This window comes from Spea bombifrons, chromosome 5 (assembly GCF_027358695.1).
Source record: "Spea bombifrons isolate aSpeBom1 chromosome 5, aSpeBom1.2.pri, whole genome shotgun sequence".
Lineage (NCBI taxonomy): Eukaryota > Metazoa > Chordata > Amphibia > Anura > Pelobatidae > Spea > Spea bombifrons.
In genome coordinates this window covers 312,501-438,733 of record NC_071091.1, presented here as the reverse complement: position 1 = coordinate 438,733, position 126,233 = coordinate 312,501, and the positions used below count along the sequence as shown (strand labels likewise).

The 126,233-nt window shown below is 51.0% G+C and overlaps 9 protein-coding genes and 1 long non-coding RNA gene across 10 annotated transcripts; 5 read left to right on the top strand and 5 right to left on the bottom strand.

Annotated features, from left to right (window-relative positions):
* Window positions 1-2,557: 2,557 nt before the first annotated feature.
* LOC128496443 (zinc finger protein 282-like) lies at window positions 2,558-6,907 on the top strand. The gene is made up of 5 exons (XM_053466076.1): window positions 2,558-2,572; window positions 3,593-3,719; window positions 3,908-3,994; window positions 4,440-4,517; window positions 6,266-6,907. Exons 1-5 carry the CDS (start codon window positions 2,561-2,563, stop codon window positions 6,796-6,798), a joined length of 837 nt encoding a protein of 278 aa, XP_053322051.1. The 5' UTR covers window positions 2,558-2,560; the 3' UTR covers window positions 6,799-6,907.
* Window positions 6,908-7,884: 977 nt separating this feature from the next.
* Window positions 7,885-12,068, bottom strand: LOC128496792 (zinc finger protein 250-like). The gene is made up of 4 exons (XM_053466587.1): window positions 11,813-12,068; window positions 11,042-11,151; window positions 10,735-10,854; window positions 7,885-9,944 (listed from the first exon to the last, which is right to left on the bottom strand). Exons 2-4 carry the CDS (start codon window positions 11,091-11,093, stop codon window positions 7,885-7,887), a joined length of 2,232 nt encoding a protein of 743 aa, XP_053322562.1. The 5' UTR covers window positions 11,094-11,151; window positions 11,813-12,068.
* A 7,398-nt stretch (window positions 12,069-19,466) lies between these two features.
* Window positions 19,467-21,383, top strand: LOC128496439 (zinc finger protein 239-like). The gene is made up of 2 exons (XM_053466071.1): window positions 19,467-19,623; window positions 19,842-21,383. The coding sequence occupies exons 1-2, from the start codon at window positions 19,545-19,547 to the stop codon at window positions 20,885-20,887; spliced, it is 1,125 nt and encodes a 374-aa protein (XP_053322046.1). The 5' UTR covers window positions 19,467-19,544; the 3' UTR covers window positions 20,888-21,383.
* A 10,817-nt stretch (window positions 21,384-32,200) lies between these two features.
* Window positions 32,201-50,610, top strand: ASIC3 (acid sensing ion channel subunit 3). The gene is made up of 10 exons (XM_053466082.1): window positions 32,201-32,783; window positions 37,840-37,990; window positions 38,592-38,719; window positions 40,876-41,026; window positions 41,354-41,410; window positions 43,950-44,103; window positions 44,907-44,998; window positions 45,799-45,878; window positions 46,135-46,206; window positions 50,265-50,610. The coding sequence occupies exons 1-10, from the start codon at window positions 32,247-32,249 to the stop codon at window positions 50,367-50,369; spliced, it is 1,527 nt and encodes a 508-aa protein (XP_053322057.1). The 5' UTR covers window positions 32,201-32,246; the 3' UTR covers window positions 50,370-50,610.
* Window positions 38,094-38,367, bottom strand: LOC128496452 (uncharacterized). The gene is made up of 3 exons (XR_008354235.1): window positions 38,313-38,367; window positions 38,237-38,275; window positions 38,094-38,159 (listed from the first exon to the last, which is right to left on the bottom strand). It is a non-coding gene; the product is annotated as an uncharacterized LOC128496452 (long non-coding RNA).
* Window positions 50,611-55,232: 4,622 nt separating the features above from the next.
* LOC128496791 (zinc finger protein OZF-like) lies at window positions 55,233-58,345 on the top strand. Its single transcript, XM_053466586.1, has 5 exons — window positions 55,233-55,332; window positions 55,776-55,896; window positions 56,092-56,184; window positions 56,673-56,792; window positions 57,105-58,345. The coding sequence occupies exons 1-5, from the start codon at window positions 55,306-55,308 to the stop codon at window positions 58,343-58,345; spliced, it is 1,602 nt and encodes a 533-aa protein (XP_053322561.1). The 5' UTR covers window positions 55,233-55,305.
* Window positions 58,346-61,574: 3,229 nt separating this feature from the next.
* LOC128496790 (uncharacterized) lies at window positions 61,575-76,755 on the top strand. Its single transcript, XM_053466585.1, has 5 exons — window positions 61,575-61,649; window positions 62,951-63,012; window positions 71,204-71,324; window positions 71,510-72,265; window positions 76,061-76,755. The coding sequence occupies exons 2-5, from the start codon at window positions 62,989-62,991 to the stop codon at window positions 76,753-76,755; spliced, it is 1,596 nt and encodes a 531-aa protein (XP_053322560.1). The 5' UTR covers window positions 61,575-61,649; window positions 62,951-62,988.
* Window positions 76,756-77,807: 1,052 nt separating this feature from the next.
* Window positions 77,808-85,092, bottom strand: LOC128496789 (uncharacterized). Its single transcript, XM_053466584.1, has 2 exons — window positions 85,029-85,092; window positions 77,808-84,706 (listed from the first exon to the last, which is right to left on the bottom strand). The coding sequence occupies exon 2, from the start codon at window positions 84,698-84,700 to the stop codon at window positions 78,137-78,139; it is 6,564 nt and encodes a 2,187-aa protein (XP_053322559.1). The 5' UTR covers window positions 84,701-84,706; window positions 85,029-85,092; the 3' UTR covers window positions 77,808-78,136.
* Window positions 85,093-94,052: 8,960 nt separating this feature from the next.
* Window positions 94,053-97,275, bottom strand: LOC128497315 (zinc finger protein 845-like). Its single transcript, XM_053467303.1, has 2 exons — window positions 97,182-97,275; window positions 94,053-96,187 (listed from the first exon to the last, which is right to left on the bottom strand). Exon 2 carries the CDS (start codon window positions 96,174-96,176, stop codon window positions 94,092-94,094), a length of 2,085 nt encoding a protein of 694 aa, XP_053323278.1. The 5' UTR covers window positions 96,177-96,187; window positions 97,182-97,275; the 3' UTR covers window positions 94,053-94,091.
* A 3,704-nt stretch (window positions 97,276-100,979) lies between these two features.
* On the bottom strand, window positions 100,980-113,299 carry LOC128496777 (uncharacterized). Its single transcript, XM_053466567.1, has 18 exons — window positions 113,289-113,299; window positions 112,948-112,995; window positions 112,127-112,233; window positions 111,724-111,845; window positions 111,430-111,566; window positions 110,830-110,964; window positions 110,270-110,699; window positions 110,135-110,200; window positions 109,617-109,695; window positions 105,698-105,900; window positions 104,514-104,756; window positions 104,285-104,383; window positions 103,583-103,776; window positions 103,187-103,361; window positions 102,878-103,034; window positions 102,320-102,473; window positions 102,091-102,202; window positions 100,980-101,580 (listed from the first exon to the last, which is right to left on the bottom strand). The coding sequence occupies exons 2-18, from the start codon at window positions 112,975-112,977 to the stop codon at window positions 101,411-101,413; spliced, it is 2,613 nt and encodes an 870-aa protein (XP_053322542.1). The 5' UTR covers window positions 112,978-112,995; window positions 113,289-113,299; the 3' UTR covers window positions 100,980-101,410.
* Between the last annotated feature and the right edge of the window lie 12,934 nt (window positions 113,300-126,233).

Genomic DNA, 126,233 nt, shown 5'->3' with positions numbered 1-126,233 from the left:
TATGCCATTGGGTCGTTTACCCTCCCCGCAGAGTAACCCGCTATTCCAGCTAACGTGCGGCTCGGACTCTCCGTGACGTCATTCGGGCCCTTACTCCGGTGTCCGAGCGAACGGCTGGCGTGCCCGCTCAGACGGTGCGGGGGCCGTAGCCTTATAACCATGCCGTTAAGTCACCGTTGCGGTTGGCATCGGACCCCCTAAAGTTAGCATGTGGGGGGCTCCTCGCCGCTCACAGGGACGTTTAACCTCTTAAAACGCTTTCATTAAGTTCTGTCCCTTTAAGAAGGCTTTTATGGCCCCACCCAGTTCCCGCCTCTATTCACGCCCCCCTCCCCACCGGGCACAGGTATAAAGAAGAGTAAAAACGAAGCCGGGAGCTGAGCCTGCAGCCGATGCGCGGTACAACGGGGGCGCCCCGCCAATCTCCATTTACAGAGCCTTTCGGCCCAAAAAAGTGCATTCGGTCAATTCGAAAACACAAATTATTATCAATAGTGATTTATTATTACCGCCAATAATTTACTTATTATTACCATCCATATTATTATTATTATTACCATCCATATTATTATTACTGGCCATATCGTTATTATTATTATTACCATCCGCATTATTATTACCATCCGTATTATTATTACCATCCATATTATTATTACCATCCATATTATTATTATTACCATCCATATTATTATTATTATTACCATCCATATTATTATTATTACCATCCATATTATTATTACCATCCATATTATTATTATTATTACCATCCATATTATTATTACCATCCATATTATTATTATTATTACCATCCATATTATTATTACCGGCCATATCGTTATTATTATTACCATCCATATTATTATTACCATCCATATTATTATTATTATTACCATCCATATTATTATTACCATCCATATTATTATTATTATTACCATCCATATTATTATTACCATCTATATTATTATTATTATTACCATCCATATTATTATTACCGGCCATATCGTTATTATTATTACCATCCATATTATTATTACCATCCATATTATTATTATTATTACCATCCATATTATTATTACCATCCATATTATTATTATTATTACCATCCATATTATTATTACCATCCATATTATTATTATTATTACCATCCATATTATTATTACCGGCCATATCGTTATTATTATTACCATCCATATTATTATTACCATCCATATTATTATTACCATCCATATTATTATTATTATTACCATCCATATTATTATTACCATCCATATTATTATTATTATTACCATCCATATTATTATTATTATTACCATCCGCATTATTATTACCATCCGTATTATTATTATTATTACCATCCATATTATTATTACCATCCATATTATTATTATTATTACCATCCATATTATTATTACCATCCATATTATTATTATTATTACCGGCCATATCGTTATTATTATTATTACCATCCATATTATTATTACCGGCCATATCGTTATTATTATTACCATCCATATTATTATTATTATTACCATCCATATTATTATTACCATCCATATTATTATTATTATTACCATCCATATTATTATTACCATCCATATTATTATTATTATTACCATCCATATTATTATTACCATCCATATTATTATTATTATTACCATCCATATTATTATTATTATTACCATCCATATTATTATTACCATCCATATTATTATTATTATTACCATCCATTACCGGCCATATCGTTATTATTATTACCATCCATATTATTATTATTATTACCATCCATATTATTATTATTATTACCATCCATATTATTATTACCATCCATATTATTATTATTATTACCGGCCATATCGTTATTATTATTATTACCATCCGTATTATTATTACCATCCATATTATTATTATTATTACCATCCATATTATTATTACCATCCATTACCGGCCATATCGTTATTGGGTTATTGCTTAATATGGATATACTTTCCTTATGGCTATTGATTTATTAATAAAGCCCCCACCTCCCTTAATATTATTATTATTAGATTATTAATAAAGCCCCCACCTCCCTTAATATTATTGGATTATTGATAAAGCCCCACTCTCTTATTATTAGATTATTGATAAAGCCCCCACCTCCCTTAATATTATTATTAGATTATAAATAAAGCCCCCACCTCCCTTAATATTATTATTAGATTATAGATAAAGCCCCCACCTCCCTTAATATTATTATTACATTATAGATAAAGCCCCCACCCCCGTTTACTGTTATTGCTGGAGTAATAATACCCATCCCTTCATTACTCTGTAGTTATCGCTCCTGATTTAACCTCTGACTACAACTCCCAGCAGGCAGTGCGGTCGCGCGTGACATCCGTTTCCGATGTGAAGGCCGCGGGGACTGCTGGGAGTTCCGTGCAACGGAAGTTGGTCAGTAGAAGGAGCGGGACTCCCAATCCTAGCATGCTTAGTGGCTGCTACTCGCACTGTGAATGCGCCCAGGGACCCCCAAAGTGATCCCCCGCCTGGGGCAGTGACTGGGGGCAAAGGGGGCAGAATGGCTTCTGTGGTGAGATATGGAAGGCAGTACGGGGGGGGGGGTAAAGCTAAAAGGGGCAGTATGAGTGCTGGGGTATTTGTATAGAGGTGAGATAGCGGCGGGGGGGGGTGTGTGATATAAGTGCTGGGGTAACTGCTCTGTTTATGTAGGTACCTAAAGGGGGGGGGGGACATACATGTTAAGTGTCCAAAGAATGAGTGTTTAGGGGCAGGGGTGGCACATTCAGGCTTCTTCCGGGGCAAAGTCGGTACGTTAGTGTCTGGCTCAGTGTATAGTGATGGGAGTTATGCTGCACTACCGTCAATGTCTGGCTCCGCGTATAGTGATGGGAGTTATGCTGCACTACCGTCAATGTCTGGCTCTGTGTATAGTGATGGGAGTTATGCTGCACTACCGTCAATGTCTGGCTCCGTGTATAGTGATGGGAGTTATGCTGCACTACCGTCAATGTCTGGCTCCGTGTATAGTGATGGGAGTCATGCTGCACTACCGTCAATGTCTGGCTCCGTGTATAGTGATGGGAGTTATGCTGCACTACCGTCAATGTCTGGCTCCGTGTATAGTGATGGGAGTTATGCTGCACCATATCTGTTCAGTAAATGTTATTTATTTAAACTTATTTATTTTATTTATAAGTTAAGTTTTTTCAGATTCCTGTTTTTTCCGGCTGACGAGCACAAATTCGTGAAAGAAATATTCCTGCCAACATTGCATTTTTGTGTGTGGGGGGCACATAAAGGATCTGCCACGGGTACGGCCCTGGGGTCAGAACATTGTCCTGTTTATGGGGGGGTAGAGCTCTGGCCCATTTATTTGGGGTTGGGGCAGGCCCGGCTGTGGAGGGGTAAAGCGGCTTCATGGAAGGGGGCAGTACGGATCACGTTGGTGGGGGCAGAATGTTACCCCGTTTAAAGGGACAGAGTATTGCCCTGTTTGCATTGCAGACCGCCCCGCCGCTGCCACGGATGTGTCCCGGGATTAACCCCGTGTGCCTGGATCCCGTGTTTTACCCCGTGACGTGCGTTTCAGGTGTTGCTCACGTTTGACGACGTTGCCGTTTATTTCACCCAAGAAGAGTGGCGGAGTCTGGAGGAATGGCAGAAGGAGCTCTATAAACGCGTGATGGTGGACAATTACCGGACGCTGCTCTCTCTGGGTGGGTGACACGTTTCCATGGAAACCACCAAAACCACGGAGACGACTCAGACCTTAATCAGCCGTTGGTCTCGTCTTAGATTCAGGAGCCGTATGTCTGTCCCGTGCATGTTTATCACCCTCACTGTCTACAATCATGTTTTGGGTGCATTCTCGGTAACATTTATTCATCTTATTTCCCCCAAACAGGTAAAAACGAGCGCCTGGCGGAATTCTCCAAAGGGCTCAATCCGCGGAGCTCCGCCCAGCGGGGGTATTCAGACAATTCATTGGAGGGTAAGAGATTTACCCCTCTGCACAGGCTGGCCCAGTGATGGCTTTAATGGCTGGGAGGGCACTTGGTGTGGGACAGCGTTTGGGGAGGAGGAAAGGTGGTGGGGGGTATAATGATGGGTAGGGGGAGAGAGGGGTAAAATGATGGCGAGAGGAGGGTATAATAATGGGTATTATAATAAGGGGAGTAAGGAGAATAATGGGGGTGGGGGTATAATGATGGGTGGAGAGTAATAATGATGGGGGAGGGGGGTATAATGATGGGGATTATAATAAGGGGAATAATGGGGGTGGGGGTATAATAATGGTTGGGGGGGTATAATGAGTGGGTATAATGATGGGGGCAGGGGGATATAATGGTTGGTGGGCGGCAGAGGGGGATGTAATGACGGGTATAATAATGGTTGGGGGGGTATAATGATAACGAGAACACTTTGTTTGATTTCAGGGGTCCCCCTAGTGATTGCGCGAATTCTGAGTGGGGAGGAGCCGTGGGTCAGAGGTCGCCGGGAGATCCCACACAAAAGTATGTTTTATAATTATTCAGAGGACGTCTACCCCCAATGCACCATTTACTAAGCGGGGCGGGGCGAAACGCTGCTTACCTTAACACGCGGGTCTGACCCGAATGGCCCCGGGGCCGGCTGTGGGGGTCAGAGTTTCACCAGTAGCTGCTCGTCTGTAACCCCGGAATCTCTACAGACTGCTTCCTTCAGATATATTTTTTTGTGGTTGATGGTGTTTTACAGCCCTCCCCCCCCTCACCACCACTCTCTCTCTCTCCCCCCCTCACCACCACTCTCTCTCTCTCCCCCCCTCACCACCACTCTCTCTCTCTCCCCCCCCCTCACCACCACTCTCTCTCTCTCCCCCCCTCACCACCACTCTCTCTCTCTCCCCCTCACCACCACTCTCTCTCTCCCCCTCACCACCACTCTCTCTCTCCCCCCCCCACCACCACTCTCTCTCTCCCCCCCCACCACCACTCTCTCTCTCCCCCCCACCACCTCTCTCTCCCCCCCACCACCACTCTCTCTCTCCCCCCCACCACCACTCTCTCTCTCCCCCCCACCACCACTCTCTCTCTCCCCCCCACCACCACTCTCTTCCCCCCACACCACCACCACCACTCTCCTCCCCCCCACCACCACACCACTCTCTCTCTCCTCCCCCCCACCACTCTCTCTCCTCCCCCCCACCACTCTCTCTCTCCTCCCCCCCCACCACTCTCTCTCTCCTCCCCCCCACCACTCTCTCTCCTCGCCCCCACCACTCTCTCTCTCCTCGCCCCCACCACTCTCTCTCTCCTCCCCCCCACCACTCTCTCTCTCCTCCCCCCACCACTCTCTCTCCTCCCCCCCACCACTCTCTCTCTCCTCCCCCCCACCACTCTCTCTCTCCTCCCCCCCCACCACACTCTCTCTCCTCCCCACCACCACTCTCTCTCTCTCTCCCCCCCACCACCGCCCTCTCTCTCTCTCCCCCCACCACCACCGCCCTCTCTCTCTCCCCACCACCACCGCCCCCTCTCTCTCACCACCACCACCGCCCTCTCGCCCTCTCCCCCCACCGCCGCCCTCTCGCTCTCCCCCCCACCACCACTACTACCACTCTCTCTCCTCCCATCACCACCCTCTCTCTCCTCCCACCACCACCCTCTCTCTCCTCCCACCACCACCCTCTCTCTCCTCCCACCACCACCCTCTCTCTCCCACCACCACCACCCTCTCTCTCCCACCACCACCACCCTCTCTCTCCCACCACCACCACCCTCTCTCTCCCACCACCACCACCCTCTCTCTCCCACCACCACCATCTCCCCCCCCACACCACCCTCTCTCTCCCCCCCCACCACCACCCTCTCTCTCCCCCCCCACCACCCTCTCTCCCCCCCCACCACCCTCTCTCTCCCCCCCCACCACCCTCTCTCTCCCCCCCCACCACCACCCTCTCTCCCCCCCCCCACCACCACCCTCTCTCCCCCCCCCCCCCACCCTCTCTCTCCCCCCCCACCACCCTCTCTCTCTCCCCCCCCCACCACCCTCTCTCTCTCCCCCCACCACCACCCTCTCTCCCCCCCCCACCACCACCCTCTCTCGCCCCCCCACCACCACCCTCTCTCTCTCCCCCCCCCACCACCACCCTCTCTCCCCCCCCCCCCACCACCCTCTCTCTCCCCCCCCACCACCACCCTCTCTCTCCCCCCCACCACCACTACCACCCTCTCTCTCCCCCCTCCCCTTCTGGTGACCTATCTTTCTTTGCGTTTTTTAGATCCAACAAATGGCGCAGAAAACTTGCATTCGGTGGATTCTTTAAATATGAAGGGTCCGCTGTCGGGGAGGGGCTTGCTGTCCTTCAGGGAGGAGTCTAACTCCAGTGACCTCCCATCCGATCCCACACCCGATCCCACACTTGACATACGCGGGGTCCTCAGACACCTGCAGGTGGAAGTGGCCGAGGAGATTCAGAGCGTGCGCGGCGGGATCCGAGACAGAGCGAGCGCCATTCAGACTGCGTTATCGTCATTATCCTCTGAGATTAGTGCTCTGGGGAATGTGCTGCAGGCTCTGCTCGCCCTCGTTCCAGCTAAGCAAATGATGGGCGTCCCCATCACGCCCCCCCAAACACCGCCTGCCCCCTGCCCCCATCACCCCGCCGCCGCCCAGGAGGAGGGGCGGTGCCATCCCCCCGCCGCCGCCCAGCAGGAGGGGCGGTGCCATCACCCCGCCGCCGCCCAGCAGGAGGGGCGGTGCCATCACCCCGCCGCCGCCCAGCAGGCCCTAACGACGCCGCCAGGTCGCTGAGCAGGTCGTAGCACAGAACTCTCTGGTATGAGGTCATCACGGGGCACAAGTTGGTGCGGATATTTTTTGTCTTGGTAAAATATTTTAATAAAAATGACCATTTCTGGTGTATTTTGTGTTTGACCCTCCAGATTACGCCTGCAGAAGCCTCCTTCCTCCGGCCCCCTCGGTCTCCTTTTGATACGAGAATGTGTAGCTCTGCTATCTCTTTTGGGGGGTTTGGCACAGGGCCCCAGGTGGTCTACCGCCGGCCCCCAGGCTGATTGATCTGTGTGTTAGGGACTGGACTTCGTTCGCAGTAGCCGCAGCTGGAGGCGGCTCAGCCGATAGGCAAGGGACCGGCCAACCGGTTCGCAGGATGATTGCGGTTACCGCGGGGAGGGGGGTTCGGATGTGCGTGGGGGGGTTAAGGATGCGCAGACAGACTAACGTGTGAGCTGTTGCTGCAGCGGAAACATGCGCAGAGTAGATTCTCACACATTAGCGGCAGCTTCACGGGACATGCGCCAAGAGAGCATGCGCAGGGGGAGCCATGAATCCCACCTCCGGCTGCTGCCTAACGATGTTGGGAGTTGTAGTTCCTAACCCACTGTTCACGCCGACCACACTCACAACGCACAGGCGTTTCTATTAGAAATAAATATTTTTTAATTCCTCAAAGTATAATTTAACCATTTCACAGGTTTCTGTCTCAAAATAAGGCAGCACAGTCCAGGCTGATCGTGCCCCGGGGGAGCAGCCGGCCGGCGGCACAGACCTCACTCACCTGCGCGGCTCCAGCCTGCACTCCTCTCAGGCACCGACTGATAACATGCGCGACTATTTCAGAATTGTTTTTCAGCTGCAGAACTAAATATTCAATTTTTTTCTTCTTCCAAGAGTCCAATTTAAAAAAATATTTGAAATGTAATATTTGAAAAAAAATGCTGTTTTTGAGAACACAGGATGCCCCGCGACCTCTCGCCCCCTTAATGCCCTGCGACCTCGTGTTATTAAGTCATAGCCCAGAAGTGGTGAGGCCATCAGACCGGGCTGCTGCCGCCGGCGGTTAGATGCGGGATCTAATTTGTTTTGGGATAAGACATCTCAGTTCCGAGGCTCAGATTTGAGTCCGAGCGCCCGGCCCGGGTTCCCGGTGCCAGACTCTGGCGTGGTCTCGGCGGCCGGCAGCTTCTTCTCGTGCGATTGCTGGTGCTTAACGAGCGTGGAGCTGCGGCTGAACTTTTTGCCGCAGCTGGAGCAGGCGTAGGGCTTCTCTCCGCTGTGGATGCGCAGGTGGATGGTGAGGTGCGAGTGCTGCACGAAGTTCTTGCCGCACACGGCGCAGCCGTACGGCTTCTCGTTGGTGTGGATCCTGGTGTGTGTCATTAGGTAGGTGCTTCGGCTGAAGCGCTTCCCGCACTCGCCGCAGGCGTACGGCTTCTCCCCCGTGTGCGACCGCAGGTGGTTGTTGTAGTCGGAGCTCTGGATGAAGCTCTTTCCGCACTGCGAGCAGGAATAGGGCTTTTCGCCGGTGTGGATCCTTTGGTGACGGAGAAACGCCGACCGGCAGGGGCAGCTCTTGCCGCAGTAGTTGCAGACGTAGGCCGATTTCGGTTTTCCCTGCAGGGGGTCGAGGGTTCCGGTGACGTCGGCGCTGCCGGGTCCCCGGAAGCTCGGGGTCCCTCTCACGCTTGTTTTGTTGGCTTCGGCGCAGTTACTGTCGGCGTCTTGGCGCGGCGGACGCGCTTCCTCCGCCCCACGGATATCCTTCTCAGCCGCTTCACGTCCGGAGGGTGAAGTGGGGGTCTCGGCGCTCTCACTCACACTCTCAGGACACTCCTTTCTAGGACCGTCCATCATCCCCACCGGACTCGAACCGCGGTCGCCAGGACGGCTGGATGTCTTTTGGCTCCTGGGACTCTCGTCCGGCTTCTGAGGCTTCTTCTTCCACAGACACTTCCTTTTGTGGGCTACGAGGCCGGCGTTCTGGCACTTCTCGTAGACGAGGTACTTTCCCAGGGTAGTGCGTATGGGTTTGCGGGCGATCTTCTCGCCCTTGAAGCGTCTGCCGCCGCCCTCTGCTTGCTGAAGATACTCGGGTTCTTCGTCGGCCTCGGTTTTCACCCCCTGTATGCTGAGACTGGCGGGGCGGGCTTCCTTCTCGCCGATCAGCGCCCCCCACGCGGGAGGGTTGTTCTGCGTGAAGTTGCACTGGACGTGTTCCTCGTTCTTTTGCTTGTAGACGTGGAAGGTTTTCCTCCTGTGGGATTTCTTGTGTTTGACCAGAGTGGAGCTTCGGCTGAAGCAGTTTCCGCACTCAATGCAGATGTAGGGCTTCTCCCCGCTGTGGATCCGGAGATGCAGCGCCAGGTGGGAATGCTGCACGAAGCTTTTGCCGCACACCGTGCACAGGTACGGCTTCTCCTTGGTGTGCGTTCTGGTGTGAGTGACGAGGTAGGTGCTGCGGCTGAAGTTCTTGCCGCACTCGGGGCAGGAGTACGGCTTTTCGCCGGTGTGCGACCTCACGTGATTGTTATAATCCGAGCTCTGGATAAAGCTCTTGCCGCACTCGGTGCAGTGGTACGGCTTCTCCCCCGTGTGGATCCGCTGGTGCCGGACGAACGCGGAGCGGCACGGACAGCTCTTCCCACAGTAAGAACAAATATACGTTTTTGCTGCCGACTTCCCCTTATGAGCTGCGTCCCCATCGATAACGGAGAGCTGGCCAGCCTCGCTCCCCAAGATCCCCTGTAAGTCCAGCTGCTTGTCCAGATAGCGGGCCGAAGCGGCTGCCGCGTCTGCGTTACACTCGGCGGTCCCGTCCGGTTTGGCGGAGAGCGGCGGGGTTTCTGTCCCGGCGTCTGCACCGGCGTCACTCTTGTCCGTATGGACAGGCTCCGGCATGGCAAAGCTTTCCGAGGTCTCGCTAGCCAGGCTCCGGAGATGCGCGATGATGCTGGAGATGTCGCTGGGACTCTGTTCCGACTGGACCACCTTTTCTGGAGAGCTCCTGGACAGGGTGATCTGAAGGGTGCTGGGGCCGCACGCCGGCCAGCTGGGCTCTCTGGGATAGCAGGACGACAGCTCGCTGTTTATCAGCTGGAGCTCCTGGGCCATGGAACGGACTGGAGCAAGAGTCTGAGTGGAGCTCACCGCGGGGCCACCTGTGGACAAGAGAAGACACTCAACCTCCAGATAAAGAGTTAATGTCACTTCTGAAATACCGGCTCTGGGCACCTATAGGGTCCGGACTCCAGCAACCAATCGCAGGGAGCGTTACGAAGCTAAGAAGATTATTTAACGCTTTAACGTCCCCCCCGACATCTCTTCCTCGTATCAGATTAAAAATGATTTTCCGTTTCCCTTTGTACCCCAGGTGTAGTTTTTGCCCCCTGATGTTTATAATCTAATGAAGCCATTTGTTATCTGAGCCCCGATCTACTAGACAAACGCCCTCCTTATCATACTGCCTGAGGGAAATATAGAAGGGCTCGGTCTTAATCATCGAGTCGGACACTCTGACTAATGGACTAAAGGACTTTATTAGCATTACCATAAAGCATCTGGGGTACATTAGCTTATGTGGGGGTGGGGGGGTACATTGGCGAATGTGGTGCGGGGGGGGTGACAGTACACGGCGCAAGGAGGTTTTATTACGGTACATGGGGGGGGTTACTTTTCCCATGTAAGGTGCCGGGGGGGGTACTATTCTCATATATATCGCGGGGGGGATTAATATTAACGTATACTGCGCCGGGGGGGGGGGGGTTATATTACTTTTTACAGCCTGGAGGGAATTCTACTGCATACAGCCCCAGGGGGTATTACTGCATACAGTGCTGGGGTATATTTTTAGTTTATTTAACCTCACACCAACCCCCGCCATTCCCATCACCCTCCCCGGGAATCCGTTTAATGCTTTATTCCCCGTGGCGTGTTACACGGAGAACTTACCACAAAGGCCGCTTGCCACGACTCCGCCCTTCGCGACTGCCGGCTCCGCCCCTGGACACGGCTCCGCTCCGCGCTCCAGCATCGACACGATGTCAGACTGCACGGCGGGGGTCTCGGCGCCTGCAAACCAAATATCAGAGAGAGCATCGGGAAAACCGGGGCCACCGACGCACGCGGAACGTTTTACACACAGAGGGGCAACAATGTAACCACACCCCACCGATGCCCTAATGCCCCAGTAACGGCTCTACACCCGGTAAACGGAGGGCAAAAAAAACCAATACGCTGCTCAAAAGCACCAGCCTACCAAAAAAGAAGAGGTCGAGGTCGAAGTCTCCGTCATCCCGGCCCTCCGCCATTCTGCTCGGCCCCCGTGTCCACCTGATCCATCAACGTCTCCACATAGCCTTCACAGCACTGATAGGGTTAAACAGAAACAAGCAGATCGGGGTAAACGTACACCTTAGACACCATGGGGTTAAGCATATAAAGCCATAGAGGTCTCTGACCGCCATGGGAACCGTTATCCAATCAGAAGGAAGATGTACTGGTTGCTATGGCAATAAAACAAAAACTCTGCATCCTGCGGCCCTTTAATTAAATATCCATCGCATTCAGTTGGCTTTGCGGTGAGAGGAGGGTGAAATAGCAGCATACGGGGCATTACTCAATACCCCCGCCCCAGCCTTCTGCAGAAGATATACCTCCCCTGCCCCAGTCACACCCCCACCTGTCCCCAGTCACACCCTCTTCTGCCTCAATCACCTCCCATATGTACCCAGTCACACCCTCTTCTGCCCCACTCACCTCTCATATGTCCCCAGTCACCGCCCATATGTCCCCAGTCACACCCTCTTCTGCCCCAATCACCTCCCCATCTGTACCAAGTCACACCCTCTTCTGCCCCAATCATACACCCACCTGCCCCAGTTATACCCCACCTGCCCCCAGCTCCTGCTTCTCCTGCCGCAAACCTCGGTCTTATCCCCACCTTCCCTTGCTCTAATCACCGTCACCATGCGCGAGTCGCACTCCTCCTACCCCTGACCCGGCGCAAACCCCTCCTCGCACCCCACACCTGCGAGAGCCCCGCATCTTGTATCCCCGGTAATCAGACAGCGGTCACGGAGGAGCCGCGCTGCATGCTGGGACTGGAAGTCTTGTTGCTCCAGACACTGATTAACTTCCGGTCATAAGGCCGCCAGCGCGAACTACAACTCCCAGTAGCGCCCACGGTAGCACCGCGTCTCATAGACACAGCAGGCGTCTCTGCGCGTGGGGGTTGCTGGGAGGTGTTGTAGTCCGCGCCTGGGGCCTGCTGGGAGTTGTAGTCCACACTGCCGAAGCTGTTATCAGAAGCAAATCAAAGTCTGGGGCAGTAGGACTCCCACTCCCAACATGCAGAGTGACTCCTCCGCCAGTGCTCCGACTTCCCAGAGATGCAGGTTGTGGACTGAATGGCTGGCGGCAGGGAATGGGGTTAGTGGGGAAGAAACTAGGGGCGGGTACCTATGCACCGGAAGAGGTGGATCCTGAGGCCAGCTTCCGGTGAATGGAGCCTCCCTGTGCAAATCTTATCAAGGTAACACTCAGGTGAAGCATCAGATCTAAGGATGGGGCTGTTGTCTGTGTATTGGGGGCCAGGCTGGGAGTGACGGGGCTGTTGTCTGTGTATTGGGGCAGGCTGGGAGTGATGGGGCTGTTCTCTGTGTATTGGGGACAGGCTGGGAGTGATGGGGACAGGCTGGGAGTGATGGGGGACAGGCTGGGAGTGATGGGGGACAGGCTGGGAGTGATGGGGGACAGGCTGGGAGTGATGGGGGACAGGCTGGGAGTGATGGGGGACAGGCTGGGAGTGATGAGGCTGTTATCTGTGTATTGGGGGCAGGCTGGGAGTGATGGGGGCTGTTCTCTGTGTATTGGGGGGCGGGCTGGGAGTGATGGGGTGCAGGCTGGGAGTAATGGGGGCTGTTTGTTGTGTATTGAGGTGCAGAACAACCTGCACTGATCAGTGGCTTCAGGGGCGGCGCTGACGCTGATTGGAGGGGAGTGCTTCTCCTGTAGGGCATTCAGCTGGAGGTGGCGATCGGGGCAAATGCATAACGGAGGATTCTGCAGAGAACCAAATAAACCTGTAACGGCCCTCTCCCGTATATCTCATATGCATTAAAGCGGATGCGACGGCTGCAGTTAATTCTTAGAGGAATGGGGGAGAGTGCGGCAGCTGCAGTTTAATGTTGGAAGAATGGGGGGGAGCGCGGCGGCCGCGGTTTAATGTTAGAAGAATGGCGGAGAGCGCGGGGGCTGCAGTTTAATGTTAGAAGAATGGGGGAGAGCGCGGTGGCTGCAGTTTAATGTTAGAAGAATGGCGGAGAGCGCGGGGGCTGCAGTTTAATGTTAGAAGAATGGGAGCGCAGCAGCTGCAGTTTAATGTCAGAAGAATGGGGGAGAGCGCGGCGGCTGCAGTTTAATGTTGGAAGAATGGGGGAGAGTGCGGCAGCTGTAGTTTAATGTTGGAAGAATGGGGGAGAGCGTGGCGGCTGCGGGTTAATGTTAGAGGAATGGGGGAGAGCGCGGTGGCTGCAGTTTAATGTCGGAAGAATGGGGGAGAGCGAGGCGGCTGCAGTTTAATGTTAGAAGAATGGGGGAGAGCGTGGTGGCTGCAGTTTAATGTTAGAAGAATGGGGGAGAGCGTGGTGGCTGGAGTTTAATGTTAGAAGAATGGGGGAGAGCGCGGCGACTGCAGTTTAATGTTGGAAGAATGGGGGAGAGCGCGGCGGCTGCAGTTTAATGTTAGAAGAATGGGGGAGAGCGAGTCGGCTGCAGTTTAATGTTAGAAGAATGGGGGAGAGCGCGGCGGCTGCAGTTTAATGTCGGAAGAATGGGGGAGCGTGCTGCGGCTGCAGTTTAATGTTGGAAGAATGGGGGAGAGTGTGGTGGCTGTAGTTTAATGTTATAAGAATGGGGGAGAGCGAGTCGGCTGCAGTTTAATGTTAGTAGAATGGGAGAGAGCGCGGCGGCTGCAGTTTAATATTAGTAGAATGGGGGAGAGCGCGGCGGCCGCGGTTTAATGTTAGAAGAATGGTGGAGAGCGCGGGGGCTGCAGTTTAATGTTAGAGGAATGGGGGAGAGCATGGCGGCTGCAGTTTAATGTTAGAAGAATGGGGGAGAGCTTGGCGGCTGCAGTTTAATGTTAGAAGAATGGGGGAGAGTGCGGCGGCTGCAGTTTAATGTTAGAAGAATGGGGGAGAGTGCGGCGGCTGCGGTTTAATGTTAGAAGAATGGGGGAGAGTGCGGCGGCTGGAGTTTAATTTTGGAAGAATGGGGGAGAGCGAGGAGGCTGCAGTTTAATGTTAGAAGAATGGGGGAGAGCGCAGCGGCTGCAGTTTAATGTTGGAAGAATGGGGGAGAGTGTGGTGGCTGTAGTTTAATGTTATAAGAATGGGGGAGAGCGAGTCGGCTGCAGTTTAATGTTAGTAGAATGGGGGAGAGCGCGGCGGCTGCAGTTTAATGTTAGTAGAATGGGGGAGAGCGCGGCGGCCGCGGTTTAATGTTAGAAGAATGGTGGAGAGCGCGGGGGCTGCAGTTTAATGTTAGAAGAATGGGGGAGAGTGCGGCGGCTGTAGTTTAATGTTGGAAGAATGGGGGAGAGCGTGGCGGCTGCGGGTTAATGTTAGAGGAATGGGGGAGAGCATGGTGGCTGCAGTTTAACGTTAGAAGAATGGGGGAGAGCGCAGAGGCTGCAGTTTAATGTTAGAAGAATGGGGGAGAGCGCGGTGGCTGCAGTTTAATGTTGGAAGAATGGGGGAGAGCGTGGCGGCTGCAGTTTAATGTTAGAAGAATGGGGGAGAGCGTGGCGGCTGCAGTTTAATGTTAGAAGAATGGGGGAGAGCGTGGCGGCTGCAGTTTAATGTTAGAAGAATGGGGGAGAGTGCGGCGGCTGCAGTTTAATGTTAGAAGAATGGGGGAGAGTGCGGCGGCTGCAGTTTAACGTTAGAAGAATGGGGGAGAGTGCGGCGGCTGGAGTTTAAAGTTGGAAGAATGGGGGAGAGCGAGGAGGCTGCAGTTTAATGTTAGAGGAATGGGGGAGAGCGCGGCGGCTGCAGTTTAATGTTAGAAGAATGGGGGAGAGCGCAGCGGCTGCAGTTTAATGTTGGAAGAATGGGGGAGAGTGTGGTGGCTGTAGTTTAATGTTATAAGAATGGGGGAGAGCGAGTCGGCTGCAGTTTAATGTTAGTAGAATGGGAGAGAGCGCGGTGGCTGCAGTTTAAGGTTAGTAGAATGGGGGAGAGCGCGGCGGCCGCGGTTTAATGTTAAAAGATTGGTGGAGAGCGCGGGGGCTGCAGTTTAATGTTAGAAGAATGGGGGAGAGCGCGGTGGCTGCAGTTTAATGTTGGAAGAATGGGGGAGAGCGTGGCGGCTGCAGTTTAATATTAGAAGAATGGGGGAGAGTGCGGCGGCTGCAGTTTAATGTTAGAAGAATGGGGGAGAGCGCGGTGGCTGGAGTTTAATGTTGGAAGAATGGGGGAGAGCGTGGTGGCTGGAGTTTAATGTTAGAAGAATGGGGGAGAGCGTGGTGGCTGGAGTTTAATGTCGGAAGAATGGGGGAGAGCGCGGCGGCTGCAGTTTAATGTTGGAAGAATGGGGGAGAGTGTGGCGGCTGTAGTTTAATGTCGGAAGAATGGGGGAGAGCGCGGCGGCTGCAGTTTAATGTTAGAAGAATGGGGGAGAGCGCGGCGGCTGCAGTTTAATGTCGGAAGAATGGGGGAGAGCGCGGCGGCTGCAGTTTAATGTTAGAAGAATGGGGGAGAGCGCGGCGCCTGCAGTTTAATGTCGGAAGAATGGTGGAGAGCGCGGCGGCTGCAGTTTAATGTTAGAAGAATGGGGGAGAGCGCGGCGGCTGCAGTTTAATGTCGGAAGAATGGGGGAGAGCGCGGCGGCTGCAGTTTAATGTTAGAAGAATGGGGGAGAGCGCGGCGGCTGCAGTTTAATGTCGGAAGAATGGGGGAGAGCGCGGCGGCTGCGGTTTAATGTTAGAGGAATGGGGGAGAGCGCGGCAGCTGCAGTTTAATGTCGGAAGAATGGGGGAGAGCGCGGCGGCTGCAGTTTAATGTTAGAAGAATGGGGGAGAGCGCGGCGGGTGCAGTGTAATGTTAGAAGAATGGGGGAGAGCGCGGCGGGTGCAGTTTTATGTTAGAGGAATGGGGGAGAGCGCGGCAGCTGCAGTTTAATGTCGGAAGAATGGAGGAGAGCGCGGCGGCTGCAGTTTAATGTTAGAAGAATGGGGGAGAGCGCGGCGGGTGCAGTGTAATGTTAGAAGAATGGGGGAGAGCGCGGCGGGTGCAGTTTAATGTTAGAGGAATGGGGGAGAGCGCGGCGGGTGCAGTTTAATGTTAGACGAATGGGGGAGAGCGCAACGGTTGCAGTTTAATGTTAGAAGAATGGGGGAGAGCGCGGCGGCTGCAGTTTAATGTTAGAAGAATGGGGGAGAGCTCGGCGACTGCAGTTTAATGTTAGAAGAATGGGGGAGAGCGCGGCGGCTGCAGTTTAATGTTAGAAGAATGGGGGAGAGCGCGGCGGCTGCAGTTTAATGTTAGAAGAATGGGGGAGAGCGCGGCGGGTGCAGTTTAATGTTAGAAGAATGGGGGATAGCGCGGCGGGTGCAGTTTAATGTTAGAGGAATGGGGGAGAGCGCGGCGGCTGCAGTTTAATGTTAGAAGAATGGGGGAGAGCGTGGCGGCTGCAGTTTAATGTTAGAAGAATGGGGGAGAGCGCGGCGGCTGCAGTTTAATGTTAGAGGAGTGGGGGAGAGCGCGGCGGGTGCAGTTTAATGTTAGAAGAATGGGGGAGAGCGCGGCGGCTGCAGTTTAATGTTAGTAGAATGGGGGAGAGCGTGGCAGCTGCAGTTTAATGTTAGAAGAAGGGGGAGAGCGCGGCGACTGCAGTTTAATGTTAGGGGAATAGGGGAGAGCGAGGACGCTGCAATTTAATGTTAGAGGAATGGGGGAGAGCGCGGCGGCTGCAGTTTAATGTTAGGGGAATGCGAGAGAGCACGGCGGCTGCAGTTTAATGTTAGAAGATTGGGGGAGAGCGCGGTGGCTGCAGTTTAATGTTAGGGGGATGGGGGAGAGCGCGGTGGCTGCAGTTTAATGTTAGAGGAATGGGGGAGAGCGCGGTGGCTGCAGTTTAATGTTAGAGGAATGGGGGAGAGCGCGAAGGCTCCAGTTTAATGTTAGTGGAATGGGGGAGAGCGCGGCGGCTGCAGTTTAATGTTAGAAGAATGGGGGAGAGCACGGCGGGTGCAGTTTAATGTTAGAGGAATAGGGGAGAGCCCGGCGGCTGCAGTTTAATGTTAGAAGAATGGGGGAGAGCGCGGCGGGTGCAGTTTAATGTTAGAGGAATGGGGGAGAGCGCGGCGGCTGCAGTTTAATGTTAGAAGAATGGGGGAGAGCGTGGCGGCTGCAGTTTAATGTTAGAAGAATGGGGGAGAGCGCGGCGGCGGCAGTTTAATGTTAGAGGAGTGGGGGAGAGCGCGGCGGGTGCAGTTTAATGTTAGAAGAATGGGGTAGAGCGCGGCGGCTGCAGTTTAATGTTAGTAGAATGGGGGAGAGCGTGGCAGCTGCAGTTTAATGTTAGAAGAAGGGGGGAGAGCGCGGCGACTGCAGTTTAATGTTAGGGGAATAGGGGAGAGCGAGGACGCTGCAATTTAATGTTAGAGGAATGGGGGAGAGCGCGGCGGCTGCAGTTTAATGTTAGGGGAATGCGGGAGAGCACGGCGGCTGCAGTTTAATGTTAGAAGATTGGGGGAGAGCGCGGTGGCTGCAGTTTAATGTTAGGGGGATGGGGGAGAGCGCGGTGGCTGCAGTTTAATGTTAGAGGAATGGGGGAGAGCTCGGTGGCTGCAGTTTAATGTTAGAGGAATGGGGGAGAGCGCGAAGGCTCCAGTTTAATGTTAGTGGAATGGGGGAGAGCGCGGCGGCTGCAGTTTAATGTTAGAAGAATGGGGGAGAGCGCGGCGGGTGCAGTTTAATGTTAGAGGAATAGGGGAGAGCCCGGCGGCTGCAGTTTAATGTTAGAAGAATGGGGGAGAGCGCGGCGGGTGCAGTTTAATGTTAGAGGAATGGGGGAGAGCGCGGCGGCTGCAGTTTAATGTTAGAAGAATGGGGGAGAGCGTGGCGGCTGCAGTTTAATGTTAGAAGAATGGGGGAGAGCGCGGCGGCTGCAGTTTAATGTTAGAGGAGTGGGGGAGAGCGCGGCGGGTGCAGTTTAATGTTAGAAGAATGGGGGAGAGCGCGGCGGCTGCAGTTTAATGTTAGTAGAATGGGGGAGAGCGTGGCAGCTGCAGTTTAATGTTAGAAGAAGGGGGGAGAGCGCGGCGACTGCAGTTTAATGTTAGGGGAATAGGGGAGAGCGAGGACGCTGCAATTTAATGTTAGAGGAATGGGGGAGAGCGCGGCGGCTGCAGTTTAATGTTAGGGGAATGCGGGAGAGCACGGCGGCTGCAGTTTAATGTTAGAAGATTGGGGGAGAGCGCGGTGGCTGCAGTTTAATATTAGGGGGATGGGGGAGAGCGCGGTGGCTGCAGTTTAATGTTAGAGGAATGGGGGAGAGCGCGAAGGCTCCAGTTTAATGTTAGTGGAATGGGGGAGAGCGCGGCGGCTGCAGTTTAATGTTAGAAGAATGGGGGAGAGCGCGGCAGGTGCAGTTTAATGTTAGAGGAATAGGGGAGAGCCCGGCGGCTGCAGTTTAATGTTAGAAGAATGGGGGAGAGCGCGGCGGGTGCAGTTTAATGTTAGAGGAATAGGGGAGAGCCCGGCTGCTGCAGTTTAATGTTAGAGGAATGGGGGAGAGCGCGGCGGCTGCAGTTTAATGTTAGAGGAATGGGGGAGAGCGCGGCGGCAGCAGTTTAATGTTAGAAGAATGGGGTAGAGCGCGGCGGCTGCAGTTTAATGTTAGAGGAATGGGGTAGAGCGCGACGGTTGCAGTTTAATGTTAGAAGAATGGGGGAGAGCGCGGCAGCTGCAGTTTAATGTTAGAAGAATGGGGAGAGCGCTGCGGCTGCAGTTTAATGTTGGAAGAATGGGGGAGAGTGCGGCGGCTGCAGTTTAATGTTAGTAGAGTGGGGGAGAGCGCGGCGGCTGCAGTTTAATGTTAGAGGAATGGGGGAGAGCGCGGTGGCTGCGGTTTAATGTTAGAGGAATGGGGGAGAGCGCGGCGGATGCGGTTTAATGTTCGAGGAATGGGGGAGAGCGCGGCGGGTGCAGTTTAATGTTCGAGGAATGGGGGAGAGCGCGGTGGCTGCAGTTTAATGTTGTAAACCTTGGGATTTAAAGGTAAGCAGACAATGGAATGAAGCATCTGGAAGCGAGCAGGGCGCTGGATGTACAGTGAGGGGCATTAGTGGCAGAAGAGGGAGGAGGGTTTGCCTCTTTAACAGATCTGTGGACAGACGTCATCTAGAGTAGTGGAGACAGTGCTGGAAACCCCATCTGCAGAAGGATATTGAGATTCTGGAGAAAGTTCAGAGGAAGCGACTGAATGCGGACTCTAAAAACTCTAATGAAATAATTATCGTGTCTCCAGACAGGGATGCGAGTCTTCTGCTCCTCCTGACCGGCTGTCACCTGAGCAGCTCCGTGCCCCTCCCCCCGGGTCCAGCTCTCCGCTCCCCCCTCACCGGGTCCAGCTCTCTGCTCCCCCCCCCGTCACCGGGTCCAGCTCTCCGCTTGCAGGTGATTATACGGCCGTCTGTTACGTTTCGGTGGAATATATAGAATACTCACGCTCTGTTTCCTGCAGGGGCCGGTGCGATGAGCGAGCAGAGGGAGCGGACCTTCGTTTGGGTTCCTCACGGTTCCGACAATGAGGAAGAGGAGAGGCCGTACGCAGGTAAAATGGCGCCGAGACCCCAACGTGTTGATTAAAGCCCAAGTGAGACCGATGTGCAGAGATGGGCGTTGGGGGAAAAGCAGCGGAGGACACCCTAGTCTCGGCTCTCTCGTCTGAGGTGACCTTCCCTGACCGGCAGTCCTGCGATGCGACCGTAACTCGTGCGACCAATCGCATTTCCGCGGTCTCTTCCTACGTAATTCTTTGTTGTCTTGCAGAGGGATTTGGCCCCATTAATGGAGATGAAGATAGCGCCATGTTTATAGAGCAGTGCGGGATGCTCTTAGACTGTCACGAAGACGTCTCTGACGCGGCTCCGGGTGAGGAAAGCGAAGAAAGTTTGTTCGAGGCGGATAAGAAACGCAGCCCGTCCAGCGGTTCCCCCGTGAAACCCGGACCCAGCGGCAAGAGCGCCAGCAAGCTGGCCAGCATCATCGCGCACCTCCAGAACCTGGCGAGCGAAAGAGAGTCCACCCGGCAGGACGCGGGAGTGGAGGATGATGGGGGATTTCAGACGTTCACCGGCGAAGACATGAACTTTGACGAGCAAGCGGAAGGTCTGGCCTCGGCCCGCGCTCACTCCTCTGACCAAAGGTTAAAGGCGTTCAAAGCCATAAAAATCCTGCAGGACACGGACGCAAAGGACAAGAAGTACATCTGTGTCGAGTGCGGCAAAACGAGCCGCTACAAGTCGGCGTATTTACGGCACAAACGGACGCACACGGGCGAGAAGCCCTTTAACTGCACCGAGTGCGGGAAGTGCTTCCGGAGGAGCTCTCAGCTGGTGACGCACCAGCGCATCCACACCGGCGAGAAACCCTACACCTGCCTGCGCTGCGGCAAAAGCTTCAGCTGCAACTCCACGCTGGTGACGCATCAGCGCACGCACACCGGCGAGAAGCCCTACATCTGCCTCGAGTGCGGCAAGGGATTCATCCACAGCTCTGACTACAACCGGCACCACCGCGTCCACCGCGGAGAGAAGCGCTACACCTGCAAGGAGTGCGGCAAGAGCTTCAGCCAGAGCTCGTACCTGGTCATCCACCAGCGCATCCACACCGGCGAGAAGCCCTTCGTCTGCAACGAATGCGGAAAGTGCTTCAGCCGCAACTCCTCGCTGGTGACGCACCAAAGGGTGCATACGGGGGAGAGGCCGTATACATGCGCCGAATGCGGCAAGAGCTTCCGCCAGAGCTCCCACCTGCTTATCCACCAGCGGACCCACACCCCAGACAGTCACTTGGCCCTGCGTGCCATGATGTGAGCAGCGTGCGCGGGGCCAGAGGGAGCGACGGCCCCCCCGCGAATCTCCCTTTCCAAAGATAGTGGGCACGTAGGAAGCTGCCCCTGCCGGGGGCTCAATGCTCCTCCTGCGCAGCCCGTTGACTTCTCGGTGCTAATGGAGGACTGTAGGAGAACCCAGTGACTGCCGTTCTATCCCTTGTAGTTTGCTAAGGATTCCGGTCATGCCGCCTCGTGGCCAGTACGGCCATTGCCCCCTCCCCCTATTTATACACATGCGCGAGGTTTGCCGTTGTCCGTAGAGACTCACCTGTGGTGTACTTGGCTGCGTAGTCCCGATTGCATGCATCTCCAGTCATGCGCCGCCGTGTCTAGTGTACGCTGTCTCATTATGTGTAGCGTTTTGGTTCAGATTCATTTGAATCTCGCCGGGTATTCCCCGCCACGTCTGGAACGCCTGTTACGGTCCTGTCTCCGAGGGGCAAAAGCACTTACACAACGATTAAAATGTTCCAAAAGGGTTCGTATCCATGTCTTTCCGCGGCCCGGGAGTCCTCGGCCGCACCGCACCGTCTATTTATCAACAGGTGGAAGGCGAGGTGGACAGCGGGGGGGGGGGGGGCTGGGATTTTACACCGCCCCGGGGTAGGTACAAGCACCATCATATTCCCCAGGGCAGTACAAATGATTAACAGGACGTAAGCCGGACAGAAAGAAAAAGGGAGGTGGACCCTGTTCACAGGAGCTTACGCTCTAAGAGTGGGCTGGGGATATTACACAAGAGATAGTGGACGATCTGCTTAGTGGGGCGAGGGCCTGCTTAGTGGGGGCTTTTAGTAAACATCGAAGGAAATTCAGCGGAAGCAATGTAAGTAGCGACTTATGGAGTCATGAAGATACGTTTCTTTCTGCACCCCTCCCCCGGTCGCTGCGGATACTACCCCCCCCCCCATAGAAAGTGACGACAGATAAGAACCATCAGGCCCATCCAGTCTGAGTCCTTTAGTACCAGCCCTTATCCTAAATCTAGCTCGGCCTTATGCCTATCCCATGCCTGTGAACTCTCCGGGTTTGACCCGTGGATTGCCAGGTGAGCGATGCTCCTCCGGTTCAAGACCTGAATCCTCCCAGTTGCGGGGGCGGGGTCTTGACACTCCCCGCCCCGCCCATTTTTTCTGGGTAGCCGGAGCCGAGAAGTTCCCAGGTATGCCTATCACATGCTTAAATATCTTTACTGTATTAACATCTACCACTTCTGCTGGAAGGCTATTCCATGCGTCCACTACCATTTCCTGATGTTACCTTTAAACCTTTGCCCCTCTAGCTTATGTTGTGGTTTTATTTCTCCTTTTAAATAAACTCTCTTTCTTTATCTTGTTGATTCCCTTTAAGTATTTAAATGTTTCTATCTTATCCCCCGTCTGTCTCATCTTTCTCCCAGGCTGTATATACAGTATATATATATATAGCACAGTATATGTATATATATAGAGAGAGAGAGAGAGCACAGTGGATATAGTACAGTATATATGTATATGACACAGTGTATATAGCACAGTATATATATATGTATAGAGCACAGTGGATATAGTACAGTATATATGTATATGACACAGTGTATATAGCACAGTGTATATATATATATATATGTATAGAGCACAGTGAATATAGTACAATATATATGTATATAGCACAGTATATATATAGAGAGAGAGAGAAAGAGAGCACAGTGGATATAGTACAGTATATATGTATATAGCACAGTATATATATATATATATATAGGTTAAGATCCTTTAACCTGTCCTGGTAAGGTTTATTTTGTAATCCATAAACCATTTTAGTAGCCCTTCTCTGCACTTTCTCCAACATTTCTATATCCTTCTGGAGTTCCGGTCTCCAGTTCTGTACACAATACTCCAAGTGAGGTCTCAGAGGTCCTCTGTACAATGACACGAGCGATTCCCTCTTCCTACTGCTAGTACCTCTCCCTATACAACCAAGCATTCTGCTTGCATTACCTGCTGCTCTACTGCGTTGTCTGCCTGCCTTTAAATCCTCAGAAATAATGACCCCTAAACCCCTCTCCTCGCACGTGGAGGTTAGGACCGTGTCAGATATTCTATACTCCGCCGCTGGGGGTTTCTGCCCCAGATGCATTACTTTGCATTTATCCGCATTAAACGGTGGCTGCCGCAGCTCTGACCGTTTTTCCAGTTTGCTGAAATCATTTGCCATTTGGCTTCTCCCTCCAGGAACATCAACCCTGTCAGCAAATAGACATCCGTTTCCGTCAAAACCATCTGCGATATCACCAATAAAAATATTAAAGAGAATGGGTCCGAGTAGAGACCGCCGAGGCACCCCACAGGTAACCAGACCCTGCTCTGAATATACGCCATTCGCTGTAACCCTCTGTTCAACAACATTGGGATCTAAACCCAGAGATTGCAGTTTATTTCTTCGATGTGGGACGACGTCAAAGGCCTGACTGAAATCCAGATCCGCCACGTCCCCCGCAGCACCGCGAGCAATGACTTCACTCACCCAATCACATAAATCAATAAGATTCGTTTGGCGGATCCTCCTGAGCTGAACCCATGTTGTTTTTGATCTTGAAACCCGTGTGACTTCAGACGTTCAACAATCCTGTCCTTTAGCATAATTTCCATTAATTCCCCCACAGATGTGAGACTCACCGGCCTGCAGTCGCCGTCTCCTCCCTGCTGGCTTTTTTTGTGAATGGGCAGTACATTCGCTACTTTCCAATCCCCAGGGACGGCTCCCGTTACCAATGATTCGTTTAATAAATCCGCTAACGGTTCAGCTAGTACCCCCCGAGCTCTTTTAATAACTTGGGGTGAATCCCATCAGCCCCATCGACTTATTTCTCTTTACCTTAGAACCTCCGCCTCGATAAACTCACAGATTTCAAATTTCTCATTTCTATGTCTCCCTTTTGTCTGACGGGGAGATTCGCTCTTCTGCGTGTGATTTGGCAGATCTTATAACTTTCTTTGCTTCCTCACTTTGGGTATTTTTGTATTTACTAAAGGCTAATGTCACGGAGCTGGCTAGTCCGAGCGACTACCTCCGCTGACTTGTGCTCCCTTAGTCTGGGAAACCAAACGAAGACTGATTTATTTCTCACACAGAGCTGGATATATCCAGCTAAACACACATTTACATAAAACAAGATATTGGGGTACAAACCGCCCCCCTTAATCTGCCTCCCAGAGACAACAGGGGCAGTAACGGGATTAACAATACAATAGGGGGGGAGACTGATTTATACAACATTAAACTGAAACAATGGCGGTCTCTCCCTGGTGGCAGATCCTGGCTGTCTGCTGGAGATAATCCCCTCAGCCAGTGATGAGATGATACTGCTGGGGGTAGCCACAGAAGTCTCTACAAACCCAGGGCCCATCGTCAATAGGGAGGAGGCTGGCAGTCAGGCCTCTCCAGTGGTCCCAGTGATGGAGGGTCCCATGATAGCTAACTTCTTGTTTTTTACGATTTTAACCATTTCTGAGGAGTACCGCATCGGTTTCTTTAATTTTTTACTCTTACTGACCAGCCGAATACGAGTTTACGTCCGGGAAAAGGGTTTCCAACTTTCTTTCAAATAAATACCAGCCATGCTAATGTGAATAATTTGGCATATAGGGGGTTAAAAGGCATATCATGGGACAGAGCGGCATACAAGGGGGTATAAGACATTTCTGGAGGCAGAGTGGCATAAAAGGGGGTTAAAAGGCATATCAATGAAATCTCATTAATTTGGAGTGAAGGGTTTAAAAAAAGCTAGTTCCGTGACTCGAATTCCCTTTCCAGCGCAGACACCAGTCGTGATTTATATAGTGCTATCATATTCCACGGTGCTGTACAATGCACTTTATTTATTTAGCGCCATCATATCCTGCAGTGCATCGCAGAACAATTTGGATGGCAAGGAAATGTCTTAAAAAATGTTGGTACTTCCCGGAGCCATTAAAAAAAACATATTTATTATTCAGAACAATTTATCTGCACAACAATAGAGACACAACTATTAGAATTGAGGGGCTGCGTGTTATTGGAGGTGTGATAAGGGGGTATATGTGATAAAGGGGGCTGTGTGTTATAGGAGGCGTGATAAACGGGCTGTGTGTTATAGGAGGTGTGATAAGGGGGCTGCGTGTTACAGGAGGTGTGATAAGGGGGCTGTGTGTTATAGGAGGTATGATAAGCGGGCTGTGTGTTATAGGAGGTGTGATAAGGGAGTATATGTGATAAGGGGGCTGTGTGTTATAGGAGGTGTGATAAGGGGGCTGTGTGTTATAGGAGGTGTGATAAGGGGGTATATGTGATAAGGGGGGCTGTGTGTTATAGGAGGTATGATAAGGGTGCTGCGTGTTATAGGAGATGTGATAAGCGGGCTGTGTGTTATAGGAGGTGTGATAAATGGGCTGGGTGTTATAGTAGGTGTGATAAGCGGGCTGTGTGTTATAGGAGGTGTGATAAGGGTGCTGCGTGTTATAGGAGGTGTGATAAGGGTGCTGCGTGTTATAGGAGGTGTGATAAGGGTGCTGCGTGTTATAGGAGGTGTGATAAGGGGGCTGTGTGTTATAGGAGGTGTGATAAGGGAGCTGCGTGTTATAGGAGGGAAGGTGTGATAAGGTTGCTGCGTGTTATAGGAGGTGTGATAAGGGTGCTGCGTGTTATAGGAGGTGTGATAAGAGTGCTGCGTGTTATAGGAGGTGTGATAATGGGGCTGTGTGTTATAGGAGGTGTGATAAGGGGGTTGCGTGTTATAGGAGGTGTGATAAGCGGGCTGCATGTTATAGGAGATGTGATAAGCGGGCTGTGTGTTATAGGAGGTGTGATAAGGGGGCTGTGTGTTATAGGAGGTGTGATAAGCGGGCTGTGTGTTATAGGAGGTGTGATAAGGGGGCTGCGTGTTATAGGAGGTGTGATAAGGGGGCTGCGTGTTATTGGAGGGAAGGTGTGATAAGGGGGCTGCGTGTTATTGGAGGGAAGGTGTGATAAGGGGGCTGTGTGTTATAGGAGGTGTGATAAGGGGGCTGCGTGTTATTGGAGGGAAGGTGTGATAAGGGGGCTGCGTGTTATAGGAGGTGTGATAAGCGGGCTGTGTGTTATAGGAGGTGTGATAAGGGGGCTGTGTGTTATAGGAGGTGTGATAAGGGGGCTGCGTGTTATTGGAGGGAAGGTGTGATAAGGGGGCTGTGTGTTATAGGAGGTGTGATAAGGGGGCTGCGTGTTATTGGAGGGAAGGTGTGATAAGGGGGCTGTGTGTTATTGGAGGGAAGGTGTGATAAGGGGGCTGTGTGTTATAGGAGGTGTGATAAGGGGGCTGCGTGTTATTGGAGGGAAGGTGTGATAAGGGGGCTGTGTGTTATAGGAGGTGTGATAAGGGGGCTGCGTGTTATTGGAGGGAAGGTGTGATAAGGGGGCTGTGTGTTATAGGAGGTGTAATAAGGGGGCTGCGTGTTATAGGAGGTGTGATAAGGGGGCTGCGTGTTATAGGAGGTGTGATAAGGGGGCTGCGTGTTACAGGAGGTGTGATAAGGGGGCTGCGTGTTATAGGAGGTGTGATAAGGGGGCTGTGTGTTATAGGAGGTGTGATAAGGGGGCTGTGTGTTACAGGAGGTGTGATAAGGGGGCTGCGTGTTATTGGAGGGAAGGTGTGATAAGGGGGCTGCGTGTTATTGGAGGTGTGATAAGGGGGCTGCGTGTTTTTGGAGGTGTGATAAGGGGGCTGCGTGTTATTGGAGGGAAGGTGTGATAAGGGGGCTGCTTGTTATTGGAGGTGTGATAAGGGGGCTGCGTGTTATAGGAGGTGTGATAAGGGGGCTGTGTGTTATAGGAGGTGTGATAAGGGGGCTGTGTGTTATAGGAGGTGTGATAAGGGGGCTGTGTGTTACAGGAGGTGTGATAAGGGGGCTGCGTGTTATTGGAGGTGTCATAAGGAAGGGCTGCGAGGGTCTGGGATGCAGGCGCTCTCGGTAGCGTTTGTTCGTTTTTTGGTTCACTTTGTTCTTCAGCCGCAGTTATTAGATTTTATGAAATCTTTTATGAAAGTTATAGGAGGTGTGATAAGCGGGCTGCGTGTTATAGGAGGTGTGATAAGCGGGCTGTGTGTTATAGGAGGTGTGATAAGCGGGCTGTGTGTTATAGGAGGTGTGATAAGCGGGCTGTGTGTTATAGGAGGTGTGATAAGGGGGCTGCGTGTTATAGGAGGTGTGATAAGGGGGCTGCGTGTTATTGGAGGGAAGGTGTGATAAGGGGGCTGCGTGTTATTGGAGGGAAGGTGTGATAAGGGGGCTGTGTGTTATAGGAGGTGTGATAAGGGGGCTGCGTGTTATTGGAGGGAAGGTGTGATAAGGGGGCTGCGTGTTATAGGAGGTGTGATAAGCGGGCTGTGTGTTATAGGAGGTGTGATAAGGGGGCTGTGTGTTATAGGAGGTGTGATAAGGGGGCTGCGTGTTATTGGAGGGAAGGTGTGATAAGGGGGCTGTGTGTTATAGGAGGTGTGATAAGGGGGCTGCGTGTTATAGGAGGTGTGATAAGGGGGCTGCGTGTTATTGGAGGGAAGGTGTGATAAGGGGGCTGCGTGTTATTGGAGGGAAGGTGTGATAAGGGGGCTGTGTGTTATAGGAGGTGTGATAAGGGGGCTGCGTGTTATTGGAGGGAAGGTGTGATAAGGGGGCTGTGTGTTATAGGAGGTGTGATAAGGGGGCTGCGTGTTATAGGAGGTGTGATAAGGGGGCTGCGTGTTATAGGAGGTGTGATAAGGGGGCTGTGTGTTACAGGAGGTGTGATAAGGGGGCTGCGTGTTATAGGAGGTGTGATAAGGGGGCTGTGTGTTATAGGAGGTGTGATAAGGGGGCTGTGTGTTACAGGAGGTGTGATAAGGGGGCTGCGTGTTATAGGAGGTGTGATAAGGGGGCTGCGTGTTATTGGAGGGAAGGTGTGATAAGGGGGCTGTGTGTTATAGGAGGTGTGATAAGGGGGCTGCGTGTTATTGGAGGGAAGGTGTGATAAGGGGGCTGTGTGTTATAGGAGGTGTGATAAGGGGGCTGCGTGTTATAGGAGGTGTGATAAGGGGGCTGCGTGTTATAGGAGGTGTGATAAGGGGGCTGCGTGTTACAGGAGGTGTGATAAGGGGGCTGCGTGTTATAGGAGGTGTGATAAGGGGGCTGTGTGTTATAGGAGGTGTGAAAAGGGGGCTGCGTGTTATTGGAGGGAAGGTGTGATAAGGGGGCTGCGTGTTATTGGAGGTGTGATAAGGGGGCTGCGTGTTTTTGGAGGTGTGATAAGGGGGCTGCGTGTTATTGGAGGGAAGGTGTGATAAGGGGGCTGCGTGTTATTGGAGGTGTGATAAGGGGGCTGCGTGTTATAGGAGGTGTGATAAGGGGGCTGTGTGTTATAGGAGGTGTGATAAGGGGGCTGTGTGTTATAGGAGGTGTGATAAGGGGGCTGTGTGTTACAGGAGGTGTGATAAGGGGGCTGCGTGTTATTGGAGGTGTGATAAGGAAGGGCTGCGAGGGTCTGGGATGCAGGCGCTCTCGGTAGCCTTTGTTCGTTTTTTGGTTCACTTTGTTCTTCAGCCGCAGTTATTAGATTTTATGAAATCTTTTATGAAAGTTATAGGAGGTGTGATAAGCGGGCTGCGTGTTATAGGAGGTGTGATAAGGGGGCTGTGTGTTACAGGAGGTGTGATAAGGGGGCTGTGTGTTATAGGAGGTGTGATAAGGGGGCTGTGTGTTACAGGAGGTGTGATAAGGGGGCTGTGTGTTATAGGAGGTGTGATAAGGGGGCTGTGTGTTATAGGAGGTGTGATAAGGGGGCTGTGTGTTACAGGAGGTGTGATAAGGGGGCTGTGTGTTATAGGAGGTGTGATAAGGGGGCTGTGTGTTACAGGAGGTGTGATAAGGGGGCTGTGTGTTACAGGAGGTGTGATAAGGAAGGGCTGCGAGGGTCTGGGATGCAGGCGCTCTCGGTAGCCTTTGTTCGTTTTTTGGTTCACTTTGTTCTTCAGCCGCAGTTATTAGATTTTATGAAATCGATCGTCTGGAGAAGGTAAACATCGGTGTCGTTATTGAGAGGTTTTCAGTGGTAAATGGACTTGTGGCTTTTAATGTTGCTCCGGATGAATTATCCGACCCCATCTCTTACATAATAATGTAAAGAATGAGAAGCTTCACCAAAGGTTCTGGCAAATAGGCCCCCCGGGACCCACCGGCAGACACTGCTGTGCTGGTATATTTATGTTTGGGAAACGGTTAGGCACTCGGCTTCGGGGCGCGCATTTCCTCTGCGGTTTAGGTGATTGTGCAAAAAATAAGTGGTTCAGGGAATCCACATTTTGCCCATCGGACTTTGGTATAATCGTCAAAATGGGGAGGAAGTGGGAAAAATAATCCTTGCTGGTTCTCCCGTCGTACCGGCATCACTTAAACCCATGCGACAGAGAACAACATTCACCATCAACTGGCCGAATCGCATCCACCAATCACATCCCACCAATAGACAAACAGCGCCTTTCACCATCCACTGCCAGAATCCCATCTACCAATCACATCCCACCAATAGACAAACAGCGCCTTTCACCATCCACTGCCAGAATCCCATCTACCAATCACGTTCCACCAGTAGACAAACAGTGCCTTTCACCATCCACTGCCAGAATCCCATCTACCAATCACGTTCCACCAACAGATAAGGACCTTCCACTGAATTAGACGCAGCACCCAAACCTGTTGAAATGCTGATCTGAGTGGATCTGCGGAGTAAGCGTAACCGGCCATGCGCACCGACAATTACCCGGAGTCCCCGTCAGCTCCTCAAACCGTCGGCTGGACCATTTGGCGGACGGGACGTCGTGTCTTCCCGACTAGCGCTGCTTAACAACTTTTAGAAATATCAGAGGTTATTTATACAAATAATGCGGTGCAAAGCTGGAAAATAGCTCTTATCACCATAGCAATTATTGAAATGGTCCAATGTGCAGGAACACCTAGTTGCCATGGTAATAACACTTTTTATATATAACCCCTGTAACAGCTGCAGAAATGCTCTATGTTTCTGCGTTTTTTTCACCCCAATCTCATAGAAAAACACAGACGGGTTGCCGTATTCCCGACGGGGCTGCCGAGTCCGGAATCAATCAAAAAAATGTCAACTACAGTCAGAAAGGAGGGAAACGTAACGGCCGGCGAGGTGGGCCGTCTGCCGAGAGGTCGGCTCCCCGGAGAGCATTGAGTTCTTTTTCAATCATCCTGACTGCGCTGAGTCAAATTCTCTAGAAATGCGGCTGAAAAACTCTCTCTTACACCTGGTCCATCGGTCTCTCTCTCTCTTACACCTGGTCCATCAGTCTCTCTCTCTCTTACACCTGGTCCATCGGTCTCTCTCTCTCTTACACCTGGTCCATCGGTCTCTCTCTCTCTTACACCTGGTCCATCAGTCTCTCTCTCTCTTACACCTGGTCCATCAGTCTCTCTCTCTCTTACACCTGGTCCATCAGTCTCTCTCTCTCTTACACCTGGTCCATCGGTCTCTCTCTCTTACACCTGGTCCATCAGTCTCTCTCTTACACCTGGTCCATCTCTCTCTCTCTCCTACACCTGGTCCATCAGTCTCTCTCTCTCTTACACCTGGTCCATCAGTCTCTCTCTCTCTTACACCTGGTCCATCAGTCTCTCTCTCTTACACCTGGTCCATCAGTCTCTCTCTCTCTTACACCTGGTCCATCGGTCTCTCTCTCTCTCACACCTGGTCCATCAATCTCTCTCTCTCTTACACCTGGTCCATCAGTCTCTCTCTCTCTTACACCTGGTCCATCAGTCTCTCTCTTACACCTGGTCCATCGGTCTCTCTCTCTCTTACACCTGGTCCATCAGTCTCTCTCTCTCTTACACCTGGTCCATCAGTCTCTCTCTCTCTTACACCTGGTCCATCGGTCTCTCTCTCTTACACCTGGTCCATCAGTCTCTCTCTTACACCTGGTCCATCTCTCTCTCTCTCTTACACCTGGTCCATCAGTCTCTCTCTCTCTTACACCTGGTCCATCAGTCTCTCTCTCTCTTACACCTGGTCCATCAGTCTCTCTCTCTTACACCTGGTCCATCAGTCTCTCTCTCTCTTACACCTGGTCCATCGGTCTCTCTCTCTCTCACACCTGGTCCATCAATCTCTCTCTCTCTTACACCTGGTCCATCAGTCTCTCTCTCTCTTACACCTGGTCCATCAGTCTCTCTCTTACACCTGGTCCATCAATCTCTCTCTCTCTTACACCTGGTCCATCTCTCTCTCTCTCTTACACCTGGTCCATCAGTCTCCCTCTCTTACACCTGGTCCATCAGTCTCTCTCTTACACCTGGTCCATCAGTCTCTCTCTTACACCTGGTCCATCGGTCTCTCTCTCTCTTACACCTGGTCCATCGGTCTCTCTCTCTCTTACACCTGGTCCATCAATCTCTCTCTCTCTTACACCTGGTCCATCGGTCTCTCTCTCTCATACACCTGGTCCATCAGTCTCTCTTACACCTGGTCCATCGGTCTCTCTCTCTCTTACACCTGGTCCATCGGTCTCTCTTACACCTGGTCCATCGGTCTCTCTCTTTCTTACACCTGGTCCACCAGTCCCTCTCTCTCTTACACCTTGTCCACCAGTCTCTCTCTCATACCTGGTCCACCAGTCTCTCTCTTATACCTGGTCCATCAGTCTCTCTCTTACACCTGGTCCACCAGTCTCTCTCTTATACCTGGTCCATCAGTCTGCCTCTAACCCTCTTTCTACCACTTCATATTTCTTTTACCCCTCTGTCTTCCAATGTTCCTCTCTTTCTCTCTCTCTCTCTCTCTCTGCTCACCTCCTCTCACTTCCCGTCTCCTGCTCGTTCTTTCAGTTTCTCTCTCACGCTTTATTTCTCTGTCTCTTTTCTTTATATTGCTATATTTTAATATGAGTATCGCCCTCTCTCCCGGCTCTCCTCTCCCTCCCCCTCGATCCCTCAGGACTTGGAGTATTTGGTTTCTGTGCGATCCATTACATTCTGCCCTCTGTACATCTCTAGTCTCTCTAATGGCATCACCCCCTCCTTCCCGCTCCACGACCGCAAAACTTCTCTAAACCATCCCACCAGACACTTGGGCGTCCCCACCATCCACCTGCACTCCTCTCCCTTCATAACGCTGCACCCAGTCTGCCGCAGTCACATCTCGCCAGCGCCTCCCGAGCGGACTTCACGAGATAGAGAGGACTTGCCACGAATCGGTAGCCTCTTCCCGGAATTCCGTCTCCGTTGGGCGCCTGCTGGTTCTGTTCCCAATATCCCTGGGTCTTCTTCAGGTTCTCCTCCAAGGTCGGTCCCATGGATATTCTTAAACCGCCGCAGGATGAGGAAGACGAAAGTCGCCCAAAAGCCTCGGACCTCACGGTGTTCGCCAGTAACTCTACGCTTCATGGAATTAGCCACGTCTTCCTGCCCGGCGGGGTGACCCCCAGACGGGTGTTTTGGGCATGTGCCTTCCTCATGTCCCTCGGCTTCTTTCTTTACCAAGTGGCCGATCGGATCATTTATTACACGGAGTACCACCACGTTACCACCTTGGATGAAATGGAGAGCAGCCTGATGCTCTTCCCGGCCGTCACCATGTGCAATTATAACAGTTTCCGCAAGTCTAACCTGACCCGGGAGGACATCTTCTGGGTGGGAAAACTGCTGGGGATCGACGGGGACTCCCCCGAGGTCATGGAAGCTTTAGGACTTCGAGAAACGCAACCGTTCTACCCTCGCCAGTCCTTCAGCATGCGCGACTTTTACGACCGGGCCGGTCACTCCATGGAAGAGATGATCCTTGAGTGTCGCTATAGGAATCGGGAGTGCGGGGCGGAGAATTTCACGGTGGTACGTCTGTCCTGGTATAATACATTGTGCGTGCGTGTGTGCGTGTGTGCGTGCGTGGCAGCCACGTGTGCTGCGAGGTGCGTCAGGCTCAGGGGTAGATGGGGTGAGAAGTGGGAGACGTTTGGAGGGAAATCAGGGGTAGAATCGTGTAAAATCCACTTAGCGTGGTGGAGAAGTCCGTGGAGGTGACTCTCGGGGTTACATTTTGGGCAGAGAGGTATATCTCACACACATATCTCACACACATATCTCGCACACATATCTCACACACATATCTCGCACACATATCTCACACACATATCTCGCACACATATCTCACACACATATCTCGCACACATATCTCACACACATACAGTATCTTGCACGTATATCTCACACACATATCTCACACACATATCTCGCACACATATCTCACACACATATCTCACACACATATCTCACACACATATCTCACACACATATCTCACACACATACAGTATCTCGCACGTATATCTCACACACATATCTCATACATAAATCTCACGTACATATCTCACACACATACAGTATCTCGCACGTATATCTCACACACATATCTCGCCCACATATCTCACACACATATCTCACACACATATCTCACACACATATCTCACACACATATCTCACACACATATCTCGCACTCATAGCTCACACACATACAGTATCTCGCACGCATATCTCACACACATATCTCACACACATAATCTCGCACGTATATCTCACACACATATCTCATACACAAATCTCACGCACATATCTCACACACATACAGTATCTCGCTCGTATATCTCACACACATATCTCGCACACATATCTCACACACATATCTCGCACTCATATGTTTCACACATATAGTATCTCGCATGTATATCTCGCACACACATCTGGCACACATGTCTTGCACACATATCTCGCACACATACCTTGCATGTATATCTCACACATGTATCTCTTACACGCATGTAACCTTCCTATTCATAGTAACAGAGTCATTTAGGCTGGAAAGATCCGTCAGGGAGAAGTTTTGGGGGGGGAGCTGCAGCTGCTGGCTGAAACGTCTGTGGGGTTTTCTGCATTCCTCTCAATGGGTTAAACGCGTGGACTGCGTCATATTCCGTGGATTGTAGAAACGTGGTCTCTGTCGCGTCGCTCGTATGTCGCGTAGCAAGCGGCCCTCGGGGTAACAGATGTGCAGAGCTCAGTAGGGTAATTCTCTCTGCAGGAGAAGCCGGGGGTGGGGGGGTTAAGGGGTTAAGGGGTTCCGGGACAGAGTGCGAAATCTCACCGAGAGGGGGACGTTTTAACCCTTCTGCTGACAAAAAGACTGAAATCCCGAAATGTGTACACTGTGAGGTGTGTTAGTTTGGGGTGAGTTACCCCCACCAGCTGATTGAATGCCCCCTCAGTGTCATTGGGGGTATTGGCCTATTAGGGAGAACGCAGAACCTGCCATCAGATCGCCCCCCGTCGGCCCCCGTCTAGTCGGTAAAGACTCAAACCTTAACTAGTAGTTGGTCTCGTCTTAGATTCAGCCGTATTTCTATCCCACGCATGTTTAATACCCTCACTGTATTACCCTCTACCACTTCTGCTGGGAGGCTGTTCCACTTATATACCACCCTCTTGTTCATTAGATCTGTAATCAGCCAACTATTGTTAGCGCACAGGGCAGTTGGAGGTCTCTGAGAACGATCCACCTGTATATGACATCACATTATAACCTACTGCTCTGTGACTGCAGGGAAACCTCTGACGGCAGCCGTGGGGAGGAATCAGTCAGACTGCTGCGCCTGCGCAGCTTAAAACATTTCACTCAAATCCATCCACTTTTATCTATACATTATACAGGGGCCGGTCACTGATTTATCTATACATTATACAGGGGGCCGGTCACTGATTTATCTATACATTATACAGGGGGCCGGTCACTGATTTATCTTTACATTATACAGGGGGCCGGTCACTGATTTATCTATACATTATACAGGGGCCGGTCACTGATTTATCTATACATTATACAGGGGCCGGTCACTGATTTATCTATACATTATACAGGGGCCGGTCACTGATTTATCTATACATTATACAGGGGCCGGTCACTGATTTATCTATACATTATACAGGGGGCCGGTCACTGATTTATCTATACATTATACAGGGGCCGGTCACTGATTTATCTATACATTATACAGGGGGGGGCCGGTCACTGATTTATCTATACATTATACAGGGGCCGGTCACTGATTTAACTATACATTATACAGGGGTCCGGTCACTGATTTATCTATACATTATACAGGGGGCCGGTCACTGATTTATCTATACATTATACAGGGGGCCGGTCGCTGATTTATCTATACATTATACAGGGGGGGCCGGTCACTGATTTATCTATACATTATACAGGGGGCCGGTCACTGATTTATCTATACATTATACAGGGGGCCGGCTCGCTGATTTATCTATACATTATACAGGGGCCGGTCACTGATTTATCTATACATTATACAGGGGCCGGTCACTGATTTATCTATACATTATACAGGGGACGGTCACTGATTTATCTATACATTATACAGGGCACCTCACTGATTTAGCTATACGTTATACGGGGCCGGCTTGCTAATTTATACATTATACAGGGGGGGCGGCATTTTAATACATGTATAATGTATAAATCAGCGAGCCGCCCAGGGCCGGCCCTACAATGGAGCCGACTGGGGCAATTGCCCCAGGCGGCACTTTAGAATGGGGTGACACTTTGCCGCCCCGAGTCTCCCTGCTCTGCCACGGTGCCGGTTTGTAATGCCGAGCGCCGGAAATTGACGTCACTTCCGGCGCTCTGCATTACAAGCCGGCACCGAGAACCGAACAGGGAGACTCGCCGCAGAGGAGAGAGGGGGGCGCCGAGCGGGTAAGCGAAAACCACTCGGTGCCCCTCTCTCTCTCTCCTCCGCTTCAAAAAAAAAAAAAAAAAAAAACGCTTGGGGCGGCAAAGTGCCACCCCATTCTAAAGTACCGCCTGGGGCAATTGCCCCAGTCGGCTCCATTGTAGGGCCGGCCCTGGGCGGCTCGCTGATTTATACATTATACATTTATACATTATACAACCCTTCGGCCGGCAGCCGGCTCGTTACCGGAGCGCAGAGAGACCACAGAGACCGCAGAGCGACTGCCAGCTCCAGCGAGACGCTCCGTACACGTCCCAAAACAAAGCCAGCGAGACGCCGCGGACCGGCAGAAGCGTCTCATGCAAATCGTCGGTACGGATGCCATGCAAAGCAGGCAGACGAAGGGACAGACATTTGCATTAACTCAGGCAAGTGACTGCCAGCGGGACCCGGCGGGCCGAGACGGCGGTGGTCGGGAATGACCTTCGTAGAGCGTCGGGCTGCAGACAGTAACTGTTCTAATTAGAATGAAGTCATTTATTAGGATATATCGCCGACATTTCCACCAAAAGATCTTCATCAGAGCCACACAGCGAAGGGTTACACTCAGGACCGAGCTGGCCATGTGGCGGCTCTGGCCCTGGATCTGCGCGGCTGCAGTTTTATACTGATGCTGGAGTGGCAGATCGAGTGAGTAAGGGAAGCCCACAAGCCGTTTGCCCCGGTTGCCAGTCCGGGTTGCGTTGGCGTGTTGGTTAAACGTTGGTAAGATGAGGATGATTTCTGTTATGTGAACATGCGCAGTAACCTCGTCAGACGTTGAGATACCGGGGCAGAAGAGACGTCAGAAGCTGAGATACTGGGGCAGAAGAGACGTCAGAAGCTGAGATACCGGGGCAGAAGAGACGTCAGAAGCTGAGATACTGGGGCAGAAGAGACGTCAGAAGCTGAGATACTGGGGCAGAAGAGACGTCAGATGTTGAGATACTGGGGCAGAAGAGATGTCAGAAGCTGAGATACTGGGGCAGAAGAGACGTCAGAAGCTGAGATACTGGGGCAGAAGAGACGTCAGATGTTGAGATACTGGGGCAGAAGAGGCGTCAGACGTTGAGATACTGGGGCAGAAGAGACGTCAGATGTTGAGATACTGGGGCAGAAGAGACGTCAGATGTTGAGATACTGGGGCAGAAGAGACGTCAGAAGCTGAGATACTGGGGCAGAAGAGACGTCAGAAGCTGAGATACTGGGGCAGAAGAGACGTCAGACGTTGAGATACTGGGGCAGAAGAGACGTCAGACGTTGAGATACTGGGGCAGAAGAGACGTCAGAAGCTGAGATACTGGGGCAGAAGAGACGTCAGACGTTGAGATACTGGGGCAGAAGAGATACGAGGTCTGGGGCTGTAACAAGACTCGTTTTGAGTGTAAAGACTGCGTTCCTGGTGCTGTTCTCTGGGGCGTTACTATTTATTGATTTGTATAGTGCCATCATATACCATAGCGCTATAGAATGGGAATATGACATCATAAAAGAGCCGCACAGGGCACTGGTTGGGCACCCCTACACTCCAGCACCATGCCAGCTTAATATTCTCGCACTGGGTTAATTTCACATTTTCTGCGCATGGACGATAACTCAGCAGAGGGTGCGTCTAAATGGAGCCGCAGTGGCTGCAGGACGCTTCCCCCCTGGTCTGGGTCCATTAATTGATTTCAGGTATAGGGTTTCAGCGATGTCCTTGTCCCCGCACATGATACCCCCACGAGACCACGATCAATAACCAGAACCTCCTGGAACCTCGGGGGTTAGGTTACCTTTATACCCGGGATTACGAGAAGCCATAATTAGATTCAGCCCCATGAGAGCCGCAAACTTCCTGCGAGAGGGACACGCGCTACCCTGCGCGGATTAACCCCTTCCCTGCCAGAGACACCGCAGTGATTAACCGCTTGTGGTTACATATTCATGCACCCAAACCCCTTTGGGACATAAACCACGCCACATCCTCCTGTCCAGTTCCAAGATATAAAAACGGTCTTAGTCCAGGTGGACACGCATAGATATTATTCTTTCTGATAAATATAGCGCCATCATACTCAGTGGTGGTGTATAATGGGGGATCTTGTCATGTTGTGTCTCTCCCAGGTGTACACGCGGTACGGTAAATGCTACACGTTTAATTCGGGCCAAGATGGCCAAGAGCTGCTCTATACATTGAAGGGAGGTACCGGCAATGGACTGGAGCTGATGTTGGACATCCAACAGGATGAGTACCTTCCAGTGTTTGGGGAAACAGGTAAGGGCCCCGCGCGCCTCCAGTGTTTGGGGAAACAGGTAAGGGCCCCGCGCGCCTCCAGTGTTTGGGGAAACAGGTAAGGGCCCTGCGCGCCTCCAGTGTTTGGGGAAACAGGTAAGGGCCCCGCGCGCCTCCAGTGTTTGGGGAAACAGGTAAGGGCCCTGCGCGCCTCCAGTGTTTGGGGAAACAGGTAAGGGCCCCATGTAACTTCCTGGGTTTGGGGAATCAAGTAGGGGCCCAGGGTACCTGCCCATGTTTGGGGAAACAGAAAAGGGCCCCGCGCACCTCCAGTGTTTGGGGAAACAGATAAGGGCTTGTCTACCTGTCTATGTTTGGGGAAACAGGTAAGGGCCGCATATACCTGCCTGGGTTGGGAGACAGGTAAGGGCCCTGTTTGGGGAGACAGGTAGGGATCCCATATTCATGTTTGGATAAAATCCACTTGTATCTTTGTTGGGTGAACGGGGTAGCATGTGAGGTGTTTTTTCCCCCCAAGGAGAAGGTCAGTTGACTTTGCCCATGGTGGGGTGATTGGGGGACTCAGTGCTGTCCCCTGGGCAGAGCTTTGGCCTCTAACCTCTCTCTTACGCTCCCTGGTCAGACGAGACCTCTCTAGAGGCTGGGGTGAAGGTTCAGATTCACAGTCAGGAGGAGCCTCCATTTATAGACCAGCTGGGGTTTGGAGTGGCCCCTGGGTTCCAGACATTTGTGTCCTGCCAGCAGCAGAAGGTATCCTTTGACATGGTGGGGGGGCCCTTCCAAGTGGTGGGCCTGGGGGGGGGTACAGCGCATGCATGGATACCAAGTTTCACTCATTTCATCCATATCACTCAGAACTATAACCCTCCTATTACTCCACAGAACTCCTCCTATTACTCCACAGAACTCCTCCTATTACTCTATAGAACCCCTCCCAATAACCAATCCTACTACTCCATATAACTAGGGCGACTACATGTCCTGGATCGCCCGGGACACTCACAATGTGTCTTTATGTCCCGGGTCCAGGGCATCCTCAATCCGACAATGTATTGTCAATGTAAGCTGTAGCCAGCACCAGGTATGAAACCCGCTGTGTGTGTGATTTGTGCGTGTGATGTGCGTGTGTGTGATTTATGTGTAGCGCGTGGTAATAGAGGGGTTAATTGCCTGAAACTGCTCATGTCTGGTAATAGAGAGGTAAATTCTCTGAGACTGCTTATGTCTGGTAATAGAGGGGTTAATTCTCTGAGACTGCTTATGTCTGGTAATAGAGGGGTTAATTCTCTGAGACTGCTCGTGTCTGTAATAGAGGGGTTAATTCTCTGAGACTGCTCGTGTCCGTAATACAGGGGTTAATTCTCTGAGACTGCTCGTGTCTGTAATACAGGGGTTAATTCTCTGAGACTGCTCGTGTCTGTAATAGAGGGGTTAATTCTCTCATCATCTGCTTGTGACTGTATGTTTATTATAGAAAGTAAACCCTCTTTGAATTCTGTGGTTTTACATATCAGGACTTAATAACAATCATCGGTTCCTTAGCATGTCTAAAAATAAAGTAAATACAACCTCAGATAAACAACAGCACAACATATTACACGTGTCATGATATATTTAACAAAAATAAAGTCAAAATGGAGAAGCCATGTGTTTAAAGCTAAGTACGGATGATCCTTATTAAGTCCTGATTTGTAAAACCATAGAATTCAAAAGAGGAATGGACTTCCTTTTTCACACCGCTGTAAATAAATCATGAAATCTGAAATCAGCGCGGTTCTCGAGGCTTCCTAATAATTGGATTATTATTGTTTTATACTCCGCAGCGATGTGATTGATATAATACGTGAATTAGTGTAAATATTTTTATATATATTATATACGCCTGTGTGTGTACCTCACCCGCGCCATACTGTGTCCCTGAATGCCAGAAACATTTAACCTATTACTCCGTATAACCCCTCCCATTACTTCCCATAACCCACGCAATTACTCCATATAACCCCTCCTCTTTCTCTGTATAACCCCTTCTATTACTCCCTATAACCCCGCCTATTACTCCTTATAACCCCCTATAACCCCTCCTATTACCCCCTATAACCCCTCCTATTACCCCCTATTACCTCTATGGGATGGTTTGTGATGGTTCTAGGGCTCTAATGACTGCATTTATCTCTCTTTGTCTCTGTCATGTTTTGTCTCCGTGTTTTTTAACCCATTCGTGTCCCTTTCCGTGTTGCACATGTTGCTCACACCGTATGCGTCCCGTGTGCCGTGTTGTATGTCCTGTGTCGTGTACGTGGCGTGTTCTCGTAGGTCAGACACCGTATGAAGCGGGGGTGAAGGTGCAGATACACAGCCAGGCAGAGCCTCCCTTCATACACGAGCTGGGATTCGGGGTGCCCCCTGGATTCCAGATGTTTGTGTCCACCCAGGAGCAGCGGGTAGGGCGCCGCCGCGGGGGGGCACGCGAGTTCGGCTGGCTTTGGGGGGACGCCAGGACCAGCAGACGGGTTATCTTATTTCTTCCTGCATTTCACAAAAAGGGGTGCATGCGATCAATGCAGCCAGATCTGCCCCTCAGCCCCCTCCTCTAGGGCAGGGTAAACGATGCAGCCAATCAGAAGAGGGGGAGGTGCATGCTGGGGAAGAGAGCAGGTTTTGTATCAAGTGGAACGGCCCCCTGGTGGGGGTCGGGGCTTGTAGCATTCGTGTGGATTGTATTTGCTGCTCCTGTGGGGGGTAAAGACATTGAGTGGGATCCGGTGAGATCTGCTGGGATCCTCCTGCATGAAGTATGGCGGATCTGGCGCCATCTCCCTCCGTCTCTCTCTCACTCCAGCTCCTTCTTCCATCTAACGTGTTCATTTTTTCCTTTCGATATTTTGTCCTTAACCCCTTCCTCCCAGCTGGTATATCTGCCCCCGCCGTGGGGCGACTGTAAAGCCACCCCTCTGGATTCTCCCTACTTCAAGACGTACAGTATAACAGCGTGCCGCATCGACTGCGAGACCCGCTACCTTCTGGAAAAGTGTGGCTGCCGCATGGTGCACATGCCAGGTGGGAGGGGGCGCCACGGAACGCAAGCCGTGGGTTTCGTGGCCCCTGGGGGTCACCCAGCGGGGGTTTGTTAGAAGGACAGGTGGAGGCTAAACACGGGATGGAGGCTTAAAGCGGAATTAGGGGTTTTCCCCTTTTTATATCCTGAGGTCACAGGGATGGGAAGTGACCTTTGACCCAACTGACCCCAGAAAGTGTAAATCCCTGCAGAGTTTTGGGTGCAAGAATTCCTGCTTTTATTGTGGCAGGACGGGGCAGACATGGCTTCAGGTTTGCTAAGGGCTCCGTAAATGTGGTATGTGATATTAACCCTTCCCTCTTCTGCAGGTGATGCCCCTATCTGCAGTCCAGACCAATATGCCGAGTGTGCGGATGATGCTCTGGGTGAGAAATATCTTGATGTACTGGTGCCAGTGACATCATCACGCTGACATCACCACCTTGACACCTCCCTCATTTGTTTTTGCTGGTCCCCCCGACTTAGCAATGCACGGAGATCACTATATATTCCTACATCTCTGGAATGTATTTTTATTCACCTATAGAGATCTAAATCAGCCCCAGGAATCCTATTTAAAGGGACAGGAAGGGGCCACAAGCAGAGTCAGGGGGGCCATCATGCAAAGCAAGTGTCACAAACCCACAAAGATGCATGAAAGTTATCCTCCATATTAAAATGATAAAGAGGTTTTGTACCGCGTTAGCCGTTGAGAAAAGTATAGTTAACGCCATAGCATTTATTGGCTAACTGAGAGTTTAATTGCGAGCTTTCGAGACCAAGTTGTCTGGTATCTCAGAAGGTTTTCTCTGGGGATATCGATGGCGTTCTGTATTTGGGAGTCTGGGATTTTTATTCCGTACCCATGGTTGATGAATTCCTCCCTGAGATTCTGGAGGTGTTTATCTCTGTCCATAGGGGCCGAACAGATGCGGTTACATCGAATAGCTTGACTGTATATGATATATACATATACTGTATACGATTGAGTTCTTGGTATGCCTGGGATGGAAGCTGTTGTGTTTCAGATAGGTTGGTCTATCTGTTGGTTTGCGGTATCCCCAGACAAAACCTTCTGAGATAGCAGCAGCCACAAAAAAGAGATCGAGTACCATTAGTGGTCACCTATAATCCACAAAGCCCTGCGCAAGATCGCAAAGGAACTACAAGAAATCTTGCACACTGATGAAAGACTTCGGACGATATTCCCACATCCCCCGCTGCTCTCATTCAAACAGCCTCCCGATCTCAGACAATGGATAGTGAGGAGCGCCCTTCACAGGCGAACAGCAAATGGTGCCTCTCCCTGCCAACAAAAGAGATGCGAGTGCTGTGCACACATCCTTCCCACAGATGAAATACAGATACCCGGCTCACACTTACACCACAAAACCAATGGCTGCTTTACGTGCAAATCATCTAACGTGGTGCACCTCATCATGTGTGCTAGATGCCCAACAGCGATGTACGGGGGGGAAACAGGCCGAGCGTTACACAAACGGTTTCATTCCCACAGACAGACCATCAGAGACAGACAGAGACACCTGCATTTCTGTCAGCCTGGACTCAGCATTCAGGACGCGACGCTGTCAGTATTAATGGGACCGTTCCGCACCCAGAGGGAGAGAAAAATGCGGGGGATCAAACTAATCTACCGGTTTAATACCCGACTCACCGGCCTCAACAGAGACAGAGAATTCATCTCCCATTATAACATTACAAACCACTACAGACCACTACAAACCATTACAGACCACTACAGACCATTACAGACCACTACAGACCATTACAGACCACTACAGACCATTACAAACCATTACAATCCATTACAAACCATTAATCCTCTCACAATTCCAATTAACTACAAACAACTTACTCCTGGGAACATTTAACCCCTTCATGGATCTGGCATATGTCTAATGGTTTTATGGCCCCTCTAACCAGGGAGTAAACTGGCCAAGGATGCTCTGACTGAACCGGATCTGTCCATTGGATCTCTGCCAGTCCGGCTAATTTACTGCTGAGCCCATCCCCCGACACCTCTGTGTTTATCTAAAGTTTTTGTGCTTTTGTATTTAGAAAAGTCTGTGTCAGCTTCATTAATGCCGGAGGAAGGGACCGGACAACTTGGTCTCGAAAGCTCGCAATTAAACTATACTTTTCTCCTGAAAGTTATCCGACACCCAGCAGACAAGGCAGAAGAAACAGACCTCTTTACATCTGTCATGGAAGCTGCTTCTATCCGTGTGCATAACACACATACATGCATACACACACTCATACATACACACACTCATTCAGACACTCATACATACACACACATATACACTCATACATACACACACATGCATACACACACAATACACACGCACACATACACACCATACCTCCCAATACAATTGCTCTTTACAATGCCGCACTTGCATCGCCACTTAAAACACGCGACATTTTTGTCAGCACAGTCATGCATAATAATAACACATCGAATTCACATGAGGCTCAGCCAGACATACTGCTTCCATGATGCTGGCTGAGCATCATGGGAAGTGCAGTTAACAGTAGATGTTAGCTGTGAATTACAATTCCCATGATGCTCAGACAGCCAGGTGTCCACATGACTAGGCATCGTGGGAGTTTAAATTCCCAACTAACACCTGTCATATCATCCGCTGTTAACTACAGTTCACATGAGGCTCAGCCAGACATACTGCTTCCATGATGCTGGCTGAGCATCATGGGAAGTGCAGTCAACAGTAAAGCTGCAGATGCTAGCTGTGAACTACAATTCCTATGATTCTCAGCCAGCCAGGTGTCCACCATAATGCTGCCTGAGTATCATTGGAAGAGTAGTCCACAGCAGCAGAGGTTTTTTAAGAAAAGGAGGGAGCAGCCACACCATAACACCCCTTACCCCGTGTGCCGCAGATTTCCTGGTGGAGAAGGATAACTCGTTCTGCGTGTGCGAGACCCCGTGCAGCACCGTGCGATACGGCAAAGAGCTGTCCATGGTCCGCATCCCGAGCAAAGCCTCGGCCCGGTACCTGGCCCGGAAATACAACAAGACCGAAGACTACATCGCGTGAGCAAAGTATACCCCTAGGACAGGGAACACCGCTAGGACGGGGCACAGGGAGCAGATTTACTGGGGGATGGGTGAGGAAAGGCCCGGTAACAGGACGCCAGTCATACTGGGTTATACTGGACTGGTCAGACTGGGTTATACTGGACTGGTCAGACTGGACCGGGCTGCGCACCGTGACTTCTCTAATGGTACCAGATCTCAGTCTGGACTAGGATGGACTGGGTTATACTGGAGCAGACTGGGATATACACTGGGTTATAGACTGGCCTGTACCGGGTTGGACCGTGTTATACTGGAGCAGACTGGCTTGTACCGGGTTGGACTGGGTTATACTGGAGCAGACTGGGATATACACTGGGTTATAGACTGGCCTGTACCGGGTTGGACCGTGTTATACTGGAGCAGACTGGCTTGTACCGGGTTGGACTGGGTTATACTGGAGCAGACTGGGATATACACTGGGTTATAGACTGGCCTGTACTGGGTTGGACTGGGTTATACTGGAGCAGACTGGGATATACACTGGGTTATAGACTGGCCTGTACTGGGTTGGACTGGGTTATACTGGAACAGACTGGGATATACACTGGGTTATAGACTGGCCTGTACTGGGTTGGACTGGGTTATACTGGAGCAGACTGGGATATACACTGGGTTATAGACTGGCCTGTACTGGGTTGGACTGGGTTATACTGGAGCAGACTGGGATATACACTGGGTTATAGACTGGCCTGTACTGGTTGGACCGGGTTATACTGGTTAGACTGGGTGGCATTAGCTCATAGTCTGTTCTCTTGCAGAGAAAACGTTTTGGTTCTGGACATCTTTTTCGAAGCCTTAAATTATGAGACAATAGAGCAGAAGAGAGCGTACGAGGTGGCTGGATTACTGGGTAGGTGGGAGAGATCCTCCATATGTGTGAGAGACCCCTGGAATTGCAGCACTGAGTGCTGGGTGTGAGAGACCCTGACATGGCAGAGAGTGCTTGGTTTGAGAGAACCCTGACATGGAAGAGAGTGCTGGGTGTGAGAGACCCCTGACATGGCAGAGAGTGCTGGGTGTGAGAGACCCCTGACATGGCAAAGAGTGCTGGGTGTGAGAGACCCCTGACATGGAAGAGAGTGCTGGGTGTGAGAGACCCCTGACATGGCAAAGAGTGCTGGGTGTGAGAGACCCCTGACATGGCAAAGAGTGCTGGGTGTGAGAGACCCCTGACATGGAAGAGAGTGCTGGGTGTGAGAGACCCCTGACATGGCAAAGAGTGCTGGGTGTGAGAGACCCCTGACATGGCAAAGAGTGCTGGGTGTGAGAGACCCCTGACATGGCACAGAGTGCTGGGTGTGAGAAACCCCTGACATGGCAGAGAGTGCTGGGTGTGAGAGACCCCTGACATGGCAAAGAGTGCTGGGTGTGAGAGACCTCTGACATGGCAAAGAGTGCTGGGTGTGAGAGACCCCTGACATGGCAAAGAGTGCTGGGTGTGAGAGACCCCTGACATGGAAGAGAGTGCTGGGTGTGAGAGACCCCTGACATGGCAAAGAGAGCTGGGTGTGAGAGACCCCTGACATGGCAAAGAGAGCTGGGTGTGAGAGACCCCTGACATGGCACAGAGTGCTGGGTGTGAGAGACCCCTGACATTGTCTATTAAATCCCCATCACGGTCCCTGGCCGATCTCTCTCTTCGTCTTTCAGGAGACATCGGGGGTCAGATGGGTCTGTTCATCGGGGCCAGCATCCTCACCATCCTGGAGATCTTTGACTATTTGTATGAGGTGAGAAGCTTTTCCCAAATATTTCACCCCTTAACCTGCCCTCACTGATAGACACATAAACCCTACCTGATGGTAAATGCATGGCGCCTCCGCCACACAGAGGTGGGCCTGGCCCTGGTGCTACCTGCGCATGGTGTGAACAGAATATGATAGTGACCGTGAGAGAGACCCCCTCCGGCGATCGCACAGCACCGAGCCGCGTCCTCCAAGCTTTCTACTCTTTTTTATTTGGTGTAAAATGAGATCTTTTCTCCAGGTTTTCCGGGATAAAGTCATCAGATATTTCCAAAACCGGAAGAAGCCTCCAAGGACAGAGATCAACAGCATGGTAACTACTGACCACGGGGGCAGAGAGAGGGGCAGTTAGCACTTAGACTGTCCACACGTAACCTTGTTGTCGGTGGGTGTCGGTGGGTGGGTGTCTTGTTGTCGGTGGGTGTCGGGTTAGCGTCACCTGTGGCTATTACCCCCGTCACCTGTGACAGCCCCCTTTCCCGTTTAGTTGAGCCTCGGGGTTCTCAGCTTGTGATTTTGCTATCTGCCACACGCAGGGCAGTTGGGGTTTCTATAGCAGAGCCTGTAGGTAGCCAACGGCCAGTCCAAAGGAATAACGAGTCCATGATAGTCCTGGGACTACAGACGATGTACTCAAAGACAGGTGAAGTGACGGTGCCGGAGGATCCAGAGCCGTGCAGAGGATCTCACCCTGAGATCAGCTAAAGCGGCTCCTCGGACAGGCACCGGCGCTGGGGCTGTTGAATGGGAAAAGGTGGCTGAGATGGGGATGAGAAGCACAAGAGAAGGAGGATGAAGACTCGAAAACATCAGAGATCTTCGTACACAAAGGTTTTCATGAACCTGTAATCGCAATATCTCGCCCTTTGATATATAACGCGAAACGCGTAGGACTGGGAGAAAGGATTTGCCCCAAAGGGCAGAATACACAGAGCTGCTGTTAACCTTTTGCAGGTGGACCAAATAATGAGTGGAGGACCCCAAGGGTCTGGTCCCAGTCCAGTCCTTTTTAATTTATTTATAAGCGGCCCGGAGCCGGACCCCGGAATCAACGACACGAAATGGACGACAAAACAGGAGATTCAACGTAGAAGAATGTAATATTACGCATTTGGGAAGAAAAGCCAGCATGATCATTATACATTGGGCGGCTGCATATTGAGGAAGCCGGGAAAAGAAAAAATGTCGGTGCGCTAAGCTAGTCTCAGGCTCAAATAATACAAATGTATAATATGAGGCCTACCAAAGCCTTAGAGTTTGGTAGGCCTCATATTACACATTTGTATTATTTGAGCCTGTGACTAGCTTAGCGCACCGACATTTTTTCTTTTCCCTGTTTGCACATATTTGAGGTTGTTGGCTCCTCATCAGTCTGGTTGCAGCTTGCTGTCCAGGGGTTAATAGGGAGGAGGTTTAATTGCACCTCCCCAACACATTAATAAGGTTTTGGTAGCCGTATAAACTGCTTTGTGTGCCCACTATGTAGGAGGTGAGAGTCGGTTCTCACCCTATTGAGAGTGTGCCTTGACGTGGCGGGTGAGCTTAATTATGCTTTGGCCAATTCATATAACCAAAACCTCTCATTTATATTATGTTTATATATTTGTTGCCAACTTTATTAGGGTGAGAAGCGCAGACAGTATTTTGTTTTTTTTGTATATATTGAGGAAGCCCCCAATGGAGAAAGATCTGGGGGTACTTTGTCATAGTGCACAAAAGCAAGCAAGTGGTTATAGTGTATTAAAATCTCTGATGTCATAGGTAACGGGTCGGGTATGCGGTACAACGTTGGGGACCGGTTCATAAAAATCACTGATAAAGTATATTCATATATATACAATATTCAATATAGAGACCTCCATGGGGGTCTTTTCACTCATAGAACTTCACGGGTGGGGGTATTCGGTCAGAGAAAAGAGATTTTCTTTACAGCAAAGGAAAGGGTTTTTTTAAGATGTGGAATGCGTTGCCCAGCGAGGCGCTTTTGCTGGATTCACTGGATTCCTTGCTAGCGGACGCAGGCGTCAGGACAGCGCAGGAAGAACGCGACTGCTTTTACTGGGAATTCCTGGAGCTTTTGGAACAGTAATGGTTACATTTCTCATTTTCTTCTGGATTTTATGTCTTTTTTACAGCCTGAGTAAAAAAATAACAAGTAGCCGTTCACAAAAAAAGACATCTTTACAAAGAATGCTCTAAGTCTCTGATCAGGCATGGAGGGCAGCAACAAATCTTCTCACAAAGCACCTGATTGGCCCTGAGTGACTGAAAACTTTAACATCAGGACACTTGGGTAGGATAGATTGGAGGAATCGAGGGGGCGTACGTGACATTGGGAGGGGACGAGGAGTCATTAAAACAGAGCGTAGGTTCAGTAGGTTCAGGATAACTGAGGGTTAGAGGATCGAAGTAATGAGAAGGAGGTCGGCGTTAGGTGGTCGATACGGTGGGATGAGGGGACTTGGTCTGTAGAGGGAGCAGCCAGATCAGAAAAGGCAGAAGAAGCTGCAGCTCGGACAGCAGCCAAGGCAGGTATATCAGCCTTCACTTCACTCTCACTGGCTAGGCATAAGAAGATGGACCAATCAGAAGGGACAACCTTCGTCTGATTGGTCCCTTGAAGGCTGACGTAGAGTTCCAAAGTGATCCAATCGCTGCTATTCTTGATAGATGACAGCATCAGAAGGCACCAGTAAATATGTGACGGAACAAAAGCCCCACTATATGAGCGAGAATGAGTGGCTATTAATACCTATAATCCTCCCTATTACCCCTCCTATTACTCTCTTTAACCCCTCCTATTACCCCTCCCGATAACCTATTACTCTATATAATCACTCCTATTACTCGATATAACCCCGCCCATTACTCTATATAACCCCTCCCTGTAACGCCCCTGGTCTCTCTCCGACCCCCATAATTTCACCCTCTCTTGTCTCTGTCTTTCAGGAAAGTCCAGATGTCCCGTCCAGTCCTGTCCTGGGGCCCATTCATAACCCCAGGTAGTTAATCAGTTGAGGCATAGTCTGGGGGTAGACAGAGTGGGAGATAAAGTGTTAACTGCCCTGGGAGCAGCAGTTGGGGGGTCCATCTGTGGCCTCTGTAGGACACATCATTCCTAACCTTTACATACAAAGGTGGGAGGTTGAGAGTCCAGATACACCAAAGCCTCCTGTGTAACTAAATAACACAAACTATACGCACAATGCAAGGGATCAAGAAATCGCGACCCGGCTGGTGCCCAGGATCTAGGAATCAGGACTGTATTACTGCATGGATCTAGAAATCAGGATCTGTCTGGAACAGGAGATCTAGAAATCAGAACCCAGATGAAGTAGAGGATCAAGAAATATGGATCCAGCTGGAGCGTGGATCTAGAAAACAGGACTTGGCTGATCCACGGGAAGTAGAAATCAGGACCCCAATGGTGCAAGAAATCTAGAGGTCAAGGCCAAGTTGGAGCAGGGCTCTAAAAACCAGGACCCGGCTGGAGCAAGGGATCTAGAAACTAGGACCCACCTAGTGCTCGAGATCTAGCATTGAGGGCCTGGCTGGAGCAGGGGATCGAAGAACACCCAGCTTTAGCAGATCTAGAAATCAGGACCCTGACTGGTCTACAGGATGTGGAAATCAAAACCCTGCTGGGGCAGAAGATGTACCAATCAGGACCCTGCTGGGGCAGAAGATGTACCAATCAGGACCCTGCTGGGGCAGAAGATGTACCAATCAGGACCCTGCTGGTGCGTGTGATCCAGAAATCAAGCTGGAGCAGAAGATGTAGAAATCAGGACCTGGCTGTAGAAACTTTTTTGCAGGACTCTGGTGTCTTTCAGACTCCCACCTATAAATTCAAATCCTGACTCCATTCGCTCTCCATCTTCATACCGCCCAACATTGTTTTAAGGCAGGACCGGCAATTTAAATTGGCTCTGGCACTTTAAGGCCAGGGGCCAATAAACCAGAACCATGCGGTCAAGTGCTGCTCTTCAGACCCTAAAAGTAAGTGAATGTTGTTGTTGGAAGAAGAAGAATAATGGGTTCTTTTTACCCCGTTTAATTTATAGCCATTTCCTGTTTCTCTGTACACATTATAGGGGCTTTTAGGGCTCTAGAAACCTGTGTCCATCCAACCCGTGGCTGTCTATTTGACCTCATGCCCTCAATTCCTGTCCCCTCTCTTTTCTGCCTGTTCACCATTCCCTCACTTCCTGTCCCCTTTCTTTTCTGCCTGGTGACTATTCCCTCACTTCCTGTCCCATCTCTTTTCTGCCTGGTGACCATCCTCACTTCCCCCTTGTTCCCCACTTCCTGTCCCTCACGTCCTTTTTAACGTTTTACCAGTTCTGCTGATTTCCTGTCTCTTTGGTCCAGGTCCCATGTCACCCTCTGCACGGGGGGCCACACCACACTGGATTCCCACCGCACGTGCTACCTCGTCACCAGGTTGTAGGATCAATTCGCGAGTTCGCCTGCTGAGGCCATGAAAAATTGGGGGGAAAAAACCTTCTCCCAGACAAGAGACGGGACTCGTTCTCCATGCTGATCCTAGGATGGAGGATTCTAGGAAAATCCTGTGCCCACCCATCTGCCCAGAGAGCCAATCAGAAGACGAAGATCTTCTCCTCAACCTATCACTGGGGCCCCTTTATGTTAATTCGCACACGCGTGTGTATGTGGGCATCCGCAGAAATACGTTTACATCTGTGGTTTGCCGGCCAGTCCAGGGCCTTATATTTAGGAGCCATACCCCCCCCCCAATGCAGGAGGTGCCCAAATAGGTGGGACTAGGGCGTGGTTAGAGGCGGGCCAGGGTGTGGTTAGAGGCGCGGTGTAACTACTCTCTGGCCTCTCCGCCACGACCAGCTTCCATGCGTGTCCACGTGGAATCACAACCTCTGTCCATCTCACATCATGGCGGGCAAGTCAGGAGATCAAAGAACCGAGGCACAGTACTTGAAACCCACGACTGTCCTGCAAAGAATGGGATAGTTGGCAGGTATATGCACGTTAATTCACATGATTTATGGGTCTTGCCTGCTTAGGACATGGAATCGTCACATGCAGCCAACTCCGGGGCTGGCTGGTGCAAGATTTCCAGGGGGTCTTGTGAGACCCCTGCGTGTCAGGAACCACAAAGAGGGCATCTTTTGCTTCAGACCCACCACTTCTGCTGGAATGCTATTCCACGCATCTATAAAGAAATACATTCTTACATCCCACCTAAGCCTATGGCATCAGCTGAGTGAGTGGACCCGCCGTGTACACATTGTACAGCGCTGTGGAATCTGTTGGTGCTATATCAATAAAAGCTAGTAGTAGCAATGAAATGTCACAGATCCTGGTGCATTCACCATGAAATTACCCCACCAGCTGCGGCCACCAGGCAGTGGAGGGGAAGATCTGTGGGGTGTTTATATCTGCCCCTTGTGGAGGGGTCCATATATTTGCTCCACGAGGGTTCCTGTATATTTGCCCCTTAGGGGGTGTGGCCTGGGGGTCCCCGTATATATATATATATATATATATATATATATAGATATATAGATATATATATATATATATATGCCCTTGGGGCCCCCATATATAGGCCCTGGCGGTGTTCCCGTATATAGGCTCTGCGGGGGGTTCCAGTATTTAGGCCCTGGGGGTCTCGTACTGCGGTCTCTTTCTTCACACTTGCTGGATTTGAATTATTTTAGGAAATCTCATCATGCGCACTCCGCGTGCCTCCGTGTCCTGTATGTGATAGATATTTACACGCGTGTGCACACGCTCTCTCCACGGCTCTCAATAAACACCCTCCCTCGTCCACTGCCTCCTGTGTCTTGTTTCCTTCCTGGTGGCCCAGGGCTTGGCCGTTCCCCGCTGCCACTTCCTGCCCCGGCGCCTCTGAGCAGAGGGTGAGGAGGAAGACCTGCTGCCCACTGGCAGGTGGGGCCCCGGGGTAACAATGTTATAAGGGCCCCCTCCAGAATATTCATACACATCCAGCCGGTGTGATTCTGCCCCACGGGCCGGGCACTCGGGAGATCTCCATTCACAGCCTGGCGGCCATGCGCGGTACAGCCTGCATACACGCTGCAAAAGGTGCAAGAGCGGCAGGCGTGGACTGGGAGCTGGGGATGATTAACATGCGCAGCCACACGTGTTCACAGAGATATCACACACATATACATACACATACATATATACATACATACATACATATACATATACACACACATACAGTATGTAACAGAGGTGAGTCCACCCCTCACATTGCTGTAAATATGTTATTATATCTCTCATGTGATGACGCTGAAGAAATGATCTCTGCTACAATGTAACGCAGCGAGTGTACAGCCTGTATAACAGACAGGGCCGGCCCTATAATGGGGCAGACTGGGGCAATTGCCCCAGGCGGCACTTTAGAAGGGGCGGCACTTTTTTTTTTTTTTTTTTTTTGAAGCGGAGGAGAGAGAGAGAGGGGCACCGAGTGGTTTTCGCTTACCCGCTCGGCGCCCCTCTCTCTCTCTCTCCTCAGCGGCGAGTCTCCCTGTTCGGTCCCGGTGCCGGCTTGTAATGCAGAGCGCCGGAAGTGACGTCAATTTCCGGCGCTCAGCATTACAAGCCGGCACCGTGGCAGAGCAAGGAGACTCGCCGCAGGACTGTTTAAAGGTAAGCACCGTGGCGTCGGTGAAGTTTAAAATGCCGCCCCCCCCCCGGCGTCGGCGGGGGGGGGGCGGCATTTTAAACTTCGCCCCAGGCGGCGTTAAGTCTTCGGCCGGCCCTGATAACAGAGTAACTTTACTGCCCCTCAATATAACCCAACACACAGCCATTAACCCCTCAAATATAACCCAACACACGGCCATTAACCCCTCAAATATAACCCAACGCACAGCCATTAACCCCTCAAATATAACCCAACACACGGCCATTAACCCCTCAAATATAACCCAACACACGGCCATTAACCCCTCAAATATAACCCAACACACAGCCATTAACCCCTCAAATATAACCCAACACACAGCCATTAACCCCTCAATATACCCCAACACACAGCCATTAACCCCTCAAATATAACCCAACACACAGCCATTAACCCCTTAATATAACCCAACACACAGCCATTAACCCCTCAATATAACCCAACGCACAGCCATTAACCCCTCAAATATAACCCAACACACAGCCATTAACCCCTCAATATAACCCAACACACAGCCATTAACCCCTCAATATAACCCAACACACAGCCATTAACCCCTCAAATATAACCCAACACACGGCCATTAACCCCTCAATATAACCCAACACACAGCCATTAACCCCTCAAATATAACCCAACACACAGCCATTAACCCCTCAATATAACCCAACACACAGCCATTAACCCCTGAAATATAACCCAACACACAGCCATTAACCCCTCAATATAACCCAACACACACAGCCATTAACCCCTCAATATACCCCAACACACAGCCATTAACCCCTCAAATATAACCCAACACACGGCCATTAACCCCTTAATATAACCCAACACACAGCCATTAACCCCTCAATATAACCCAACGCACAGCCATTAACCCCTCAAATATAACCCAACACACAGCTATTAACCCCTCAATATACCCCAACACACAGCCATTAACCCCTCAAATATAACCCAACACACAGCCATTAACCCCTTAATATAACCCAACACACAGCCATTAACCCCTCAATATAACCCAACGCACAGCCATTAACCCCTCAAATATAACCCAACACACAGCCATTAACCCCTCAATATAACCCAACACACAGCCATTAACCCCTCAATATACCCCAACACACAGCCATTAACCCCTCAAATATAACCCAACACACGGCCATTAACCCCTCAATATAACCCAACACACAGCCATTAACCCCTCAAATATAACCCAACACACAGCCATTAACCCCTCAAATATAACTCAACACACAGCCATTAACCCCTCAATATAACCCAACACACAGCCATTAACCCCTCAAATATAACCCAACACACGGCCATTAACCCCTCAATATAACCCAACACACAGCTGTTAGAAAAATGCTTATGTTATCATAAATATTATTGCTGACAGACAGTAGAAAATGTCTAGTCTATGATATATCACGAGTTGCGCCAACATATCTACTAAGAGGCGTAGCCTGCTTAAAAAGTAACCAATCAGAATGATGCATGCTATTAGAAGCAGATAAGAAGTATAAGAAGTTATATAAACCATGTAATCCAAATACGTAATTAGACAACGCTTCGACTTTTGTGTGTTGTGTGCCTTGTCTCGATTATGCGCATAATCTAAATAAAGGAAAAACTTTTTCTGAGGAGAATTCGACCATTAATTCAACCAACATCAGCCATTAACCCCTCAATATAACCCAACACACAGCCATTAACCCCTCAAATATAACCCAACACACGGCCATTAACCCCTCAAATATAACCCAACACACGGCCATTGTGTGTGAATGGGGAGCAGGGGTGTTAAATTGGGTGTAACTCTGAGCCACGCAGCTGGGTATATGAGGAATCCGGGTATCTGGGTACATAGGGTATTTGGGTATACAAGGTACCTGTGGTATTTTGAGTACCTGGGTATATGGGGTATTTGGGTATACAAGGTACCTGGGGTATCTGGGTACATGGGGAATATGGGGTATCTGGGCATATGGGGTATCTGGGCATGTGGGGTATCTGGGTACATGGGGTGTCTGGGTACATAGGGTTGGGTATACAAGGTACCTGTGGTACTTTGGGTATTTGGATATACTATGTACCTGGGGTATCTGGGTACATGGAGAATATGGGGTATCTGGGCATATGGGGTATCTGGGTACATAGGGTTGGGTATACAAGGTACCTGTGGTACTTTGGGTATTTGGATATACTATGTACCTGGGGCATATGGGGTATCTGGGTACATGGAGAATATGGGGTATCTGGGTATCTGGGGTATCTGGGTATACGGGGTTTTTGAGGAAGAGAGTTATAAACGGCTAAGACATGGTGGGCGTGTCTGCATTGAGTTTTGGGCGTAACTTTACAGAAGGCGTGACAGAATCGGTACACTGAGTGGGCGTGATCTAACATGAGTGGGCGTGTTCGTATAGTGGAATAGGCGTCTCCAGATTGAAGAATGGGGGTGTCGCGGAGAAGCGTGTGTTGTCGGTCCAGAAGAGTAGGCGTGTCAGTGCGAAATGGGCGTGTTCGTTGCTGATTATATGAAATTGGGGCTCTTAACAGCATCAAGTATTACCGTTAATGGGCGTGGTAAGGGGGGGTCGCGGTGTCTGTGGGCGTGCATGAGGCGGGTACAGGAAGGTCGCTGTTTCCCAGCACCCCTTGCGCTGCTGCCATTCTGTGTACGGAAGAGACGGATCCCGGGAGCGGAGCATGGAGAGCGCGGGGGGAGGGGCCGGGGTATGTGAGCGGGTTACAGGGGTATGTGAGCGGGTTACAGGGGTATGTGAGCGGGTTACAGGGGTATGTGAGCGGGTTACAGGTGCATGCAAGGGAGGAGATAGGGGTATCTGAGGGGGGCCGGTGTATTCTAGGGGATTGGCAGGTGGATGTAAGGCAGGGGACAGGGGTGTGTGAGGTAAGCTGGGCTATATTAGGGCTCTTGGGGGGTATGTTAGGGGAGAATTGGGCTGTATTCTCTATTAACCCCGTCTCTGCTGTTTCTCCGCCAATTAACCCCTTCCCCGTTTTGCCCCATAGAGCGGTGCACTGTTCCGTGCCCCCCTCCCGTCTGATGTCCCTGCTTGAGCACAGGTGCCTCCTATGCCGATCACCGCAGCGACGCACCTGTGCTCAGGCAGCGATTGTCTGACAGGTAATGCCCCACGCTTGTCCCGTTGCAGGTGGTGTTCGAGGACGTGGCGCTCTATTTCTCGCAGGGCGAGTGGGAGTATTTAGAAGAATGGCAGAAGGCGCTGTACAAGGAGGTCATGATGGAGAACTTCGAGCTGGTGACATCACTGGGTGAGAGCGACGGGTCACCGGCTGTGGGAGGGGCCGACTCCGTGTCCCATAGGTCCCATCTGTCAGTGTCACCCGGCTGTGGGAGGGGCCAACTCTGTGTCCCATAGGTCCCTTCTGTCTGTGTTGCTCTCCAATGGGGGGCGCCGTTTCTCCGTGTGGTTGGCTCTGGCTTCACGCTTCTGCCTCCTTCCCCAGGGCTGCTGATTCGCAGAGCAAACTGGTCCAAGCTGGAGGCAGATGAGTCGCCCTCTCGCTGGGGTTCGGCAGAGTTCCCCAATGTTCATGATGGTAAGAGGGGCAGCGATACCGGCAGAGCCCCCCCGCGCAGAGCACCGTCGTCTCGGGATGCCGGTACTTTTTTGGACACGATGCCCATGTCCGTAATTTTTACTCTTGGGCTCGTGGGTCTAAAAGTCAGCCTGGAGATAAGCTCGAACTTTTCATCCATAAACAATGTATAAGTTACCCCTACGAGGTGGGGTCGTTTATGGTGCCAGGACCCCACGGCGATGGAGGCTCAGTGAGGTGTGTATATATATATATATATATGGAAAGCAGGGGCAGCACTGGACTGTGCGTACCGCTAGGGCACAAATAGATACAGGTCGCTTGCCCCCCCCCCGATTCCCCCGGCTCTGGTGCCCCCGGCTCTGCCCCCCCCCTGCGCCGCGGCTCTGCCCCCCAGCTCTGGCCCGCCCCTGTGCCCCCGGTTCTGGCACCCTGGCTCTGGCACCCGGAGATGCATTTTGTAGAGACGGCCTTTTTCTTTTTCTCAGAGGAACCTGAGCTGAATATCACCATTAAAGAAGAAGATGATGATGATGATGATGATGATGCTGCAATGACTTCATCCCCCACATCTGACCTCCAGGATTATCCCTATCGGGGTAATAGGGGTAAGACTTCCCGATTAAAAGACAAAAAACCTTTATTATTCTGTAGTGAATCGCACGTGTCGCCGCATGCGCCCCCCCGTACCCGTCGCTGCATGCGCCCCCCCGTACCCGTCGCTGCATGCGCCCCCCCGTCCCCGCACACAGTCCCCGCACACGGTCTCCGCACACGGTCTCGTGTTCGCACACACTCATACACACGCAGTCATACTCACAAGCAGACGCACGTAGGCACTGGCACGCGCTCTCGCACTCGCGCAGTCTCACACACAGCAGGGCGTTTATGGTTAACCCGGAGTCTCTCTCTTCGTCCAGGTTCTGGGTTCGGTGGACGGGTGGGCTGTCTGTCGGAGGCTCTGCCGTCTGCCTCCTCTCCGTGCCGGTTTTTCTCACGTTCTGCCTCCCAGGTGGCGGAGGAGGCAGTCGACCCCGAGAGACCCTATTCCTGCCCTCACTGCCATCGCAGCTTCATTCGCAAATCGCACCTCACCAGCCATCAGCGCACTCACCGCGGAGAGCGGCCCTACTCCTGCGACGTCTGCGGCAAAAGCTTCCACTACCGCCACCATCTGGTGGGGCATCAGCGCATCCACACCGGTGAAAAGCTCTTCTCGTGCGAGTACTGCGGGATTCCGTTCAATCACAAGGGGAACTACCAGACGCACCTGCGCCTGCACACGGGCGAGAGACCCTTCTCCTGCGAACTCTGCAGCAAAAGCTTTAACCGCAAGGCTGACCTCATCACCCACAGCCGCGTGCACACCGGAGAGAGACCGTTCACGTGCGCCGACTGCGGCAAGAGCTTCAGCCGCAAGCAGCACCTGGTGACCCACCGCCGCCGCCATACAGGTGAGACGCCGTTCCCCTGCGACCGCTGCGAGGAGAGGTTTGCCCAGAGGAAGATGTTGCTGCGGCACCAGGAGCTGGTTCACCGAGCGGCGCGGCCCCACAGCTGTGCGGCGTGCGGGAAGGGATTCGCCTGCCACTCGCACCTCCTGACGCACCAGCGAGTTCACCAGAACGGAGGAAGGAGCTGCGGGGCCGAGGGGAAGCCCTTCTCCTGCGACCAGTGCCGGAAAAGCTTCGCCGCGCAGCCGCACTTACAGGCCCACCAGAAAACGCATTCCGGCGCGCCAGGCGAGAGGCCGTACACCTGCGCCGACTGCGGCAAAGGATTCAATAACCGGCAGTATTTAAGCCGCCACCAGAAGATCCACACCGGGGAGCGTCCGTTTCGCTGCAACGTGTGCGGGGACAGCTTCATCCAGAAACCCAACCTAGAGAGGCACAAGAGCATCCACAGCGGGCAGCGGCCCTTCCCCTGCCTGGTGTGCGGGGGCAGCTTCTTCAAAAAGCACAACCTGGTGCGACACCAGCGCATCCACACCGGCGAGAGGCTGCACTTCAGCTGCAAAGTGTCTCAGCCGCCGGCGCGGCCGCTGTCTTTGTCGTCGAAGGACGATTGCAGGGAGCGCAACGGTACCGCCGAGCCTCCGGCCGACAACCCCTGCAGGAACGTCTGCTGCAATCGCACCGGGGGCCGCGATGAACAGTGAGGACTCTGGGACGCTGAAGCCAAGCAAGCCAGCGCTGTACTGGCTATACTGGCCCCCAGTGATAAAATGGGGGGCCAACTGGGATGGTGAGGAGAGGGTGATATACACAGGTGTGTGTGTGGGTGTAGCGGGTAGTCCGGGCGCTGCCGGGAGGGGGAGCGGGTAGTCCGGGCGCTGCCGGGAGGGGAGTGCTTGTGTGGCAGCCATTCAGGTCCCCCAGAGCTGCACAGACGGTCCGCTCCTGATGGGATGCCGCGGTAGCTGTGAGCCAGGTCCACCCGGGGGGGCAATGGGAGAGAGGGCAGCTGTTGGCATTTATGAAAATTGATAGCAGCTGGCACAGATGGGGTTAAATGTCACTATTTGCACGCAGGTGAAGGAGCCCCTGCTTGGCGCAGGACACGGTTACCTGATGGCAAGCAGTAACGGGTCAGGGGATGGGAGAGTAAGGCAGCTGGAAGCGTTCTGTGGGCACTTTGGGGTTTACAGGCATCATTTAATCCGTGTCCCGCCCCTGGGGGCGTGTCCGGGCATACATTCACCCAATAGGGAGACGGCTGCTCGGGGCAGATCTTTACACCACCTGGCACATGCGCTAAACTATGGTGTGTGAAGCATGACGGCGCGTGTGCATTGTGCGTGCGATGTGAGTGAATGTTGTGTGACGGTGTATGCGTGAAGCATGATGGTGCGTGTGCGTGCGATGTCAGGGTATGTTGTGTGATGGCGTGTGCACAATGTGTGTGTAAAGCATGATGGCGCGTGTGCATTGTGCGTGCGATGTGAGTGTATGTTGTGTGACGGTGTATGCGTGAAGCATGATGGTGCGTGTGCATGCGATGTCAGGGTATGTTGTGTGATGGCGTGTGCACGATGCGTGTGTGAAGCATGATGGCGCGCAAAACATCCCCTTAACCCTGACTTTTGGCTTCCAGTTTCTGTGAGGACTTTTAACCCCTCTGCACTGACAGCAGCCTTTGGCCGGCGCTTTAACCCTTTCCTGCCCGTGGGGTTACACTAGTGATCCCCGTCCAGGCGGAATATGAAGTTGTTTGCAGTGAATGAAGAGAAACGCGTCCTCCGTTGGCCTCCATGTTGGAAAGTGGGCGGAGTTAATAAAGCTGATAATTCTCGCTGCGCGTCCCGTTTATTTTCTGACACGCGGCCGGTTGGGACACATTCATTACCAGCAGGGCTGGCGGGGGCCACACGTGGCTCTCAATACTTAACTCACTACAACCATTCTCTAGTTGTCATGGTGATGCACAAAAACTGTGAGGGGGAGGAGTTTGTTGATAGAAAAAAATTTCACCAGAAGGAGCCCCGTCCCCTCCAAAAAAACCTTTATCCCGGCATAAGGCCTACCGGTCTGCAGTTACCGGCGTAAGGCCTGCGGTTACCGGGGTCCGTTTTTGTGAAGTGTCATTCCAATCCCCTAGAACGGCTCCTGCCGGCAGCGACTGGTTAGATAAGTCCGGTAACTGTTTTCTCAGGGCTCTCCGGAGCTCTTTAGGTGGGTCCCTTCGGGCCCCGTGGATCTGTCTGTTTTTAGGTGTCTCCATCTGTAGTCCCGCGTCTTTCATCTCTGAGGAATCACCAGTGAAGACCCTCATACGGAGCCCCTGCTACCCAAGGAACCGACGGACCCCAATCCGCCTGGTAAAATCAGAATTTACTTCTAGTTCCCTAACTTTATTAACACGGCTGACGGCGGCAAATAGATACCCAACCCCGGGTCCCTTTAACTCCGGGAGCACGCAGACAATAGTCCCGGAAAGGGGATTATCTTCTAAATATGGCTCCCCGCCTGTGTTATCTCCCATTAGCTGCCGGACTGGTGCCTTCCATCCCTGTGGAGAGGAGGCTGTTTTAGTGAATAGGTGGCGCCGCGGAGCAGGGAAGGCTGCGCTGGCCGGCTCAGAGCTCCGGACCTTACCAGGAACGTCCCTGTGAGGGGCTGGAAGGGCCGGCAGCCACGAGTCGGTAAAAACTTAAAAGAAGTCCAAGAGCTCAACGGTGCATGGAGCCGGTCAACGGACACAAAGTGCGAGCCGTGGTATCTTCCGATAAGAGGTTTATCTACCGGTAACAGTCACCGGGCTGCCCGGGTCCGAGTTCCACGTGAGGGATACCTTTTGGCGGTAGTCCGGTCCGGACGGTATTCCCGGCAGCCTGGCCCTGTGACACCCACATAATCCTGGGTACTTGACCCAAGCGAGACAGCCGAAAAAAAACGGGATGGGAGGAAGAGAGACGGGGAGAGAGAGAGATGAGGAACAAAGAGAAAGAGGGGGTGGGAGAGAGAGATGTGGAGAGAAAAGAAAAATGGGGAGAGGGGATGGGAGAGTGAAGGGTCAAAAAGACGGGGAGAGAGAGAGACAGGGAATGGGAGAGGGGGGAGATGAGGAAAGAGAGACAGGGGAAAACCAGAAAGAGGGGATGGGAGCGAGAGAGAGATGGAGAGGGGAAGAGACATTTAAATCCATAAAGGGATAAAGGACGGGAGGGAAATTCATATCAAAGGAGGAGAAAAACAAGAGACCGAAATCTAACACTAGAGGGTCAGAGACTGAGATGGAATGGAAGGGAGTTTTACTTTACTGAGAGGGTGGTGGATAAGTGGAACAGCCTCCCAGCTGAAGTAGGGGGCAGTGATTGATTGTGTTGCAGCACAGAGCTCCATGGATTTTTCACCTCTCTCTCTCGGCTGGTCAGGGGAGATTAGGGGACCCCCCTCCTGCCCCTGACCCCCCCCTGCCCCGTGACCCCCCCTGCCCCGTGACCTCCCCTGCCCCGTGACCCCCCTGCCCTCAGTGTCCTGAAGATCTGTAGAATGTTTTGTCTCATCGTTGATTCCAAGCTGGATTTGCCCCCCTGTGGAGGCTTTTTGGGAAGAGATGGGAATTGAGGGTCTGAGACGTCCCCGGACCCCCTGACCATAAATACAGATTTAGCTTTTTAAGATTTTTAACGCTCTAAAGGCGGCCTGTCTCTGCGTCCGTTCGCTCGCGTCGCTCGTCTGTTACTGGTGTGCACGGGGAGGGGGTGTGTCCTAACCCAGCCACACCGGGGGGGGGGCGTGAATGTGTGAGAGAGAGAGACAGAGAGAGAGAGAGAGAGCGAGGGAGAGAGAGGGAGAGAGAGAGAGACAGAGAGCGAGAGAGAGCGAGGGAGAGAGAGAGGGAGAGAGAGAGGGAGAGAGAGAGGGAGAGACAGAGAGCGAGAGAGAGCGAGAGAGAGCGAGGGCTCCGGGGACAGAAGGAGCTGCCGCTGGGAGATGCCACCTGCCCCACACGCTACACAGGTGAGTCCCATGCAGCACTGCTAATAGATTGTAAGCTCTTCTACCACACACACTGCGGCTCCTCTCTCTCTTATCAGCCTTCTGCCCCGAGACTCCCAAAGTATTAACCCTTTAACAGCCCGTCACACAGACTATCGCAGCGACTCCCTAATGACGGCAGCCAAATGACTCTAATAACGGTCGTTATGGAAACCGTCACCTGTCGGGAGGTAAAGATATTCTGAATGGAGTCACCTATATTCAAGCAGGGATTCCAGCTGTGATATAGCAAGGAGAAAAGTGCCTCTTCATCCCGAGACCCTCAGACTGGGGTAAAAACCCTGACAATTTGCCCCTTCATCCTGAGACTGGGGTAAAACCCTGAGAATCTGCCCCTTCATCCCGAGACCCTGAGACTGGGGTAAAAACCCTGAGAATCTGCCCCTTCATCCCGAGACCCTGAGACTGGGGTAAAAATCCTGAGAAAAGCTCAGAATTCTCCATTTGCCCTGGGACTGGAGCTAAAATCCTGGGACTCCGGGGTAACTTTAAGCTGAATACTTAGCTAAATAGTTGTGTCATTCAGCGTCTGGGCCAGCAGGGGGCCCCCCGGGGGCAGAGAGGGGCCCCTGGGGGAAGAGAGGGGGCCCCCGGGGCAGATGAGATGGTTGGCATAAAGTTATATGACAGTGTTTACAGTCAGAGAGCACTTTTCCCCTTCATGGGGCAGATAACAGAAGGTTTCTTCATTAAATGCAATGTGTGCAAAACCGTTGGATGAGACCCGGCCCCCAGGGGCCACGCGGCGTAGATTACTTGTAAGCCTTTGATTCGTTTGGCCTTTACTCGTTTACATGATTCATGTTAATTATAATTAATATAAAAAAATGCGTATTATTGCTGCCCCGATATGGGGTAAAAAGCCGGAATTTAACCCAAAACAAAGGCAAGAAATAGACACTTTGGGCACAAGAATCTCCGCCCCTGCGCAGGCCACAGATAAGCAATAAGTAAACCGGACACCCTCGGAAGCACATGAAGGGACGTCCGGACCCTGTGATTGGTTCATTTCTGCCCTCACTGACCTAAGCGGACCGGCGATGACGAGGCGGTCGCTGGCCATAAAGTGCCATCATGTGACATAAACGGCGGATATGCGCGGCTGCGTGATACGTTTTTTGCTCACGCGGCCCCCATTTACTGAGGGTCTCGAGGAGGGCGCTGAGATCGGGGGTCAGTTTAATGCTCATTATCTGCCCCTTCACCAGTCTGAAGCGTGGCAGCTAATACCCCCTGTGCTTTATTGTCTTCACTTTATTCAGCGCCAACGGACTCCGCAGCGCAGCGTGAAGGAGGAGGAATGCAGTCAGGGAAGCGCAGACCGGTAAGTCTGACCTCTGCAAACACTTCAAAGAGAATAAAAGGGATCAAATAAATCATCATAATAATAATAATAATATCAATAATAATAATAATATCAATAAATAATATTAATATTTACAGGAGATATGAATCAGAGTGGGGTTTACACTGAATAATAATAATAATAATAATAAATATTAATATTTACAGGAGACATGAATCAGAGTGGGGTTTACACTGAATAATAGTAATAATAATAATAATAAATAATATTAATATTTACAGGAGACATATGAATCAGAGTGGGGTTTACACTGAATAATAATAGTAATAATAATAATCATATTTATGGCAGGCAGATGAATGTAAGCAGGGCTTTTATCAAATCTTAATAATAATAATAATATCAATAAATAGTAACAATAATAATATTAATATTTATGAAAGACAGATGAATCTGAATGGGGTTTACACTGAATAATAATAATAATAATAATAATAATAATACCAATAAATAATATTTTACGCCAGGCAGATGAATGTAAGTGGGGTTTATATCAAATCTAAATAATAATAATAATACATATTAATAATATCAATAGTAACAACAATATTTACAGGAGATATGAATCTGAGTGGGGTTTACACTGAATAATAATAATAATAATAAATAATATTAATATTTACAGGAGACATGAATCAGAGTGGGGTTTACACTGAATAATAATAATAATAATAAATAATATTAATATTTACAGGAGACATGAATCAGAGTGGGGTTTACACTGAATAATAATAATAATAATAATAATAAATAATATTAATATTTACAGGAGACATATGAATATTATTACACTGAATAATAATAGTAATAATAATAATCATATTTACGGCAGGCGGATGAATGTGAGCAGGGCTTTTATCAAATATTAATAATATTAATATCAATAAATACTAACAATAATAATATTAATATTTATGGAATCTGATGAATCTGAATGGGGTTTACACTGAATAATAATAATAATAGTAATAAAAATAATAACAATAAATAGTAACAATAATATTAATATTTACAGGAGATATGAACCTGAGTGGGGTTTACACTGAATAATAATAATAATAATAGTAATAATAATAATAATATTTATGGAAGATAGATGAATCTGAATGGGGTCTACACTGAATAATAATAATAATAATAGCAATAAATAGTAACAATAATATCAATTAATATTTACAGGAGATATGAATCTGAGTGGGGTTTACGCTGAATAATAATAATAGTAATAATAATAATAATATTTATGGAAGATAGATGAATCTGAATGGGGTTTACACTGAATAATAATAATAATATCAATAAATAGTAACAATATTAATTAATATTTACAGGAGATATGAATCTGAGTGGGGTTTACACTGAATAATAATAATAATAATAGCAATAAATAGTAACAATATTAATTAATATTTACAGGAGATATGAATCTGAGTGGGGTTTACACTGAATAATAATAATAATAATAAAAATAATAACAATAGTAATAATAATATTATTACAAATATTACTAATATTTAGGCAAGCAGATGAATGTGAGCAGGGTTTATAACGAATAATATTAATAACAATATCAATAAATAATAATATTTATATTTCCAGGAGATATGAATCTGAGTGGGGTTTATGCTGAATAATAATAATAATAGTAATAATAATAATAGTAATAATAATAATAATAGTAATAGTAATAATAATAATAATAATAATAGTAATAATAATAATAATAATATATTTAAGGAAGATAGATGAATGTGAGCAGGGTTTATGCCCCCCGGAGTAGATAGTACAGCAGAGGGGGCATCCCCCCAGTGTCCCTTATGTCACGTGCATGCGCAGAGACGCTGCCTCCCACACGCGCATTATATATCACGTTGGGGGTATTTCTCTACCTCCAGGGGCAGATTTCTTAATGTAATGGAATTCCACCTCGGTAGTCATGATGTCAGATTATCCTGAGCTTTCTACATCCTGATGGGGCAGGTGCGTTCATGCAGAAGGTGTGGCTTTGTTTCTATGGGGGGTTAACAGCCCCCATGGGGGTAATTAATGGCCCTGTGTTTCTCTAAACGTGGCAGTTTATAATCATCCATAACGTGATGCTCCGTGGAAGAGGGGGCTCCATAGCACTAACTGACAGATAAAGCCCTAATGTGTATCTTAGCAACAATGCATGAGGAGCCTGGAGTGTATCCTAGCAACGGAGTATGAGGAGCATGCAGTGTATCCTAGCAACCTGGTATGAGGAGCATGTTGCGTATCCTAGCAACCTAGAAGTGCCTGGCCAGCAATGGGCACACCAGCTGATTTGTATCCTAGCAACTGCTGGCCTAGTGCCCATGTACCCAGATCTTCAGGGGTAGAAGGGGCCACAGGGACTAAGGCATGTATTTTATCTGCAATCCCATGAGCAGCCAGCAGGGCATCTCGTGCTGCAGGCGCTTCGAGCAGCATTTCCATACCTGGGAACCGGAGTCCACCCACGCAGGTCGCGGACAGGACTGCCCCTGACGTCGGTGGGCGCTCTCTCTTATGTCCTTGGGCGTTGCCACTCATGTCAACGCAAATTAAATGCGTGGAGTAATCAGGTGTTGACCTGGAGAAGCAGAGCTTCTCCCGGAAATTCTCCGGGCCAAACCCATACAGTAACACACACTTACACTAACACCGTATACTGACTCACACAATGACTCCAACACCATACAGCAACACACACTTACACTAACACCGTATACTAACTCACACAATGACTCCAACACCATACAGTAACACACACTTACACTAACACCGTATACTGACTCACACAATGACTCCAACACCATACAGCAACACACACTTACACTAACACCGTATACTGACTCACACAATGACTCCAACACCATACAGTAACACACACTTACACTAACACCGTATACTGACTCCCACAATGACTCCAACACCATACAGTAACACACACTTACACTAACACCTTATACTGACTCACACAATGACTCCAACACCATACAGTAACACACTTACACTAACACCGTATACTGACTCCCACAATGACTCCAACACCATACCGTAACACACACTTACACTAACACCGTATACTGACTCCCACAATGACTCCAACACCATACAGTAACACACACTTACACTAACACCGTATACTGACTCCCACAATGACTCCAACACCATACAGTAACACACACTTACACTAACACCGTATACTGACTCCCACAATGACTCCAACACCATACAGTAACACACACTTACACTAACACCGTATACTGACTCACACAATGACTCCAACACCATACAGTAACACACACTTACACCAACACCGTATACTGACTCACACAATGACTCCAACACCATACAGTAACACACACTTACGCTAACACCTTATACTGACTCACACAATGACTCCAACACCATACAGTAACACACACTTACACTAACACCGTATACTGACTCACACAATGACTCCAACACCATACAGTAACACACTTACACTAACACCGTATACTGACTCCCACAATGACTCCAACACCATACCGTAACACACACTTACACTAACACCGTATACTGACTCCCACAATGACTCCAACACCATACAGTAACACACTTACGCTAACACCGTATACTAACTCACACAATGACTCCAACACCATACAGTAACACACTTACGCTAACACCGTATACTAACTCACACAATGACTCCAACACCATACAGTAACACACACTTACACTAACACCGTATACTGACTCACACAATGACTCCAACACCATACAGTAACACACACTTACACTAACACCGTATACTGACTCACACAGTGACTCCAACACCATACATTAACACACACTTACACTAACACCGTATACTAACACACACAATGACTCCAACACTATACAGTAACACACACTTACACCAACACCGTATACTGACTCACACAATGACTCCAACACCATACAGTAACACACACTTACACTAACACCGTATACTGACTCACACAGTGACTCCAACACCATACATTAACACACACTTACACTAACACCGTATACTAACACACACAATGACTCCAACACTATACAGTAACACACACTTACACTAACACCGTATACTAACTCACACAATGACTCCAACACCATACAGTAACACACACTTACACCGTATACTGACTCACACAATGACTCCAACACCATACAGTAACACACACTTACACTAACACCGTATACTGACTCACACAATGACTCCAACACCATACAGTAACACACACTTACGCTAACACCGTATACTGACTCACACAATGACTCCAACACCATACAGTAACACACTTACGCTAACACCGTATACTAACTCACACAATGACTCCAACACCATACAGTAACACACACTTACACTAACACCGTATACTGACTCACACAATGACTCCAACACCATACAATAACACACACTTACACTAACACCGTATACTGACTCACACAATGACTCCAACACCATACAGTAACACACACTTACACTAACACCGTATACTGACTCACACAATGACTCCAACACCATACAGTAACACACACTTACACTAACACCGTATACTGACTCACACAATGACTCCAACACCATACAGTGAGACACACTTACGCTAACACCGTATACTGACTCACACAATGACTCCAACACCATACAGTAACACACACTTACACCAACACCGTATACTGACTCACACAATGACTCCAACACCATACAGCAACACACACTTACACTAACACCGTATACTGACTCACACAATGACTCCAACACCATACAGTAACACACACTTACGCTAACACCTTATACTGACTCACACAATGACTCCAACACCATACAGCAACACACACTTACGCTAACACCGTATACTGACTCACACAGTGACTCCAACACCATACAGTAACACACACTTACACTAACACCGTATACTGACTCACACAATGACTCCAACACCATACAGTAACACACACTTACACCAACACCGTATACTAACTCACACAATGACTCCAACACCATACAGTAACACACACTTACGCTAACACCGTATACTGACTCACACAATGACTCCAACACCATACAGTAACACACACTTACACTAACACCGTATACTGACTCACACAATGACTCCAACACCATACAGTAACACACACTTACACTAACACCGTATACTAACTCACACAATGACTCCAACACCATACAGTAACACACACTTACACTAACACCGTATACTGACTCACAGTGACTCCAACACCATACAGTAACACACACTTACGCTAACACCTTATACTGACTCACACAATGACTCCAACACCATACAGTAACACACACTTACACTAACACCGTATACTGACTCACACAGTGACTCCAACACCATACAGTAACTCACACTTACAACATATACTGACTCACACAATGACTCCAACACCATACAGTAACACACACTTACACCAACACCGTATACTGACTCACACAGTGACTCCAACACCATACAGTAACACACACTTACACTAACACCGTATACTGACTCACACAATGACTCCAACACCATACAGTAACACACACTTACACTAACACCGTATACTGACTCACACAATGACTCCAACACCATACAGTAACACACACTTACGCTAACACCGTATACTGACTCACACAATGACTCCAACACCATACAGTAACACACACTTACACCAACACCGTATACTAACTCACACAGTGACTCCAACACCATACAGTAACACACACTTACACTAACACCGTATACTGACTCACACAGTGACTCCAACACCATACATTAACACACACTTACACTAACACCGTATACTGACTCACACAATGACTCCAACACCATACAGTAACACACACTTACACTAACACCGTATACTGACTCACACAATGACTCTCATACCATACAGTAACACACACTTACACTAACACCGTATACTGACTCACACAATGACTCCAACACCATACAGTAACACACACTTACACTAACACCGTATACTGACTCACACAATGACTCCAACACCATACAGTAACACACACTTACACCAACACCGTATACTAACTCACACAATGACTCCAACACCATACAGTAACACACACTTACGCTAACACCGTATACTGACTCACACAATGACTCCAACACCATACAGTAACACACACTTACACTAACACCGTATACTAACTCACACAATGACTCCAACACCATACAGTAACACACACTTACGCTAACACCGTATACTAACTCACACAATGACTCCAACACCATACAGTAACACACACTTACACCATATACTGACTCACACAGTGACTCCAACACCATACAGTAACACACACTTACACTAACACCGTATACTGACTCACACAATGACTCTCATACCATACAGTAACACACACTTACACTAACACCGTATACTGACTCACACAATGACTCCAACACCATACAGTAACACACACTTACACTAACACCGTATACTGACTCACACAGTGACTCCAACACCATACAGTAACACACTTACGCTAACACCGTATACTGACTCACACAATGACTCCAACACCATACAGTAACACACACTTACACTAACACCGTATACTGACTCACACAATGACTCTCATACCATACAGTAACACACACTTACGCTAACACCGTATACTGACTCACACAATGACTCCAACACCATACAGTAACACACACTTACGCTAACACCGTATACTAACTCACACAATGACTCCAACACCATACAGTAACACACACTTACACTTACACCGTATACTGACTCACACAATGACTCCAACACCATACAGTAACACACACTTACACTAACACCGTATACTAACTCACACAATGACTCCAACACCATACAGTAACACACACTTACACTAACACCGTATACTGACTCACACAATGACTCTCATACCATACAGTAACACACACTTACACTAACACCGTATACTGACTCACACAGTGACTCCAACACCATACAGTAACACACACTTACACTAACACCGTATACTGACTCCCACAATGACTCCAACACCATACAGTAACACACTTACGCTAACACCGTATACTGACTCACACAATGACTCCAACACCATACAGTAACACACACTTACGCTAACACCGTATACTGACTCACACAATGACTCCAACACCATACAGTAACACACTTACGCTAACACCGTATACTGACTCACACAATGACTCCAACACCATACAGTAACACACACTTACGCTAACACCGTATACTGACTCACACAATGACTCCAACACCATACAGTAACACACTTACGCTAACACCGTATACTTACTCACACAATGACTCCAACACCATACAGTAACACACACTTACACTAACACCGTATACTGACTCACACAATGACTCCAACACCATACAGTAACACACACTTACACTAACACCGTATACTAACTCACACAATGACTCCAACACTATACAGTAACACACACTTACACTAACACCGTATACTGACTCACACAATGACTCCAACACCATACAGTAACACACACTTACACTAACACCGTATACTAACACACACAATGACTCCAACACTATACAGTAACACACACTTACGCTAACACCTTATACTGACTCACACAATGACTCCAACACCATACAGTAACACACACTTATGCTAACACCGTATACTGACTCACACAATGACTCCAACACCATACAGTAACACACACTTACACTAACACCGTATACTGACTCACACAATGACTCCAACACCATACAGTAACACACACATACGCTAACACTGTATACTGACTCACACAATGACCCCAACACCATACAGTAACACACACTTACACTAACACCGTATACTAACTCACACAATGACTCCAACACCATACAGTAACACACACTTACACTAACACCGTATACTGACTCACACAATGACTCCAACACCATACAGTAACACACACTTACGCTAACACTGTATACTGACTCACACAATGACTCCAACACCATACAGTAACACACACTTACACTAACACCTTATACTGACTCGCACAATGACTCCAACACCATACAGTAACACACACTTACACTAACACCGTAAACCAACTCACACAATGACGGTGCTCTGTACTAATCGCCTCTTGCTCCCTCGCCCCAGGGTGTGTTCAGCGATGCCACATTGTCGTTTTCCGACGAGGAGTGGCTACAGTTGTCCGCCTGGCAGAGGGACCTCTACACGAGCGTTATGAAGGACACCATGGAACTTTTCTCTTCCTTGGGTGAGACGCCGAACTCTCCGGGATACGCGTAACCTGCAGACAAGCAGGGGAGGGGTATTTCTCTTGATGTGGGGCAGTCAGACTGATGTGGGGTATTTCCTCTCTGCTCAGGGGTGTTTTGGGGCAGGATACGAGGAACGAGCTCCCAGTATCTCTGCCAAAGCTTGTTTGTTTTTTCTTACCAGATGAAAGGTTTATGAGAAATGGAACCAAAGCCGACGGAAGGGATTGGGAAACCGGCGGGGAATCCCCGGGTTCCCTCACAGAGGAGAGCGTTCAGGAGGACGGCATTATCCAGAGTGCAGAGCGAGCGCTATCCCGGGACAGCGAGGGAGAAAGCGTGATTATTCCACATGCAGAGCGAGCGCTATCCCGGGACAGCGAAGGAGAACTCGCGATTATTCCACGTGCAGAGCGACTGTTATCCCGGCACAGCGAGGGAGAAAGCGTGATTATTCCACGTGCAGAGCGAGCGCTATCCCGGGACAGCGAGGGAGAAAGCGCGATTATTCCACGTGCAGAGCAAGCGCTATCCCGGGACAGCGAGGGAGAAAGCGCGATTATTCCACGTGCAGAGCGACTGCTATCCCGGGACAGCGAAGGAGAAAGCGCGATTATTCCACGTGCAGAGCGACTGCTATCCCGGGACAGCGAAGGAGAAAGCGCGATTATTCCACGTGCAGAGCGACCGTTATCCCGGGAAGGTGCAGACTACGTCGGGAGGTCTTTCATCCAGGAGACGGCAAAGACAGCGGTGACAGATCGTGGAGGAGACTGTGGTCCAATCAGGGAGCGGTTTGCACCAGACAGCCCCAGAGACGGCTTCTTCTGGCCGAGCGACAGCCTTTCCTCTCGTGGTTCTAAAGGGGTCCCCCATGATGGACAAGCTGCTTATGTTTCTGTGGTCTCAAGCCCGGTGGACATCGGCGACACGTTCCCAGGTGAGGCGCTCTGTGCATTAACCTCAGGTCTGTTGGGGTTCCGGTAAAGAAATGGGGGTCAACGCGTCTCAGTGGTCACATGTGAACTGCTCAATGTCAGGCAGCTGCTGCAAGAGCCGGTAAAATATTGTCCAGAATAAGAGAATGAGAGGTTTTAACTCCCAGGAGGAACATATAATTCTGCCCCTGTATAAGGCAATGCTAATACCCCCACCTTGAGTATGGAGGGCACCAGCCTCCACTTTGGGCTTCTAGTTTCCCCATGCAGTGGGTTTTTATAAGGAGGACTCTCTTTTAGCACTGGCCCCAACCATGTACACGGCGGTCATACATTTATCATACAGGACGGGCTGTGCGCCCGGCTCTCTGCGTTATCTGCCGTCTGTCCGCATATCACAGGAATCCGCCTTCCATGTGTGAATAATTAAACATCACGCGATTCAACAACGAAGGAAGGAGAAAAGTTACAACAAGAGAGCGGAATCTAACGCTAGAGGGTCCGAGGCTGAGATGGAACGGAAGGAAGGTTTACTTTACTGAGAGGGTGGTAGATAAATGGTACAGCCACCCAGCAGAGGTGGTAGAGGGTAACACAGTGAGGGTGTTAAACATGCATGGGATAAACATACGGCTCCTGAATCTAAGACGAGACCAACGACAGATTAACCCCTTAAGGACCAGGCTATTTTTTACTTTTGTACCCTTAGGGACCGAGTTTTAACACTTTTGCGGCGCTCGTGTTTAGATGTAATTTTCTCCTCACTCATTTAGTGACAAAAGTTATATGTTGTTTTTTTTTCAGGAGGAGAAGGGGCATATTATCTAATTATCTAAAAAATAATAAAATATGATGAAAAGTTACTCATCCAAAGTTACTCATCCAAAAAAGCTAATGAAAAAACCTACTAAATAGATTCTACTATTTGTCATGAGATTAGAAATATCCATTTTTATGTTTTTTGCAAGTTATTGGGCAATTAGTACAAGTAGCGTTTTGCTATTTCAAAACCATTTTTTTTTCCAAATCTGGTAATTCTGCCCCATGTGCTATTTTGGGTATCTTTAAAGCCGGTCGATACAATTTACCCCATCAAACCATATATTTTTGAAAAATAGACACCTCAAGGTATTTCAAATACCGGTATTTTAACCCTTTCCATGCACTAATTCTACTACCACCCTGTCAAACTTTGTGGTAGTAAAAGTGTTTTTTATCACTAAAATTGTGCTTCAGGTATGGATTTACAGCTCCTGGTATACGTCACGTTCAGCAATATCTCCTGAGTACAGTGATACCCCCCGTGCATGGGTTTGTCGGGTTGTTTGGGAGGTAAAAAGCCACATTTAGGAAGTGTGCATTTTTCTACTTTTACATCTGCCCCCATGTCCTAATAGGGCCCTCTTTGAAGCTGGCTAATTCAATTTACCCCATCAAACCATATATTTTATAAATTCATAGTTCCAGGGATACGTCACTATCAAACAAGACCCCAATGTGTGTTCAGCAACATCTGCCGAGTGCAGTGATACCCCCCATGCATGGGTTTGACTGGTGTTTGGGGTTAAAAGGCCACATTTAGGAAGTGCACCCCCCCCCCCATTTTGGTCAGTCTGTGCCTATGCCCTATCTTTGAGCCCAGCCGCTCCAATTTACCCCATCAAACCATTCTTTTTTTTTTTTTTAATTAGACACCCCTTGGGTATTTGAAATGCATTTACTTTAACTCTTTCCATGTCAACATTTTTGGGAAGATACAGAGCTAATTTTAGCACTTACTCATAATAATAATTTTAAATGTTACCACTTTTTTTTTTTTTTTTAGCTTCCCCCCTCCATATATTAGTTATCCGGGGGGGGGGGAGTATATAATATGAGAAATATACAGGATATAACGGGTTATAAGGACGGGATTAGTTATACGGCCGGAGAGAGTACATAATATATAATATGAGGAATATACAGGATATAACGGGTTATAAGGACGGGATTAGTTATACGGCCGGAGAGTGTATAATATATAACATGAGGAATATACAGGATATAACGGGTTATAAGGACGGGATTAGTTATACGGCCGGAGAGTATATAATATATAATATGAGGAATATACAGGGATATAACGGGTTATAAGGACGGGATTAGTTATACGGCCGGAGAGTATATAATATATAATATGAGGAATATACAGGATATAACGGGTTATAAGGACGGGATTAGTTATACGGGGAGGAGAGTATATAATATATAATATGAGGAATATACAGGATATAACGGGTTATAAGGATGGGATTAGTTATACGGCCGGAGAGTATATAATATATAATATGAGGAATATACAGGGATATAACGGGTTATAAGCCCGGGATTAGTTATACGGCCGGAGAGTATATAATATATAATATGAGGAATATACAGAATATATAACGGGTTATAAGGAAGGGATTAGTTATACAGGGGGGGGTATATGATATATAATATGAGGAATATACAGGGATATAACGGGTTATAAGGACGGGATTAGTTATATGGCCGGAGAGTATATAATATATAATATGAGGAATATACAGGATATAACGGGTTATAAGGACGGGATTAGTTATACGGCCGGAGAGTATATAATATATAATATGAGGAATATACAGGGATATAACGGGTTATAAGGAAGGGATCAGTTATACGGGTCGGAGAGTATATAATATATAATATGAGGAATATACAGGATATAACGGGTTATAAGGACGGGATTAGTTATACGGGTCGGAGAGTATATATTATATAATATGAGGAATATACAGGACATAACGGGTTATAAGGACGGGATTAGTTATACGGCCGGAGAGTATATAATATATAATATGAGGAATATACAGGGATATAACAGGTTATAAGGATGGGATTAGTTATAAGGTGGGAGAGTATATAATATATAATATGAGGAATATACAGGGATATAACGGGTTATAAGGACGGGATTAGTTATACGGGGGAAGAGTATATAATATGTAATATGAGGAATATACAGGGATATAACGGGTTATAAGGACGGGATTAGTTATACGGCCAGAGAGTATATAATATATAATATGAGGAATATACAGGGATATAACGGGTTATAAGGACGGGATTAGTTATATGGGCCGGAGAGTATATAATATATAATATGGCTCCATTGACTTGCATGGTTGAGTGCAGTACCTGTATTCAACCTGCAAGTGGAGCCAGAGTTCTCTAAAGGGTCTGGAGGCAGCTGAAAATGTGATCGCCGGCGATTGCGTTTTGAGCCTACAGAATTGCTCCGTGGGAGCGATCGAAGGCTCGGGGGGGGGGGGTTGCTTTGGCTGGTCTGCCAGTAGCAGCAGCGCCCCCGCTTGTGGTGACGTGGGGCCATTTTTTTGGGATGACATACCTGGTACATCCCAGTCACGAAGGGGTTAAAAGATAATTTTTCTGTTTTATTTTCTGCACTGCATGGGTCATATAAGTATTTTATAAATTGTGTTTTTACAATAAATAATATTTTGACTATCGTGGTGATATAATATCTCATTTGAATTATAATTTTCGGCGATCTGAAAGGATTTAGGATCAGAGATAAAATATAGGGTCTCTCTTTATATTAATATTGTGGATGCGGTCCTACAATAATTAATAGCATCAGCATTTTGCGTATGTGATAGAATATTGATCTTGCCTATTTTATCTCATTAATATCTTACCACTAAAAGCCGCCTGTGCCCGTCTCCGCCGCGCGGTTTTCCGTCTCATATCTCTGTCTCTTTGTATCATTCCTCCAGGTTTGTTTCAAGTCATTAAAGTGGAAGAAATGGGAGACAGAAAAGGAGAAGAGAAGGATTTCTCTAGAGAGGAGTCATTTCCAGATCAAAACGGTGGAACATCAAATACCGAAATGGGGCTGGAAGACAGGGTCTTTCCTTTGGCCCTAATGGGACCCCAAAGTAATCCCGAGTCACAGTTTGTGTGGTTGCAACAAGGGAGGATTCTCTTGCAGGAAATCTCGCTGCCGGTGAGCGTAATCGCAATCCCCGCGAGCAGTCAGGCCATTGTGCCGAAAGACGTCGGTGGAATCTCTGGTTTTACCAAAAGCGCCAGGAGGAGAGGCGGGGCAGGTAAGTACTACTCCTGTGCTACATGCGAGCGACGTTTCCTGTATAAGATGCATCTGGTGAGACACGAGAAGACACACAAGCCGACGCAAAGTTTCTCCTGTGCCACCAGCCGCAAGGAGTTTGCTCTAAGTATGGATCCAATGGGCACCAAGGAGACGTGGCCAGAACGTTACAGACTCCACCGCTTCCCCAAATCCGTGTATCCTTCCCGGCAGAAGACGGACAGACCCCCGTTACTGGAGCACGGAGACGACCCAGAGCTCACGGGAGAGTCGTGCTCCGAGCTCCACCAGCACTTACAGCTCTCCACCGTTTTCTTGCAGAACCTGATCTCCTCCACCGGCTGCTTGGAGTATGACTAGCGGCCGGCGGAACACCGGCGTTCCGGGGCCAGGACCGGGCCAAGTCTTCTGTGTATCCCACCGTGATCACCCGAAGATCCACCAAAAAGGCGTTACCCAAAGCCTGGTCTGTGGCCCCTGAAGCCTAGGAGTTCTGCATCCCTGGTTTAGGCTACGGAGCTTCTGCGACAGACACGGACGGTGGGAAGTCCTGACTCCTGCAGGACCCGAACACTTTTATAACTAAACGCAGCTCTAAGGACACCATTCTTGGCGCTTCACAGAAATAACTCTTAAATCATCAAATTTTGTCACATTTCTAATTTTTGTTGTCAGAAACCGAAACGGCGTCTTAAACATTTCTGTATTCCTATGTTCAGAGAATAAAACGACCGATCTGAGAAATTCATGTTTTGTGTCAGTGGAACCGCAGCTTTAACCCTCCTGCACGCCGTTCAGCAGATCCGAGTTGGAGCTTAAAGCGAAGTCAGACCCGGAGCAGACGCCGCGTTCACGGCTCTAAAGCCGAGGGGTCAAACCCCGAAGGGGCAAAAACCCAAAGCGACCTTCCGGCCCCCGCGATGCATCATTCGTCGAGTGCTCAAAGGGTTAAACAGCAATCATTTATAAGGGCCATTCATTCTCTATTGCTCCATCCAGCATGGAGGATATTCCTGCACCTGTACCCTCCAGGGGCAGTAGCTTGGGGCATTAACGTGGCTCTTGTCACACGCGTTTGGTGTCTGTCCCCGGCCGTTACCAACGTTACGCTCACAATCAGTAAAGCGACGCCTGATTTGGGGAAATTAAGTATTTACAACAGATGATTTTACCGTCTGAGCCGAGTGACGCACGGAGCCGACATAAACCGCCCCGCTACCAGCTACACAAGACGTGTACAGGTAAATGTCGCATCACCACGGGAACCATCAGATGCTTTAAGCTAAGCTGCAACCTGAGCGGCCTTCCAGCGGAGGTGCTCCTGCTCAGCCGGGAGACGCGAGCGCAGAGAGGGAACCCGTCGGCACAGGGAGCCCCGTAACAACCTGGATAGAAGAGGCAATAGCTGCACACAGTCTTAAAACAATTCCTTTATTAAACAGGAAAGCTTGAAAAATAAAATGGCAAAGATGTAAAGTTCTGGGGTCTCCGGTCCTGGCCGGCAGAGGGGGGAACAAAATACAGACATTAAAACAGGGAGGATTACGAGGGGCAACAGGCAGAGGAGAGGCTGCGAGGGACACATAAGGGTGTGTGAGCCTGCAGGGGTGGTCTGGGGGGCAATAACCCAGCTAGGGGTGGGGAGTGTGACAGCCACACCAGGGGCTCAGACAGTATGAGAGTCTATGATGCCGTCGGGGCTTTCGCTGTCAGACCGAGGGTCCGGCTCGCACCCTGCCCCCTATTTCTTGTCTTTCATCCCTTGCTTCTTCTTGGGACCGGGCTTGAGCTTCACCCCCTTAATCTTCACCCGGACGATCTTCTTTTTGTCCCCCGTTGCCCCGATCTGGATTTTCTTTTTATACGGCCCTCTCTTTATTCCCACTTTACTTTTCTTCACTTTCTCCTCTCCTGGCTTTAATCCATCTTTTGTTTTTCTCTCTTTAGCTTTGGCTCCCTCCTTTGGTTCCTTTGTTTTGATTCCTTCTTTCAGCAGCTTCCGCTTCTTCACTTTGACAGCAGCGACGTCGTCGTGTTTCCCGTCCGCTGCTTTCGCCGGCTTCCCTTCTGCTCGTTTCTTCTTTCCTCTTTCAGCTCTGTTTTCATTGCTTTTCACCTCTTCTTTGGGGACGTCTTCTTCTTGCCCTTCCTCGCTTGGACCCTCTTCCTGCTGCACAGTCTCCATTTTTATTTTCACCGGCTTCCCCTCTTTCTTCCGTTTGACCCCTTTGGCAATTTTTTGGCCTCCTTTCTGCCTCTTATGTGTCTGGCCTTGCTCGGCGGCCTGTTCACTCTTCTTCCTCTTAATGCCCCTGGTTTGACCCTTATTGCTCCCTTTTTTGACCCCCTGGCACACGTTCTGATGCTTGAACAGACAGCTCTTGTACAGGAAGGTCTTGGCGCAGCGGATACAGGAGAACACTTCGGCCACTCTGTGCGAATGCTTGTGCCGGGCCAGCATCACCAGGCTGGGGAACCTGACGTCGCATTCGGTGCAGGAGAACGCCAGCTCCCCCGTGTGCTTCTGCTGATGCCGCTCCAGGTTGGCCTTGTTGATGAAGCTTCGCTCGCAGTGCGGGCACGAGTGAGAGACGACCCGGGAGTGTACCCTGCTATGTACAGCCAACCTAGCCTGGCTAGGGAATGTTTTATCGCAGTCCTGGCACCGAAAGGGACAATCCCCTGTGTGGACTCGTTGATGATCCTCCAAGTGATCGCTTCGCACAAAAGATTTACCGCAGAAGGAACAGCGATACGACTCAAGCGCCACCGGGGGAGTTTTGGTGTGAGTGTAGCGGTGAACGAGCAGGCTGACTTTATGCCGAAAGCTCATGGGGCAGTCTGGGCAAGAATACGGACGCAGCCCCATGTGCACGCGGCGATGCATATTGAGGTTGTTAAGCCCGGTGAAGCATTTGTTGCAGTCGGGGCACCGGTGCGGTCGTTCTTTCACGTGCGTCACAATGTGAATGTTCAAAAGCTGCTTCTTATGGAACCTCTGCGGACACTGAGTGCAGGCGAACGGGAGCTCGGCCGCGTGGCTCTGACGGTGCGTGCACAGGAGCTCCGGGCTCGCAAAGCTCTGGTCGCACACTAGGCACCGGTTTGCTTTGTCGCCTGTGAGTAGGGAGCTCTGATCACCAGGCAGCGCTTTCCCCTCGTTGTCGGTGACCTCTGGCTTCCCGTCTTTAAGCATTAAAAGTTTGCCTTTATGGGACCCTTTTATTTTCTTCAGGGGGTCATGGCTCATCCCTGAGGTCCCCTCTGTATCCGATTCCGGTGACGTTGTGGACATAAGCGCTTCTGGTTCTGCCGGCTCAGCGAAAATCTTGCCCTCTAGCTCCACGTTAGAGTTTGGTGAGCTCAAGACGCGATCGCTCACATCCGTTACCGTATCGTCTCCGACGGACTCTTTCGCCTTCTTCCGTCTCACCTGCTTCTTCAGGGGCATCCCGTTGCCTTTCTCTTTTTTAGGCTTTTTGATCAGTCTCTTCACCAGAATATGTTTCACTCCTTTGGGGAGCTTTTTCAGTTCGGATTTAATGCCTTTTGAGCTCACGACTTTCTTCTTCTTTTGTAATCCCAGTAAAGTGGAAACCTTGGCCGCGATCGCATTCTTTGCTTCGGCGCTCTGGCCCTTCTCCTGCAGCTTGCAGCCCCGACATTTTTTTGAGCGCCTCCCTCCTCCTTTTCTCAGCCGTAATCGGCAGCCGCAAGACTCGCAGTGCTCTCCTGTGTGAACCAGCTCGTGGAGATGGAGAGATTTATAGGTTTGAAAGGACTTTCCGCACTGCGGGCAAACGTGTGGCTTATCGTCCAGCCCCAGCTGGTCAGCGTCATTCACAACATCCTCTTTGCACAGAAGGGTTTCGCCAACAAAACCTTCGTCGGCTTCCTCCTCGTCACGACTCGTTGGCCCAATTTCTGTACCCTCTTCCCAGCGGAGGATCTGAGCCGCGTCACAAAGATCAGGGTTATCTTGAGATACGTTTCCGGTCTCTGCCCCGGGAGGAAGAGGTGCTTTAGAGGCGGGTTTCCTGCGCTCCATGGCATGTTCGGTGAAGCCCTTCTTTCCGTGACTCTTCTGGAGCAGTTTGCTCTTCTTGGGTCTGCGGCTCCCGACGTCCCCGGCCATCGCGAGCGCGAGCTGGTCGGAGTCGTCATCGTGAGCGGACTCTTTCAGAGATGTAGAGGGGTATTGCAATACAGACCCAACGGCTGTTTTTTTGGAAGGGGCTCGCTGAGAGGATAGCCTGCCTTTCCCTCTGCCTTTTAGTTGCTCTCGGCAATGCAAGCACTTTTTGTGCGTCTTCTTCAGAAGTAAGTGGCAGGTACAGTGGTGCAGCAGCGCATGCTTTCTCACGTGCTTTATCAGAAATCCAGGGCGCTTGAAGCTCATCCCGCACTCTGGACATTTGTGCAGCTTGGGAAGAGCGCGTATGAGAGAAGCGACCTTAGTCGAGACCGGGGCTTCTTGGTTACGCTCGTTGGGAGAGGGTTCCCCAGCCCAGTGCTCATTGCCCACGAGGTGTGATCGGGGTAACTTGCCCTTACGGACTTTTACCTTGCTTGAGGAGCGCGGAGAAGGCCTGAATGTCCGTCCACCATCCAGCTCACAGTCCGAGTTCATACTTTCCCATTTCTCGCCATCTTCCTCCTTGATGGCCTCGTTGTGCGCAAAAAGCTCTTTCTTCTTCTTCTTCTTCTTGTCCCTGATTTTCTGAACACAACTCTGGCACCTCCGAGGAATTCGCCTCACTTTATATCGGACCCGCATCTGGCATCCGCAAGTCAGGCACCGGGCCAGGGAATGGTTCTTCATGTGACCTGCAAGAAGGGCCGGCAGCTTAAAGGATTGGTCACACTTGTGACAATTATACATCTTTGTGGTCTCGGCGTCTGCTTCGTGGGGGTTAACGTCACTCGTGAGTCCATCTGGAAGGCCCTCCTCGCAGGGCTCTTGTTTTATGTGGCAGACTAAGTGGTTTGCGTCAGTCTGAGGGATTCGGGCTTCTTTCTTTCTGCGTTGGCGACACTTGTAGCAGAGCAGAGCCGGACTTTCTCCCCTGTAGCTTCGAAGTTTCTGTTTACACAGCATGCACCGGACTCCTGAGCTCAATGTCGTGGCAAGGCCAGCAGTGCTTTCGCTTGCCTCTGCTTGCTCTTCGTGGCTACCTTCCTGCGATTTTCCCACTGCTTGTTCCTGGGGTTGGAGCCGCTCGGATAAAAGTCCCCCCTCGGGGAGGTGACTACGATCTTCAGCTGCCGCAGAGCCGACGTCACCGTCATTATTCACTTTATCACCGACCGGTGTGTGACCGGCACAAACGCCATGACTGTGAGAAGTGCCGCGTCTTACTTCTTCCCCGTGACTCCTCTGAGCGCACGCTGACGGGGCGAGAGCGTCACCTTCTTCAGGTTCGTCACCATTTCTTCCAGCCAGTAATCTCTTCTCACTGTCATGGACGGGGCTGGCATCCACCGGCTGTTCTGTGGGTAGATCGTCTCCAGAAGTCTCTAGGGGTTGCGGTAAGTATTTTTTGAGGTCTCTTTCAGACAGCTGCCTCTCTTTGTCGCTGGTCTCACTGCTTTCTAACGAGCGCACGTCTAGCTTGGTAGCGTCAACCTGAGCTGAGCAGCCATCATCCCCTGCGTGTGGGAGGACATCTAAGCTGCCTTTAAGAAGGACGGGGTGATTATCGTCCAGAAGGTCAGTCTTTATACCTTGTTTCCAGCCGGAGCTGTCGAGATCAGAGACAGCCTTTCCTTCATCGAGATCGATTGTCTGCACATCACGAGACTCTTCCACCATCATTACGCTCTTAGGGGTATCGGCCGCTACTTGCTCTGTTGCCAGAGAGTTCGGTTCCCCAGATAACGCTGACTCCGTTGGGCCTCCTTCCGCCGACAGAGCAATTGGAGGAGATAAAGTCTCGGTCGCCCGCTTGTCGACTGTCCCGTAATCATCGCTTCGCGAGACGGTCAGATTATGGCCACGTCCGTCAAGCTGCGAATCCTTCTCCGGAAAAGCTGGGTCTTTATACATAATACCCCCTGGTTGGGTAAAACCGACGGCCTTTCCTGGCTCATCACTTTTAATGTCATCATCGGCCCTCACCGGTTCACCTCCTGACTCGCTGGGGAGGATGTTTTCTTCGTGCGCGGGGTGACCTGCAGGCTGCGCATCACGTGTCTTCTCCCTGGTGACGGCGGCCTCATCACGCTCCACGATTGGCTTGTTGCTGGAGGCTTCGCTGTTGATGTCCCCTGGAACAGTCTCGTTGCTCTCTGATGGTGGGACGGGTGCTCGGGAATCGCTGCAGTCATCTCCCTCGGGTTTGGGAGAGGGGAGGTTATCGCCGCTGTCTCTCTCTGGGGTCAGACTTGGGTTCATCGAACCAGCACATTCTGCACCATCTGGCTGCGCAGGTCGATCCGCTAAGCTAATGTCTGTACTCATCCCAACATCTCCACCGCGCTCCTTGTCATTCTGGCCGAGCCGTTCTCCTGCCTTCTCCGCCGCCTCTCCGCGATCTCTCTGGTCACCGGCGGGGAGGAAAGTGTCCGAGTCGGATGTGCGAGCAGCTTGTGGGTTACGTGTCCCCTCGGTGCTCTGGGACGATGAGTTTGCGTGGCATTGGCTTCCAGCTCCGCCAGTGTCTGAAGCACGTGGTTTGCCTGGTTCTGCTGGACTCTCGGTTACCACGACGTTCGCTGCTTGATCCTTATTACCCCCAAGTAACATTCCATCGCTGGAGTCTGGCTTTGACAGCTTTACGTCCCCGTCGCTCACACCGGTCACGAGGGACACTTTCTCGGGGTCACCCCCCTCAGGCCGGCTTTCCCCGCCATTCTTTTCTCCATTGCCAGAGGCCGCGGGAGCCTTGTCAGTGGGCATCAGGTCAGAGGCCGCTTCCGTTAGCTGCTCGCGTTCCTTCGCGATACTTTCGTTTCTGTCTCCCGATGAGACCCGATCGGGGCGGTGCAGAGACATCCCCTCGTGGACGTCACTCTCACGGAGGCCGCGTTCTGCTGCAATGTCTGCCGCTATGTTTTTAGGTTTCTCATTCGCTGCGGCGGTTCTGCTCTCCTGCGTGGCCGGCGTGGTATCCCCTACACTGTTCTGTAAAGTGGGGCCGGACATGGAAGGCCCCCCGTGCGGTATGCCTGCTACTTTTGTTACTTCAGAGGAGTTCATTTGACCTGCTTCCCGAAGCATCTCCCCGGCCCGTGGCTGGACACCGACGTCCTCTGGAAAGTCTTTGTGGCCAACTACAGACGGTTTTAAATCCCCGCCGCCGGGTGGTGGAATCTCCACATCAGAAACCTTTGAGACCCGTTGCTTGGAGCCACAGGTGCCTTCAGATGACGCCTGACTGGCTGAAAGGCTACTAGAAGACTCAAACTGCTTGCCGGAGGATACGTGGCCAGCAGCAGGCGAGCCGCTCACTGGGAAGTGTCCACTCGGCTGAGCGGCTCTAGCGCTTTCCGAGCGCAGATTCTGGTAACTCCTGCTCGTACTCCTCCGGCTTTTCCCGGGAACGCCGTCACCGCGCCGTAAGCCTGGAGATGCGGCTCCCGCAGATGGCCGGGTACTTATGTGGCTTTCGCGGGCCCCGTGACCGGAGTCCATCTTGGTGGTCTTTATTTCGCCGCTTTCCCCCTCTCTAGCGCTGGCGTAGGAGCTAAAAACCTCCGTCAGTAACTCCACCGAATTCCCAAAAGCGTCGATCAGGCGAACTCTGGTGTCAGAGAACGTAGAAACACGGAAGTCGAATTGACTCCTCGTTTCCGTGGCGTCCGTCGCCTTGCAGGCCGGAGGGGCCTTTCCACGGGTAAGTCTGGTGACGCACTCCACGGGGGCCGCCGCCTGACATCTTGGCTTCTCTTGCTTGAACTCCACCTTTGAATTGACGGGCAGCTCCGGTTTGGGGGGTCTGGGCTCCTCGTGGGTTTTGTCCTGCGAGGGTCCCGCGGCTTTGGAGCTCCTGGTGGACATCCCGCGGGCAGAGCTCGGCGCAGGCAGAGAGCCGGATAACTTGGTGCCGGGAACCCCGTCCTCGTGGCTTCTCTCGTGCATCTGCAGGAAGACGTGATGGTGGAAGCCCCGGCCGCAGTGCGAACACGTGAACGGCTTCTTGGCCACGTGGCTCTGCCGGTGAGCGCTCAGCCGCAGCTTATCATCAAACGTTTCATTGCACTCGATGCACAGATACTGGCCGTCGCCGTGGGAACGCTCAGCAAGGGACCCCGACGCCGCGGCGAATCCGACCGGCGACCCGCCGCTTCTCTCTGCCGTCTGCATCCTCCGCTGCAAACACACGCAAAACAAAAATCAGTCCAGACACGCGACACGTAACATGTAACACCACGCGACATCGTGCAGCGCTCACAGCCTCTCGGGGGGTTCGCTCGGCGGGGCCCCTACAGCCTGGCTGGGTTTATGCGGCTTCTCTACATATACATGTATGTTGCTTATCTGCATGAATTTGCGTGTCACACGTGTCCTGTGGGGTGGGGGAGGGGCAGCTGCTGCACAATTACAACCCAAGCCAATAAAAATAGATTTATTCAGATTAAAGGAGGAAGTACAGCACCATGCACGTGAGTGTGCGTACATATCCGTTACTGACCTGCGGCTCTCCGGGCGCGGCACACGCCTGTCACACGCAGCCGACACGTTGCGGGGTCCTCACTGAAAAAAAACTAAACACAGGTGAGTGGCGGGAATCCCCAACGCGGCACAATAACAGCATCCAGCGTCCACGGGGTTAACAGCATGTGCCACGGGGGCACCAACCGCAGAGTATACTGTCAGCACCCCGCCAGCATGTAACCCCCGGGCACAGAGTATATGGTCAGCACCCCGCCAGCGTGTAACCCCTGGGCACAGAGTATACGGTCAGCACCCCGCCAGCGTGTAACCCCCGGGCACAGAGTATACTGTCAAAACCCCACCAGCGTGAAACCCCCGAGAACAGAGTATACTGTCAGCAACCCGCCGGCGTGTAACCCCCAGGCACTGAGTATACGGTCAGCACCCCACCAGCGTGAAACCCCCGAGCACAGAGTATACTGTCAGCACCCGGCCAACGTGTAACCCCGGGGCACAGAGTATACTGTCACCACCCCGCCAGCATGTAACCCCCGAAGCACAGAGTATACGGTCACCACCCCGCCGGCGTGTAACCCCAGGGCACAGAGTATACGGTCACCACCCCGCCAGCGTGTAACCCCCGAAGCACAGAGTATACTGCCAGCACCCCACCAGCGTATAATCCCCGAGCACAGAGTATACGGTCAGCACCCCGCAAGCGTGTAACCCTCGAGCACAAAGTATACTGTCAGCACCCAGTCGACGTGTAACCCCAGGGCACAGAGTATGCTGTCACCACCCGCCAGCGTGTAACCCCCGAAGCACAGAGTATACTGTCAGCACCCAGCCAACGTGTAACCCACGGGCACAGAGTATACTGTCAGCACCCAGGCAGCATGTAACCCCCGGGCACAGAGTATACTGTCAGCACCCAGGCAGCATGTAACCCCCGGGCACAGAGTATACTGTCAGCACCCCGCCAGCGTGTAATCCCAGGGCACGGAGTATACTGTCAGCACCCCGCCAGCGTGTAATCCCAGGGCACGGAGTATACTGTCAGCACCCCGCCGGCGTGTAACCCCCAGGCACAGCGTGTAAAAGAAATTAACCCCTTAGTTACCTGTTAACGCGTCATTAACACTTCAACATCCAACACAGAACATCATAAACTTGGAGGCCAGTGAAGCCCAAACAGGAAGTGATGTCAGAAAAAAGCTGCGACCGGAAGCGTCGGATTTAGAACGCGACATTAGTGTGGGGAAGGGTACGTCTGGCGCGCGGTCCCGCCTCCGGGTGATTGACAGAAGAGAGTGCACGCTGTCCTAGGTCCTGATAGTGGGAGGTTACTGGGAGACGACAGGAAACACGGGGGGGTTACTGGGAGACAACAGGAAACACGGGGGGGTTACTGGGAGACAACAGGAAACACGGGGGGGGTTACTGGGATGCAACAGGAAACACGGGGGGGGGGTTACTGGGAGACAACAGGAAACACTGGGGGGTTACTGGGATGCAACAGGAAACACGGGGGGGTTACTGGGAGACAACAGGAAGCACGGGGGGGTATTGGGAGACAACAGGAAACACGGGGGGGTTACTGGGAGCCGTTCACAATAAAAACAATCCAGTCCTTACAACTCGTTATATCCCTGTATATTCCTCATATTATATATTATATACTCTCCGGCCGTATAACTAATCCCGTCCTTATAACCCGTTATATCCTGTATATTCCTCATATTATATATTATATACTCTCCGGCCGTATAACTAATCCCGTCCTTATAACCCGTTATATCCTGTATATTCCTCATATTATATATTATATACTCTCCAGCCGTATAACTAATCCCGTCCTTATAACCCGTTATATCCTGTATATTCCTCATATTATATATTATATACTCTCCGGCCGTATAACTAATCCCGTCCTTATAACCCGTTATATCCTGTATATTCCTCATATTATATATTATATACTCTCCCCCCGTATAACTAATCCCGTCCTTATAACCCGTTATATCCTGTATATTCCTCATATTATATACTCTCCGGCCGTATAACTAATCCCGTCCTTATAACCCGTTATATCCTGTATATTCCTCATATTATATATTATATACTCTCCGGCCGTATAACTAATCCCGTCCTTATAACCCGTTATATCCTGTATATTCCTCATATTATATATCATATACTCCCCCCCGTATAACTAATCCCGTCCTTATAACCCGTTACATCCCTGTATATTCCTCATGTTATATATTATATACTCTCCGCCCCGTATAACTAATCCCGTCCTTATAACCCGTTATATCCTGTATATTCCTCATATTACATATTATATACTCTCCGGCCGTATAACTAATCCCATCCTTATAACCCCTTATATCCTGTATATTCCTCATGTTATATATTATATACTCTCCGCCCCGTATAACTAATCCCATCCTTATAACCCGTTATATCCCTGTATATTCCTCATATTATATATTATATACTCTCCGCCCCGTATAACTAATCCCGTCCTTATAACCCGTTATATCCTGTATATTCCTCATATTACATATTATATACTCTCCGGCCGTATAACTAATCCCATCCTTATAACCCTTTATATCCTGTATATTCCTCATGTTATATATTATATACTCTCCGCCCCGTATAACTAATCCCATCCTTATAACCCGTTATATCCCTGTATATTCCTCATATTATATATTATATACTCTCCGCCCCGTATAACTAATCCCATCCTTATAACCCGTTATATCCCTGTATATTCCTCATATTATATATTATATACTCTCCGCCCCGTATAACTAATCCCATCCTTATAACCCGTTATATCCTGTATATTCCTCATATTATAGACTCTCCAGCCGTATAACTAATCCCACGCTTATAACCCGTTATATCCCTGTATATTCCTCATGTTATATATTATATACTCTCCGCCCCGTATAACTAATCCCGTCCTTATAACCCATTATATCCTGTATATTCCTCATATTAGATATTATATACTCTCCGGCCGTATAACTAATCCTGTCCTTATAACCCGTTATATCCTGTATATTCCTCATATTATATATTATATACTCTCCCCCCCGTATAACTAATCCCGTCCTTATAACCCGTTATATCCCTGTATATTCCTCATGTTATATATTATATACTCTCCCCCGTATAACTAATCCCGTCCTTATAACCCGTTATATCCTGTATATTCCTCATATTATATATTATATACTCTCCCCCGTATAACTAATCCCGTCCTTATAACCCGTTATATCCTGTATATTCCTCATATTATATATTATATACTCTCCCCCGTATAACTAATCCCGTCCTTATAACCCGTTATATCCTGTATATTCCTCATGTTATATATTATATACTCTCCGCCCCGTATAACTAATCCCATCCTTATAACCCGTTATATCCCTGTATATTCCTCATATTATATATTATATACTCTCCGCCCCGTATAACTAATCCCGTCCTTATAACCCGTTATATCCTGTATATTCCTCATATTACATATTATATACTCTCCGGCCGTATAACTAATCCCATCCTTATAACCCTTTATATCCTGTATATTCCTCATGTTATATATTATATACTCTCCGCCCCGTATAACTAATCCCATCCTTATAACCCGTTATATCCCTGTATATTCCTCATATTATATATTATATACTCTCCGCCCCGTATAACTAATCCCATCCTTATAACCCGTTATATCCCTGTATATTCCTCATATTATATATTATATACTCTCCGCCCCGTATAACTAATCCCATCCTTATAACCCGTTATATCCTGTATATTCCTCATATTATAGACTCTCCAGCCGTATAACTAATCCCACGCTTATAACCCGTTATATCCCTGTATATTCCTCATGTTATATATTATATACTCTCCGCCCCGTATAACTAATCCCGTCCTTATAACCCATTATATCCTGTATATTCCTCATATTAGATATTATATACTCTCCGGCCGTATAACTAATCCTGTCCTTATAACCCGTTATATCCTGTATATTCCTCATATTATATATTATATACTCTCCCCCCCGTATAACTAATCCCGTCCTTATAACCCGTTATATCCCTGTATATTCCTCATGTTATATATTATATACTCTCCCCCGTATAACTAATCCCGTCCTTATAACCCGTTATATCCTGTATATTCCTCATATTATATATTATATACTCTCCCCCGTATAACTAATCCCGTCCTTATAACCCGTTATATCCTGTATATTCCTCATATTATATATTATATACTCTCCCCCGTATAACTAATCCCGTCCTTATAACCCGTTATATCCTGTATATTCCTCATGTTATATATTATATACTCTCCGCCCCGTATAACTAATCCCATCCTTATAACCCGTTATATCCCTGTATATTCCTCATATTATATATTATATACTCTCCGCCCCGTATAACTAATCCCGTCCTTATAACCCGTTATATCCTGTATATTCCTCATATTACATATTATATACTCTCCGGCCGTATAACTAATCCCATCCTTATAACCCTTTATATCCTGTATATTCCTCATGTTATATATTATATACTCTCCGCCCCGTATAACTAATCCCATCCTTATAACCCGTTATATCCCTGTATATTCCTCATATTATATATTATATACTCTCCGCCCCGTATAACTAATCCCATCCTTATAACCCGTTATATCCTGTATATTCCTCATATTATAGACTCTCCAGCCGTATAACTAATCCCACGCTTATAACCCGTTATATCCCTGTATATTCCTCATGTTATATATTATATACTCTCCGCCCCGTATAACTAATCCCGTCCTTATAACCCATTATATCCTGTATATGCCTCATATTATATATTATATACTCTCCGGCCGTATAACTAATCCCGTCCTTATAACCCGTTATATCCCTGTATATTCCTCATGTTATATATTATATACTCTCCCCCGTATAACTAATCCCGTCCTTATAACCCGTTATATCCTGTATATTCCTCATATTATATATTATATACTCTCCCCCGTATAACTAATCCCGTCCTTATAACCCGTTATATCCTGTATATTCCTCATATTATATATTATATACTCTCCCCCGTATAACTAATCCCGTCCTTATAACCCGTTATATCCTGTATATTCCTCATATTATATACTCTCTGGCCCGTATAACTAATCCCGTCATAACCCGTTATATCCCTGTATATTGCTCATATTATATATTATATACTCTCCGCCCCGTATAACTAATCCCGTCCTTATAACCCGTTATATCCTGTATATTCCTCATATTACATATTATATACTCTCATGTTATATATTATATACTCTCCGCCCGTATAACTAACCCCGTCCTTATAACCCGTTATATCCCTGTATATTCCTCATATTATATATTATATACTCTCCCCCCGTATAACTAATCCGTCCTTATAACCCATTATATCCTGTATATTCCTCATATTATATACTATATACTCTCCGGCCGTATAACTAATCCCCTCCTTATAACCCGTTATATCCTGTATATTCCTCATATTATATATTATATACTCTCCGGCCGTATAACTAATCCCGTCCTTATAACCCGTTATATCCTGTATATTCCTCATATTATATACTATATACTCTCCCCCGTATAACTAATCCCGTCCTTATAACCCGTTATATCCCTGTATATTCCTCATATTATATACTCTCCGGTGGCAGGGAAGGGATGCGCCCAAAACTATAGAAGAAACATGTTTTTAAACGTAAAATTTATTATTTACAAAAAATAATATACAGAGGAAGCGCAGACCACTTCTTACTGCATTACAGGTTACTGTGACAGAGGAACACTGCAGCTTTAAGTATTAACCCTTAACGTTTACGTGCTGCCTGGGGCAGCTGCTGCTTAGAGACCCCAAGAGGTCAGACGCTCACGTTTTCTCTCTCTTTCTTACTCAGCCCTACAACAAACTAGGGCTGCAACTAACGATTATTTTAATAATCGATTAATCGGCCGATTATTTTTTCGATTAATCGATTAATCGGATAAAAAAAACAATATGCAAATTTTTCGTTTATTTAAAAGAATTTAATGAACTGGATGTTAAAAAACAACTTAAAATTTACATTAACATTCTTATTTTGTTATGATGTAATAAAAAACAATATTTTCAAAGTACAAGAACCCAAACACAATATTTATGAAACAAAATAACCCCAAACATTCTGAAAAGAGGTGGACTATTACTGTTCAAGAAACTTTGCCCCAGCACTTTGCACTTTGCACCCAGCACTTTGCACCCAGCACTTTGCACCCAGCCCTGGCACTTTGCATCCAGCACTTTGCACCCAGCATTCAGCACTTTGCACCAGCACTTTGCACTTTGCACCCAGCCCTGGCACTTTGCACCCAGCACTGGCACTTTGCACCCAGCACTTTGCACTGTGCCCCTGCACCCAGTCTCTAACTCTGCCCTGCACCCAGCCCTGCCCCCACATTCTGCCCTGCCCCCACACTCACACTCTGCCCTGCACCCACTCTGCCCTGCACCCACACTCACACCCTGCCCTGCATCCCCACCCCCACTCTGCCCTGCACCCAGTCTCCCACTCTGCTCTGCACCCACACTCACACCCTGCATCCCCACCCCCACTCTGCCCTGCACCCAGTCTCCTGCCCTGCACCCCCCACCCCCACTCTGCCCTGCACCCCCACCCCCACCCTGCCCTGCACCCCCACCCCCACTCTGCCCTGCACCCACACTCACGAACCGCTCTGTGCGAATGGAGCCACTCGCACAGAGCGAACCGCTCTGTGCGAATGGAGCCACTCGCACAGAGCGAACCGCTCTGTGCGAATGGAGCCACTCGCACAGAGCGAACCGCTCTGTGCGAATGGAGCCACTCGCACAGAGCGAACCGCTCTGTGCGAATGGAGCCACTCGCACAGAGCGAACCGCTCTGTGCGAATGGAGCCACTCGCACAGAGCGAACCGCTCTGTGCGAATGGAGCCACTCGCACAGAGCGAACCGCTCTGTGCGAATGGAGCCACTCGCACAGAGCGAATCGCTCTGTGCGAATGGAGCCACTCGCCCAGAGCGAACCGCTCTGTGCGAATCGCTCTGTGCGAGTGGCTCCATTCGCACAGAGCGATTCGCTCTGTGCGATCTGTGCAGAATACTTACCTCCGGAACGCGTCACATCCGTCACGTAGCTAGAAGGCGGAGACGGCAGAGCATGTAGCAGAAGCGGGGAACGCTCGCGGAGGTAAGTAAAAGGAGCCGAGTGCTCCAACAACGAATTGATCACTCGATTAATCGATAACGGAAATCGTTATCGATGATTTCCGTTATCGATTATTATCGATTTTATCGATTCGTTGTTTCAGCTCTACAACAAACATCAAAGAATTTTAGGAGCAAACCTGGAAATGGGATTCCTGCGCTACATAAAGATCTTCTACATGCCAAACGCCTCAGAACATGCGCAGCACCCGGCGAGCGAGACATGAAGAACACAAAATAGTAACGTGCTCCATACGAAGAACTAACGAGGCTCTGACCATGTAACGGTAACGTGCACGCGATCGCTGCCGGTTCACGGGGGCCTCCGGTATCCAGACGCATCACACCTAGCTGAGAAACCGCCATGGGATGCGGCATCGCCCGGGTGGGTAACTCCGAGGACAGGGAGGCAGAGCCCTAAACTACCGCCGAGATGTACAGGGTCCGGGCTCTATTCACTAAGGAGGGAGTCTGCAGGACAGCCGGTTCAGCCCTTTCCTCTCGCTTTGTGGAGGTTTGTCCCCGATAACACTCTGGAGTCGCACTCTGAAGCAGCGGACGCCCCGGACACGCGTCTCACGCAGGCTCCCCGGAGCACGAAGATCCGCACGTTATTCACAAAACTCTGAATATCAACGCAAACAACCCAAAAGCAGCCACGAAAAACTACGAAAGCGGCTCATCTAAAAATAACACGTTTGGTCATGCGCTAAATACACCGGCAAGCTTTCCTGTCTCAACAGCGGGAGTCCCTCGCGGTTGCCTTGGCTACGGTTCTGACGGGTACGGACAGTGACGGCTGATCCGTGGTCCGTGCCGCTGGCAACCTACCCAGCCAGGGCTTCGGAGTAGTAAGTTCGATCCAGGTGATCTCACCGCAGGTATCGGTGGACAGGTTACAGACACGCACCTCACTTCTCCACTTCGCTCAGCCTTCGGGATGCCGCAAGCGCAAAGGAGACCTGCGGAGAGCTGCGGGCATGGATGGGAGCTCCACCTGCCCCTGTCCACGGGCGGCCCTGGTGGGGAGTGAATCACAAATACAAAACCACATTTACTTTAATAAGAACAGCCTGAAAAAAAGGACCCCCGGTCATACAAACCGGGAACTTACAAGATGCTCTCGGGTGGATTTTATTTTTGTTGAAATATTTGGCTCCTTAGAACTATGATTACTGACCCGTGCCCCCTGCCACCATCTGCCCCCCAGGAATCCCAGTCCGGAAGTGGAATGACCATAAACGAGACGGCCCGGCCTGTTCATTACGCCTGCAGGAAGTAAGATGACCAGTACCGGTTACGGGCCCCAGACGGTCCACCTTCCAGTTATGATCATGAAACTACTAAATGTAAGCAGAGGTTCCCCCATTGGTGTCCTGCCTGCTCTCAGGCCCCGGGGTTACACGAATATTCGCACCGAGGATTGCTCCCCAGGCTCTATCATCAGGAGACGGGAGACCCAAAATCCATCACCTCAGGAGTTTCCCAGCAGCAGCGCTTTATGAGAAGCTTAAAGTCAGGGACCTCGAGTCTTCTGGTGGCAGACGAAGCCCGTCTGGGTAAAGCTCTTCCCCTGTTGGGTGTCTCAGAGCAGCTTCTGGTGCGTTACGAGGTCGGGTTTGATGCAGAACATTTCGCCGCACTCCTTACCGGCTAAAGCTCTCTCCAGGATGCATCTCCCGGTGCGGCTTCCGGATAAATCGATTTCCGCGTTCGGTACAAGCAAACCACCTTTCCGGGTCTCTTGGGAGATGACCTCCACTTTGAAGGCCTCCTCTCTGCCATCCTACTCCACGACCACAACGATCTGGGCGCCTTCCTCTGTAAGCTCTTCCTGCTTGGGGTGAATTCTTTCATGAATGAGGAGGATACCGCGGCGGTTGAACTTCTTGCCGCATTGGCCGCAGGCGTACGGTCTTTCACCGGTATGGATCCTCCGGTGGGTGGTCAGATTATGCTTCAGGCTGAAGGTGCGACCGCAGTCCTGGCAGGAGTACGGTTTCTCCCCGGTGTGCAGTCGATGGTGCTTGGTTAAATGCTGTTTTTGAGTGAAGTTTTTCTTGCATACCGGACAGGAGTACGGCCTCTCTCCAGAGTGGATCCTCAGGTGGTTGACGAGGGTGAATCTTTGGTTAAAGGTCTTTCCACACACCGGACATACGAAAACGCGCCGACCGTGGATGCGTTTGGTCCCTTGGTCGTGAAGCGCGATGGACTTATTGAAGTGCAGCTTCTGGTGGGAGCGCAGTTTGTCTTTGCTGCTGAAGCTTTTCAGACACTTGGTGCAGGGGTACGAGGCCTTTCCGGAGTGGGATCCCTTGTGGGCAAGAAGATTGTACTTGAGGCTGAAGCTTCTCCCGCACTCGTTGCACGTATACGGCTTATCAGCTCTGGGCAGCCGCTTGGTAAGGAGTCGTTTCTCCTTAAATGTTTTCACGCGTTGATCACTGGCGTGGACGCCGGCTTCTGGGTGAGGGCCCCTGAGCTCCTCCTGATGCCGCCGCTCCAGGATATTCATTCCTGATGACTCCGCAGCGGAGTCTCCTGGGCTCATTATCTGTGCGTTGAGGGCCTGACGCATGGCTTGGCGTTGGTGCGTCTTTTGGTGCACTGTGAGGATTCCTTTGCGGTTGAAGGTCTTGCCGCACTCGGGACAGGTATACGGCCGCTCCCCCGAGTGGATTCTCAGGTGTCTGATTAGACTCTGCCGATGCTTGAAGATTTTGGCGCAAACATTACAGTCATATGTCGGCAGACCAGACTGCGGCCCCCACTGTACGAACCCTTTCTTGTTGTGGCTGTTTGGGGTCGTAGTACGCTCCGGTTGTGTTTCTGGTGGATTCTGCTGAACGCTGCCAGGGGGAGCCGGCGTCGGAGGTAATTTCCTGCAGCGAATGGACTGGTGTAAGTGGTGGGTTTTGCGGCTGATGAACCCCCTCCCGCAGTGGATGCAGGTGTACGGCTTCTCTCCGCTGTGGATCTTCATGTGCGTGAAGAGGTTGTACTTTGTGCTATAGCTGCCCCCGCACTGGCTGCACTTGTACGGCTTCTCACCGGTGTGGACGCGCATGTGCTTGGTTAGGTGCTGCTTCTGCACGAAGGACCAGTCGCACTGCGGGCAGGAGTAGGGCCTTTCACCGGTGTGTATCCGGTAGTGATTGACAAAGGTCTGCTTGTTGCCGAAGCGTTTTCCACACTGGGGGCATATGAACGGTTTGGTAACGGCGGCCGGTTCTCTCCTCCTCGGAGAGCCGGCTTTGTGGTGGGCCGGCAGGTCTGCCGTGAGGAAGTCCTGCTCTCCGGGGGGATGGGTGGACGTATGGCCCGCTTCCACGTCACCGACGGCTCCTCTTGTCCTCTCGTGACTTTTTTTATGGATAAGCAGGTTCTCCCGGCGGCTGAAGGTCTTGTCGCACTGAGCGAAGGAGCACGGCTTCTGGCCGCTGTGGATCCTTTGGTGCGTGGTCAGGTTGTGCTTTAAGCTGAATCCGCAGCCGCACTCGTGGCACTTGTAGGGCCGCTCCCCGTTGTGGAGCCGGAGGTGTTTGGTGAGATGTTGCTTCTGTCTGAAGCGTTTGCCGCAATGCTCGCAGCTGTACGGGCGCTCGCCCGTGTGAACCCGCTGGTGCTTTGCCAGGTTGTGTTTGTGACCAAAACCCTTTCCGCACACCAGGCACTGAAAGGGCCGCAGGGTCTCCGTGGGACTGGTGTCGGCCATGTTGGAAAGATCCTGTCCTTCTATCTCAACCTGCACCTCGTATTTGACTTCGGTGAGATCCGGCTCCTTGCGGTTAAAAAGGTTTTCGGGTGAAACGGCGTAAGGGAGGAGCTCCTCTGCGGCCGATTCCCGAGACCCGCGTCCTCCGTACATCGCGGCGGCTTCTGGAAGAGATGCAAAGAAAGGGCAAATCCCAAAATGTGAAACGGAAGTGTCTACGTCGCCTGTGTCCCACAGTCTCTACTGTGTCGCCCTGCAGTGGGAGGGGCAGACTCCGTGTCCCACAGTCTCTACTGTGTCACCCTGCAGTGGGAGGGGCAGACTCAGTGTCCCACAGTCTCTACTGTGTCGCCCTGCAGTGGGAGGGGCAGACTCCGTGTCCTGCAGGTCCCTTCTGTTGGTGTCGACCTGCAGCCATTTCCTGCTGTTACTATAAACATTATCGGGGCTTTTAGGGCTGTAGAACCCTGCGATACCCTCATACCCAGCAAACATTCTGACCTCCTAGAAAAGAGGGGCATCAGGGGAGCGGAGAGTGGTACAGGAATTCATATAATTAAGCAGCTGATCAGCACATCTAGTCAAATCTTAACCAGTTGTTGGTCTCGTCTTAGATTCAGGAGTCATTTGTTTATCCCATGCATGTTGAATAGCCTCACTGTATTACCCTCTACCACCTCTGTTGGGAGGCTGTTCCACTTATCTACCACCCTCTCAGTAAAGTAAAATTTGCATTACACATGGATTTGAGATCCAAACAGGGACTTGCCCTTAGAGAGGGACACTTGGTTGGAACGGATCAACCATCATCAGGCAGAAAAGGATACGGAGGAGGTCATTACATGTAAGGGGTAAAGGTGCAACGATGTGGCTGCCCAACTGCCCCCTGGGCCTGATCCCATCCCACAGATTACTGATACCACAAATGCCTGTTCTGAGACTCCCCTTCCCAAATGCCCCAGCGATCTCCACACGCAGAGGGGATTCGTGTTAAAGTGACCCAGGGCTAGACTGGAAGCTTATGGGACGAGCCGTAACGCCTGTTGCTGTGTTATGTCTTTAAGTAAAAGCCCCAGTGCGTCACACTTTACCCTGACACCAAAAGTTGCCACAATTACAACCATTAGAGGGCAATAGAAAGGGCTGGGGGCATCTTACCTATTCCTCAGCCGCTCTATGCTTCTGCTGCAGCAAACTGCCCTCCCAGCACATTGCATTATGGGAAGTGTGCAGGGGGAGGGGCAGGGAGTGAAGGGAGGGATGAAGCTCAAGGAGGAGAGAGAGAGAAAGCGAGTGAGAGAGAGAATGAGTGGGGAATCCAGGACACAAAAGGGTTTATTCACTAAACCGCAGCAGAACGTAACATCTCCCTGCCTTCAAGGCACATTATGAAGGGGCAACCCTGTATAATGTATAGATAAATCAGTGACCGGCCCCCTGTATAATGTATAGATAAATCAGTGACCGGCCCCCTGTATAATGTATAGATAAATCAGTGACCGGCCCCTGTATAATATATAGTTAAATCAGTGACCGGCCCCCTGTATAATGTATAGTTAAATCAGTGACCGGCCCCCTGTATAATGTATAGTTAAATCAGTGACCGGCCCCTGTATAATGTATAGATAAATCAGTGACCGGCCCCTGTATAATGTATAGATAAATCAGTGACCGGCCCCTGTATAATGTATAGATAAATCAGTGAGCCGGCCCCCTGTATAATGTATAGATAAATCAGTGACCGGCCCCCTGTATAATGTATAGATAAATCAGTGACCGGCCCCTGTATAATGTATAGATAAATCAGTGACCCGGCCCCCTGTATAATGTATAGATAAATCAGTGACTGGCCCCTGTATAATGTATAGTTAAATCAGTGACCGGCCCCCTGTATAATGTATAGTTAAATCAGCGAGCCGCCCCCCGTATAATGTATAGATAAATCAGTGACCGGCCCCCTGTATAATGTATAGTTAAATCAGCGAGCCGCCCCCCGTATAATGTATTATGTTTGCGATATTCTTCCGTTCTTTGGACGATCTGGTCGTATTTCCGTGGATGTTTGCCTCCGGTGTACATGCGCGTGCTGCTAACCAGTATAATAGGCCAACTCCTTGCAATGCCTCTTAACCTTGGGGTGTCTGTTTGGTTCCAGCCCCTGCGTCCTCGGTCGGCCTCCAGGGTATGGAAGCTCCTTATCTGCACTTGTTACCTGCCAGAGCGATGGCCTCATGTGCAGAAATGAGAGGATTCTACCCCAAACCGTCTTCACATAACACTAAGCACTCGTTTTCTTTCCGATGTCCCCTGGCAGGTCGGTCAATGAATAACTCCAGTTGGGACCCAATTGTGGTATCAGTGAGGACCCCAAACCAACCTCCTCCCTGAAAGTAGCAGAGCTCAGGCCACGGTGCGGCTTTGGCTTCAAGCGTTAGAGACACAGAACCATCCGTCCTCCTTCAGCCACTCGCCTTCCTGCAGCCAGAGTTAGGAACCTTTCCGCTCCATCGCTTCCCCACCAGCATGTCAGGTTCTCCCAAACACAATATTTCTTAAATTATATACTCTCCGGCCGTATAACTAATCCCGTCCTTATAACCCGTTATATCCTGTATATTCCTCATATTATATACTCTCCGGCCGTATAACTAATCCCGTCCTTATAACCCGTTATATCCTGTATATTCCTCATATTATATATTATATACTCTCCGGCCGTATAACTAATCCCGTCCTTATAACCCGTTATATCCTGTATATTCCTCATATTATATATTATATACTCTCCCCCCGTATAACTAATCCCGTCCTTATAACCCGTTATATCCTGTATATTCCTCATATTATATACTCTCCTCCCCGTATAACTAATCCCGTCCTTATAACCCGTTATATCCCTGTATATTCCTCATATTATATATTATATACTCTCCGGCCGTATAACTAATCCCGTCCTTATAACCCGTTATTTCCCCGTATATTCCTCATATTATATATTATATACTCTCCCCCCGTATAACTAATCTCGTCCTTATAACCCATTATATCCCTGTATATTCCTCATATTATATATTATATACTCTCCGGCTGTATAACTAATCCCGTCCTTATAACCTGTTATATCCCTGTATATTCCTCATATTATATATTATATACTCTCCGGCCGTATAACTAATCCTGTCCTTATAACCCGTTATATCCCTGTATATTCCTCATATTATATATTATATACTCTCCCCCGTATAACTAATCCCGTCCTTATAACCCGTTATATCCCTGTATATTCCTCATATTATATATTATATACTCTCCGGCCGTATAACTAATCCTGTCCTTATAACCCGTTATATCCCTGTATATTCCTCATATTATACATTATATACTCTCCGGCCCATATAACTAATCCCGTCCTTATAACCCGTTATATCCCTGTATATTCCTGATATTATATATTATATACTCTCCGGCCATATAACTAATCCCGTGCTTATAACCCATTATATCCCTGTGTATTCCTCTTATTATATATTATATACTCTCCGGCCGTATAACTAATCCCGTCCTTATAACGCGTTATATCCTGTATATTCCTCATACTATATACTCTACGGCCGGATAACTAATCCCGTCCTTATAACCCGTTATATCCTGTATATTCCTCATATTTTATATTATATACTCTCCGGCCGTATAACTAATCCCGTCCTTATAACCCATTATATCCCTGTATATTCCTCATATTATATATTATATACTCTCCGGCCGTATAACTAATCCCGTCCTTATAACCCGTTATATCCCTGTGTATTCCTCATATTATATATCGTATACTCTCCGGCTGTATAACTAATCCCGTCCTTATAACCCGTTATATCCTGTATATTCCTCATATTATATATTATATACTCTTCGGCCGTATAACTAATCCCGTCCTTATAACCCGTTATATCCTGTATATTCCTCATATTATATATTATATACTCTCTGGCCGTATAACTAATCCCGTTCTTATAACCCGTTATATCCCTGTATATTCCTCATATTATATATTATATACTCTCCGGCCGTATAACTAATCCCGTCCTTATAACCCGTTATACCCTGTATATTCCTCATATTATATATTATATACTCTCCGGCCGTATAACTAATCCCCTCCTTATAACCCGTTATATCTTGTATATTCCTCATGCTATATGTTACATACTCCCCAGTCCCCACTTCAAGGCATCTATTGGATTGGATAGGCTAGTGGATTCCGCATCTCTTTGCCTTTTACTCTGAATGGACGTCCTCTTGTTCTATGCACAATCTTATTAATAAACAGGTCATCAGAGAGCAGCTGCTATTGGCTCACGTTTTTTTGTATAATGACATTATATCACCTGTAAAATGCCTTTTTTAATGCAAACAAATCCCCCTTCTCCAGCCTCTCTCTACAACTAAGCGATCCATTCCTCCTATTAATTTAATTGCCCATAACGTCCTTAGTACTTAGACTTGCTCTGCATATTCATGACGGGGTATTTCCGTTACAGGGGCAAGATCGGACTGGCTCTTGCCACAGCTGCTTGACACTGAGCACTGTTACCTGGTTTACTAATTATTCTTATTAATAAGATTAATAATCTCTCAACACAGCCCCATTTAAGGCTTGATTTACACATTTCTTCCTTTTCCCCAAGATGCACAACTTTACATTTATCGCATTGAACCTTGTCTGTCTCCGGCCTTGCACTGGCCCCTCTCCACCTCACTGTGGACTGTTGTGGCGGTAAATATTAAACTATGAACCACCTCCTAACGGCCACTTAGCCACGGACTTCTGATTGTACTGCGCTTCAGCATACGTTAGTGTTTTGTTCTGATTAGAAACAGAGAAGACGGGACACAGGACGTGGTGTAAAATACTGGTCTCCATTATGTACTTTTGCAGAAATATTGAAAACTTTTACATTATTTTTTTTTTAAACTGTACTAATTTGTAAGACTAAAGAGTCCGTCGCCACTCCACACGTTCTGCACTCAAATGCAGGCAATACCCGGCGCTAAGCATCGTGTCTCTCCCCACTCTCTATAATCTGCACCGCTGGGGGTTATTATTCCTAAATCGTAGGATGCGAAGTCCTGAAAAGCGGGATGAAGTACCACATCCTGGGAGTGGGGGGGGGTTGCAGGACTTGCACTCGCAAATCAAAACTTCAACCAGCGGCCCCCCGGCCAGACGCAGCTCACTTTTAATGGAAGACTACAGGGGTCAGACGCCGTCGCACCGGAGCCCTCAAAACCAGCTCCTAGCTAAAGGAGTTTCGACTAAGGCGTCCGACACTCAAGCCAGAGCCGGCTACTTCATATAGAGCGTAAGCCCACAGGCCAGGAGACGCGGCTTAGTCCTCCTCGTCGGAAATTTCTTGCGCAGGGATAAGGCGAAGGCTGTTGGCCCGGATGCTTAGGATGGAAGTGCAGGACAACATGAGGTCAGCTACCCCCTGCCCCGTCACGCCAGTGCCGTCCAGGTTCATCTGCACTATAGAAACTTCTCTCAGAAAACAGAGACCTAAAAGACAGAAGAGACTGAACGGCATGCAGTGAAACCGCGCAGGAGCAGCCCTGAAATACAGCATAAAAATAACACAAAATGCGCAAGTTTCCTCTTCCGTGAAATGAGAAGTTGGCATTTAGTGAGGTCAGGATCACTGATTGGTACAACAACAGGCCCAAGATACGGCACCCGGCTCACAGCAGGCCCTCCCGCTGCCGCCATCACATTGCGCACACACCTCTGACACCCCCCATCACATCGCACAGCAGGCTCTCCTGCACCCCCATCACATTGCACACACCTCTGACGCCCCCCCTCCCCCATCACATTGCACAGCAGGCTCTCCTGCCCCCCATCACATTGCACAGCAGACACCTCTGGCCCCCTCATCACATCACACAGCAGGCTCTCCTGTACAGTGACAACAAACACTGACCACCCTTGTATCAGCGACTCTCCATGAACTACCGGTCACATTACCCCCTTTAACCCCCAACCCTCCCCCACACATGCGCGATCACTTACCCTTGTTGGTCACCCGTGTCCGGCTGAGATTGACCTTCAGCAGGTTTTTGCAGCGTCTGATGCCAAGTTTTAACACATTATCCCCAACAGCCGTGTCTGCGAGCCCCAGAACCTGGACACGGAGATAAATCACACCCGTGGTATAAACGCATTTGTAACGCATGCCGCCTGGAGAGCGTGTAAGCGTGCAGCACTAATAATGCGCTGGAGCGCCTCACATGCATCTTACCTGCAGGTGTGGCAGGTGTGGGATGCACCGAGACACCCCTCTGCTGGTCACTTTAGTACGGTCCAGACTCAGCTCCTCCAGGTGCCTCAGACCCTGCAAATGGACCAGTCCGGCGTCCGACACCGACGTGTTACACAAGGAGAGGACCTGCAGTCTGCGGAGGGGGAAGACCGTGAGATCCCGCCCCTGGGGCACATCTAACATCACATGACAGCTTTAAAGACGCTGCCCCCGAGGGCACATCTAACATTCCATGACAGCTTTAAAGACCCTGCCCCCGAGGGCACATCTAACATCACATGACAGCTTTAAACACATTCTACGGGTTGGAAAAATCGCTTCATGTGTTGGGAATTCGGGCATTTTAACGTTACGAACATTGCCAGCCAATCAGGCAGTGGGCTAGCCTGGTGCATACTGGGGTACCACAGGTAAGAGGCAGTTTCTACCGCTCTGCTCTAGTGTCTGTTACTCTCGGGGGGCGCTGTGACATTCCTGTTTTACAAGCAAATACCTTTTCAGACCAACTGAAGGTTCCGGGCCCCGTGTCGGGTTTACCTGCGCAGGTGGGAGACATGCTGGACACCCTGGTCTGTGATGTGAGTGTGATCAGTCAGGTCCAACTCAACAAGTGTACTCAGCTGCTGGAGAAAGGACAGACCGTGGTGTGTGAGACAGCGCCGTCCAGGGAGCACCAGCCGTGTGAGCGAGAGACCTGCAAAAAAGAGCAAGACCGTTAAACGGGAGCCCTGGAGACAGAAAAGAGCGTGTGAGACCTCGAGAGCAAGGCACAGACAGACAGCAGGGGAATTATTACCGAACACACTAGTCAGGGATGGTTTATGGGTAGATGGAGCGGACACTCACCTGACAGAAGTGCCAGCACTCGGTCCGAGGTCACAGACTGCACTCCTGACAGTGTAAGAGTTGTGAGCTCAGACAGAGATGTGACAGCCATGAGAGACTGCTCTGTAACGTGGGTGCTGTCTAAGTGCAAAGTGTTCAGCTGCTTCAGCTCACACAGATGAGAGATGTCCGACACCTGAAACACAAGAGATGTCCGACATTTCAACGGCCGTGAGAGGTCAGCAGGAGATGGGCCGAGACATCCCTGAACGTGAGCGGAGGGGACACACAGGACAGAACCTCTCCGCATCCAATTCCCCCAGGTGGGGTAGAAGTAATTGATGCTCCAGTAATCCCAAACACGGCGAGGAGACCTCAGACCCCCTCCCGTGGCAGGTGAGGAGGTGCTATACTTACCGGGGTATGTTTGATGCTTAGCACTCGCAGGTCGGGGGTACGGTGGCCCAGCAGGCTCAGGGTGCGTTCTGTCACAGCGGTCTGATTTACACTCAGGTGAGTCAGTGAAGAGCGAGTGCAGAGCAGGAAATCACACATTCCAGCATCGCTCACTTTGGTCTGATCCAGGACAAGGTGCGACAAGTGCTTCAGATCTGGAGATGGACGGACAGACAGACTGAGCGCGACAATAAGAGTAACAGTTTCTTAAAGAACTCTATAAGCTCCTCTGAGCAGGGGACTGCTGTGACCTGCGTGCCTGTTGTACAGCACTGCAGAATATGATGCCATTATATTATGGGTCACCCCACCCCCAGTTCTTTTCCTTGCATGTGCTGTGTTCTGCCCACGCTTAGGGCCAGAGCGGCCCACTGGGAACCCCGATTATTTATTGCTCTGTCAATGTACTATGTACTGCCCCCCCCCAAGGTGATTAAGACTGAGCCATTCTATTGCCCCCCACAGGCAGTATGCCAAGGAGACTGAGTGTTTAGTAGATGGGGGCTCAGATAATCTTACAAATGGCTGAAAACATTTTGGGGCACAAACTAAAACTGGGGTAAAAAAAGAAACGGGGGAGATTAGCGGAAAATGATTCCAGGGGTCAGTAATTGGTGGGTTTAACCCTTTAAAGGGAAATGAGCGAGGAAGGCAGAGACTCACCTCTCAGGTAGAGCAGACAGGACTCTGTAAGTTTGGTGCAGGAGCTGAGATTGAGATATTGCAGCTTCGGCAAATACTGCGCCACCGACAGAGCCACGTCTGCGAAGAGACACAAAGGAAACCGTGAGAGTCAAACGCACCGAGTGCACTCAATATACACCCGTTACAGGTTACCGGCGCTGGGGCCGCCCGTCGGCAGGGCACAGGCGCTCGGGTCGCACTCGGATACCTGTCAGCAGGGTACAGGCGCTCAGGCTGAGGATCCTCAGATTGGGGAAGCCCCGCAGATGTCGGATGAGGTCATTGGTGCAGTACTGGTAGCAGTTGAGGGTAATGCTGCGGACCGGGTTGCCTGTAAACAGCTCCAGGTTCCGGGGCCGGAGGACGCGCTCCTTGATCATGTGATGGATGAGGAGTTCTGCCAGCTCCGGGGTCAGACGGGAAAGCGAGCCCGAGTACTGCAGGGTCGGTGCTGAGGGAAAGACGGACACGCGTGACACAGGAGGAGGCTAAACTTACCCTGGGAGACATAGGAGGAGAAACGGTTAAAAGAAAACGGGGTGGGGGAGGGGAACAGATTAAAATCATCGGGGTGATAAAGTGGCAGTGGGGGGAGCCTTCATGGATCTTGCAGCACATAGTCAAAGTGGCCACAGAACAGGGTTATCTTCTCGCATGGTGACGTGGCGGGGCAGCAGCGGGAGGTTGTATGAGGGGTAGAGCAGGGTAAATGAGATGGGGGGGTTGGGAGTATGAGGGGTAGCATAGGGTAAGTGAGATGGGGGGTGGTTGGGAGTATGAGGGGTAGCACAGGGTAAGTGAGATGGGGGGGTTGGGAGTATGAGGGGTAGCACAGGGTAAGTGATATGGGGGTTGGGAGTATGAGGGGTAGAACAGGGTAAGTGAGATGGGGGGGTTGGGAGTATGAGGGGTAGCATAGGGTAAGTGAGATGGGGGGTGGTTGGGAGTATGAGGGGTAGCACAGGGTAAGTGAGATGGGGGGTTGGGAGTATGAGGGGTAGCATAGGGTAAGTGATATGGGGGGGTGGTTGGGAGTAAGAGGGGTAGAACAGGGTAAGTGATATGGGGGGGGTTGGGAGTATGAGGGGTAGCACAGGGTAAGTGATATGGGGGGGTGGTTGGGAGTATGAGGGGTAGCACAGGGTAAGTGAGATGGGGGAGTTGGGAGTATGAGGGGTAGAATAGGGTAAGTGAGATGGGGGGTTGGGAGTATGAGGGGTAGCACAGGGTAAGTGAGATGGGGGAGTTGGGAGTATGAGGGGTAGAATAGGGTAAGTGAGATGGGGGGGTTGGGAGTATGAGGGGTAGCACAGGGTAAGTGAGATGGGGGGGTTGGGAGTATGAGGGGTAGCACAGGGTAAGTGTGATGGGGGGGGAGTACGGGGAGAGTACCGGTGATTACAGCGAGTGCACCCTGCAGGGCCTGGCAGCGTAAGCTGGGGACGGCCGACAGCCTGGAGACTCTGCAGACAGCCGGCTCCCGCTCCACGCTCTCCTGTCGAAGCTCCGCAGCCACTCGCGCCCTGACGCTTGGGGGGCCCTCCAGAGACGGGGAGGAGGCCGGGGCCACAGAGTCACCGCTCTCATCCGACGGTCTGAGGAGACAGCAGTAAAACATTACACCGAACACACAAAACACACGCAGCACCGAGACGCAGAGACCGCACATCACACGCAGCACCGAGACGCAGAGACCGCACATCACACGCAGCACCGAGACGCAGAGACCGCACAAAACACACGCAGCACCGAGACGCAGAGACCGCACAAAACACACGCAGCACCGAGACGCAGAGACCGCACATCACACGCAGCACCGAGACGCAGAGACCGCACATCACACGCAGCACCGAGACGCAGAGACCGCACAAAACACGCGCAGCACCGAGACGCAGAGACCGCACATCACACGCAGCACCGAGACGCAGAGACCGCACATCACACGCAGCACCGAGACGCAGAGACCGCACATCACACGCAGCACCGAGACGCAGAGACCGCACATCACACGCAGCACCGAGACGCAGAGACCGCACATCACACGCAGCACCGAGACGCAGAGACCGCACATCACACGCAGCACCGAGACGCAGAGACCGCACATCACACGCAGCACCGAGACGCAGAGACCGCACATCACACGCAGCACCGAGACGCAGAGACCGCACATCACACGCAGCACCGAGACGCAGAGACCGCACATCACACGCAGCACCGAGACGCAGAGACCGCACATCACACGCAGCACCGAGACGCAGAGACCGCACAAAACACACGCAGCACCGAGACGCAGAGACCGCACATCACACGCAGCACCGAGACGCAGAGACCGCACATCACACGCAGCACCGAGACGCAGAGACCGCACATCACACGCAGCACTGGGACGCAGAGACCGCACAAAACACACGCAGCACCGAGACGCAGAGACCGCACATCACACGCAGCACCGAGACGCAGAGACCGCACATCACACGCAGCACCGAGACGCAGAGACCGAACAACACACGCAGCACCGAGACGCAGAGACCGCACATCACACGCAGCACCGAGACGCAGAGACCGCACAAAACACACGCAGCACCGAGACGCAGAGACCGCACATCACACGCAGCACCGAGACGCAGAGACCGCACATCACACGCAGCACCGAGACGCAGAGACCGCACATCACACGCAGCACCGAGACGCAGAGACCGCACATCACACGCAGCACCGGGACGCAGAGACCGCACATCACACGCAGCACCGAGACGCAGAGACCGCACATCACACGCAGCACCGGGACGCAGAGACCGCACATCACACGCAGCACCGAGACGCAGAGACCGCACATCACACGCAGCACCGAGACGCAGAGACCGCACATCACACGCAGCACCGAGACGCAGAGACCGCACATCACACGCAGCACCGAGACGCAGAGACCGCACATCACACGCAGCACCGAGACGCAGAGACCGCACATCACACGCAGCACCGAGACGCAGAGACCGCACATCACACGCAGCACCGAGACGCAGAGACCGCACATCACACGCAGCACCGAGACGCAGAGACCGAACAACACACGCAGCACCGAGACGCAGAGACCGCACATCACACGCAGCCCCGTGACGCAGAGACCGCACATCACACGCAGCACCGAGACGCAGAGACCGCACATCACACGCAGCACCGAGACGCAGAGACCGCACATCACACGCAGCACCGAGACGCAGAGACCGAACAACACACGCAGCACCGAGACGCAGAGACCGCACATCACACGCAGCCCCGAGACGCAGAGACCGCACATCACACGCAGCACCGGGACGCAGAGACCGCACATCACACGCAGCACCGAGACGCAGAGACCGAACAACACACGCAGCACCGAGACGCAGAGACCGCACATCACACGCAGCACCGAGACGCAGAGACCGCACATCACACGCAGCACCGAGACGCAGAGACCGCACAAAACACGCGCAGCAACCACACAACACACACGCAGCACCGAGACGCAGAGACCGCACATCACACGCAGCACCGAGACGCAGAGACCGCACATCACACGTAGCACCGAGACGCAGAGACCGCACATCACACGCAGCACCGAGACGCAGAGACCGCACAAAACACACGCAGCACCGAGGCGCAGAGACCGCACATCACACGCAGCACCGAGACGCAGAGACCGCACATCACACGCAGCACCGAGACGCAGAGACCGAACAACACACGCAGCACCGAGACGCAGAGACCGCACATCACACGCAGCACCGAGACGCAGAGACCGCACAAAACACGCGCACAACCACACAACACACACGCAGCACCGAGACGCAGAGACCGCACATCACACGCAGCACCGAGACGCAGAGACCGCACATCACACGCAGCACCGAGACGCAGAGACCGCACATCACACGCAGCACCGAGACGCAGAGACCGCACATCACACGCAGCACCGAGACGCAGAGACCGCACATCACACGCAGCACCGAGACGCAGAGACCGAACAACACACGCAGCACCGAGACGCAGAGACCGCACATCACACGCAGCACCGAGACGCAGAGACCGCACATCACACGCAGCACCGAGACGCAGAGACCGCACAAAACACGCAGCACCGGGACGCAGAGACCGCACATCACACGCAGCACCGAGACGCAGAGACCGAACAACACACGCAGCACCGAGACGCAGAGACCGCACATCACACGCAGCACCGAGACGCAGAGACCGCACATCACACGCAGCACCGAGACGCAGAGACCGCACATCTCACGCAGCACCGGGACGCAGAGACCGCACATCACACGCAGCACCGAGACGCAGAGACCGAACATCACACGCAGCACCGAGACGCAGAGACCGCACATCACACGCAGCACCGAGACGCAGAGACCGCACATCACACGCAGCACTGGGACGCAGAGACCGCACATCACACGCAGCACCGAGACGCAGAGACCGCACATCACACGCAGCACCAAGACGCAGAGACCGAACAACACACGCAGCACCGAGACGCAGAGACCGCACATCACACGCAGCACCGAGACGCAGAGACCGCACATCACACGCAGCACCGGGACGCAGAGACCGCACATCACACGCAGCACCGAGACGCAGAGACCGCACAAAACACACGCAGCACCGAGACGCAGAGACCGCACATCACACGCAGCACCGAGACGCAGAGACCGCACATCACACGCAGCACCGAGACGCAGAGACCGCACATCACACGCAGCACCGAGACGCAGAGACCGCACAAAACACGCGCACAACCACACAACACACAGAGACCGCACATCACACGCAGCACCGAGACGCAGAGACCGTACATCACACGCAGCACCGAGACGCAGAGACCGCACATCACACGCAGCACCGAGACGCAGAGACCGCACATCACACGCAGCACCGGGACGCAGAGACCGCACATCACACGCAGCACCGAGACGCAGAGACCGCACATCACACGCAGCACCGGGACGCAGAGACCGCACATCACACGCAGCACCGAGACGCAGAGACCGCACATCACACGCAGCACCGGGACGCAGAGACCGCACATCACACGCAGCACCGAGACGCAGAGACCGCACATCACACGCAGCACCGAGACGCAGAGACCGCACATCACACGCAGCACCGAGACGCAGAGACCGCACATCACACGCAGCACCGAGACGCAGAGACCGCACATCACACGCAGCACCGAGACGCAGAGACCGCACATCACACGCAGCACCGAGACGCAGAGACCGCACATCACAGGCTGCAAAAAGAGCACTTATACTAACAAGCTACTCACCGGAGCCTCACTCCATTAGAGGGCCAGCGGTGGGATCCCGAGCCGGGCGATCTGGAACCCGATGGAATCAAATCAACGTCTGAAAACAGAGCGAGAGCAACAACTTCCTCTGAATGAGTCAGTGGGTGGGGTAAACTCCTGCAGTGGGAGGGGCCAATGTCCCATAAATTCCCTTTGTGTCACCCTGCACTGGGAGGGGCCAATGTCCCATAAATTCCCTTTGTCTGTGTCACCCTGCACTGGGAGGGGCCAATGTCCCATAAATTCCTTGTGTCTGTTGCCCTGCACTGGGAGGGGCCAGTGTCCCATAAATTCCTTGTGTCTGTGTCGCCCTTCGCTGGGAGGGGCCAATGTCCCATAAATTCCTTGTGTCTGTCGCCCTGCACTGGGAGGGGCCAGTGTCCCATAAATTCCTTGTGTCTGTCGCCCTGCACTGGGAGGGGCCAGTGTCCCATAAATTCCTTGTGTCTGTGTCGCCCTGCACTGGGAGGGGCCGGTCACAGTGTTTTATATTTTACCTCCCGGGGCACCCGGCTCTCCCTCGGGTCTAACTTGCTCCTGACTCACCAAGCTCTGCCCTCGACCTGCAAAGGAACCATAAAGATCAGCGGTGGTCTACGAGACGTCTCCCCGCGGCCGGTCTGTCTCCTTACCCCATGAGTGCTGCGGGGAGGGAAGCGGCCCGTCTCTCATTAGGACGTTGGGGGACACGGAGTGAGCCGGTGAACCCAAAATAGGCAGGAGGCGCTGTCCTTGTGACATGAGCTCATCGGGACTGCAGATGGTGTCCACGGGGGCCGGAGACGATGCGGGGGGCTCAGGAGACGATGCGGGGGGCTCCAGGTCGGGTTCTGCTAGAAGCTTCTCTTTGTGGCGAACACACAGAGCGGCATTAGGGGTGAGGCCGAGGTCGCGCAGGCTGTGCTCCATGTCCTCCTCAGTGAAGTGTCTGGTGGGAAAGGTCTGCAGGAGGCTGCAGGGCGCCAGAGCCGGCTGCGTGGACTCCAGGTGATCGCAGACGGACCGCAAGAGACAGTCCGCAGGAAACCGCAAGCGGATGGAGCTTCCCGAGGGGAGACGCACCTGGAAGGAGGAGGAATCCGGTACATTCCGCGCACAATAAGGAAAACTAATTCTAATAGCATCCCCTCCCCCACACCTCCGTGCTCCTCGATGTACCCGCAGCGGCGGCCCTTTGCACCCCACGACTCACCATTAGAGCGCAGCCATTATCTGTCAGATGACCTTTGCTCTCTGAACTCTGACCCCTTTGGGGCTCGTTAACCTGCTGCCGGTCATGCAGTTTCTGCCGATCCTCCGCAATACGCTGGAGAACGAGATCCCGATCCTAGAGAACGAGGAACGTCCGTAACTGAGAACAACCATACATTAGACAGGGCGCCGGCATCTCGATGATTTACCTATACATTAGACAGGGCGCCGGCATCTCGATGATTTACCTATACATTACACAGGGTGCCGGCATCTCGGTGATTCAGGGCGCCGGCATCTCGATGATTTACCTATACATTAGATAGGGCGCCGGCATCTCGATGATTTACCTATACATTAGACAGGGCGCCGGCATCTCGATGATTTACCTATACATTAGACAGGGCGCCGGCATCTCGGTGATTCAGGGAGCCGGCATCTCGATGATTTACCTACCATATTTATCGGCGTATAACACACATCTGCATTTCGCCTCCTCTGCGGTCCGGCACTCCGTGTGTCAGCGCTTTACTCTGACTCATTACTATGTGCCGGAACGCTTATACAGGGCGAGCCCTTGCTGCGCAGTGAAAGGTCTAACCTTTTTCTTGCAGCGTCTCTCTTCCTTCGCCTCCTCCGCCTCTCTGGCGCTCTGCTTCTCCTCGTACGCTCGTCTGTGCTGCGCTCTGCTGGAGATGGCTGGTGGACAGGCCCCGGGCTCTGGCGACGCTCTAGCAGCTGCAGACACGAGAAGAAAATGGTGAGAGATCCCGCATCACCCGGCAGTGGCATGGGGCAGACCCCGCCTGCGTCACCCGGCAGGGGCAGACCCCGCCTGCGTCACCCGGCACCCTGGGCAGTAGGTTTGTCAGTTAAGCGTTGTCAGGTGTCTGACCTGGGGCGTCACCGGCAGTTCCTCTGTCTCTCGGCGGATTGAAAGCTGTCACGGCTCCTGCTCCGGGGTCTGCCTCGCGTTGGATGTGTAACGAGCCACGCTGCTGCCCACTCCGCAAAATCCTGTCACATAAAATACAAAAATTCACTGCCTTCCCACACACCCCTCCCCCAAGGGCCAGTAAGGGGCAGGGCACAAATACCCTATCTGCCCCGGCACCAGTAAGAAGCGCACCAAGATCCACCAAGTGGACTTCACTAGCCTGATGCAGTAGCTGCTGGGCCCACACATGGTGGAGTTGGGGTATCTCAGGCTCGTGGACCCCAGGACCCCACACCAGGGATAGTTGTCCCTCCCGACATGCGGACAGTATACATATAACATACAGATCCGCGGCACTCACCAGTCGGCGGCGTCCTGCACCCCTAGACAGCCGGCCCGCAGAGCGCCCTGAACCTGCGACTCCTCAAAACCCATTTCATAAAGAGCCAGGAAGAGCTCGCCGATCGTCTGCAGGGAAAGAGGCAGCTCGTGGCACAACCAGATTTACCCTCCGATAACCCCCTCTATCTGCTGCCGGCCGCGGGATATGTTGGGTGGCTTTCCCGGCACAAACAGCACACTGAGCTGATTCGCGTCCCTACACGGGGTGGCCAGTTACCCGGGCAATAGGGCACAAAGTCAGAGCGCCTAGCGGTCCAAGGAGAACCAGCACCCCGGCCACCACCGTGCAATGCCTCTGCCACCCAGCACCGGGGCCCTCAGAGCCCACTCTTACCCCGGCCACCACCGTGCAATGCCCCTGCCACCCAGCACCAGGGCCCTCAGAGCCCACTCTTACCCCGGCCACCACCGTGCAATGCCCCTGCCACCCAGCACCAGGGCCCTCAGAGCCCACTCTTACCCAGGCCACCACCGTGCAATGCCCTTGCCAACCAGCACCGGGGCCCTCAGAGCCCACTCTTACCCAGGCCACCACCGTGCAATGCCCTTGCCACCCAGCACCAGGGCCCTCAGAGCCCACTCTTACCCCGGCCACCACCGTGCAATGCCCCTGCCACCCAGCACCGGGGCCCTCAGAGCCCACTCTTACCCAGGCCACCACCGTGCAATGCCCCTGCCACCCAGCACCGGGGCCCTCAGAGCCCACTCTTACCCCGGCCACCACCGTGCAATGCCCCTGGCACTCTGCCCTTTCCCCTTCGAGTCACCCCACAAACTCACCCCACGTCCTGCCGGCTCCTCCATGGTCATGGGGGGTCCACAGACTTCCTGTTTCAATTACAAAATAAAGTGCTTCAGCAACGTGCACTCACACTCAGCTACACCATCACTCAGCGTCTGTGTGTCATCTCTACACTTCGCCGACGCTCACAACCTCCTTGTGTCACTCACACTCACCCCCTCCATGTTTCACCTAGACTCTGACACTCACCCCCTCCCGTGGGTCACTCACCCCCTCCCGTGGGTCACTCACCCCCTCCCGTGGGTCACTCACAACCCCTGCCTGTCACTCAGACACTGACACTCACTCACCCATGTTTCACCCACACTATGACACTTACCCCTCCGTGGGTCACTCACAACCCCTTGCGTCCCACCCCGCGAGTCACTCACTTTTTACTCAGACTATCCCTGTCAGGTTCGCTCACTCTCCCTCGCTGAGTGCAGTGGGGGGATTCCAGACTCCGATTGGTCCTTCCATCTGTCACTCCTAACACTACGGGTCCGCCTATGTCCTGCTGGCGATATGATTGGCTGATGTTGTATTATTTTCACGCTTTCCTCGTGACGTCAGAATTTGGCCAAACAACCCGGATTACGCTACTTTTCCAGCCAATAGGAAAGGCAATTGTTTAACAGAGCTTCAGGAGGGACAACCCCTCACGTCAATCAATGCTGACCACGCCCAGAATCGAAGGCCTGTATCTGTAAAACTTTATTAACAATTAATTAGAGGAAACGGAAGAGGTGGTTTTGGGGTTGTGGATTCCTCCTCTATCCCCAGCCTCAGATATCTATGCAGTATATACCGTGTAAACAGTATATACCCCAGACGGCGTAGAGAACGATATGGGGGCAGCTTACACGGTGTACGCAGTATATACCCCAGACGGCGTAGAGAACGATATGGGGGCAGCTTACACGGTGTACGCAGTATATACCCCAGACGGTGTAGAGAACGATATGGGGGCAGCTTACACGGTGTACGCAGTATATACCCCAGACGGTGTAGAGAACGATATGGGGGCAGCTTACACGGTGTAAACAGTATATACCCCAGACGGCGTAGAGAACGATATGGGGGCAGCTTACACGGTGTACGCAGTATATACCCCAGACGGCGTAGAGAACGATATGGGGGCAGCTTACACGGTGTATGCAGTATATACCCCAGACGGTGTAGAGAACGATAAGGGGGCAGCTTACACGGTGTAAACAGTATATACCCCAGACGGCGTAGAGAACGATATGGGGGCAGCTTACACGGTGTAAACAGTATATACCCCAGACGGCGTAGAGAACGATATGGGGGCAGCTTACACGGTGTACGCAGTATATACCCCAGACGGCGTAGAGAACGATATGGGGGCAGCTTACACGGTGTATGCAGTATATACCCCAGACGGTGTAGAGAACGATATGGGGGCAGCTTACACGGTGTATGCAGTATATACCCCAGACGGTGTAGAGAACGATATGGGGGCAGCTTACACGGTGTATGCAGTATATACCCCAGACGGTGTAGAGAACGATATGGGGGCAGCTTACACGGTGTATGCAGTATATACCCCAGACGGCGTAGAGAACGATATGGGGGCAGCTTACACGGTGTACGCAGTATATACCCCAGACGGTGTAGAGAACGATATGGGGGCAGCTCACACGGTGTATGCAGTATATACCCCAGACGGTGTAGAGAACGATAAGGGGGCAGCTTACACGGTGTATGCAGTATATACCCCAGACGGTGTAGAGAACGATATGGGGGCAGCTCACACGGTGTATGCAGTATATACCCCAGACGGCGTAGAGAACGATATGGGGGCAGCTTACACGGTGTACGCAGTATATACCCCAGACGGTGTAGAGAACGATATGGGGGCAGCTTACACGGTGTATGCAGTATATACCCCAGACGGCGTAGAGAACGATATGGGGGCAGCTTACACGGTGTACGCAGTATATACCCCAGACGGTGTAGAGAACGATATGGGGGCAGCTCACACGGTGTATGCAGTATATACCCCAGACGGCGTAGAGAACGATATGGGGGAAGCTCACACGGTGTATGCAGTATATACCCCAGACGGCGTAGAGAACGATATGGGGGCAGCTTACACGGTGTACGCAGTATATACCCCAGACGGTGTAGAGAACGATATGGGGGCAGCTCACACGGTGTATGCAGTATATACCCCAGACGGTGTAGAGAACGATAAGGGGGCAGCTTACACGGTGTATGCAGTATATACCCCAGACGGCGTAGAGAACGATATGGGGGCAGCTTACACGGTGTATGCAGTATATACCCCAGACGGCGTAGAGAACGATATGGGGGCAGCTCACACGGTGTAAACAGTATATACCCCAGACGGCGTAGAGAACGATATGGGGGCAGCTTACACGGTGTATGCAGTATATACCCCAGACGGTGTAGAGAACGATATGGGGGCAGCTCACATGGTGTATGCAGTATATACCCCAGACGGTGTAGAGAACGATATGGGGGCAGCTTACACGGTGTATGCAGTATATACCCCAGACGGTGTAGAGAACGATATGGGGGCAGCTCACATGGTGTATGCAGTATATACCCCAGACGGCGTAGAGAACGATATGGGGGCAGCTTACACGGTGTACGCAGTATATACCCCAGACGGTGTAGAGAACGATATGGGGGCAGCTTACACGGTGTACGCAGTATATACCCCAGACGGCGTAGAGAACGATATGGGGGCAGCTTACACGGTGTACGCAGTATATACCCCAGACGGTGTAGAGAACGATATGGGGGCAGCTTACACGGTGTACGCAGTATATACCCCAGACGGTGTAGAGAACGATATGGGGGCAGCTTACACGGTGTACGCAGTATATACCCCAGACGGTGTAGAGAACGATATGGGGGCAGCTTACACGGTGTATGCAGTATATACCCCAGACGGCGTAGAGAACGATATGGGGGCAGCTCACACGGTGTATGCAGTATATACCCCAGACGGCGTAGAGAACGATATGGGGGCAGCTTACACGGTGTATGCAGTATATACCCCAGACGGTGTAGAGAACGATATGGGGGCAGCTTACACGGTGTACGCAGTATATACCCCAGACGGTGTAGAGAACGATATGGGGGCAGCTTACACGGTGTACGCAGTATATACCCCAGACGGTGTAGAGAACGATATGGGGGCAGCTCACACGGTGTATGCAGTATATACCCCAGACGGTGTAGAGAACGATGTGGGGGCAGCTTACACGGTGTATGCAGTATATACCCCAGACGGTGTAGAGAACGATGTGGGGGCAGCTTACACGGGGTACGCAGTATATACCCCAGACGGTGTAGAGAACGATATGGGGGCAGCTTACACGGTGTACGCAGTATATACTCCAGACGGTGTAGAGAACGATATGGGGGCAGCTTACACGGTGTATGCAGTATATACCCCAGACGGCGTAGAGAACGATATGGGGGCAGCTCACACGGTGTATACAGTATATACCCCAGACGGCGTAGAGAACGATATGGGGGCAGCTTACACGGTGTATGCAGTATATACCCCAGACGGTGTAGAGAACGATATGGGGGCAGCTTACACGGTGTATGCAGTATATACCCCAGACGGTGTAGAGAACGATATGGGGGCAGCTTACACGGTGTATGCAGTATATACCCCAGACGGCGTAGAGAACGATATGGGGGCAGCTTACACGGTGTATGCAGTATATACCCCAGACGGTGTAGAGAACGATATGGGGGCAGCTTACACGGTGTACGCAGTATATACCCCAGACGGTGTAGAGAACGATATGGGGGCAGCTTACACGGTGTATGCAGTATATACCCCAGACGGTGTAGAGAACGATATGGGGGCAGCTTACACGGTGTACGCAGTATATACCCCAGACGGTGTAGAGAACGATATGGGGGCAGCTTACACGGTGTACGCAGTATATACCCCAGACGGTGTAGAGAACGATATGGGGGCAGCTTACACGGTGTATGCAGTATATACCCCAGACGGTGTAGAGAACGATATGGGGGCAGCTTACACGGTGTATACAGTATATACCCCAGACGGTGTAGAGAATGATAAGGGGGCAGCTTACACCGTGTATGCAGTATATACCCCAGATGGTGTAGAGAACGATGTGGGGGCAGCTTACACGGTGTACGCAGTATATACCCCAGACGGTGTAGAGAACGATATGGGGGCAGCTTACACCGTGTATGCAGTATATACCCCAGACGGTGTAGAGAACGATGTGGGGGCAGCTTACACGGTGTACGCAGTATATACCCCAGACGGTGTAGAGAACGATATAGGGGCAGCTCACACGGTGTATGCAGTATATACCCCAGACGGTGTAGAGAACGATATGGGGGCAGCTTACACGGTGTACGCAGTATATACCCCAGATGGTGTAGAGAACGATGTGGGGGCAGCTTACACCGTGTATGCAGTATATACCCCAGACGGTGTAGAGAACGATGTGGGGGCAGCTTACACGGTGTACGCAGTATATACCCCAGACGGTGTAGAGAACGATATGGGGGCAGCTTACACGGTGTATGCAGTATATACCCCAGACGGTGTAGAGAACGATATAGGGGCAGCTCACACGGTGTTTATATAGTAAATGCCCCCAGATTGGCATTATATATAGTGAGCTCGAATGGCGTATCTCACGGCCGTGATCCTGCGCCAGAGCTCTCAGGGACTCTCTGGTTAAAGGTTAATATTTATTGGGCCGCCGTAGAAAAAGGTGCGACGTCAGCACCCCGGGGATTCCTCATTCCGCGTAAATAAAGAGACCTCCAGAAGTGGTTACCGAGCGGGGAGCAAGTTTCACTCATTTAACCGAAAGGGACTGATACGTTCCAAGCGGAGGGGAAATGGGTTAGGCCTCCCATGGGGGGCCGATCCGCCATAGGATCCACTGTTCTCCGGCAGCTGCTTCCTCTGACGGGTCCTCATTTTCTTCTCCTGTTCCCGCATTATATAGCAGCCACGAGCCGACGTCCTGTACGGAACGCGTTATCCTTTACGTTTTTGGCGATTTTGGCACTTTTTTAATTCCTTGCCCTTTATAAACCCCGGTACCCCTCTGTGACAGGGCCAGGTTAACTGGAGTTGCCCCGGACCAACTGTACCCGGGCAGAGGCAGACATTCTCGTGGAACTCTGGGTCGGGGTGTCGGGGGGCAGTTTGCACAAAGTGTTTGGTTGGGTGAGGGTGTTTTGGGGGTCTGTTGGGGATTGGTGTGCGGTTTAGCCGGGTCATGGAGTGTCTGTGTCCTGGTTCTGATCACATGACCCGGTAATATTTTATAACCATACCTGGTTGAACCCAGAGATTGCTGGGTGAGCGCTGCTCCTCCTGGTCGTGGGAGCGGGGTCTTTCCCCTTTTTCTGGTTGTATATATAGCTCTGTCTTTGGTTTTAATAAAGGAGTCCTGTTTTCACCTCAACATGAGTGCTGCCTGATGCTTGGGGTGGGCTGCCTGATGCGTGGGGTGGGCTGCCTGATGCGTGGGGTGGGCTGCCTGATGCGTGGGGTGGGCTGCCTGATGCTTGGGGTGGGCTGCCTGCCTGATGCGTGGGGTGGGCTGCCTGATGCGTGGGGTGGGCTGCCTGATGCTTGGGGTGGGCTGCCTGATGCGTGGGGTGGGCTGCCTGATGCGTGGGGTGGGCTGCTATGATCCTTTATTGTCCTTTTCAGGACAATAGCCACGCTGTGTAGCTAAGCTTCGGATAGCCACAGTGCCAACGCATCTTCGGTGCAGCGACGTCCCCCCTTCTATCTACAACGCTGGATCTGCCTGGCGCTGAAGGGGTTAATGGTTGGTGTCCCGGCAGGAGGAAGCAACGATTGGCGGGAGTACCCAGTCGGGGTGCAGGTCGGTCCCGTCACAGGATCCTCTTCTGCTTTTCTCCAGTTTATTATTGTCTGTGATTCGAAATCCTCCTTCTGATTCTAACAGCGCTATGGAATCTGATGGCGCTACATAAATAAATGTAATCATTACTCCAAGATGCCCCTAGAGCTGTAATTACCCGGTCAGAACACTAGGTGCCGCTGCAGTGCTGTCAGAACGGACCTCTGTCCCGTGTTACATGCTCCTGCAACACGCTCCTCTGACACGCTTCTGCGACGCACTAATGTGACACGCTCCTCCGGCGTGCTCCACCGACACACTCTTCCGACACGCTCCTCTGACACACTCGTCTGACACGCTTCTGCGACGCACTAATGTGACACGCTCCTCCGGCGTGCTCCACCGACACACTCTTCCGACACGCTCCTCTGACACACTCGTCTGACACGCTTCTGCGACGCACTAATGTGACACGCTCCTCCGGCGTGCTCCACCGACACACTCTTCCGACACGCTCCTCTGACACACTCGTCTGACACGCTTCTGCGACGCACTAATGTGACACGCTCCTGTTACTGTGATGACCGGGTTTATTGTTAAATATGGCTGCATTATGGAAAAATTGTATATAATATAAGCATTTGGAGATATGGTCCAATGATCTTGCCGTACATGACGCAGACAGAAAAGCCTGTAGCTGTGGGGCGTGAGATGTGCGTGACGTGGCCTGGCTGTGGGGAAGCGTGTGCGTGTTTGCACGTGGATGGAGAGGTGAAGAGAAGCGCGTCCCGCCTTCCATATCTGCAGCATTACTGAACGGGTCCCCCTGCGACTGCAGAAAGATAACAGACACATAACAACGGCGTTAAACTGAATTCTCCGTCATGACATCATCAGGGGTTGGCGGAACCGTAAATTGCAAATATTCGAGTTGACACTTTATCGATGAGATGCACGGTAACCATGACGACCCCGTGGTACGACGTAATAGTGACGTAAAAGTGTAATTAACCGCGTGCGACATTCCTCCCCCATGAGTAATTTCATATCAGCCGTAGACGGGATGTGAGGGACATTTTCTAGCCAATAGGAGTTCGGCAGATGTGAATAGAGAGCCCTCGAAATGATTTGGGGAAATGTCGCCACGTCTGAAAGAAAAGGCAGCTGCACCCCAAACAGCGACGGAATCGCCCCAAATACTGTGGTTACCAAACACGCAGCAGGCAGTGTTCCCTCTAAGCTGTGCGCTTGTGCGCGCGCACATAGATTTTTTAGAGAGCGCACATGTCCAAAAATTGTGCGCACAACAGTTTTTCCAAAAAAAGAAAAAAAATAATAATAATTTATTTGAAACTTTATGTGGCGCGGATATTGTGCGCACAAAACTTTTGCTCTGTGAAACTTTTTGCACAAGAGAAATTTTCTGCGCACGCCAACTAAGAAAAATTAGATGGAACATTGGCAGCAGGGTACCTGCCATACCGGAGAACCTACCAGGAGCCGACCATTGTGGGGCGTGGCCAGGACAGCCCACTGATGCCACTGACATAGGGGGCGTTCCAGCTGACATCAGTGATGTCACTGGGTGGGAAACTCCCCCATTTAAGGCAGAAATGGGCGGGGATTGGGGCGTGTCAGGACCCCTGAGACCTCGAGAGTTCCCAGGTATGGTACCTACCCCCCCACACACTACCTCCAGCACCCGGCGTCACAGACCCCCTCTTACACACACCCCCCCCTCAGCCATGGCTCCCCAGGGGGTCTTTCTCCCACGCTATCGCGTAACCCGGTTAGCACATTAATCCCCCGCGAGTAAAAGAGTCTGGTGTTCGCTACACCCCGTCACACAGATCACGTGGCAGATTTCGGGGCCCGGAGCTCATTGGTAGAGGCGCCGATCGCAGTGGATTGTGCTGCCCGTGGAGCTGGTGACTGCCGGGGCCACAGACGCTGCGAAGAAGAACCCTGATTGGTTTTTGGCAGGAAAGGTACACAAAGTGACGTCACGGTTGCTGGTCTGGGGTTTAATCCGACTCCCCGCCGAGCCGTAAAGGAGTTTTCTGTTCTTTCTAAGTAAAAGTGGCAGCTGCTTCTGGTCTGATCCGGATCAGCAAAGGGAATCGTGGAAGGGATGAACGCCACGGACTGTTATTAACTCCTTACTAACCAACAGATGCCTAGATCCCCGGGGTAAGACCCTCGGGGCCCCTGGGCAAGTGCAGACACACAAGACACGAAACAATCTGCTTACCTATTTACCTTCCCAAACTTGTCGCTCTACCTGGTGGTACCACGGTGACCTGGTGGCACAGCGATCAGGGAGCAGGTCATGTGATCAGCGACGTCGGAGACCTCAGCAGGATGCGTAAAAATCATTTATTTTCTTTACGCCAGAGGCAGAGCGGCCACGGGGGACGTGGACTATTATTATATTCACATATAATAAACAGAGGGCTCGGATTGGCTAGATCAGATTGGGGGCCGGTGCAGTTACCCTAGTAACCTTTTGGCATAACCAGTGAAATGTAAGTCATTTGGGTGAAAAGGCAGGAAGGGTTGATTGCCCCCCCCCCGACTTGATGCCCCCTCTTAAAGATTTGCCCCTCCGGTCTGGCATGGGGCAGAATATGCAGCTGCTGCTGTCCTCTGTGCCATTTCTGACCATCCTGATGTTGACCGTCAGCCGGTTTATTCTGGATCCCGATTGCCCCACGCCAGGAACGTCTGCCACACCTGCCCCCGTATCGTGGGTCCGTCTGTCTGGGTGTGTCATTGGCGACGGGGAGTTTTGGACATTAGGGTCTGATTTGGCATCTCGAGCGAGCGGCCAGCCCAAGGGGTTATTATAATTGTGGGGGGGTTCACGTGGTCAGAGGTCACCCCGTGGTATGAATATCTCATAACAAAAATGCCAAAAAAGAAAGAGAAGAGACTCTGCTTCTTCCCAAAGCTTGACCACAGTAAGTTCTGAAGGCCTCTCGTGGTGACCCTGGACGGGCGGCCCAGGCTTTTCAGTCGGGTACGTGGCGTCTCACGGGATGCGCCTGGAGGGTTCAGGGAGAAGCCGCGGTTTTCTTGTAGAGTGATTCTGGTGGACGTGGCGCCGTCATGTTCCTCGCTAGGAAGAGCAGTCATTTTAACGGTGCCACAAACTTCTGTCCAAGCTTTACCTTCCCAGCGAGAGCGGAGAGCAGGTGCCCCAAAACACGTGGAGCCCAACCTCCGAGGGTTAATGGTTTGTCAGCTCTGCTCCCTGCAGAACATGAAAGGCGAGCGCTCCGTGGGGTGCGGAGACCCAATGACACGTAAACACGGGCTCCGGAACGCCGTGTCCTGCCTCTCTGCGTGGCTCTGGTGCGCCTGTCACTCCAAACCTTCCCCCTCTCATCAACGAGCCCCACACACTTCACTCACTTATTTCACCCCACATTAACCTGACCGGTGTACCCTCCACTAAATTCCCTCACATCCCCCGTCACACAACTCACAGCCAACCACCTGCCCCACGTACTGCCCTATCACACAAGTCAGTGCCAACCACCTGCCCCACGTACTGCCCTATCACGCAAGTCAGTGCCAACCACCTGCCCCACGTACTGCCCTATCACACAAGTCAGTGCCAACCACCTGCCCCATGTACTGCCCTATCACACAAATCACGGCCAACCACCTGCACCACGTACTGCCCTATCACACAAATCACGGCCTACCACCTGCTCCACGTACTGCCCTATCACACAAGTCAGTGCCAACCACCTGCCCCACGTACTGCCCCATCACACAAATCACGGCCAACCACCTGCCCCACGTACTGCCCTATCACACAAATCACGGCCAACAACCTGCCCCACGTACTGCCCTATCACACAAATCACGGCCTACTACCTGCCCCACGTACTGCCCTATCACACAAGTCAGTGCCAACCACCTGCCCCACGTACTGCCCTATCACACAAATCACGGCCTACCACCTGCTCCACGTACTGCCCTATCACACAAGTCAGTGCCAACCACCTGCCCCACGTACTGCCCCATCACACAAATCACGGCCAACCACCTGCCCCACGTACTGCCCTATCACACAAATCACGGCCAACCACCTGCCCCACGTACTGCCCTATCACACAAATCACGGCCTACTACCTGCCCCACGTACTGCCCTATCACACAAGTCAGTGCCAACCACCTGCCCCACGTACTGCCCTATCACACAAATCACGGCCTACCACCTGCCCCACGTACTGCCCTATCACACAAATCACGGCCTACCACCTGCCCCACGTACTGCCCTATCACACAAATCACGGCCTACCACCTGCCCCATGTACTGCCCTATCACACAAATCCCGGCCTACCACCTGCCCCATGTACTGCCCTATCACACAAATCCCGGCCTACCACCTGCCCCATGTACTGCCCTATCACACAAATCCCGGCCTACCACTTGCCCCACGTACTTTCCTGACTCTCCTGGTGTGGAGTCCCGGTAGACGGCTGAAGCCTTTACATGAGGTTGAGTTTAGTGAACAGCAGAGAATTATCCCGGCCCACGTCGGACCATCAGATTTAATAATCACACGTGGAACGTATCCCACTATTTAGTGAATATGTCCCCACGCTGGGGTCACTGTGTCTGTGATTTAAATCAGACTCAAAAATCGAATCCTCTCTTTTGCCCTCTAATCCTTAGCCCCCCAACATCAATTTATTGACCACGAACCCTTAGGGTCCCATCGCTCTCCATCACCCTCCACACCCTCCCTGCTCTCCATCACCCTCCACACCCTCCCTGCTCTCCATCTCTCTGCTCTCGTCTCTCTCTCTCTCTGCATGCTCTCTGCTCTCTCTGTGCATGCGCTCTGCTCTTTCTCTCTGCACAGTCTCTTCTCGCTCTCTGCACGCTCTCTTCTCGCTCTCTGCACGCTCTCTTCTCTCTCTCTGCACTCTCTCTCTCTCTCTGCACTCTCTCTCTCTCTCTCTCTGCACTCTCTCTCTCTCTCTGCTCTCTCTCTCTCTCTCTCTCTCTCTCTCTCTCTCTCTGCTCTCTCTCTCTCTCTCTCTCTCTCTCTCTCGGTCTGCATGTTCCATGTTCTGTATTTCTCTTTCTAGATGCTCTGAGTGCTCTCCTTCTCCTCTCGGTACCCCACCTCCTCCTCTCCCCCCTCTCCATTGGAGTCACAGTGTTAGGATCAGTATAGGATGAGCTGGGCGTGTTGGGGCCCGTCCACGGAATTTGCCCCCCCCCCGCTCCCTGTTGATCAATAATCTCCTAATAACATTAATTAAGGATCATCGCCTATGTGGCTGGCACTGCCAGGATACAGCAGTACCGAGAATGTCTGCTGTCACAAATAAAGACACAAACGCCGCTACAATGTCAAACCTTTAGTTGGCTGCAGTGCCACGTCTCTCAACCGCCCGCGGTGCCACGTCTCCTATCCACGCATGCTCCCACCTCTCCCAACCGCCCGCGGTGCCACATCTCCCATCCACGCACACTCCCACCTCTCCCAACCGCCCGCGGTGCTGCGTCTCTCAACCGCCCGCGGTGCCACGTCTCCTATCCACGCATGCTCCCACCTCTCCCAACCGCCCGCGGTGCCACGTCTCCCATCCACGCACACTCCCACCTCTCCCAACCGCCCGCGGTGCCGCGTCGCCCATCCACGCATGCTCCCACCTCTCCCAACCGCCCGCGGTGCCACGTCTCCCATCCACGCACGCTCCCACCGCCCGCGGTGCCACGTCTCCCATCCACGCACACTCCCACCTCTCCCAACCGCCTGCGGTGCCACGTCTCCCATCCATGCACGCTCCCACCTCTCCCAACCGCCCGCGGTGCCACGTCTCCCATCCACGCACGCTCCCACCTCTCCCAACCGCCTGCGGTGCCACGTCTCCCATCCACGCACGCTCCCACCTCTCCCAACCGCCTGCGGTGCCACGTCTCCCATCCACGCACGCTCCCACCTCTCCCAACCGCCCGCGGTGCCACGTCTCCCATCCACGCACGCTCCCACCTCTCCCAACCGCCCGCGGTGCCACGTCTCCCATCCACGCACGCTCCCACCTCTCCCAACCGCCCGCGGTGCCACGTCTCCCATCCACGCACACTCCCACCTCTCCCAACCGTCCGCGCTGCCACGTCTCCCATCCACGCACGCTCCCACCTCTCCCAACCGCCTGCGGTGCCACGTCTTCTACCACGCACGCTCCCACCTCTCCCAACCGCCCGCGGTGCCACGTCTCTCATCCGCCTGCTGTGCTGCGTCTCCCATCCACGCTCCCATGTTCCCTATCCACCCGCGGTGCCACGTCTCCCACCTGAGCCCATGACCTAGCCTGACAGGTCCACGTGACACCAGCCATGTCATATTATTCCCCCCCCGCACTATAACCGCGACTAAACACCATCACCAAACCGCACCACCAAATACCACCAAACAATATCGCCAAATACCACCAAACAGCACCAGCAAGGGGTCCAACAACTGACCAGCAGCACCAATAGGGAAGGTGGGAGGAAGAACCACTGATCTTCGAGATTGCTGGAAAGGAAATGCCTACTCGTGGTACCCAGGAAGGAGTTATGTTTGCCCATTACTGCCCATCCTGCCCATTCCCTCCATTCTAGGCTCCTTCACTTCAGGGCTTCTGACAGCGGAATGCGTCACACTTTGTGTCAGACACGTCCTGCCACAGTAAGCGCCGACCAGTCTGCACCAAATAATAGCTGATGGGGGAGACTCCACGAGGGCGACACACATTCCATCTACCCCAAAAGGGCAACACCATGCTATCTACCCCCTCAAAGAGGGCAACACAGCCCTGGACCCAATGCCCATAGAAGTTGCATCAGGGACCCACAGTCTGTGGCTCTCCGAAGACGAGAGCGGCAGACACAGAGCCGTATCAGAATTCCGCTGGCCACCAGAAACGTTCTCTTTAAGGATTTCAGTCACAGAGATCTGCAGCCTGTTTCTGTCTCTTTGTAGTTGTTCCACCCGCCGCGTTTCGCCTCAGTAACCCCCTCGGCTCTCTGTGGTGCAGTACATGGCGTGGCCCCGGGGCCATTTCTTGCCGTGTTTTCTGCCCCTCGGAATGTACGTTTTTTCTGCGTTTGAACAATAGTTGTTGTGTTTGTAACAGTTAATGCGATCCCTGCGCAGACACACCCTGCGGATTAACTCAATCTGATTATTACACAGAGGGGAGCCGGGGGCCGGCAGGTTAGTTATACAGCAGTAGTGAGTATCACAAAATGTGCCGACACGGTGCAGTACATGTATGGACACTGGAGACCCACACGTACAGGCAGAGACCACGTGTATTAAATGCATTATCGTATGTGCTGTGCATCGAGTATGGATATCCTACGTGTGTTTTAATTCCCTCACTGTATT

Excerpts from the sequence above, each read along its gene's own strand:
- LOC128496439 (XM_053466071.1), top strand. The coding sequence starts at position 19,545 with ATGAGCGAGCAGAGGGAGCGGACCTTCGTTTGGGTTCCTCACGGTTCC. Across the intron at positions 19,624-19,841 it reads AGAGGAGAGGCCGTACGCAG|AGGGATTTGGCCCCATTAAT; the intron begins GTAAAATGGCGC and ends GTTGTCTTGCAG.
- LOC128496791 (XM_053466586.1), top strand. The coding sequence starts at position 55,306 with ATGGAGAGCGCGGGGGGAGGGGCCGGG. Across the intron at positions 55,333-55,775 it reads GCGCGGGGGGAGGGGCCGGG|GTGGTGTTCGAGGACGTGGC; the intron begins GTATGTGAGCGG and ends GTCCCGTTGCAG. Across the intron at positions 56,793-57,104 it reads TCCCTATCGGGGTAATAGGG|GTTCTGGGTTCGGTGGACGG; the intron begins GTAAGACTTCCC and ends CTCTTCGTCCAG.
- LOC128496777 (XM_053466567.1), bottom strand. The coding sequence starts at position 112,977 with ATGACCATGGAGGAGCCGGCAGGACGTGGG. Across the intron at positions 103,362-103,582 it reads TAAGCATCAAACATACCCCG|GTGTCGGACATCTCTCATCT; the intron begins GTAAGTATAGCA and ends CTTGTGTTTCAG. Across the intron at positions 102,474-102,877 it reads CATGTCTCCCACCTGCGCAG|ACTGCAGGTCCTCTCCTTGT; the intron begins GTAAACCCGACA and ends CCCCCTCCGCAG.
- ASIC3 (XM_053466082.1), top strand. The coding sequence starts at position 32,247 with ATGGATATTCTTAAACCGCCGCAGGATGAGGAAGACGAAAGTCGCCCA. Across the intron at positions 37,991-38,591 it reads TCCAGTGTTTGGGGAAACAG|ACGAGACCTCTCTAGAGGCT; the intron begins GTAAGGGCCCCG and ends CTCCCTGGTCAG. Across the intron at positions 41,027-41,353 it reads CCGCATGGTGCACATGCCAG|GTGATGCCCCTATCTGCAGT; the intron begins GTGGGAGGGGGC and ends CCTCTTCTGCAG.
- LOC128496790 (XM_053466585.1), top strand. The coding sequence starts at position 62,989 with ATGCAGTCAGGGAAGCGCAGACCG. Across the intron at positions 63,013-71,203 it reads AGTCAGGGAAGCGCAGACCG|GGTGTGTTCAGCGATGCCAC; the intron begins GTAAGTCTGACC and ends CCCTCGCCCCAG. Across the intron at positions 72,266-76,060 it reads CATCGGCGACACGTTCCCAG|GTTTGTTTCAAGTCATTAAA; the intron begins GTGAGGCGCTCT and ends TCATTCCTCCAG.
- LOC128496443 (XM_053466076.1), top strand. Across the intron at positions 3,720-3,907 it reads CCGGACGCTGCTCTCTCTGG|GTAAAAACGAGCGCCTGGCG; the intron begins GTGGGTGACACG and ends TCCCCCAAACAG. Across the intron at positions 3,995-4,439 it reads TTCAGACAATTCATTGGAGG|GGGTCCCCCTAGTGATTGCG; the intron begins GTAAGAGATTTA and ends GTTTGATTTCAG.
- LOC128497315 (XM_053467303.1), bottom strand. The coding sequence starts at position 96,176 with ATGTACGGAGGACGCGGGTCTCGGGAATCGGCCGCAGAGGAGCTCCTC.
- LOC128496789 (XM_053466584.1), bottom strand. The coding sequence starts at position 84,700 with ATGCAGACGGCAGAGAGAAGCGGCGGGTCGCCGGTCGGATTCGCCGCG.
- LOC128496792 (XM_053466587.1), bottom strand. The coding sequence starts at position 11,093 with ATGGCGGAGGGCCGGGATGACGGAGACTTCGACCTCGACCTCTTCTTT. Across the intron at positions 10,855-11,041 it reads CCTCGACCTCTTCTTTTTTG|GCGCCGAGACCCCCGCCGTG; the intron begins GTAGGCTGGTGC and ends TTTGGTTTGCAG. Across the intron at positions 9,945-10,734 it reads CGTGGCAAGCGGCCTTTGTG|GTGGCCCCGCGGTGAGCTCC; the intron begins GTAAGTTCTCCG and ends TCTTGTCCACAG.